Source organism: Mytilus californianus, unplaced genomic scaffold (assembly GCF_021869535.1).
Source record: "Mytilus californianus isolate M0D057914Y unplaced genomic scaffold, xbMytCali1.0.p SCAF_8, whole genome shotgun sequence".
In the NCBI taxonomy this organism is placed as follows: domain Eukaryota; kingdom Metazoa; phylum Mollusca; class Bivalvia; order Mytilida; family Mytilidae; genus Mytilus; species Mytilus californianus.
This window is the reverse complement of record NW_026262734.1, coordinates 19,973,681-20,117,859: the sequence shown is the minus strand read 5'-3', so window position 1 is coordinate 20,117,859 and position 144,179 is coordinate 19,973,681. Positions and strand designations below refer to the sequence as shown.

At 32.0% G+C, this 144,179-nt stretch overlaps 1 protein-coding gene and 2 long non-coding RNA genes across 3 annotated transcripts; 1 reads left to right on the top strand and 2 right to left on the bottom strand.

The window, feature by feature from the left end:
* Positions 1–46,465: 46,465 nt before the first annotated feature.
* On the top strand, positions 46,466–60,272 carry LOC127710879 (perlucin-like). Its single transcript, XM_052216837.1, has 4 exons — positions 46,466–46,829; positions 54,934–55,016; positions 55,896–55,986; positions 59,861–60,272. Exons 1-4 carry the CDS (start codon positions 46,520–46,522, stop codon positions 60,064–60,066), a joined length of 690 nt encoding a protein of 229 aa, XP_052072797.1. The 5' UTR covers positions 46,466–46,519; the 3' UTR covers positions 60,067–60,272.
* Positions 60,273–61,007: 735 nt separating this feature from the next.
* On the bottom strand, positions 61,008–110,320 carry LOC127710963 (uncharacterized). Its single transcript, XR_007986427.1, has 2 exons — positions 110,148–110,320; positions 61,008–61,058 (listed from the first exon to the last, which is right to left on the bottom strand). It is a non-coding gene; the product is annotated as an uncharacterized LOC127710963 (long non-coding RNA).
* LOC127710951 (uncharacterized) lies at positions 77,379–79,754 on the bottom strand. Its single transcript, XR_007986414.1, has 3 exons — positions 79,539–79,754; positions 78,271–78,416; positions 77,379–77,840 (listed from the first exon to the last, which is right to left on the bottom strand). It is a non-coding gene; the product is annotated as an uncharacterized LOC127710951 (long non-coding RNA).
* Positions 110,321–144,179: the final 33,859 nt, after the last annotated feature.

The window sequence follows — 144,179 nt, the reverse complement described above, 5'->3', positions numbered from 1 at the left end:
CCAGCTACCTATGCCTTGGGGTAGACAAAAAAGCGTAACGTTTTGAATATTTTAACACTTATCAATACCAAATTAAAAGTTGATTTGCAAGGACGTCTCTTGCCTTAATGAAATTATTTTTATTTAAAAGACTACATATAATTTATTTCCAACATAACTTTGGTTTTAGTGGAGAAGGTAATTCTTTTCCACACCTTACGCTTATGGCGAAGTAAAATATTAATCTGGTATCTTTTATGAATTTGCATAACCCCATAGGTTAATGCCATTTATGGCTGACCTCTCGTCATAGACAGTATCATTAGTAGTCGACACTCGTTTTTGTCATGGGATATCAATGATACATTCATTTTCTGTAAATGTACTGTTTATAAAATGTTGAAATCTTTTGGAGTTCATGTGATTTTCGAAGTTTTTATTTTTACCTTGATGTGTAGCTTTTTTATGGAATATGAGATATGAACATCGGTAAACTGCAATTTAGCAAGCGCTTCGGACGCATGAAATTATTAAACGTGTGGTTTTCAATTTTTTACATCACTGAGTCGATACCTCTGCTGGTGGACTATCAGTCACCGAGAATATCATCAGCTCAGTAGTCAGTACTTCGGTATTGACATGATTTATAACAAACCTTTCTAAAATTGTCTGTTTATAAATTTTGAAATAATAAAGAAACTAAGGTTTCAACTCCCTCAGGCAAAATTGACCTTAGAGGAATTTGGCTATTTGTTTTAGGTATTTTAGTCATATAGCTCTTCAACTGTTTCGGTACTTATACATCCCTCGGATTTCAAATGTTTGGCTTTGAGCGTTCCTGATGAAGGTAAATCCAGAAAAGCACTTCGGACGCATGCAATTATTAAACGTGTTGTTTTCAATTTTTTAGCAAGAAATGCACAACTGTTTGGAATTTTCGGTTTTTATGCTCTTCAACTTCATTTTTTATTTGGCCTGCCTACTATTTCATTTCAGTGCCACTGATGAGTCTGATGCAGACGAAATTCGGGTTTGGGCTACTAAATTATAAGCCTGGTATCTTGAATGATTTTGTTTATACTCAAATTTTGGCATAAAGATTGACCTATATGCGGTTTTAAGTTATCTTTTTTTTTATGTTTATAGCGTGGTCATCGCTTCCGAAGTTATCTTTAAATTGATTTACATTTGTCAGTTCGGCCTTTTTATAGCTTGCTTTGGGATATAAGTTTTGCACATTATTGACGGCCGTACGGTTACCTATAGTTTCTACGTCGTTTGGTATCTGGTGGAGAATTGTCTCAGAGCTGGGATAGCGTGAATTGAAATAAAGATTGAAAGATTTCTTAAAGATCGCTCTGTTGTTAAATTGATTCAAAGGAAGTTAACCCTTACTATTTGATCCATATCCATATATGATTTAACATTCTTAACACTGACGAAGAATTATACAACATTAGATTTTTTGTGAAATTAATTATTTAGTATAGATGTAGATAATGTTACTTTTCTGCGTAGTAGCAAATAGATGAGACTATGTAATATCAACGTTGACAGTTTTCTTCTGTTCCTAATGCGGTATTATACCGATGATTGTGTTGTAATTTTGGTGATCCCAGTTATCCCTTGCTATGCATTAATGCTTATTTTCTTTATTCGTTTGCTATAACACTATCAAATTTGTTATTTAAGTTAACAATGACGTTCCTGCAAGTACACGAACATAGAAAATTATCGAAAAAAATACATTAAAATGTTAACTTTGGTATTGACAATCCATTTCAATATGAGAGTGTTAGATCTTTAATCCCCTCAACTCATATATCGCAAGAACGTAACCATAAACACACCTAAACTTGTCATAATAAAGACGAAAAATGATTTCTACAATGGCGATATATTCTTTTAAATATTTTAAAAATCCTGCTGCGTCATCATCGAACTTGACAACAGTTTTTAATCTCGTGTTACTAAGGAAAGAAACAGTTGCTAGGAATGTATATTCATGACAAATAGTTCTACTGGTTAAATTAATATCTTTGATTTAAGTTCAAGCCAACACAAGACTAAAAAACCAAATACGAAAAGATAAACAAAAAATCATTCAACACTCCAAAGAATACTTAAGACTTAGAAATAAGTGACTAACCCTACTAAAAAACGAAGAGCATGCTAGTAATAATAAAAAATAGAAATAAAAGTAGTGCCATTTGATATGCACATTACTCGAAGATTTAGTTTAGATCAAATTATTAATGAATATTCATCACACTGTTAGTTTATTTTAAAAATATTTTGTATTAAATTTTGAAGCCCAGGTTAATAGCAGTCACTCTGCACATTTTATGAATCGTGTATTAGATGCATGATGTTGAGAAGTTAGCCCTCTTAAATACGTTTGCAATGAAAGAAAGAAGGTAATGTATACACTGTTTGGAAGCTAATTTCTTCGTGTTTGTCATAAAAGTTTGTTTTCAATCGTTAACTCGAAGATTTAGTCAAGTTCAAATTATGAATGAATATTCACCACGTTGTTAGTTTATTTTCAAAATATGTGGTTACATTTTGAATCCTAGTTTAATAGCAGTCATTCAGCACATTTAATATTGTTTGAATAAGTCATATATTAAACCGATAGCAACTCATCTGGAAAGTTCTCAATTACTTGCATTTGATTTCTCAAACAAAAGGCCATACGATTTTATAGGGAAAAGAGTAGTATTACATTTTCCCAGCTTTAGGTAAGCATTTTGTGTACCAAAAGCAGGCGAAAGAAGTAAATTTTGGAGCGCTATGATTGGATGTAATGGTATTTTACATTTTTTATTTGTTTTTATGAATAACTGCAGTGTGTAAATCTAAAATATAAATGTTGATACACATTGGAATATTTTCTTGAGAATTCTTCAAAAAGGACTCCAAATTTTTATGAATTTGATGTAAAATGACGTTGGTCATGCTCCATTTGAAGATAGTCATGCCGCCATTTGACTTCAATTTCTAAAACAGAACACTAAAGTACTAATATCGCACATAACTGTTTTGTCCAGGATTTTATTATAAAAAGTGGTAAATATAGAAAATGTTCCAACTCAGGTATACATTTGTTTAGTGCGGACTTAAATGTATTCTCTAATTTGCATGTATGTGATCAAATCTTAACTAACATAATAATAGAAATAGAAATATTTTTGATATTGTGGCTTAAATGTACAATGTACACATTCTAATAAGCACATTGGTAACGTATAACAAAGTGATTATCTTTGAAAGTTGAATAACTATGATAGAACGGACCGAATAAATTAACCCAATAGGAAGTTTGAAAACATATCATTTCATATAATGATTTCAGTTGCCAAACAGTTAGTTTTTCTTTCCTTAGTGTTAATTATATACATCATCATTTATACATATGGTTTATATTTGTATATGTTGGCTTTTAAACCATTTATATTTTCTTCAGATTGTCACTTAAACTGATCGTTCAAGATTGTATCCAGTCTACGCTGATATCCATATTAGCACTAAAAATTGCTTACCGTCGCTTTCACGAATAAGTTGGGTATACTATAAGTTATCTACGTTCATATCCGTAGATATGGATATTTTAACACCCTAAAGTATCTACGGATATGAACGTAGATAACGAATTTATCCCCGTCTTAGTCCAAATCTGGCGATTTTAGAGAAATTCGACCACAAAATGAAACGTGAAAGCAACGTTTTTTTTCATTTTTTTAAAATCTTTTGTTGAATTTTGGGAATTTGACATATTTTTAACGAGGTGTAGGGTACTACCTTTGGTAGTACCCTACAGGTAGTCAAATATAAGACGTTTGTAATCCAGATACAGGGAAACGGGAATGGGTCGAATTTGGCGCTCAATGTTGTGAGAGTTACATCATAGACGGTGTGACGTCAACATGGGTCATTTGCATAGCTAGGTCAGTAGTCCCATTCATTGACAATGTGTCAGCCAAGTGATTCATTTACTAAAATGAGTGCAAATGAACGACATGAAATATACAATCGTTAGTTGATTACATATTTTAAAATTACAGACATTATGGATAATCTACAGAATTCGATATTTCACAAGGAACAACCATGGAACTAAGGAAAACGCGCGTGAAGTTCCCCGGCGTAATGGGTAGCAACGTCCGGGTATATGGGTTAGCAACACCCAGGGGCTATGGGTTTTGTAACGACGTGCGTTAACCAATCAGAATCCTAGAAATATACTAAGCCGGGGATAACTTTTATTAACGTCAACATATTTTCCGTAAAGTCTTTACATATAAATAACAAGATGTGTTGGATATACGCCAATGAGACAGTAATCAAACGTCACAAGTAACAAAGCGACTAGAGTTTAATCTCCCAAGTATAAACAAAATTTTGAATTCATTAAACATAGATTTTGAAAGATTTGCCATAAATATCAAAGCACTTTATATCGTTTTTATTACTCAACAGATTTAAATCTTAAAGACATTTCCTCTTATCAATAAAATCTCCAAACCTTATAGAACATATTTTATAGACCAAATCTATGAGATTATCTGAGAAATGTGAGACATAATAGTTTGAACCGAAGGATTCGATAAATTTTATTTCGTATTTACACTATAATTATTATCTTCTGATTGTGTATTTGCCGGCAAAGATTATTAGTAGTAGAACCATCTATTTTTTCGTTAATTTCATTAATATTAATAAATCATAACTTTTTATTTTAAAAATAGATAGGTAAATAAATAGATAGCTGAGTCGGCAAAAGAATCTTATTTGATTACCCAAGTACATGTAGCAACGGTAATTATTATGCAAAACAGTAAACATTGGATCAATAAAAATGAAACAATAAAACATTTAACTCGTACACATATATATAGCTGTAGAAATAAAACTGTATTTTATAGAGAGAGAAAACATCTGAAGAAAACAAACTGAAAAGAAGGGAACAAACAAGCTATTTCTCTAAACCGAAAATAGATTAACAATTACGTTCAACTACATGTTATGTATATCTTAAAGAAAGTGACTTTTTTATTTTCTGTAATTGCGGAATGAGAGAATAAAGTAACAGAGCAAACTTTAAGCTTACCATATTAATAAATGTTATATATTTTACACCGCTTCAAAGCATAGGAATATACATGTTCACTTATTTAAACAAAAACCACAATCACTATGTACATTACACAGAACATTGATATGCATCTGTCATTCAAATCAATTATTATGATAAGAAATAATCAATATAAGTAGATTGTTTTCCACCTTATCTGGTTTTTCTCATATGTCTAATTTACTACTTTTTATGAATTATAAGTAGCATGTGAAGTAGAGACTTTTTATATTTTATCTGACCTTCAAACAAGAATACTTATTTAACAAACTAAATAAAAAAGATTTTTTGGAAAATACCCATCGTACAAGCCCTTTTCAGTTTTGATTTGCGTTGATGATTTTTGTCGAGCCTGCGACTTTTGTCGCAGAAAGCTCGACATAGGGATAGCGATCCGGCGGCGGCGGCGGCGGCGGCGGCGGCGGCGTTAGCTAACTTCTTAAAAGCTTTATATTTTAGAAGATGGAAGACCTGGATGCTTCATACTTTGTATATGGATGCCTCATGTTACGAAGTTTCCGTCAGTCACATGTCCAATGTCCTTGACCTCATTTTCATGGTTCAGTGACTACTTGAAAAAAAAGTTCAGATTTTTTGTAATGTTAAATTCTCTCTTATTATAAGTAATAGGATAACTATATTTGGTATGTGCGTACCTTGCAAGGTCCTCATGCCCGTCAGACAGTTTTCACTTGACCTCGACCTCATTTCATGGATCAGTGAACAAGGTTAAGTTTTCGTGGTCAAGTCCATATCTCAGATACTATAAGCAATAGGTCTAGTATATTCGGTGTATGGAAGGACTGTAAGGTGTACATGTCCAACTGGCAGGTGTCATCTGACTTTGACCTCATTTTCATGGTTCAGTGGTTATAGTTAAGTTTTTGTGTTTTGGTCTGTTTTTCTTATACTGTATGCAATAGGTCTACTATATTTGGTGTATGGAATGATTGTAAGGTGTACATGTCTAGCTGGCAGGTGTCATCTGACCTTGACCTCATTTTCATGGTTCAGTGGTCAAAGTTAAGTTTTTGAGTTTTGGTCTTTCTTTCTAATACTGCATGCAATAGGTCAGCTATATTTGGTGTATGGAATGATTGTAAGGTGTACATGTCTAGCTGGCAGGTGTCATCTTACCTTGACCTCATTTTCATGGTTCAGTGGTCAAAGTTAAGTTTTTGAGTTTTGGTCTTTTTTTCTAATACTATATGCAATAGTTCAACTATATTTGGTGTATGGAAATATTTTATGATCTATATGTCAGTTACGCAGGTTTTATTTGACCTTGACCTCATTTTCAAGGTTCATTGCTCAGTGTTAAGTTTTTGTGTTTTCGTCTGTTTTTCTTAAACTATAAGCAATAGGTCAACTATATTTGTTGTATGGAAGAATTGTTAGCTGTACATGCCTGCCTAGCATGGTTCATCTGACCTTGACCTCATTTTCATGGTTCATTGGTCAATGTTTAGTTTACTTGGTTAATGTTAAGTTTATGTGACAGTTGTAATAAAGCTTTATATTTAGGACTATCAACATAATATCAATGATTAGTAAAGAAGGCGAGACATTTCAGCGTGTGCACTCTTGTCTGGATATACCGACTGTAAATTGGCTTTATAATTTTATTGTTAGACTGCAGGCTAATATTGCTATAGCTGTTCGGTTTTTGAATAAAGTAGGATGTAGGTTATATGCCGATTAGACACCAACCAAACTGTTGCAAGAAAATGAATTAACAAAGTAGTTTTCTGGATTAGCTCATATCCCCTTCCTTAATTTGCCATGATTTTCTATTGTGTCGATGTAGTTAGATCACTACAAAATGACGCGTGTAGACATGTGGTTAATGCATTTAACATGGTGAAATGATACAATGAAGGAATGTTCGTATTAACAAAAAAATATTCAATGATTAGTTGTACTATAGTACAAGCCCTAGAAATAAATATAGTTGTTATGTACTTGTTTTTTGTCCTGAGTTGTATGTTTGTGAAACTTTTTAATTTATTTCACGTATGGGACATAAGTATACATGCTGTTATATAAGGTTATCTAATGCAAACTAAAACTTGTAATTATAGGTACTGCAAAAAAGTGAGATATTGGTAAATTATTCAACAAAAAGTCTTTTATGTGATTATCAAATTTGATTTAACATTTAAGACCTATAGTTCAAAAGTAAAAATCCGATATTATTTTCAGAGTTTAAAATATTGCATGATTAAACCTTCAATACATATATATATATATTTATATATATATATATATATGAATTCATGAAAACATTGCTCTAAATCAAGGTAGCGTAACACCGATTTCAAAAGAAGTATGGACGGAACATATGATACCCAAAATTTAAAGGACTTCAAGTTCAACAGGGATAACACCTCACATGAGAATAAGAAATATTAATATGTTTAATCCACACAAACTAATTTCTAATAGAGTAATGTTTACATGCATACATGTAGCTAGTAATTCCAATTTATTTACAGATCTTTCGCATAAATTTTTGAAATATATCTGAATTTATTTCTTCAGTTCACAAAAATCAGTTACCGATGAATATAAATACGGAATACTAATGTTTACAATTTAAACGTTTGCAGGGACATAGTAAAGGACAGAACTAAAAGCGTCCTTCGTTTTGAATCTCTTTTTCATTGACATTTAGTTTCATGTATAGTAACTACAGAAATTATTTCCAATTAGTTATCTTAGTATGAATCTTTTTAGTTGTGATATCAGAAAGTAATAAAGTCTTACAATCTTTTTTTAAAAATATTTTTTCGTAACTTTAACTTAGAGCTTTTATATAGTGATATTAAAAATATAAAGAAGCATCCTTTGAATATATGTGATCATATATCAAAGTAAGGTTGCAATCCGATAAAAAAATTATATGATTTAACCACAGGAATTTCCCATTCTACACACTTTTCGGTCTACTTTGAATAACTTTGCCTTAGACGCAGTGACCTCAAATCAATACGGATCTTCCTCTCATTGTTAGTGACCATATACTGCAATTGTTGAATAATGAGTATAGTATCACAGACAGTTTGATAAACAAATAAGTGCGAGGCTATGAGTCATTTTGATGCATTTCAGATAAAAATGACTTGTTTCTTGTTTTTATCTTTTTATTATCATCTCTTTATAAAAGCAGATGTGGGATTAACACGAATATGAGATAGCATCATAGCAACAAAGTTAACTACAAAATACATCTGAAGATTACGATACGTGACCATATACTGCAATTGTTGAATAATGAGTATAGTATCACAGACGGTTTGATAAACAAATAAGTGCGAGGCTATGAGTCATTTTGATGCATTTCAGATAAAAATGACTTGTTTCTTGTTTTTATCTTTTTATTATCATCTCTTTATAAAAGCAGATGTGGGATTAACACGAATATGAGATAGCATCATAGCAACAAAGTTAACTACAAAATACATCTGAAGATTACGATACGGCTTTCCAAAGTAGACAAGGGCATTATTCAAAAGCAAGATTAATACAATCTGTAAACAAATTCAACAATACAACCTAACATCTCGCATCAACATCAATTGATAATAAATAGCTATAGAAATCCTGAAAATTAAACAAACTAAACATCATTTGATGGAAGATATAGTTACTTAAGCGTTCTGAAATCTTACAAACCGTACAAATTTAGTTTCAATAAATGATGGAAGAAAACCCCCATTAAAGGAAAAAAAATATTATAAACGATCAGTGGAGTATACGTACAAGAACAGGGGACAAGAATAAAAGACGTCATCAGATACATGTCTTAGATACAGTAGTCTTAGAAACAGGATTTGTTTTAAGTTGTTATTGGTTTTGAACTACCTTTTAGTAAATGCGAGTACTCTCATATCTGTACTTTTTGTCTTTTGTGCTTTTGTTAGTTCATTTGCTTTGTATCGATCTGATGAGTTAATCCCTTTCAGCTGATTTGTATAATTCGATTATTACACGTGTCTAAACCAATCCAAGAAATAATCAAGCATTTTCATGTCGTTTATATGCAATTATAGGTGGTTTTGGGATTAGTTGTTATGCAGTTTTATTACTCGCAATGATGTGCCAGTGTTTTTCTTATCATTCTGCTGAGTTGTTTAAACAAAGGATTGTATCTTGTTGCTAAAACTAAGGGTGGCGCTATACGTTTTCATTTCTTTTGTGTTTTTTTTAGTAGATTTGCTTTGTATCGATCTAATGAGTTAAACCCTTTCAACTGATTTTTATAATTTGTTACTTATGTTGTGCTGCTGCACCACTTCCCATGATATGGGGAGGGTTGGGCGCCCGCATATATGTTTAACTCCCGCTATATTCTGTATGTGCCTGTCCCAAGTTAGGGGTCTGTTATTCAATGATTGTCGTTTGTTGCTGTATATCATATTAGTTTTTCGTTTATTGTCTTGAACATAAATTAGACCGTTAGCTTTTCTCGTTTGAATTGTTTTACGTTTGTCATATCGGGGCCATTTATAGCTTGATGTGCGGTATGGGTTTTGCTCATTGTTGACGGCCGTACGGTGACCTATAGTTGCTAACTTTAACGTCCTTTGGTCTCTAATTGAGAGTTGTCTCATTGGCAACCACACTACATCTTCTAAATTTTATATTCACAGTTTATTTTAAAAAGTCAGTATCTATACAATACATGTCGTCCAAACCGTCCCACCATTGGAGCATTTGGAACAAGTCCTAACAAAAATTCTAACTAGTATAACAATATGTGTTCCAATGAAAATATATATAAGTCAATGTAAACAAGTCTAAATTGAAAACAATGTATATGCATATAAGCAAATTTTCATTTACGAAAATATATCTGCAATGTGCATTTGTGAAATGTTTCCCATTATTATATGTATATATCAAATTCAGGTCCTTAAAGTCTATTATACATAAATAACAGGTGGCAGTTTTATGACGGTAATATATGCATCATTTACTTTCAACGGATTAATCGACATACGGAGTTTTAAAAAAAAAAGTTACTCAAAAACGGACCATTTTGAATGAATATACAAATTATTAAAACCTACCCAGTCATGTTAAGTATTAAATAATTTCAAGGTACTAAATGTTACTTTGGGCAATGGTTTAAATTAACTTTAAAAATACAATCAATATAGTATTTCAAGCGAAAATAGATAGGACAATGCATGCCATTGTTTTCATATTTTTCTTACAAAATCCACGATTGAGTAACACTAATTTCTGTTTGAATTATGCCGGATTTTCAAGAGGTTTGAAACTTATAAAATGAAATCGACGTTCGGTAATTTATTTTTTTCCCTTCATATTGTTGATTAAGGAGTGTTAATTTAATTGATAAATGAACATGGTCATATGATCTATTTTAAGGATTCCACTATGGTGACTTTTTAGTGAAGCCTTTGCTCATGTCTAAATATCAATAACAAGATCTCAAAATGAGGCTTTTTCGGCAGTTTTTGCAACATGTAAGACAAATTCAAAACTAAGAATACTGATAACTGCCATTCTATGGCATAATAAACATCCGAATGATTTTATTTGGTAGAATTATAATACATTTTGATTTTTATGTCAAGGCCTCGAGGGACTAAAAAGAAAGTTACCTTTTTATACCTTCTTTTTTAATTTGTAAATATTTCAAAAAACACCTATACGAATCAAATTTCTTCAACCATGAAGAAGGCAAAAAAAAAAAAAAAAAACCCAAAAAAAAATTTTAATAACAGGAGTCACTCAAAATATTGTAAAACAGATCACATTTTCACAAATATAGAACAACACATGGTCCGGATAGTCAACCTCAGTACTGATCCACACTATGTCACTGTGGCATTTAACCAGTTGAATGTGCGGGCACACACTTCTCCAATTGGCTATCTAGATCATATAATACATAGTTTAAGGATAAAAATATATTTAAAGAAAAAAAAAAGAAAGAAAATAAAACACAGAAAGAAAGACCGAATAAGAAGAGGAAAGAAAGACCAATTATAAGTTATCTATGGGTATTTTAACACCCTGGGCCAGTAGTCCCGTTCATTGACGATGTGACAGCCAAGTGATGCATTTACTAAAATGAATGCAAAATGAATAATAGAATAATTCGTTAGTGGATTACATATTTAATTACAGACACAATGGATAACCTACATAATTCAATTTTCACTGGGAACAACCATGAACTACGGAAAATTGCGTGAATTTCCCCGGGGTAATAGGTATCAACGCCCTGGTATATGGATAAGCAACACCCGGGGCTATGAGTTTTTTTAACGAAGTGCGTTAGCCAATCAAAATATGAGAAATATACTAAGCCGGGGATAATACAAAATATCCAATTTATCATTGTTTCATTACTTTGTTTTAATGTTGATACATTAAAGTTCAATTTGACTTTCTGCAAAATTGTTCGACGAGGAATAGGGCGAAAATTTAAGTTGCCACTGAAAACAAAGGGTAAGTTGGAAAGTGACAGAAAATGTGCCTTGCAACATGACACCTGTGAAATACTGAAAGATTTATTACAAGGGTGATCTACTGAACAGAGAGCGGAAACACTGTGTACACTAGCCTAGGCATCGCTTTTAACGTCTCTATGTCGACCTGGAGGTAGAAGCAATATAATATTATAGTTTTTTATTTAAAAGCAATACAGCTTATATACATATACAAATATAGTAGCATCAGTGATTAATTACATATGTGTTTTACAATTACAAAAAAGCATATATGTATTTATACACATAGTCAGCAAAACGGATGACCATTTTCAATGATTTAATTAAGCATAGACTGGATCAGAGAGATATTCAATTAAAATTAATGAAAAATAAGAATTAGATTCTTTCGTTTTTTTAATCGATGACAGTTTCGTTTCAGATCATTTGTTTGTGAATTGAAACCCATTCTACAAATAGATATCTACTTATAAGATTCATTGACAGTAGAGATTTTAGATATAATTAATCATTCATTCGTGAAAAGCTTAACCTTTATGTTTTGAGGTTAATCTACAAAAGTCTTTTGAAATAAAAATCCTTCGCAAATCTATAGATACTGGAAAATGTATGGCTTTTGCTGAAAATACATTAAACAATTTGAATAACAGATATGTTATTTAAATCTAAAAGTAGTCCCCAAGTTCAGATAATATACTATACAAATAGTACAATATAGCTTGAAACAAACATATAAAAATTACTTAAGAAATGAATTAGGAAACCAATGTCATTTTTTTGGCATTTATAGCAGGTAGTGGAAATTAAAGTGTCATTGTAATGCTGCCAAAAGATGAGTGTTAAACTACATTTTTGAACCTACAATTTTCTGACCAAGATTTAAAAAGAGAAATTGTAAGAAAAACAAAGCATTATATATCAGAAATATATGCCGGACGCACAAAACCGGTTGTCATAATATTAATGAGAGCAATGTTACTGAACTACATTTTCTCATACAAACTATAATTAGCATTTAGATATTTATGAAGTTGAAACATCATACTAAACATATGTATTACATATTATATTTTAGAGTTGTCTCATTTAAAATTTTCAGCTAGAGTTTGGCCCTCTCAGCTTTTTTCATTGTTCCTGTCAATGAATTATTTAGAGGGCACACAGGGCGCGGCTGAGGGCACCCAGGGCGCGGCTGAGAGCACCCAGGGCGCGGCTACCCTTCTATTTTGGGCTAACGAGACCACTGTGTAAGCATTCTCCAAACAACAACAACTTTACTGAAAACTAGACTATTTTGTTGTATACTCAGGTAGGGTAATTTTATTTAGAATTGCTGTACTTGTCGTGAGTTTTGTTATCATTTGAATCTTATTCACCTGCACTTGCGCCTTATCCTGTTGACGGTGGCTGCCATGTATTAAAGCATACTTTTTCCCGCATATTTGTATATCTGATTACCAAAACGCAGAACGAAAAAACTACGGACTTCGGTATGGATTTTGGACTCGAATTTGGACTCTCTGGCTGTTAGTTGTCGCAACTATTATCTTATCTTATATTCGCCCCCTTCTCATTTTATATACAATTATGGCCTTCATCATTAGTTATTATTGACTAGATGTATAAGTACCGAAACACATGAAGAGCTATATAACGAAAGGCATCTTAAAATAATAGCCAAATTAATCTTTAGGTTGGTTTGCTTGAGGGAGTTGGAATCTTACTTTCTCAATAATTTCTTCGTTTATTTATAAACGGACAATTAAAGAAACGTGTTACTTTATATAAATCATGTCAGTACCTAAGCACTGACTCGGGGCTACATTGTAATAATCCACGAGCTGTAAAAAAAAAAATAAGAAAACACTTTATGAATTTTATGTGTCCGAAGCTCTTTTCTGGTTTTCTTTCGTAAAAAGATAGATAAATTTGATATTTGAAAAGATGGAAATGTGCATACTGTCAAACGCCCCTTATTTGTAATGCAAACTACTTCATACATTAATGTCCAAAATAAAGTGAACATTGAAGATGTTTATTGAACATTATAGTGTTTGAGAAATCCATCAGCACATAAACTAATACAGGAGTCACAAAATTGTAATGAAAAAGTTAATTTTGAATATCTAAAAAAAAAATAAAAAAATCAGGGTACAAACTTTTATGGTGATTGTCGTTAGTTGCCGTCTTCCATCTATTGTTTTGTCATAAATCAGGGCGTTTGTGTTTTCTCTTGAATTGCTTGACATGGTGCTTGCTATCCCGGGATCTTTGAAGCTTCGGTTAGTATATGATATGGGTTTTGCTTATTGTTAAAGATCGGAAGGTGACCTAGTAATTTACATTGTCGTCCTTTGTGGAAAGTTGTCCCGTTGGCAATCATACCACATCTCAATATTTTATTATATTATGATGCCCAAAAGTAATAAATAAAATGAATAAAACAGATTGAAGTATGAAAAACTTAAATTATGATTGATTCTATATAAATCTTCTCTATGCACTTGTCTTTTTCAACTTTTTTTAGCTGTTTTAGTCGTACTCATATTATTTTGTATCAGCTTTGGAAGCTATTGGAATTTGAATGTGAGGTTAGTCATATCACCAATAAATAGATATTATAGATGTTCTGAAGTCATATAAGGTGCATTAAATTGGATTTAATATCTTCTAGGTCATATTACTACCACTTGATCGATGTTACTGATGCTGATGCACATACATTTTACTTATGGTTTTTGGTCTCTGTTTTATTCTATCAAAAATTTTGAAACTTTAAATTATCAAACAGATATTTTTACGTTTTGAACAACATTGACCAGGAATATTTGTTCGAAATGCGCGTACGGTGCATCAGATTGAAATCAGAATATTTCGGTTTTTAGTACTGACAGAATGCATGTTTTTGCAATGTTTTAGAAATGTTATTTTCAAATCAATAAAATAATTTACGCTTTAATCATTCTGAAATTGAAATATGTTTTCTATTGAAGTCCGACTGGAAAGCATATTAGGTGATTTTAAAGTGTTGATATCTTTTCTTATCTTACTTGTACATGTATCAATATCCTAAAGATTGATTAACAGGTTTAATACAAATAAATTGTCTCCATTGATCAAAGTCAAAGGTGTCAGACACTAGTAAGTGGAGGGTAGTCATAGATAACATAGGTTAGGGTATTCATAGTTAACATAGGTTTCAATATCCAACGTTTCGAACCTATCTAACTAATTTACTTTATAATTATTACCATAATTTAATGTTTTTATTTTCTTTTGCCACAGGCTATACATGTCAATTAAAACATTTTTAGGACATTAAAAAAAAATTCGTAAATCATGGTTCTTGATTTCATTTCTGACAGTACAAAACTAGATATTACCATTTTATTTCATTTAAGTATTTCGTTCAAAAATTGCCGTTTTGTTTGTATAGTAATGTATCTCATGCACTATGTACTTATCTACTATTATATCAGTATCTTCATTAAATTAAGCTCATACAATCCTTTCTGATATAGGCTAGTCACAAAGAGGAAATTTTATTTTGACATTTTTAAAAGCATATATCTTGGGTTTGCTCATAGTAATGCTTTTAAAAATGTAAATATGAATTAAAAATGAAAAAATAAATAAATAAAAAAGAAGTGGTTACTCCTACCTTAGGTTTTAAATTGTCTTCTTTACGTGATTTACTGAACAATGCACTGCAATAAAGAATAAAATCGATGGATACAATGCTTTATCTCGTTTTATCATAACGACATTACACTAAATACTTCTGTAGTTTAGACAACGACAAAATATTAATAATGACCACACTAGATATAGAATGATTCCGTAACGCGTATTTCTTTTTATCTTTACTCATAATACATTCTTCTTTTTAATCTAAATTATTATACTTTGAACTGAAATTCATGGTTTGTGTAAATTTTGAAACTACAGAATAATGTAGGCGTTATTATGTAATATTATAGACTTTTAGGTAAATGTGCATAAAGTAGAAACAGAATATGTATCGACATTTATTTGGATAAATTATATGACGTGAGAATATGCCAAGTCATGGTTTTTGTATATGATGTAACGGGGGCCTTTTAAATGAGTTTTAATTTATCTATCATGACGCTGACCGGAAAAAGCTACACGTGTACACCGAAGAACATTTACAGTTTACTTATAACCAGCCGGCTGGTACTTATAAGGAGAAACATCGCCAAATTTTGTTTTGGAACTCCAAAGTTTCTGAACGGACGGGAAAGTCTGGGTTAGGGGAAATCCTGCCAAACCGGGCTTCGAATGGCGCCTCAATGTTTGTTTTCTGCTTTGGGTGTTGTGAGGGTTGCAGATAATAAAAAAATTGTCCCTTTTGTCCTTATTATAACTTTTATTATTTTATAAACAGATATTTCTTAGAGAAGGAGTTTTGTTCTTATTAATGATATATATAAGCAAACAACAATCAATCAATATACTTCGTCTCAAATTCAGCCCAACAATGTTAGATTCACAATTTTTTTTATATATATTATTTATTTTTGTGGTGGTGCAGGACACTGTTTGTTGTTTTTGCAATTTTTCGTGTGAAATTGTTTTTCTACCTGTACTGTTTCAATTTATTTTCATTATCGTTTTCGGTTAAATGAAATCTCTTTCGGAAAAATAGAGAATGAAACGAAAGAAAAGGTGGCCAAAGTTTGTAAATTATTCGTGAGTGCATAATTTTTCATATGCTTTCTCATGTTTCAAAATTACTGAAACTTCTTTATGCATTAAAAACAAGAAGAACAAACGAAATTAAAGATGTTAAGTAAGCAATTGAAAGCTTAAAGGACTAGAGAAGAATATAAAATGGCGTACAAACCACAACTTCCGTGTTTACAGTTCGAGGAACGTATGTTTTCTTCAGACTAATTCTTTATCTATGGAGGACGTGACTGTATTAAATACTCTGAATTCTTTTCTTCTGATGGTCTTAATTGTAATGTGTACATGTCATTTAGGTATTAAGTGTTTTACAAATAAATTTAAAAGCATATTTCCTGAACATTTTTACGTGGACGTGTCAAAAGATCTAATCACAGTGTTAAGTTGGTAACCTTTTAGAATACGTGCATTTAAAGGAGAGATAAGATATGGTAGTTTGACTGTTGTATACACTTTGTCAGGACTTTCAACGTTCTAAGATAACTGATAGGCCACTTGCATTGGTGCTCTTTCAAGTACTACTTGAAAGGACAAGGTATTTGTCTTCGGTCCTTTAATTACGAATACTTTTGAAAATTGTTAGACATCTTTATATGTAAAAAAAAAATAACAATTTATAATTATACATTTGCATTTCATGGACATTGCAAAACTAGTAAAACTTTCCTGTTTATTTTTTTTCTGAAAACATATAAATTTTATTGGTACTCGGCTCAAAGCAGGATAAAAATCAAAGCATCTCATTCTACCAATGACGATGCAATATAAAAAATCATTTAATATTTTGAAACAAAGTATTATATTTATTGTATATATCCAACACCCAACTTTAGTTATTTATCAAACTATACAGTAACAAATTTATATATTTATCCTCCAAATAACGAGAGGCAGTGATTAAGCAACTGTCATTATCACAACTATTATTAATAAGTCTACTAAGTTATTAAAAAACTCGGTGACTTCTTTTTTGTCATAAAAACATTGTCGGAATCAAACAGGAAGAAACCTGGCCACTGCTTACAAGGCGACCGGTAGTAGAAAAAAAAAGAGCTGCGGGAGTAAATTTCACTCTTTTACTGTATAGCGGCCTTATGTAGGTGGGCTAAGAAAAAATCTGACCACGATTGACCAGGCGACCGCCTACAAGGACAAATGGAAAGCCGCGGATGAAAGGCAGAGTACGTATTTGCCCAACATAATATAAAGATGTCAACTGTTTATCTACGTTTATCTAGTGCAGCTGTAATAAATATGGAGGACTCGGAGGTGCGATGGGGACACTGAAGTGCGATGGTTGCGCTGAAGTGCGATGGTCCGCGCTGAAGTACGATGGTCCTTTCGCTGAAGTGCGATGGTTTGGCATGACACTTGAATATTGTGACGTTTTCAAATACAACGTTACTTAAAATACAACAGGAATTCAGAGGCAGGAGGATAAGATTTTGTAAATGAATGTTTCATGCTAATAAAGAAAAGGAAAGGAAAGATAGAAAGAATTAAAAAAAAAAAAAAAGATTCAAGTACCGAACAGGTTTTGATAAATAATGCAGGTGGATTTTACAAAATATTTAAAACCAAGTCAGGCCCCAAATCGTGGGGAGCAAAGCGGCTTAAAGATGTGCTAACCAGTGTTCTGAAGTATGCCGCAAACTTTTTGTACGACAAATAAAATATATTACTCTAAATATTAATTTTGACTGCTCTTCAAGTATGCTTCACAAGTTTTTATGTGGACCATTAAATAATAAAATATATTATTACTAATGTTTTTTTTTTATATCAAGTTGATATAATTTTGTTTTATTCCTGAGATAAATCCTGCTTTGTAAGAAAACCGGCACTTTAGCCTATTTTTTTGGTGGTAACAGTGCTAATTTTCTATCAGAAGTTTGGTCGAAATAAAGCCGACTGGTCGCTACGTGTAATTGATTTAGCTAGTATACATCATCGCACTTCATCGTAACAATCAACGTCACAGTTAGACCATCGCACTTCAGCATTACCACCAACGCACTTCAGCGTAGCTATCAACAAGTTGGCGTCACAATGTCACCACCGCACTTCAGCGTGACCATCGCAGTTCGAAGTACCATCGCGGTTAAGAGTCCTACAAATATATAATAGCTTTATTTAGTGTTCTCTTTAAACCAAGAAAACAAAGACATCATTTGTTTATTTCATTGCATGTGTTACTTCGAGACTAAAGATCAAAATGGTCAATGTCACATATATCTAAACGCACAAATTGTAATGCTTTTTTTCAATTCTCGCATTGGCTCCTCTATTAAAATATAATATTCTATGTAATGTATGGAATGTTTGTATTATTCGTTTCTTTAATTAGTTGTTATTGGCTTTGAACTAGCTGTCAGTAACTGCGGTTACTCTCAGATCTGTACTTTGGTTCTTTTTTCTTTGTTTTAGGGATATATAGATACCCTGCCACGTCCGGTCTGTTTGTTAGATGTTTTTTCTGCTTTGTATCGAATCTGATGATCGAGTTAAGCCCTTTTCAACTGATTTTTATAGCTTGTTCTTATGTTGTACTGTTACACCACTGTCCAAGGTTAGTTAGGATGACAATCGGGCGCCTTTATACAAGTACAAGTTTAATTCCGCGAAATTCTATATGTACCTGTCCCAAGTCAGGAGCCTGAAGTGCAGTGGTTGTCGTTGGTTCATGTCTGTCATATTTGATTTTCGTAAATTGTTTTGTAATAAATTAGGTCGTTAGTTTTCTCACTTTAATTGATTCATATTTTTTATGTCGGGGCCTTTTATAGCCGACTATACGTTATGGTTCTTTTTCTCATTGTTGAAGGTCGAACGGTTGCCTATAATTCCTTACATCCACTTCTTTTGAACTGTGGTGGACAGTTGTCTCATTGGCAATCATACCACATCTCCTTATTTTTATATTTAAGTGCTCGTAAAATAGGTATGCAATATTTCTGTTTACAAATACGTCATAAAAAGAAACAAATATTAATACGATCAACCTTTCAAGTTTCCTACAATGAATATAGATGTGGGCTACACGTCAAATGCGACAGGAGTCCAACTTCAAAAATCACCAAATAACGACTAAAGGACAACATACAGTCTAACACAAGGAACATGTGACTATTCGTTACGTTTTCATACAGAAACAAGTAAAAGACAGCTTATTTTAGATATAATCTCTGGAACTGCTTATACGGCAATTAGGTAAATGTTTACATAGAGAAATTAGATATTTATTCTGCCAATAAGAAAATATTGACATGTATTCATTATATCCTGAATAGAGTATGGGTTTGCATATATTTCTCGATTGGATGTATTGCTATTCTTTATTTGAAAAATAATCAATGTTTTACAAAGACGCAAGTATTCTTTAAGGAAGGTGATTTTCGACAAGAGACAAATCGTTAGCCTATGCCAGACGTTTGTCTTACATATCGGAGAACTTAGGTCTCGAAAATTTTATATAATTGAAATTATACAGGCGTTTAATTGAATAATCCTGTTCGGAAATAATACTTACTAGGATGAATTTGTTTTTTTTTTTCAGACAAAGCATGCATAAGGCGTGATAAAACAAATACCTGTCGATTAATCATTAAAAAGCTTTCTTGAACACACTGTCTTGCTTTTATTCAAAGACAATTGAAATATTTTCAGTTGCAGATGGAGTTGAAACTGTATACCCTGATTCTGTTTCTAAATGTGAAACTTAGATATACCTATCACAACCCAGAATGGGTGACAGCACCACAAACTGGTAAGTCACAATTAAAAATGTATTTGATAACTCACCAAACGTGTCATATTGTTGGTTGCTTTCATTGTTCATTGTTCATTGCTGCCGCATTTTTGCGACTGTCCCAAGTCAGGAACGTCTAGCCTTTGTTAGTCTTGTGTTTTTTTTTTTAAACTTTGATTCATTTGTATGTTTCGGAGTTAAGTAAGGCGTCCATTTTGCTGAACTAGTATACATTTTTGTTAATGGGCCAGCTGAAGCCAGCCTTCGGGTGCGGAATTTTCTCGCTGCGTTGAAGACCCATTGGTGCCCTTTTCAACTGATTTTTATAGTTTGCTCTTATGTTGTACTGTTACTCCACTCCACTTTCCCAGGTTAGAGAAGGGTTGACGCCTTCATACATGTTTAACCCTGCCACATTATGTATGTGCCTGTTCCAAGTCAGAAGTCTTTAGTTCAGTGGTTATCGTTGGTTTATGTCTGTCATATTTGTTTTTTGTAAATTGTTTTTTTTTTTATTAATTAACCCGTTAGTTTTCCCGCATATTTTTTTTTTTTTATATTTTTCATGTCGGGGCCTTTTATAGATATATATTTATTTTCATTTACTAAATTACATAGGTACAGATATGATAATATACACAATATAACATATTTTGCATGTGTGAAAATTAAATAAATATCTGTACTTAATATTATATATTTAATAAATCTACACAAATTTTCTAGTAAAACAATATTGACTGTAGTAAAACATTATTAAATTTAAGAATATTAACATTTGCACAACAATACTTTGGTAAATATCTATATCGTTCTTTTTTTGAAAAAAAAGGACACGACATTACAAAATGGAATTTATCGCCGAGGTCAGCAGAGGCACAAAGGTGGCATTATGCCACCTTCCTGTCTCCACTTGCAAACGGTGATTGACAGTAGTTCAGTTTTGAATAATTTATAACATAAACCTTTTGACGATTGATTTACATCTGCAAACCATTCTTGTCTAAACTGATCTTTTCACTTTTGTTCAATGCTTAATACAATACAGTTTTGAGATTTTGCCATATATTTGACATTCCACAGTTATCAAAAATACTCTTGATAAATGAAAACCATTTGTTTTCAATTCCATAATTGTTATACTTAATATATATCCGGCAATGTACAAAATGTATATAACATTGACGAAATCTTGTTTTCAAGTGTGTTATCAAGAAAGTTGCACCAAAATTTTATCATCCGTAATTTAACGTATACAGAAATTGGATATCTTCCCAATTCCCAATAAATCAAAAAACTAGGCGTCGATCATTTTAACCGTAATACATGCTTACAAAAACTCAAATGTACACTTTCCAAAAAGGTTTTCGTATCCCCAAATTTCGGCCTCATATAAAAGAATAGGTAAAACTGCACTATAAAACATATCGAGCTGGCACTCTATAGATAGATGGTTAGATCTACTCTTCTTATTTACACAATAGCTTTAATTGCTTGATCTCAAAGAAATGTTCTAGTTGCAAAAAAAAGATGCATTACTAGGGAATATAACACCAAGGTATTTATAGTTTTCAACAATTTCTATCTCTTCGTTATTAATGTATAACTTCAAATTATTTTATGGTCTACCTTTTATAGCCGACTATATGGTTTGGGTTTTTCTCATTGTTGAAGGCCGTACAGTTGCCTATATATAATAATTGCTTACATCCACTTCATTTGAACTAAGATGGATAGTTGTCTTATTGGCAATCATACCATCTTATTTTGATAGTGATACAGTAGTTCCACTACTTACATGTTTTTTGTAGACCACCCAGCCACAAAGGCCCCTATTTGGGTAAATTTCGGCTGTATATTAAGAGAATTCTTGATTGTTCAACGAAAATTATCATCAAAATAATGGTATTAAGTGTTGTTCAATTTATCAATTAAATGGAATTTAGACGGGTCTTTACTGAGTTTGGCCATAAACTGTGATTCATAACAGTACAGCAACAAGTCTGCTATTAAAGTATGATTTATTCTTTCCCTAATATTTGCATCCAGGTGGTCTTTCTTTTGTTGTGAAACAGTGTTGGACAATTTACCTTAATCGTTAAGTTGAGAAAGAAGAAAACTAGCGTAAAGGGTAGAGAAGTCAAAATGTTTATTTATTTTACTATAGTTTTATAACTTAATTCTCCGTTATATCTCTTTTCCAACAGAACAAAATTTCATCGTTAATTCATCGCCACTTCATAAAAGCTTTTAATTGATAATCTTTACAAGGACACGTTTCTTTTCAAACTAGTTTAAAATGTAAGATCCTCTTAGAACCAATTGACCACGCCCAGAATTTATAATTTTGGAATTTTCAGTCAATAAGTACAAGAGTATATATTAATGTTCCTTCTATTGTTTTATTGTGAGACAAACAATGAACGGTTTGTAAATATTTACAATACCAATGCCGCGAATATAGGTATAATGAACGTACATTTAAAAATATTTATAAAAATGTTTATGTTCTAAACATTGATTGAGTATTTCTGAAGACAGATCAATTATTAAAACTTATAATATGATCCGACTTATCGGGGAATGATAACCTGCCATGATCAACACGATGGGTGTCACTAGTGAGGCAGGAATTGTTTACCCAACCGGTCCATCCCAAGCTTTAAATAGCATTCGGGTTGTTCAGTATATTGTATATTAGTATCTGTTTTGGACTGTTGTTTGTTTTTCTTTTGGATATTGTTTTTTCGAAGTCAGGGATGCGAATCGGTACTTTCGGTATCCTTGAATTTGTTTCCGATATGAGAAGAGAGCTAGCCTACTATACTTTGACTGAAAATACGATTGATAGAAGTTTAAGGAAATATTGGAGATAAATGAAGCGCTTGTGGTTTACGAAAACTCTACGTCTGGTGTTATACTTACTTACCACTGACTAAGAAAAACACGTGTTTTTTATGTCATTGACGTTGTCATGTGACATTTCATTTCATCTTGAGTCAAACATATCTGATATTTCTACTGAGTTAGAGACATATCTAGTTAATTCCTGTCTTTATTACGTTTCTTCATATGTTATTAAATACTTTAGCTTATTTAATACCATAGCTTATTTAATACTATAGCTTATTAAATATCATAGCTTTACAATGTACAAGTTTGAAGTGAAAACGAGACATGTGTTACGTGTAAAAGTTGACGAAATCCGAATTTTTTAAAAGTACCTATTTTGAATAGTAAAAGTTCTTTTTTTCAAATTTCTATTAAAAAATAGTTTTAAACTTTTGACTAAGGCAATACATTGGTTGAACTGAAGTGATGACATTCCAAAACATACAAAGATTTAATTTAAAAGGAATAAGTTTAACTTGAAATACCCTACGTCATTGGCTGTTGTTTAAAAACTGAACCATGAATTATCCGGTTACAAACGATATGAATTTCCCACACAATTTGGGTCATCTACAAATTCACCAATGATTCCAGGCTTATATAATTTAGTACGCATGATGCGCAATTCGTCTGTACAAGACTTGTCAGTGGCGCTCGAATCAAAACAGATGAAAGGACAAACAGACGGAACTATTCCACATGTGAGTCATTATATTTTAATGATGTGTAACGTCATTTTATCATATGTAAATATAAGAACGCGTTTTCCCGCATTAAAATATATTGTATTGTTGATAACATTAAAATATATTGTATAGTTGATAAAATTAAAATATATTGTATATTGTATAGTTGATAACAATAAAATAAATTGGATTAGTCAATAACATTAAAATAAATTGGATTAGTTAATAAACAAATAATAATTTATTATACCTGGAAAAAAGATGATGACACGAGTGATGGTTATTGATCTATGTTTTCAAAGATCGGCATTTCATTTCACGTGATTATTAAATAATAAACCTCAATTCGGCCCCTACCTTGAAATCTACATACATAAAAGAGAGGTGAACGATACCAAAGGAATATTCAAACTCATTAGTCGAAAATAAACTGACAACGTCATGGCTAAAAAAGGAAAAAAAAACTAACAGACAAACAACTGTTACAGTACACAAAACACAACATAGAAAACTAAATACTAAGCAACACGAACCCCACCAAAAACTGGGGGTGATCTCAGACGCCCCGGAAGGGTAAGCAGATCCTGCTCCACATGTGACACCCGTCGTGTTGCTCATGTTAGTACAAACACGGTGATAAGTCTAATTCGATAGGACACATTCGGGGAAAAGGGGTCCGAATTGTAGTTACGACAATTGGAACATATCCGTTGTCATCTGTGAAAAAGATATTCCATAACGGTCAACCAATTCGTTATGGCGTTCGTAAAATTTACGAAGGAATAATTTCAACTTCACGACTTGGAACTCTTGGTTTAATAGCTTCCTTTTGAGCAGCAACCCTCTATCAAAGAAATCATGATAGGAAATACAAGCCCTGGAATATCGTATCAACTGGGTGATATATACTCCGTATGGAGGCGCTGCTGGGATGTTGCTACATAGAAATGGAAAATTTACAATTAGGAAGCTGAAATCATCTCTTTTGTCGTAAAGTTTTGTTTTCAACCGACCCTCATTGTCAATTTCTAGATGTAAGTCAAGATATGAGGCAGACTTCTGTTGTATCCTTTATCTCAAGTTCGATGGGATAGATGCGTTCAAAATAGTCACCAAATTTTGAATTATTCAGTGAGAGAGTATCATCTATATAGCGAAAAGTGAAGTTAAAGGATACTGCTAACTTATTTTCTTTCTTCCTAAGAAATTCCTGTATGAAATCAGCCTCATATGAATAATTTTTTTTTGCTCTTCAACTTCGAATTTGATTACACATTCTAACTCATTTTGTTATGTAGTACTAGACATGATGGACCATTTGTTTCAAATTAATGATATTGTAATGAATATACATAAACTTTTTGTTACTTGACATTAAGCAATCATAGGCAATATTATAAAAACAATCTAAATAACAAATATAGTATATATATATGAATAAGGTAAAGTGAAGAATTTAACAATTATACTGGTTAATTTTAAGAAACTTTTCAGACATAAATAATCAATTTTAACAATTTTCTCAGACTTAAATAAATACTAGAAGTTCAATGCATATAAAGCTCTTTGGATGAGATAAACATTTGTCTAAATTTTTGTTTTTATTTGGGATATGCTGCTGTTTTTTAGTTTATTTGTCGATATCTTAAATGCATTTTATTGACCAAGTGCGTTTTGTTTACTTTCGAATACATTCTACATTCTACACGCATGGACTCACGTCACAGATAAGATTGTGGGCGATTTGATCTATGGTGAATAAAGCGTACTTGGGCGAAAAATTGTGTTGAGTTGTATAGTTTTTTTTTTCAAGAGGAAGTACCCCCCCCCCCCCCTCCCCCCCCCCCCCCCCAAAAAAAAAAGAAAAGAAGAAGTTTAACACTACCACATATATATATATATATATATATATATGTCTTCCTATGTGTAGTGACAACTGCAAATTATACCTTGTCCATCGGATTTCATATGATTTAGAAATACCAGGCGTTAGAATAATTATGTATAAAGTGCCTATTTATTTGGCCTTTTTAACTTTTTTTTATTCGAGCGTCACTGATGAGTCTTTTGTAGACGAAACGCGCGTCTGGCGCAAATACAAAATTGAAATCCTGGTATCTATGGTGAGTTAATATATAGAAAATCAACCTAATGATGTTAGAGTAGATCTGTTTCTTTACTTCCTCCCCGAGCGGGGCTGGAACCTGTACTTTTTATTTTTAACTTCTACGACAACACCGCCTAGCATCATAGCACAGACACCTTATCCCCTCCTCTAACTATAGCTGATAAAAATCAGCTTTCGTTTCGGGAGGTGTTACCTTCTCGTAGGAATTAAACAAGGATATCTGATACAAAACATGCCTTTGAAGTATTCTTTGAGTGTACAGAAATGATCATCTACTCATCTCTTCAGTATACTTACAGGATGCTAATCTATTTTTAGAAGCATACAATCACTGTAAATTAATATACATGTATATATCTGCATATGTGTCGTGACAATTGCAAATTATACATTGTCCATCGGATTTCTTATGATTAAGAAATACCAGGCGTTAGAATATGTATAAAGTGCCTAGAAAATCAACCTAACCTTTACAGTGATTGTATGCTTCTAAAAATAGATTAGCATCCTGTAATTATACCGAAGAGATGATTAGATGATCATTTCTGTATGTACACTAAAAGAATACTTCGTGTATTGTATCAGATATCCTTGTTTAATTCCTACGAGAAGGTAACACCACCCGAAACGAAAGCTGATTTGTATCAGCTATAGTTAGAGGAGGGGATAAGGTGTCTGTGCAATGCTAGGCGGTGTTGTCGTAGAAGTTAGAAGTAAAAAGTACAGGTTCCAGCCCTGCTCGGGGAGGAAGTAAAGAAACATATCTACTCTAACATCGTTAGGTTGATTTTCTAGGCACTTTATATATATATATGTATATACATATATGTATATATGCATGTGCCTACCCCAAGTTACGTATCTCGTAAGTAGTAGTCGTTTGTCATGTCATGTGCATGTCCCAAGACAGGAACCTCGCAAGTTATTGTCTTAATGGTTGTTATTGGTTTTGAACTAGCTGTCAGTAACTGCGAGTACTCTCAGATATGTACTTTTGTCTTTTGTTGTTGTGAGAGATGTATGTACATTCCCTGTCATACAAATGAGATGTTTAGCTAGCTATAAAACCAGGTTTAATCCACCATTTTCTACATAAGAAAATGCCTGTATCAAGTCGGGAATATGACAGTTGTTTTCCATTCGTTTGCTGTGTTTGAGCTTTTGATTTTGCCATTTTATTAGGGACTTTCCAATTTGAATTTTCCTTGGAGTTTCGTATTTTTGTTATTTTACTTTTCCCTGCCACGTCCGTTTTGTGTTTTTGTTACATGTGTAGTTGTTTTTCTGTTTTATATCGAACTGATGAGTGAAGCCCTTTTCAACTGATTTGTATAGTTAATTCTTATATTGTACTGTCACACCACTGTAGGAGGTTAGGAGGAGGTTTTGGCGCCAGCAAACATGGTTAACCCCGCCACATTCTGTATGTTTATGTCTAAAGTCAGGAGCATGTAATTCAGTGGTTGTCGTTTGTTGCTGTATATCATATTTCCTTTTCGGTTATTGTTTTGAACATAAAGCTGGCCGTTAAATATACTTAGTTTTCTCGTTTGAATTGTGTTACATTTGTCATTTCGTGGCCGTTTATAGCTTACTATACGGTATGGGTTTTGCTCATTGTTGAGGGTCGTGTGGTGATCTATAATAGTTGTTAACTTCTACGTCATTCGGTCTGTGATGGAGAGTTGTCTCATTGGCAGTCATAAAACATCTTCTTATTTTTGTATTATGTCATAATTGAATGTTGTTTTTTTCTCGAGAATTGGGGTTCAGTTCTATGCTAACCTTGTTTCTGCTAAATTTATTTACAATTTGTATAGACTCAGGTCGATTTAGAACTAGACATTGTACAGACTCTTCTTGTTTATTGTTGAAGACTGGTATGTCTTTTGCTTATTTTTGTCGATGGATTACTGTCCCAATAACGTAAACGACAGATCTCTTTTCATTTATTTATAGATTTTGACTTTGAAACAATTTGAAAGATGTCTGAACTGCATGTTTGCACGAAACAAGTTGTTTAGTGATGGGTTTCACCAAATAACAATCAAACCACAAATAATTCAATACATTTACTATTTCTTATAAGCATGTGTAGAGGTGAATAATCTATATTGAACTTTTATGTCATTGTTAGCTTTAATGTTAATAAAAAATAACATGGTGTCTCAAGCCCGTAATATTCTAACATCATATGCTCTTGAGGTTTTAGCTTTAATATATGCGTTGTTTTTGATCTTAATAAAATTCCTCGTCTGTTTGTTTGAAGTTGTGATTTCTTCATCAATTTTCATCATGTTCATTGTATTGTACTTTTTCCCTTTCAACGCATATGAAAAAATAAAGCACACGCGTTATTTACACAGCCATCAAACAAAACAAATTAACCGAAATAAATATGTCCCAATTATATCATTTCATATACTAGAATCGATTTTGTTTAATTTAAAAATGCCTCCACTGCCAATCAAATATATCCCAGTGAATACATTTCCACCAGAAAATATCTACGTGATCAGGCGATTAAAGCAATGTATGCTGTAATAAAAAAATCCAGATTAAATAACTTGTCGATCGAGTGCCAACTATAGATATGTTTGATAAGGCTATTGTTCCTATACTAACATACAATGTATGGGTGTGAGATATGGGGATTCGAAAATTTAGATATTCTTGAGAGAGTTCATTTGCGTTTTTGCAAGCATATATTATGGTTAAAAAATTCAACCCCCAATTTTATGATCTATGGGGAATTTGGAAGATACCCTATTTCAGTTACCGTCAAGTCACGTATGATTAGTTTCTGGTGTCGCTTACAAGAAGGAAAAGAGAGCAAAATATCATGTTTATTATATAAGCTGTTATATGTAAATCTCAATAACTATGTATATGTAAGAGAATGATAGTCCCTTTCTTCATGATTAAGTACGAGCGTAAGCGAGTACTTATCATGATGAAAGGGATTATCATTCTCTTACAAACTTAGAATATTGTAAAGTGCTCAAGGCTCAAATGATCTCTTGATTGGTTTTATTCAAGAATTTGTTTCATTGCCCGTGAAATGTTTATAATTAATGGATGACTTCCCTTTTAGGCATTTCATTTATGTATTGGTCTTAGTGATGTAAGGACTTACTTTTAATTTTGGAAATTTTAATATATTGTGTTTTAGACATTAGATGACACAACGTTACAATGAAATTAGAAGTTTCCTAATTGTGAGTATGAGTGTAAATTATGTAATATTTTAGTGAGGAATTATCTTTTTGTTTATCTACAGTTCAATTAGATAAATTCAAAATCAGAGTTACAAACTAAATTGTATTCCAAAGCCAATTTTATTCCAGCTCTTGACATTAAATACTACTTAATAAACTAAATTTTAAATTTTGAAAGGAATTGCTTTTTATCGGAAATTCAAAAGTAAATTCAATTTCCTGTATGTACTGGTATTTTGGAAATGACTATTCTTACTAACTGCGAATACAGTTATCTGACTTTTGATAAGCGTAATACATGTAGCTAAAGATTTAGGTTATATTTGATTTTAAAAGTTTTTTTTCTTCTTGATATTGCTTATTTTTTTGTAATTTGAAAGTTCTAAGTATTCACATGATAACACAAACGGTATCAATTGTACTACACAAGTAAACTTCAAACTTATTTTGATCATTTTTGTTTGTTTCAAAATTCAACTTTAAATCAATAATCCTAATAAATGTGCTTCAGGCAGTTGTAACTCATTTTTACAATTCTTTGTTTTGAACTGTAAATAGGCCTAAACAAATTAAAGAATAATCCCTTACTAAGAACATGATTTACATTCATTCTTCACAATTAAGGAACACCAAATTCTACACTTTCATTGGTCGAGAGCACTTTGCTATATTCTAAGGTTTTGATAGAAAATGGGTATCATATATAAAGAAAATTTTTGATGACTGTGGAATGTCAAATATATGGCAAAGTCACAACTTATTTCAGAAACGTTGGATCGTATTAAGTGTTCAGCAAAGATTTAGAGATCAGTTCATTCAAGAATGGTCAACAGAAATGAACAATTCGCCCAAGGGGCTGTGTTATAGATTGTACAAAAATGTTTTTAAATTTGAGCACTATTTATCAGTATTACCATTTAATCTATTAAAATGTAAATTTAGATGTGGGAATAACCGTTTGCCCATTGAGACGGGAAGGTGGCGCAACATTCCAAGATCTGAAAAATTGTGTCACCTTTGCGACTCAGCTGACATTGGTGATGAATACCATTATATCATGTCATGTAATTTTTTGAAAGATGAAAGAAGCAAATACTTACCACAATATTGTAATAAAAATATAAATGTTATTAAATTCAAACAAGTATGTTCAACCCAAAATATTGTTGAGCTTGAGAAACTTTGTAGATTTATTAAATCTATTTCTGTGAAAGTCTATCCTCCTGGTTGAAAACAACTATATGTTTATTTATCTTTTGTGTAAATATTTATCATATTAATTTGTATTTCACACATGCTATATTTAATATTTGTTATTATTGTAATATCTTCTCTGTAACTATGTATTTGGTTTATGAGAATAAAAGATCATTCATTCATTCATGATTTTCTAGACTGTACATCGAAGGTAACACGCATTTCTTTCATTCAAGGCCTTTACAGTGATTTGATCACGTACACATTGCATTTAAAAAAAGAATCATGGAATGACGCTGCTCTAATATGTGCCATGGACGACGCGCACCTACTGTCAATTAATTCGCAAGACGAATTTGAACTTCTAGAAGAATTAAAGCAAGATCAATGGGGATTGCTGCTGTAAGTATTGATTTTATGTGCACCGTGTATCACTCGTTTTCGGTTGACTTTGTTATATTTAATTTGCAAAGTTTAAGGTTTACGTTAACTTGAATTTTATTTCACCAAGAATATAAAGTGTTTAAGACAAGGACAGTGTTATAAGTTTTATTTTATGTTATGGACCTTCTAACATTTTACACAGTGTTTAGGAAGTTATATATCTCCACAGCCCTGAATTAGAAGTAACGTATTTTCTGAAAGAAACACGACAATCCACGCCTTTACTTCCCTGTTGAAATATAAGATTGTATTCTGGGCATCAAAAACCTTGTTCATATAAGACATAAAAACATCATGTTTTGAAAGTCAAATTGTAAAAACTTCCTGACAGTTCATTTTGAGCAGCCCAACTTTTAATGATTTCATACTCTACTCGGTTCAGGGGAGTTGATGGACCAGATTAAGATTATTTTATCGTCGCATAGAAACGCACTAAACTATCTTCGACAGCGGACCGTTTGCGCAGCTTAAATTTTTCTTCACATTTCTTTTGTACAGAGAAATTTCTAAAAATTCTCATCTTTTACAATTTGGGAAAGAATTAGAGACAATAATGTACACTTTTATAATGGGTGCGGTGTGTTCACTTCTTTCGCAAGCATTCCTTCTTTGAAGTTACAGGTGAAACACCAGAAACTTTACCTCAAAATGTAGCCAATGTTAATGGACACTTCAGGTAGAGAACCGGTCAGAACCATTCGCTGTCCCCGAGAAACAGAGGACTTCTTTTCATTAAATAGTTACGGTCTTTTTTGTTTCTGCAATATTTGACGTCAGCGTTTCAAAATACATACATGTATACCTATTTTGAAAGAAACATATAGCCGTCTTATTCATTGGCCTTTTTTGAATGAATGGCAGAATTTACTAGGTGAGCGACAAAAACTTCCGTTTGTAGTATGGGCAATCGACGGGCCTTCAACTAAAAATCAGATTGTTTGAAAATCACAAAATAGGCAGAGGAAGTTTGAAATATAAAATAAACTTATTACACACTATAGAGTAGAAGTTGAACCCGTCATCGGAGAACATAAATTAACAAAGTTGTGAGGGTTTTTGTGGTGACATCCAAGGAAGAAATAACAATCTGTTGTGACCATATGCGTTGCATGTGTGTGTCGTTGAGATGATGCCTTGTTTTTTTATCAACTGCAATCGTAAGTCTAAATGTAATCCTAGGTATATACCTTGTTTTCGCAAATGTTTATTATTCTTATATTGTTTGCATATATTCAATTACTTGAATGTAATTGATCCGTTCGATTTATATCCTTAATTTACACTTCGATTTACCATGTTCCCGAAACCACATTCAAAACAATATATCATGACATGATAATATTGCAGGGAACATGACAAGAAATAAAAATAATATCGTTATCTCGATTTATCATATCGTTATCTCGATTTAGTATATCGTTATCTCGATCAATTACATCGTTATCATGATTTATTAGATCGTAAATGGAAACATGGGGTTCCAAGACAGATGAAATTGAAAAAAAATATGTTTGGATTAAGAATAACAAAGGATAAAATAAGTTTTCAGAAGTTATTGATGATTTAACTGGCCGAATAAGTCATAAACTGAATAAAAGTTTTACATTTTTTTAGAGGTTATTATATTGATATATAAGGAGGGGCGATTAACTCACAAATGATAAATACAAGTCCTCTGAAATTTATTCAGTTTATTACTTAATCTGCTATGGTTTACACATCCACAACCTCTAAAAAAATGATTTTCCACAAGTCAAACTGCATTTCACAGGAGATTGCAATTGTGCGGTCATCAGATCAAACATATTTATACAACTTTCAAAAAGTTGAAAAACCAACAAAGGCAAAGGTATCATTCATTATAGCCATTCTTGTCTTTTCATTTTATAGATCATCCATCCCTCCTCGTTGTTATAACATAGTTTTGATACTCGGAATTTGATTTTTTTTTTATTTAGTGTATTTTGGTTATAACATTCGCTTTTCATTGGGGGACAATTCACTTCATTTTGATTGGAGATGGAAGGGGATGGAGGAAATAGTGGATGAAATAATACTATTTGTAAACTTTTTTGTAGAGATGAAGATTACTGGTCAGGATTATCAGAACCAACACCAGGGTTCTATATATGGAACGACTGTACAGAATTATCGACTGATTTTAATATGTTAAAAGGAGAAGGTTATAATCAAAATGAACTTTGTTATCTTGTAAAGAAAGATTCACTTATTTGGGAGAGTAAAAAATGTGAAAATCCAAATTATTTTGCATGTGAAAAGAAAATACAAGGTAGGCATTATTATATTGTAATTGTCATGTAATCGGTGCAGTCCGGTGTACTGCGTACCTAAGACATTTGGCTTCACATTGGTAATCTCATAAAACCAATAATCGGATAATATTGTGTGAACAATTTATGACATACTTTAGTTTCATAAAATCTTCTTCATGTATGGTTTCACCCGTTACATTTTATGTAATGTGTGTCCAAAATTAGGGAAACCCCTGTTGTGACAGTTCTACAAATGTCCGGTGATTCCGCGCATGCCTTCTAAAAATAGCTAATTTTGAATACAGGAAAGATTTTATACTACGAAATATAGTTCAGTTTGAACCAAACAGACTGCCAAGGATGCGAAGCAAAATTTATTTCAATTTGATAAAAATTTGACTTAAAATGAAACCAATTTTATGTGATGATGATTTTTTTTTATGGAAAATGGCTAAATAGGGTTAATCATGGAAATGCAATTATAAATGTATGCTTGAACTTATACATTTTTAACTTTTTTGTCCCTTCGGAAGACTAAAACAATTACAAGAACGAGCATATTTGTGTTACATTGCTGATATGACGAAATCAGGTAATGCGCGGTATCACCGTCCGCGCAGACACATGGGATTCCACTGTATTTATATATATGCAAATGGAAAAAAGTATCGCAGCACCTTGTTCAAATGACACGTAAAAGTTACCCAGGAAGTAATTTGTCATCTCTAAAATGAAAACAGATTGCAAATGCTTGGGATGAGAAATGCTGGTATGTCACTGACACAGATTGCCAGGCAGGGGGACATAATTACACAATCATCAGTCGTGTTGTACGAATGCATCTACCCACGAATGCTGTTAAAGACAAGCAAAAGGCTGGGATACCCCGAAAAACATCTGATCGAGAAGATGCTGCTTTTGGAAGACTGGTAAGACGAAACCCGTTCTTAAACAGAATTTTGTGCACAGTAAGATGAGAGAATTCCATTAAAGTACCGTGGTATACGTCCGCTTTCTGTAGTGGCCAAGTGTTTTAGTTCGGTTTTAAACAACAGATTGCAAAACGTCTTGGAAGAAAATAATGTAACTGTTGACGAACAGAATGGATTTCGAAATGATAGATCATGTTTGGACCACGTGTTCACATTAAATAGTGCGATTCAAAATCCACATTTGTTACTTTCGTTGATTTGCAGAAAGGTTTTGACTTTTTCGATCGCAACTTACTACTGTATATAATACTTATTTTAAATGGAATAGATGGTTACATGTACACAGTTATATCCAGTGTATATGTTAATTATAGATTATCGATGGTTTTTCAAACGAGAGGGTGTTTCTCAGCTACAATCTCATCGAAGGGCGACAGCCCTGAGATGAGATGTGGCCGAGAAACATCCTCGAGTTTGAAAGACCATTAATAATTTGTTTATCGCTATTTTGCCTATGACGTCGTTAATTTTTACATTGACAACAGCCCGTGCGCTCTTAGTTTCTGACGATAATTTTCGATCTTAAGCGAGAAGCATGATATGAAAAATTATCACAAAAAAAGATCAAAGGAAAAATACACAAAATAGCGATAACACGCAGTCTTGTGTGCGTATTAACGGATTCAAACAAACTGGTTCCCTTGTGTAAATGGTATCCGACAGGGAGACATCCCTTCACCTACGCTATTTTCGATCTGCATTAATGACTTTGCTTTTGAAATTAAAAATTTGAACAGAGGTATCCCAGTGGAAAACGAAAAAATCAGTTCATAGTTATAAGCCGATGATATTGCTTTATTGACTGAAAACGAACGTGATATATGCAAGTTGTTCTTGACGTACTTAACAAATGGTGCGAGAAATGGAGATTGAACGTAGATAGTGCAAAATTCAGTGTTATGCACTTCCAGAAAGGTCGAATTCCACGAACCAGTTCAACATTCGAAATTCGAAGTACATGTGAAACTGTGTTTAACTCCTGTATCACTCCTGTTTAAGATTATTGTTCTGGTGTTTGGGGCTATAATACTTTTCATAGCATTGATATAGTACAAAACCGTGCAGTGCGTTATTTTTGTGGTTTACATCGGTTTGCACCTACTATAGCCTTGAACATGTTGAACAGCGAACTTGGCTTGTTACCACCAACGCAGAGACATTGGTTGAATATGGTACGCCTATGGAACCGTCTGACGAATTTTTTTTGAGTGGGAGTATAGGTCTAATGGATTATGGTGCAAACACGTTACGGATATTTTTTATAAACTTGGAATAAGTAACCTCTATGAAACCCAACAAACAGTGAACATAGAAGAAGCCAAAGCAAAACTTTTACGTTACACTGATAGTGAATGGAAATAAAACGCCGCTTTGTCATCGAAACAAAGAACGTTTGCAAAGGAATATATGAACTTCAACAGTATATTACGTCAAATTTGTCTAAACTAGAACGATCGGCTCTTGCCCAATTGAGATGTGGGATTCTTCCAACAGGCATTGAAACTGGAAGGTACCGTAACCAGGCGTTACCGGACCGAACATGTGCAATGTATGAAAAACATGAGGTCGAAGACGAAAAACAATTTCTATTAAACTGTCCATGCTATGATAAACAGACACAAATATCTACATATGGCCACATTAGACAATTTAGTGACGATAGCGAAAGACTTCCTATTCATTTACTTAAACACCATCAAATCCCAACTGCAAAATTTTTAAAATCAGCATTCATTCATAGAAAAAAAATAACTTTACGTCTATTTCTTTTTTTCTATTTTGAAAAATTTTACGTTTTTCGAATATGATACAATATTGCTAAAGTGACATACAGGTCCTATGAGCCGGGTGTAAATATCAAATTGCTATGTATATAGTTGTATAAATGTATGAAATGATACACATGTAACAATAATAAATAATTACTTACTTACTTTGTTGAAAAGTCAGTGATTGCCCCGCTGTGCACTGTCTAGTAGAACGCCTCGAAATCGTCTGAAAGAAGTTGGATATCGATCAGAAGACCAAAATTGCTTACTAACTGACAAAGGGTCACCCGTTTTGCATGGTGCCAAGCCCATCGTTGCTGTAACTTGGCATCATTGAGAAAATTAACTCGTCTGACGAGAGCCGCTTTCTGTTGCAGTTTTCAGATGGACGACTTTAGGTATGGCGACAACCTAGTACTGTAACTGAAAAGAACATAATTGAGACAGTTCCTTTCGGTGGAGGATCGGTAATAGTATGGGAGAAAGTGTCATTTGACTGCGATCTTAATCTCATACCGGCAGTAGGCATTCTTAATGGTCAAAGGTACCAGAGAGAAATTCCGCACACAGCCGTAGTGCCTCAATTCGACAACCATCCTCTGCAGACAAGACCAATATTTATGGATGACAACGCTAGACCTAATTGTGCCCGTGTATTGATCGACTACTTACACCAGAAAGCTATTACAACTATTTCATGGCCTGCCAGGAGCCCAGATATGACCTCCATTGATCATTTCTGTGACATAATTGGTCGTCGTGTACGCGAGAAAGTAGCGCCAGTTCAGAATCTCGGAGTTAATACAAGCTTTGCATCAGGAATGGAACGGACTTCCACAACGACAAATTAAACGTTTGATCCAAGGAATGAGAAGATGGGTAGCATCGGTGATTCGTACGAACAATGGTTACACTCGGTATTGAATATTATCATGTGTATTGTAACCACTGACACATATTTTCACGTTCCGAACAAAATTAATTGTTCTTTTCAACTTTTCTTCTTAGATGTCTCCAAAGTTAAACATTGTCAAATTTTAATACCATTGACAGCCTTTTGTGTGACAAAAAATTTAGTTAAGTAAATTCTTTTTTTTCAATCTTTTTATTTTGTGAATGACAGTGGTCTTGTCAGCAACAAAATGGAACCTGTTATTCAGTGGTTGTCGTTTGTTGCTGTATATCATATTTGTTTTTCGTTCATTGTTTTTTACATGAATCAGGCCGTTAGTTTTCTCGTTTGAATTGTTTTACATTTGTCATTTCGGGGCCTTTTATAGCTGACTATGTGGTATGGGTTTTACTCATTGTTGAAGGCCGTACGGCGACCTATAGTTGTTAATTTCTGTGTCATTTGGTCTCTGGTGGAGAGTTGTCTCATTGGCAATCATACTACATCTTCGTATTTTTATAAGATATATACTTTGTGGGCCATAAATAATCATATAAGTTTAATATTTTTGTTTGGTAGAAAATCAAGGTGGTGGGATACTTGTTTCCAGATGTATGTAGAATTGTATATATGAAACATACAAATTCTTTTTAATATTTGATTAACAGATTAAAGAAACTTTTGATTAATAATAATAATAATAATAATAATAATAATAATAATAATAATAATAATAATAATCAAAATGCTATTTGTATAGTATTTGTTAAACATCACTGAAACTATTTTGAAGAATAACTGCCTGAAAAATGATTAAATGAAAATTGCCGCAATTAAAAGCAGAGCATATACAGTAATTTGAATTTTTTTAAACTGAAACTTTTTTTTGAAACAAAATCAAAATGTTCACATCAATTAAATATTTTTTCAGATTTTTTTAACCAATGTTTTGAAGTTATATTTTGTTCAATTTAATTATCGATGATACCAAAGTTGGTTAACCCTTCTTTGGTAATAAGAGTTAAAACACGAGAAACCAAGAAACGTGTGGAATATTTAATTAAGGATGCAACGTAAACCCCAAAGGCAAATTGACTCCAGCTACCACAACGGATAATACCTTTAATATCATGCTTTGCAATAGTGGTAACCAAATAACAAATTACAATCATTGTGTTTTATGATGGAAGTCGCTGCTTTGAAATTTTACCAAAAACGATATGACCTTTTGGCAAACAGTTTTTGCAAAGACTGAGTTAAAAAATTGGATTTTGGAGAAATATTTCTTAGGAGAATGAGATTACGTTACACCATTTTTGTACTTTTGCATTAAAAGAAAGGCGGAAGATACCAAAGGGATAGTAAGAATCCTAAATTGAAACGAACTGACAATGCCGTGTTAAAACGACCAAAAGACAAGAAACAATAAAAAAACACAACATAGAAAACTGAAAACTGAGCAACACGAACATCGTCAATAACCGGGGTTGATCTCAGGTTCTCTGGAAGGGGTAAGCAGATCCTGTTCCACATGTGGCACCCGTCGTGTTGAGCATGCAAGTAAAATCCAGGTGATAACTCTAATTCGATAACTCACATTCAAGGAAAAAAATGACGGGGTTGTGGTTACGACAATTCCAACTTACCCGTCGTCATTTGTGAAACAGATATTTTCATAACAGTCAACCCACTCGTGTTTACGTCCGTAAAATTTTCGCCGGGATGACTTTATCTTCATCACTTGGATCTTATGGTTTAAAAGCTTCCTTGTAAGCAGTAATCCTTTATCAAGGAAATCCTAATCGAAAATGCAAGATCTGGAATATCGCATCAACTGTGAGATATTTATTCCAAATGCAGGCGCTGCTGGGATGTTGATACATAGTTTTACTAGATAGATAATTCACATACAGATCGTCTGCAATACAATGGAAAAAAAAAAGATTTTATGAAAATGTATATAAACCTACCTATATAGTAGAAAGCATCTCTTTACCAACATATCCCTAGCATATCAAAATAAATGTTTATAACTTCGACTGTTTGGAGGGTTGCGATTGATGAATACTCAGGAAAAAATTAAAAAGGTGTAAATAAAAAGGGTGTGTGTAATACGCCAATGAGACAGAAACTCAACGACACAAATACCAAAAGATTTATAGCTTTCATACGAATCTATATGATGAATACTTTTGAATAAAAATTAGCCAAACATAATTAAACTGAGAGTTTAAACAATATTTGTATAAAACAAGTGAGAAATTATCAGAATATAACATGAACCAAACATAAACCTCTACCTGAACCTTACTATAATAATAATCTTGACCTAATGAAACTGTGTCCTCATACGAACACGAATGCATTTCAATCATATATTTCATTGCAAGCATTATCTTTCATTGAATTTGAAGGACATACACAGAAGGGCTGTTGGTATCACTCGTGCTTTTATCAGGACTTGTGACTACAAAGTTAAACATTAAGAATTTTAAAATGTCCACACATGTGCTGTAGAATATACCAAACGATACTGCAGTGCGGATCACAAAGGAAAAAATCTACAAAAAACATGTACAGCATATCATCAGACACATAACTGTATACGCAAATCAGGTCTTTAAACAGTCACATGGAAGTCATATTACATGCTGTTAAATCAGTCAACCTACAATATATAGGTATTTCTACATCCACAATATCATAACACTATTTATTGCTTTGTTCTCTAGGGGAATGTGGTCGATCAACTATTTTAAGTTCCAACAAGGAAGCAACGTATTCCAACATGTCCACTAGTCAGTGTGAGAGCAGGTGTGCTGCAAGTTCATCGTGTTGGTCTGGGATATCTACAGATGGAGGACTTTGCATTTTGCTGGAAACACGCCCAGGTTCAGATCCACTATCAGATGTTACCATATTCAAAAAAAGTTGTGTACAAGGTAATTTATGATTGGGAAACATTTGTGTGAAATTTCATTGAAATATAGATACAAGTGTCGTTATACTATTAACAGCGAGCAAAACTGTTAACCAGTCTAACACTTATTCAAGATCTAATTCTGTATCTTGAGTGAAATTTCACTAACGACATGAACGAGGCGTGATTGTGTATCACCACAGTCAAACGAAAAATACTCTGTATCTATGCATCCAACACAGCATGCAAAATAATGCAAGCAGTTAAAGATGTGATTAGGCATTTACAATTTTATATCATGTATGGTTCTGATATAAGCTATTTCTTTAGATGTTAAATCTAGTATCCCTTGGACATTTGCTCACAGTATAATACAATTTATTGATGTACTACGATTTAATCAATACAAAGATTACTTTGACCCTCCACCGGCATTGAAAAGTGTATTCTATAAATGTAACCAATCCGTCCAAATGCATTAACTATTGTATCAAAACGTCGTAATCACCAGCCATCCAGTGTTGATTGATATATCAATAATTATCACATCTTGCAAATACGATCTGTTTTGAAGTAAAAGTAAAAGTGTGAATATTGGCATTTAGCATTTTAAAGAAAATCATCAATTGGAATTGAAAATTTCAGCAGTTTATACATTAATTAGTTGACATGAAAAAAGTTCTAAATAGTTCTTGGATAGCTATCAATTAAAATCAGAAAATGAAGAATAAGGAATTATATATATTTATGTTTCAGTTGATGTTGTACAGACCAACAACGTCCCTGTTATATCCATTGCAAACAAAAATCTTCAGCCATCGCTCAATTGTTCATCTGTGCCTCTAACAGGTAACTGTATATGGACAATGCAAATATTGTGTTATATTTAGGCGAGTGACTTATTTCAAAAAGACGCTTAGTTAACGACTTTAATGCACCCACCTAACACACGGCTGTATTATACATCATTCGAAAGCTAATAATCTGTACTTTCTGTTTTGTCCGGTCGTAAAAAAATCGTACGGTGCATTTTCTGTTAAATCAAGGTCAAAGGTCATGAAAAAAATTCCAATTTTTGCGATTACTAAACATTAAGCCATTTTCTAATTCTTGTACCATAACAGTTTTCAAAAGATCATATGAACTTTATATAACATAATACATTATTTCAAAATCAAACAAAAAATAAGAGGTTATATGCGCAATATTTCCCGAAAATTGAAATTCATCCCAAATCCTAAAAAAATGAAAAATTGTTCCAAAAGCAAAATATATCTTGGGGGATCGATATTTGTATGCTAAAAAAATGATAAATAATATGTTTTAGGTCAGGGAATATTTGTTTTGTAATTTCAAGATGCAATTATTAATTATTGTTCATAGAACAGCCTTCTATTGAAGTGTTTGCAGTTGCCCAAAAATTTGCCATCTGCAAATAGCGATCATTTTGTTATTGTATGTTAAGATAGCACATCGCTAATTGTCACTATCAGGGAGGAGAATGATTTTCCATAATAAAAGAAGGGGTATTTAAAGTTCGAAAATAATATATACGAGCTAATTGAGGTAAAAATATGTTTTTTACGAAGTCAAACTTATTTACTTTTTTTTAATCATGTTTAAATGCACACATGATTTTGCGACTAAATCGTAGACAACATTGAAATAAGTAACCTTGTTTAGAAACACTTGGTTGTCTAAAGCGGGATGTAAACGAACTACATATAATGCTGCTGCTTCTTATTTAGTTTAAAATCGTGTTAGACATATTAAATGTGTTTAGAAGTTTAATATCTTTATTCATTTGAATAAAAGTTGCTTCTATATATCTTTATTCTCACAAACCAAATTTGAAAGGTATAGAGATAGGATTGAGTATTTTCAACATAAGCTATTAAAATACAAATGCAGGTCATTGTGTATGTAAAACACTATAAGCAGTTGTGAAATAAAAAAATGAAAAAGTTGAGGACCTTCCTGACCTCATAAAATCATTCGCTGTTTTAGGCAGTGATCGTTTTCATGCTGTGCTGTGTTTTGTGGACTGTTGTTCGTCTCTTGGACTTTAATTTTATTTTGTTCATGGTTTTAATTAAGTTTATTTGATTCATGGTTTGGGATGGTGATCGTCCCTTTGGTATTATTTCACTTTAAGGATATTAACTTGCAGTAATGAAAATCGGCAAAAAAATCGCATCAAAGTAAAGTGAAGAAGATTAACGCTATAAGACAAATATCCGCGAAAATAACTTAATTTGCTCACGGTGATATATATATAGAACCAAATCGTTAACTACAATGATCTATGCTCATCTCTTTTGTCGTAAAACTTGTTCTCAACCAACCCTCATCGTCGATGTCAAGATAAGTGGTAGAGTAAACTATATCTGTTGAGTCTTTTTTTTTTAATTTCAATGGAAAATACGAGTCCAACATTGTGACAAATTTGGCACTATACAGCGAGATGACATCATCTATATAGTGGAAAGTGAAGTTTCAAGATAATGGTAGCTTCTTTTCAGTCGTCATCAGAAGCTCTTGCATGAAGTCATCCTCGTATGAAAAATGAACTAGTCATTCAAGCTATTCAGAAAGTCTAGTTGTAACTAGAATCGTTGCGTATTAATGGATTTTTTCTTCAAAATTATTCTTATTTGATGAATTAATGCATTTAAACAATGAACAACTCAATTTAAGCAATCAAGAAGTCAAGTTTTATAATGTGTTTACTGGTTTTTAAATTCTTTTATATTTCAATTTTCATCAATTTATTTTTTATTTATTTTTGTCTAAATTTTTTATTTATTTTTTATGGTTCACATTAAATAAATAATAGGTCTTTTCACTACATCAATATTTATAATGAAGCTACAAATCAAACAATTAGAAAAGTCAAAAGATGTTTATTTCAGTCTGGTAGTTACAATGCAGATTGCAATCTCTTAGTTTCGCCCCCTTTATTTCAAGCAATAGTATGATTCGCACACATATTCTTTTACTTTAATTTTTTTAGATTCTTAAGAATTTGTTTATTAAATCTTATATTGACCACATACAATGTTTAAATAGGAAGAAATGCTTAAAAGCTGTTTTTTTCGCAGATGGCGGTATTTTGGGCAACTGCATGAGTTGTTATGATTTGCTGTTTGATTAGAAGTAAGCATAATTTTAGGAATTTTATGATGTCAAAAACTTCTTTGATAGTTATTACAAGGTTTTACTTAGTTTTAAGTGATTAGCAGTTGCATCAGAAAGAAAAATTTGGGTTTTCACACATTTTGTTAACTTTTACTCGAATTTCAGGAAACATGTGCTGTCTATCAAAAACACGTTTTAAATATTTTAAAATGCATTTGATTAATGACCGTTAATCTCTCTGTTAAAAGTTTAAATGGTTTGGATATGTGAATTTAGTATATAAAAGTCATATTATGCAATCAAGCTGAAATCTTAGAAAATATGCACTTATTCGTCCTTGGCCTTTGATCTTGATTTGACGGAAATTGCACCGTACGATTTTTTACGACCGGGCAAAACAGATAGTACAGATGTGTAGCTTTCAAATGATATATAATTTAGCCGTGTGTTAGGTGGGTGCATTAAAAATTTAATTTTATGGTTAAAGTCACTCGCCTAATTTGATGATATCAATTTATTTCTGCTCGCTTTAAATAACGGCCTGAACGTCATGACTTTGCAAAGTTGTGGATGATATATGTGTGTTTGTAAAAACATAAGATGTTTATCATCACATAAGACATGCGGAAGTTACCAAATGGATTTTTAAATTCAAAAGTCGAAGAAAAACAAAAACAAAAACAAGATTCTTCCAAATAAGTTCAAGCACATAGTAATACGTCGAAAATATTTGACACCACATACGTGTTAGTCGAAACAAACTTATAACGCCATGAGAAAAAACGAAAAACGACGAAAAGGCAAACAGCAATCTACCAAACACAACATAGAAAAACCAAAGACTGAACAACACGGACACCACAAAAAAAAACCAAACAAAAACAAAAAGATTCTTCCAGATAGATTCCAACAAATAGTATAATTTAGAAACTATTTGAAGTTCTGTCTTTGTATTTATCGGTTGGATTGAGATGATAATGTTTTTATGTTTCGTATTTGATCAATAACTTATCATTGTTCATTTTCCGTTTTTTTATTTTGAAGTTCAAAAACTACAAATCTTAGAAATATTTGACAACACAATACTACAAAAATAGTAATCTATCAAAAGTTTGTTCATTGTCGTCGAATTAACATAGACAAAGAAAGTTGGACAGGCGAACACAAACATTGATTAGTTGATAATGTTTACAAAAAAGGCGCAAAAACACTTAAAAGAATAAAAATAATTTGTATTGTATATGATAAATCTACTTGTCTGGACAAACTAAGTAAACTGTTATTTCAACGCCCAGTATTAAAAGAATTGTAGATTTTGTTTTGAAAAGATACCAAAAGGACATGCAAGTTTAGTTTAAACAATATTTTTATTTTTACTATAGGTGTGACTATATCATTTCTACCAGAATTTTCGGAGTCCACCTCCATAGTGACGGACATTTCTGCAACACCATGTTATATATATGAAACATTGAATGTAACTAACATATACAATAGTACAGAAATGATAATTCTTAATGTAACCGATGTGTTCAATGTAACTGAAATTATAAATGTAACCGAAACTGTTAATGTAACGGAAATTATGATAATAACAAGTGTTTCAGTAGAGCATTTAGCAACAACATTGACTGATAATTTCAGTACACTGTTTATAGTTACTTCCACCATAAATGTTACTGAAATATACAACGAGACTGAAGTTTACAATATAACTGAAACTCATAATTTTACATCCACTGTTTATACAACACGATGCTCAGGGAACAATTCTCTATCTTATCTGTCCACAGATGATCCGTTACTGCTAGAAGCCATCGCAAGTATGTCCAGGGAACTGACAGTTGATAAAAAGAAAACAAGTTCAAACATTAGAAAACTGACCAGTGCGTCAGACAATCGTCCGTCTGCTCGTACCATTGGGTTATCAGGATTGGCATTATTAATAATACCATTATCACTAATACTGCTGTGTGACATACTGAAGGTTTTGCGTGGTACCGCATTAATGTTTGATCGGTGTCGTAGAAATCCCGATAATAAGTTTTAATATAGAAAAACACACAAGCGACATAAAATATACATTATACTTCAGAAGTGAATTATGATAAATTGTATGCGTAAGGGAATGCAAGTGGTCTTTCTTCTTACGGATCATCGGACTATAAAGTCTATGGTCCGGACTACTAACGTAAAGACCAAGTATACCATTACATATGTAAGAACAAAGTTCTTTGAAAGATACAAGTATTCAGTTTAGCACAACAACAAGATCATTCATTTGCAGGTAAAATTCTGAAGTGTCGTTACATCATTTATGACGTCTTTATCTCGATGTCGAGGAAAAATCAAATTATCCAAAATCAATCGTAATATTTATTCAGTTAACAAATATATATATCTGCTGCGTAGATTTCACCATTATATTCAATAATGAAACATTTATTATGTTGTACTGTAACATGCTGTTTTTATATTTTTTGTAAGTGTGGTTCATAATGAAAAAGGATAGGGACATTTTAACTATTTCAACTAGAATTTCACTTTTCTGTCGGGTATCATTAGTCATTGTCATAGAGATCTGGAATCAATGAATTAGAGCTGTACTATTTGTTTTCAAACTGCGCCAGTTCTCATTTTAATTGTTCTCTCTCTCTTATGATTCAAGCATATTTGAATATGACTCTTGAAATCTTTCATGTACTAAACTGGCAGTAAAAGTCAATATTATATTTCAAATTTCAACTTTAAAGGATAAATGAATTTCAGCACAACCTACAAATCATGCAAATGGTGATTTATGGGTTGAGAGCCTACACATATCTATGTTTAATTTATAGTTCAGAATGATGTTTACTTTAACCCGTGGTTATAAGGTTATAAAAATATGAAAAAGTATGAAAAGGGCGATAACTCAATAATCGGCAGTACATTCCATTGTAAATTATTAATTCAATTGACTTTCGCGATCAAACAGTATTGGAAACATAATTAATCGTTTCAAGATGTACACAATTAAGTTAGTAAAATATCAAAATTCTAATACGTGTAACATTTTGTCGCGTAAATCACATTTTTCCTAAAATAAATGATGAATATATGAAGGCTACTTAAAAAAATGAACCTAGCAGAACCCACGGTACGTAAGTATGTGTTTTATGCCTATTTTGAAACCCTACTGTCCTTTATCACAAAACAACAGTTTCGACCGATAAGAAACAGCAGTTATGATTTTTGAAATTAACTGAAATCACCAAAAAGTATTGCCCGGACAATGTTAAAACACACGTTGGCCTTGACGTTGCTGAGTACCAAATTCAGTTTTTAATCTTATTTAAGGAATGACTGTAATATTTTTTCTGTCTATGAAGAAATAACATCAAAAATGTGGTGCACACTGAATAACCCGCGTGGCGGATTATTTTAAAGTGTGCACCACATTTTTTTTGTTATTTCGAATAGACAGAAAAAATATTACAGTCATTACTTATAATTTAATTCTTAATTCCATTTTAACCCGGAGTAAATCATGAAAAAACGTTGATGACATCAAGATCACATGACAAAATTATGTCTATGAGCTGATAAACAAAACAACGTCAGCCAATCGGAAGACGCGTTACATCCAAAATTAAATTATAATGGCATATATTTGGACAATATGAAACACTTTATAATGTACCTTATATTTGATTTTGGGTATGTAATGCATAAAAATGACGTTCGCAATATATATAAAAATTTAATGCCATAACTATTGATTGTCTTTAGGTTTATTGTTTAAAAAAATCGTGATCGATTGTAAATGTCTGTATGAATAATACAGATACACCTGGACAGACAGTAACGAACAATTGAAATACTTTTTGCTGCAATATTCCCGGTGTAACATATCCATGTGTATAGGTTGAAAAATGTTTCCTAGAATTTCTATCATTTGTATATTGTACATTTTGAAAAGGATTTCAGCGTCTGGTATTGGATTTGACAAACAAACTTTTACATTAGAGAAGGAGAAAATCGTGATACATAACCCGTATACAACTCAATTACAAGAAGAGCGGTCACTGTTTACATGTGCTAGAATGTGTATGGCAATGACAAAGTGTTGTGTTTCTAATTACAATGTTTCATCAAATATTTGTGCTTTCGACACGTCAGGTTGTTGTTATAGTAAAACTATGACTTCTGTCGGATCTGTGCTTATTAGAAAGGTATCTGTAGGTAAGAATAATTGATTAATGCCAGCAAGTCAATTTGGTAACGTTGACAAGTTCTAATCTTTACACACCACACAATCTTATCAAATTGAAAGAACAAAAATAAATTGAATAGTTATTTATAAGTCTAAGTAAATGCTGTCGAGTTTTTGTCGTTACGAATCCTATATAAAAGTAAGAAATAACACTTGCAAAAAATCCCCCCTAAATTAGACATACAAGGGCACCAATTCAAATGATTAAAGGCTTTAATAGTATGCACCATGATATAAATGTATAAGATTAATCAATTCTGCTGTGTCTTCTCATATACCAGTTTAGTCTTCAGATCTGTAATTTTAATGATTGCGTCCTATTCCCGATTGCGACATTTCAACTGAGTATCAATTCGCATGGCGGATAAAGCAAAAATAGCAGGAGACTCTTACGCTGTAGACGCAACCGGTCATCCGGTTCTCTCAGATTTTGTTTGTTGCCTTGATTTGTCTCTTACCGATCGATTTGCGAGATTTGAACATCGGCAAACTTCTGTCGCCTTTATAATTTAAAGCAGTTTTTTCCTTGGTTATTCATAATTTAAATTTTAAAAATCTGAATATGTACATCAGTGTCGTGGATCCTATTGAAGTATACTCTAATTAAATCCAATGTTCGTCATTTCAATACCAAGTAATATTTTAAATTTATCATTTCTCGATGGTTCTGTTCCAGCGACTTTAAGTTATAGACCAAAAGGACTCTATTGATTCGCTATGCAAATGTTTTAAGCACTCTTAGAACAAAGATTTACAGGAAATCACCACTAAACTAGCCATTGATACATGTATTCTTCTCTGTATTACAGACCAGGAAATCACCACTAAACTAGCCATTCATATTCTTCTCTGTATTACAGACCAGGAAATCACCACTAAACTAGCCATTGATATTCTTCTCTGTATTACAGACCAGGAAAACAGAAATTCAAAAATAAGTCAAAACTGTAACTAAAATGTCAGAATGTTTTATGTTCAATAAAATAGTATTTACGAATTAACCGAATTAAAAAAGAGGAACGCCATAAAAACTGAAATAATCAAACATTAGACTATATCAACCAACCGAACGAATGGAAACTGTACGAACGTTTTGTTTTATTGTATAAGCGAATCAAAACATGTAGAAATGATGTTTTAAGTCGTACAAACGAACTATTAAAAAAATCACTATTTCAAAATAACACGAATACTGTGTATAAATAAAAAAAAAAGATGTGGTATAATTCCAAATGCAAACTCTCCACCAGAGACAAAATGACATAGAAGTTAATAACTATAGGTCACCGTACGGCCTTCAACAATGAGGAAAAACCATACCGCATAGTCAGCCATAAAAAGGCCTCGAAATGACAAAATTTATGTAAAACAATTCCAACGAGAAAACTAACGGCCTGATTTATGTACAAAATAATGAACGAAAAACAAATTTGATATACAGCAACAAACGACAACCACTGAACTACAGGCACTTGACTTGAAACAAGCACATACAGAATGTGACGGGGTTAAACTAGTTTGAAGGTGCCAACCCTCCCCCTAATCTTGGACAGCGGTGTAACGGCATAGCACAAGAACAAATTAAAATAACACTAAACGAAAAACAACTGCAATAAACGACAACCACTCAATTACAGGCTCCTGATTTGGATAGGCACATATAGAATGTGGCGGGGTTACACTAGTTTGAAGGCGCAAACCCTCCCCTAACTTAGGACAGTGGTGTAACAGTACAACATAAGAACAAACTATAAAAATCAGTTGAAAAGGGCTTAACTCATCAGATCGATACAAAGCAGAAATACATCTAACAAAAACACAGACCGGACGTGGCAGGGTACTTATATCTACATCCTCACAACAAAAAAGACACTAAGTACAGATCTGAGAGTATTCGCAGTTACTGCAGTACTCGCTGTTGTGTGGTCATATTGTGATTACTTTTGATAAAAAAGAAAAACAAATCATTACCAGAACTTTATATCGTCTTCATTTTGTTAATAACATTATCCAATACATTTCTTTTGGATAGAAGTGTGACAACAATTAGTCTCTTGCTCAATTATTAGCTCACCGGGCCCGAAGAGCCCCATGTGAGCTTATGCCATCACTTGGCGTCCGTCATCGTCCGTCGTCTGTCGTCTGTCGTCGTTGTCGTCGTCGACGTCGTAAACTATTTCAAGAATCTTCTCCTCTGAAACTACTGGGCCAAATACCTTCAAACTTTAACTGAATGTTCCAGGGAACCTAGGGTATTTTGTTTATAATTTGTATCCGAACTTTTGATCCATCAACAAACATGGCCGCCATGGCTAAAAATAGAACATAGGTATCAAATGCAGTTTTTGGCTTTTATCTCACAAACTATAGCAGTTAGAGCAAAAGTGACAGAGTTAAAGTGATGAATAGGTCAAGATCTATCTGCTATGGCCTTTTCAGACCAATTGGACCACCCGAAATAGTTTATTTTTTATGACTTTTACTGCTTTTGGTTATTATCTTTAATATTGTAATAGATAGAGAGAAAAACAAAATGGCAAAAGTGTTCAGCTAAGTAGGATCTACAAATAAGTCAAATGATCAAAATAGTCAATTGACTCCTTAACAAGTTATTGCCCTTGAAACGTTTATTTTATTTTACATTTTTTCGTGCAATTCTATTACTTTTTCAAAAATCTTCTTCTCTGAAACTACTGGGCCAAATACTGCCAAACTTTAACTGAATGTTCTTTAGGTATCTAGTTTATAAATTGTATCTGAAATTTTGATCCATCAACAAACATGGCCGCCATGGCTAAAAAAAAGCAGGTTTTAGTTGATATCTCAAAAACTACAGCAGTTAGAGCAAAAGTGGAAGGGAGTTAAAGTAATAAATGGGTCGGGATCTATCTATTATGAAATTTTCAGACAAGTTCGACAACCAATTGTTGGGTTACTGTTGGAAATAGTTTTTTTTTATTAAATTTTACTGTTTTTGGTTATTTCTTTTATATTATAATAGATAGAGAGAAAGTATAAATGGCAATAAATGTTCAGCTAAGGAAGATCTACAAAAAGTCAAACTTAATCAAAATAGTCAATTCACCCCTTAAGGAGTTATTGCCCTTAAAACGTTTTTTTTTTTACAATTTTTGTGAAAGTCAAATTACTTTTTCAAAAATCTTCTCTGAAACTACTTGTCCAAATACTTAAAAACTTTAATTGAATGTTCCTTAGGGTATTTAGTTTATTGATTGTATTCGCGGACTTGATCCATTCAAAAACATTGCGGCAGTTTCTAAAAATAGAACATAGGGGTCAAATGAAGTTTTTGGCTTTCATCTCAAAAACTAAAGCAGTAAGAGCAAAACTGACAAAGGTGAAAGTGTTAGACAGGTTTAGATCTACCTGTCAAGTAATCTTCAGACCAATAAGACAACTTATTGTTGGGTTACTGTCCAGATATAGTTAATTTTTAGGAAATTTTACAGTTTTGGGTTATGTATTATCTTTAATATTATTATAGAAAGAGAGAAAATGTAAATGACAAAATTGTTCAGCAAAGTAAGATCTACAAATAAGTCAAATGCTTGAAACTGAAATTACAGGCTAGCGATATCAGGCTCTCATGAGCCTCTTGTTTGATAAAGGCCTTTTTATTTCCAATTTCGTAAGTTTGTTGTCTAATTTCAAATACAGGAGCCTCTAGCCTTTGTTAGTCTTGTATTATTTTTAATTTTAGTTTCTTGTGTACAATTTGGAGTTTAGTATGGCGTTCATTATCACTGAACTAGTATATATATTTGTTTAGGGGCCAGCTGAAGGACGCCTCCGGGTGCGGGAATTTCTCGCTGCATTGAAGACCTGTTGGTGACCTTCTGCTGTTGTCTGTTCTATGGTCGGGTTGTTGTCTCTTTGACACATTCCCCATTTCCATTCTCAATTTTATTATAAATTTATATTTATTGTATGGTAGTATCATCATTTGGCGGGAATGCTAAACATTGAAGCATTACACCTAGAAACAAGCATCCTTTTTACACTTGCACTCTGACTAAGCTATACTTACACATGATTTGATGACAAATTATGTTTATATTGTCAATTGACAACAAACAAACGTTTTTGGTAGGGATTACGCTTATGCGGAAAATTTACAAACCATTATAAGAAAACATTGGCATGTTAGTCAGGACAACCTACAGTTCCAAAATCTATTTGATAAAAAACCTACAATAGTATTCAAAAGAAACAGGAACATTTGAGAGATCGTTAAGAAACACTTAATTATATCAATGTCGCCTAATATAAATCAATTGGGCAGTAAACATAAAACTAAAGGATGTTACGCTGACAATACGAAATGCGTACTGAATCCTATATCAAACATACTTAAATTATAAAAATTAGTAATCCATACCAAAACTAACATTAAGAATGGTAAAACACTTAGATGAAACATACAGTAATAGATAACAAAATAAATGGGGAATGTGTCCATGGGACAAAGAACATGCCCCCGCTTGAATATCATATTAAGTTATAAAGGGACATAACTGAAGAACGGTTAATGTGACGCTACCCAAAATTGTACTTGATCTGAGTTTTGTGGTAATAAGTATTGTGTATAAGTTACATAACATTTGGTTGAGGCAAACTTAAGTTAAAGAACGGAAACGAAAAATTCAGCAATTTTTCCATTTGTAAAGGGGCATAACTCTAGAACAGTAAAAGTGACGCCACCAAAATTCAAATTTGATCTGTATTTTGTGGTAATAAGCATCGTGTATAAGTTTCATAACATTTGGTTCATGTAAACTCAAGTTGGAGAACGGAAACGAAAAATTCAGCATTTTTTCCATTTGTAAACGGCTATAACTCTGAGACTGTTAAAGTGACACCACGAAAATTCAAACTTGATCTGTATTATGTGATAATAAGCATTGTGTATAAGTTTCATATTATTTGGTTGAGACAAACTAAAGTTATAGAACGGAAACTAAAAATTCAGCATTTTTTCCATTTATAAAGGGGCATAAGTCTAGAACGGTTAAAGTGACGCCACCATAATTCAAACTTGATCTGTGTTTTGTGGTAATAAACATTGTGTAAAAGTTTCATAACATTTGGTAGAGGCAAACTAAAGTTAGAGAACGGAAACCACTTTGGGACGTACGGAGGGACGTACAGACGGACAAGGGTAAAACTTAATGCCCCCTCTGCTACCGCGCGGCATAAAAAAACCCAAATTACAATGTAATAAATAAAGAAAGACCTACGAAAAGAGTTACCTGGAATATTATTCCGAAAGAACTCGAAACATTGTACAAGTATCACGTAATCAATGTAAGGTCTGAAATGTGTACCATACTACGAACGGGTGGATATTAGATTAATATACTTTAAACAAAACAATATATGCCTAGGGAATTCTGTATTGAAATATTAGTACATGTTTCTTTTAGGATTAATTGTTATCAAAACGCAATGAATTATTCTTTAAATGATTTTCGTAAATTAGTTTTGAATATTATATTAGCAAACGCATATTTGTAATTAAAAATAACATATAACATCCAAATCAATAAGCACATACACATAATGATAACAAGGCTGAGTTAAGTGTTTTTTACGATTCGTTCCTAATAGTAACATGACATCTGATATCTTGTAAATAAAAGAAATATGAAAATTTATATCAAAGCATGTTTATACCGTGGCTTAAAATATTCCAACTACTATCGGTAGAATATCTGAATATGATTCCTAATTCCGTTAGATTTTTTATCCACACATAGATAAAGGACTGGATGGGGTTTACAGATTAGAGAAAAATGATCGAAAAAAAAGTGGAGACAATACATAAAGAATCAAAATTTAGTGGGGCTAAAATACCAAGAATCGAAAATAATAGGTAAACAAATGCAGATTAAAGAAAAATGATTAAAAAATTAAAGAAGAAAAAAATGAAAATACCCTTATCCATACTCTCATAGTTAAACAATTAAAAGCTCGCATCTACAGCCGAGTCTGTCAAATTAGCTTCAATTTGCTATTAGACATTTTCGGAAAGTCGTCTTCACAGACACTCACACCGACACTGATACCTACACTGACTAAAAATATAGAGGGACCGTATCAAAATGTTGGAACATACTGAATGAATGACCTCGTAAAACTTGGTTGCAGAGTTAAAAAATGTATTTTGTAATTTTTCTTATATAATTTTTTATTTGGAATGGGAGCTAGATACACAGAATGCTCTCATTAGTTTAGGATTATTTTAAATAATGAATTTGTGATATTCCATCTTGTTTTTTTTAATTGCCTCCGTTTGTACATGTAACCATTCAAACGAAATACAGTGTTGCAGTAGAATATACAATTGGCGAATTGAATTGATAGAAAGCATTCGGAACACTGAGGAGAATCCAATGAACAAAATATCTGCCATTAGTTAGATATGTGCAGGCTTGGTTTATCGTCGAAGTCAGCTGTTCTCCTAAATAAAGTATCATATTTCTTATGAAGCAAGCGTAAATGTGTACGATATGGATGGTTCGGTGAATCAAGTAGAAAATATTCATTTCAAAATAAAAAAATTTGTAGTGTACAATTCCACAAAGAAAAAATGCCAAAGGTAAAATAAGAAAAATGCCCAAAAAATAAAATTTGCAAAAAAAAACTAAAATTAGAAATAAAATTTTGACAAAATTAAAAGGTAAAAAAAAAAAATATATTATATTTATAATAAAGTTATATTTGACAACGCGCAGCAACATCGGTCTTGAAATGTAAAGTGGAAGTTCTTCATAATTTTTTTTCAATTTTAAACCCAAGAATAAAAATTAGAGAAGGATTGTTTCATAAGAAATTAATTCGTTTTCTTGGTGTAATATCAGGGGTGTACGTGTTTTACAATGCATTTTCAACACCGATGTAAAATTCAATTCACCCATAATTACACGAAGATAACGAATAATATCATCTATATATGTATACGTTATGTTACACGCTTTCAAATGCTTAACACGTTCCTGTTTCTGACTAAAATTCTACTAATCTATACAAAGACCCCCCCCCCCCCCCTTTTTTTTTAAAAGTATGTTTATGCAGACAAACAACAGTACACGAAACAACATAGAAAACCATCACCACTGATGAGTCTTATGAAAACGAAACATACGTCTAGCGAATCAGATTAAAAGCATTTTTGTTTTTTATATATACAATCATGTATGAAATGCATTATATCCTTGAGCGAAAGAGAGTTTGACGTTTTGGTGTTTGGTATTATCACTCAACTATGGTTGGAAGTCGTATATTCATTATTAAGGCTTTTTGAGTTATCGGTGCGCTTTAATTGGTTTATTTTAATCTTTGTTTGAATGCTTACTAATTGACGTATACTGCATATGATAATAGATGTGGTATGATTGAAAATGAGACAACTACCCAACAGAGTTTAAATGAAGTGGATATAAGTAATTATAGGCCACCTATGGCCGTCAACAATGAGAAAAAAAATACCGCATTGTCGGCTATAAAAGGCCCTGACAAAAAAATGGGAAACAATTCAAACGAGAAAACTAGCGGTCTAATTTATAACAAAACAATTGTTAGATATATATTAATGAAAGATTCTCCTTTTTCCATGGGACGATTGCATAATATTTTGTCTATTCATTTCTAGAATAATTTAAAAGCGTCTTATGAAAAACAAAATAAACAAAACAACAGGATTTACTATAAAAAAAATCTCCAAAAATCGATACATGTATAACTTATGCCAAATCAAGATATTTAAAAACAACAGACAATAATTGTTTAAATCAATTTTTCAATTTCGGGAAAAATTTCAGTACCTTAGGACTTTATAAAAAGAAGACTAAAGAAACCAAATTAAGAACCATTAAAAAATCAAAAGGCCAATATCAACAGACAATAATACAATGTACAGTGGCAAAAAATACAACAACAACAACAACAACAACAACAAAACAACGAATCATTATTGACAAACAACAAATATAAAAAATCACATAGAAAACTAAAGTGTATGTTTTTAATAAAAAATAGTTTTTATATTGACAGAGGGTTGTCGATCTGGATGGAAAATCAACAACGGTGTTTATTATTACATCTCAACAGAATATAAAACTTGGGCAGAAGCGCAGGTAATGCATTATTTTAAAAGTTGCCAGGCTTTAAATTATTAGTGCTTGATCCTTTTACATTTTTAGAGCAGTTCGCCACTAAATAGTTTACATGCTAACGTGAATTTTACATATTACTTATTGACATCCACCAAGATGTCGGGCATTAAAATTACATTTTGTCTCAAATTTTTGAAAAAATAAATAATGCTCTTATTTTTTAAGAATTAAAAACAAAATTATTTACAGCCAAATTCATTTACGATCCGGTCCTCACATATTACAAAATAATGATGACGCAAGATAAAAGTTACACCTACTATGACCAGGACAGTAATGATCAATTAGAGCACTTGTCGTGACAAGTTTTTACTACAACATTTCCGAACAGGTTTAAATCAATCCAAGTCGGTTATTGACGAATGTTTTTGTTGGAACTAAAACAGAGAGTGGAAAATCGTCGACATATAAGAGGATGTTCCCTTTACAAAACATGTCTGCTCTTGGAAACATACAACTGTGACAAGTAAATAAAGGACTAAAACATTCTACTAGATGTTATCATTCTATATTTTGTAAGTATAGACTCTTGGTACAATCTATAAACATCAATGGACGTGATCTTTGTTTAAATTTTCTGTATTTTAATTTATCGCTCTATAAACGATTACAAGGCGCTACCTGCTTGCATGTAGTCAGTTAAAATTGCAACCGATAGAAGTCGATTCCGTGTGGTGGATACGAAAATCTGACAGAATCTGCAAATAAGGTAAAAAAGAGGGGACTGGAATATAACCGACTGCTAAAGAGGTATACTTGACATCCTAAACATATTTGTTACTGTAACGTATAATAATTTTATTGATGTATTAATTCAGCTTTTTTTACTTGATGTTATAGGTGTATTGTCGACAGAGAGCTGGTCACCTTGCAGAGATCAACGACAATGAGGAAAATAACTTTATAAAGTCAGTCATTTCAGCAGGAGGAGGTATGTAAAGGGTTGGTAGAACTCCCCCCTCCCCCACCCCCAAAAAAAATAAAATAAAAAAACATAAAATGCAAATAGACAGATAAATGTTGTTCAAAATATGATATCATATACATTAAAACTTCCTACTGAAATAATTCTATATGTTGTAAAGAGAATTGGTTGATTTTACCTATTTAGAATATTTTGCCTGTTTTGTTTTCAGCTACCCAGACAGAGACAATTCATAGTCCGGAATATAGCGTTTAGTTTAGTGTTTTTCGCTTTCAGTATTGCAGAACCAATTTAGATTTTGTTAAACCTCATTCCTTAATATGAGATAGTACCAAGGGCGAAATTAAAAAAGAAAAAAAGAAAATAGACAGACACCACTGTGACCAGATGAAAAATACAAACAGAGAGCAAAATATTGCACACAAAACTGAAGGTTGAGCCAGACAAAACCTTTTATAAATCAGGTGGTCTGGAAGGATCAACAGTTCCTACTCTTCTTCTGCAACCAGTCATGTGATGGGCGTACTTTGATCTATAATGGTTTACTTTTACAAATTGTGTCGTCTGTCGTCCGTAAAATTTCATCATCTTGGTACTTAGTTTCCATATCACCCTATGGAAATTAAAATTATATCCAATTTGCCGTTTCAGAATTTAATTCATTTTGGGAAATACTTCGAAGACAACACGTCGTGATTGGGAAACAAAGGCCTAAAGAATGAAAATCAACCAATGACGAGACGTTATTTTCATGATGGGGTACGGACAATGCAATTACTGATAGTCGTTTAGATTCTGAAACGGCGAATGATCTGGCTCTCTACTTGGCAAATTTTAAATCAAGTAGTTTATAAGGAATTATGGAAGGATTTCTTTTAAATAATCTTCTTTTTGTTGATAACAGATAAAAGCGATGCTGCCAGCGATAATCTTTGATTCTGACTGACCAATTATAAAAAGAAACCTGTCTTCTGAAGATTTAAGTTATAATTTATGGATACATTTTTAGGATTAACGAAATGAATACCTACAAACGATTGAAGTGGCAGTGGTGGAACAACACAAACATAGAAATCCTAAATGAAATCGCATTTTCATATTTTTAAAACTAAAATGAAAGGCATAACGACAATAAATTTAGTAACCTCGGGATTTTTTTTATTACGATTTAAATGTTTAAACAACATGTATTCAAATTATTTTAAAACATTACTGTGTTGAAAATTGTAAGAAACTCTACAAACAATCGTCAAACAAGTACATTGAATTCGTTTAGCGCACCAAAGTTTTATGCTTGTAGTAAATTAGAGTCAATTGTAGTTAACCGATGTCAAAATATCATAAATCCTTTTATGATACAAAAAATTAAGGTAAAAACAAAATCGGAGGGAAATGTATGATCCCCAAAACATCGAGACTAGTTGCGTCGACAACATGAATAAGAGTCTCCTGATAGGCACGAATATCCTTACATGCGTATGCACCACATTTAGTAAAAATGTCACAATAAGGTTTATAGATTAGACGACTAGTCTAGTATCTAACGATAAAGACGGCTAAATATGTTGATATGCAGATACAGACACGTCGTATTGGTCAACCAATTCATCATGGTGACGTACAAGTTGTGTAGTGTCGATTACATTTATTCTTCCTCAGATCTCTGTTGAAGCAGTTTTTGTGTATTTATGAACACACACCGTTTATAAAGTACGTAGTTTAAAACAAATAAAAGCGTTACGTATAAGCTTAGATTTGTAAACGCCATACGATGAGACAGTGTGTATCTACAATGTAGCTATAAAACCAGGTTTAATGCACCATTTTATACATATGGAAATGCCTGTACCAAGTCAGGAATATGACAGCTGTCTTCCATTCGTTCGATGTGTTTGAGCTTTTGGTTCTGCCATTTAATTAAAAACTTTCCGTTTGAATTTTCCTTGGAATTCGGGATTTTAGTTATTTTACTTTTTGCTACTGCTAAATAAATGGAAATAGAAAATTGGAAAGTTGAGAGCGTCACGCGTTAGTGTGTCATAGATTCAAGCATATGTAGACATTGTTTTCTTCGTTGTTGGTAGTGTTTGCTGTGGCCTGTTATATTTTCTGATATATATATATATATATTTTGTTCCTGTTATTTCTTTGATCTATCTTATTCTCACATCAATTAATTGAAAGTATAGTGAATATGTCATAGTGACCATGTCGATCACCTCTCCCTTATTGAACTTGCAACAGATGATACCAAAGATATGAGTCTGCTTTAGTTTTGAAATTTATTTTACGACAAGTCAGATGACACAGTAGTATACCGTGGCTCAATACTTATAAATCCATAAGACAAAAAGATTAGTTCATCTTACCCATTGTAAGCTTGTCATTTTTTATGTAGCGACATACCAATAAAGCCGAAATATGTAGTATATATCTCCCAAATTGATACGTAACTTTGTTTTGTCCATCATAATTTCTTTGATAGAGGGTTGCTGCCTACACGGTTCTTCTTCTAAAGTAAAAATAATCAGTGTAACAGGCGCCAACATGATTTGTTTGGCCGTTGTAGAATATTTGTGTCACATATTACCACGGAAATATTCCACGTGTATGTCGCAATCCTGTTCTTTTTTCCGTGATAGTTTCATCAGCGAATACGACTTTTCAACTTGAATTGCTATTTGCCTAGGAGTTAGATATTTTTGTTAATACTTTTTTGTCGTGTTTTTTACGTGTTGTTGTTCATCAAGGGAGATTCCTGGTATACGTTATGGAAATAGTAAATCAACGACAAGAATAATCTAGAAGCCAACATAAGTCATCACAAAGGGCAGGTGTATATATGATATCTCAATCTCCCCAAACTTTACAAGGTGTTGATGAATTAAAAGGAAACATGCAAAATTCTGTCATTAAAACCAAATTCAACAAATAACAAAACAAATGGCGATTTTCCTACCATATGACAAGCACGTGAATATGTGGCGGGGTTAAACAAGTTTTATTAGATCTCATTTCTCCCTGTTTTCAAAGTATGCTCGCAGTTACACAAGCTGTCTTTGTTTCGTCGACTTATAGTTTTTGTTTGCATTTTTGGTATCTTCTCTCATATAATATGTGTATCCTGCAATCAGCCAACTATTTTACAAATAACAGGTACACAGTCAAATAAAGTTTTGCTTTGTATGTACTTGTACAAATAAAGTCTCATGTTACCCGGCTTCTATGATGAGGAAGTGGTAATGTGAATTTTTCTTTTTTCGTAATATTTTATTTTGGAGTCTTTTTCGCGGTCTGCGTTTACAATCAGTCAATGTCGATTACTTTGAAAAATCAGAGACACCTATTTGGATATAAACAACTAAAACTTCAAGTGCCGGGTTTAAATTGCAGGATAAAACAATAAATGTATATTGTCGGAAATATAGAATTTATCTCGTCGAGCCTCGCTTAACGATCTGTTTCTAAACCTCGTACAAATAAATTTTATATTTTCAGCCATAGATATAAGAAGATGTGGTATGAGTGCCAATGAGACAACTCTCCATCCAAGTCACAAATTGTAAATAAAAGTAAACCATTATAAATCAAAGTACGGCCTTCAGCACGGAGCCTTGGCTCACACCGAACAGCAAGCTATAAAGGGCCCTACAAATGACTAGTGTAAATAAAGGCAACAGTAGTATACCGGTGTTCAAAAGTCATAAATCGATTGAGGGAAAACAAATCCGGGTTACAAACTAAAACCGAGGGAAACACATAGTGTAAAACCATTCAAACAGGAAAACCAACGGTCATGTATATATATTGTATCAATGTAATTCAGTTTAATAATTTGTGATTGAAATAACAGACATAACATGCATGTATATGTTTTCAGCAACAGGTCATGCTGTTTTTATTGGAGCTACCAATTCCTCGGCAGGTTGGATATGGGATGGCAATAGGTCTCCAGTAATTTATTTCGACTGGGAAAGTAGCCAACCAGGTGGAGGTGAACACTGTATTGCATTGCTTCAAAACGCATGGCACGACTATGGCTGCTATGAAGAACACGGTTTTATTTGTGAATCCCAAGTGTATTGATATGACAAAAAATACATTAGGAATTGATACATTAACGTAACTATTTATAGAATACTGTTGTGGGAGCATTGACTATGTATTGAATCGAGACTACTCTTTTGCATATAGTCAATGCTAAACGCATTATTCACATTATCATACTGACGTTCAATTTCTAACCAAACCCGTATAAATTTTTTTTCAAAATATCAATATATCAAGAAACCTAAAAAGTTTTTAATTTCTTCAATGGCTTAAAACGATATTTTTTTCTAAGCAGACGAAAATAATTTTGGTAATTTCATTTTTCATTTTACTTCGGATTTCTCTTTGTTCTGGATTTAATCCTTTCATAACTCGTTAAGAAGCTTAGATGCTTACAGCAGTTACACGATGAGCTCTGACTTAAATGATTATACTGTTGATTGACAGGTTGGACGTATACTATTAAGTATAGTTGAACTTGCTATCAGGCAACAATGCAATATGGAACTTTTTCTAATTCTTTTTTTTTTTACTCTTCCAAAAAAAATATGCCGTCCGTAGCAACAATGTATCTAAAAAAGATTCTAAAGGGATATAGGCACGAAAGAACATAGATTAAACTCTCTAAAACAAAACGAAGAACAAAAATTGTATCCCTTTCAGCAGCGCCTGTATACGGAGTATATATCTCCCAATTGATACGATATTCACGGGCTTGTGTTTCCTATCATGATTTCCTTGATAGATGATTGCTGCTCACAAGGAAGCTATTAAATTAAGAGTTCCAAATGGTGAAGTTGAAATCATCCCTTCGTAAATTTTACGGACGCCATCACGAGTTGGTTGACCGTTATGGAATAACCGTTTCATAGATGATATCGGATATGTTTCTTAGGTTCTAACTACAATACCCTTCCCTTTTCACGAATATGACTTACCGAATTAGACTATTTACCGGATTTGTAATAACATAAGCAACACGACGGGTGCCACATGTGGAGCAGGATCTGCTTACCCTTCCGGAGCACCTGAGATCACCCCAGTTTTTGGTGGGTTTCGTGTTGCTTAGTCTTTAGTTTTCTATGTTGTGTCATCTGAACTATTATTTGTCTGTTTGTCTTTTTTATTTTTGGCCATGGCGTTGTCAGTTTGTTTTCGATCTATGAGTTTAACTGTCCCTCTGGTATCTTTCGTCCTTCTTTTTCACCGAGAGAGATGGATCTGTTGCAAATAATCGTTGGATTATTGTAAAAAGCAAGGACATGTGATATGATTGCAAATGAGACAACTATCCACCAAAGTTCATATGAAGTGGGTGTAAGCAAATAGGGGCAAACGTATGGCCTTCAATAATGAGAAAAACCCATATCGTATAGTCAGGACCTAAGTGATCATTTTTCTAATCCCATGCCACCTTTGGAGGTAAATAATTTTAGAAAAGTTTGTTAAAAATCATTTCAGTACCGAATTACTGACTTCTGAGCTGATGAGAAACTCGGGGACTTATCCAATGTATTTGATAAATAATGAAATAAATAATCTGTTAGCTTTGATAATATCCTTTTGAAATAATAAAAAAAAAACGAAATGTGTATAATGATATTCGTATACCTCACAAATATACATTGTTAATTTTTATTCCTTTAATTTGTGATGGAATTGAAGCTATGATTGTGCTTTATTCCTGTGTGACTAAGCATAACATATGCTTAATCAGAACCTCTACACAATAGGAGCATTTGATCATTGTTCTTGATTTCCATTTCTAGAAAGATAAAACATTTTACTATCAAGGTACATAGAAAATAAAACATTTATGCTATATTTTCTGTTAAAAAAAACACATTTACCCTCTTTACAAACTATGTGTACGTACGTCTCAATCCAACATGTCTGAGCTAACACATATAGTGTTTACATCACGAAACATTTACTGTATGAAATTCATTTTGGTACACTAACATGAAGGTTTCTGAATACAAATGAATGATGCCTTTTATGAAATGTACGTGTTAATACAGCATTATCAAACAGGTTTAATGCATTGTTTCGTGCTTTGAAAAGGACTCTTTTGGACCTTTTCATTGTTTTTTAGACGTAAATGCACCTACATATTACATTTTAAGCCGTAGGAATTTTGTTTTTTTCACTCGATAAAACAAGGACGCACTCGAAAAAACACGGACTGCTCTCGAAAACCCGGACATATAAAAATGAATTTACTCTCCAAAATGTCCTTTTCAATGGAAAACAAGAATTTCTGTAAAGTGTCTGTATATCTAAGTATATATAGATCCCATGTATCCGTTTCCGTTGACATTTCCATTGGTATGTGTAAAAAAAATGACTTTAATCCATATTTTGGAATAAAGCATTGTAGAGCTTAGTTAAACGTTTTTAAAACAAAACTAATGAAGGGTCGATAATATCTTTTTATCACAAATACTAATTTACCTTCTATTATCTTGTATATAAGGTTCTAGCATCTTTTTACGTCTTGACAGAAATGAAATCTGTTTGTTTACATTTTTGATAATATTCACTCGAAATAACGTGATCACACTCGAAAAACCCGATCAAATCACTCGAAAAAACACGATTCCAGCCGGGCACTATACCTACTCTGAAATCATTCGTATACAGATACAACGATAGTTTATATTTTAAATCTATTACATGAAATCAAACAGACCTAGAAAAATCTTCATTACACAATTGCACGTGCTTGTGTGTCTATCTATATTTATGTTTGTGTTTTACGTTTTTTTTTAATATCAGGTCGTAAGACCGTCGACAGTCTTCGGAGTCATCTCGATGGTTAATTTGATGGCGTCCAATCTAAATTACTCACAACTTGCAGATACATGATTACGACTTCATGTATTGTTATTTGTTTCTTTTAGACTTTTCTTTAATTTGGAGTAACGTTTCACGCTGTTATAAACCAAAAAGGATTTCAAGTCAAAACGGTGATCATGAATTCGCGAGTAAATGCCCTTTAATCGATGTTTAACACTACTGTTGCCTGAATTTACTTGTTAGGTAGATGTAAATATTACTGAATAAATGACAGACACTTGTAGTTTTTCCATTTTCAAAACTATTTCATTTTGAATATCAAAACCAAGAAGGAATCACATGAACTCTAAACGGAGAGAGGCAGAGTTCGTTGACAGTGTAGGCGTCTCCTGCTTTGCATGTATCAGCTGTCTTACAAATAAATTCGCAGTATCCCAAAAAAGGATTCTTGCAATATTCTGGAATATTAATCGTTGAGCGTTGACCTATAATTAACGACAATCGCACCCTACGACCTTCTGAAGATCGAAACAAAAAACAAAAAAAAATTTTTAACAAGATATGCTAATTGAATGTAAAAAAAGTTCTCAACTAATATAACATGTATAAGTTCCGATTGAAAAAATTATTCCTATATCCTATAAAATTAGTAAGCTTGTTATTTAACCATTCATATGATTCAAGAATTTTCTTTACTTTACTATTTTCTGTTACACAATTTGTTTAATATTATTATCATAACTACCATTATCATCATCATTACTATTTGTGATAAAGAATCTGCAAAAATTAGTTAAGAACTTTTTTCTTTTACGTTCATCTCCATTTAGGAGGATTCGATCGCAAATCTTGACATTCTTACACATTCTATATTATGGAACTGCTGTATACATCTCGATCTTGTCCATTACAAAGGCAACATATTTTAATAAATAGTTCTTAAATAAAAAGTAAACCATGAGTTGTAATTTGCCTTGACATGAAATATTTTTTGTAAACAGAAATAAATTATATTGTATATATATAGTTGCCATACTCATATACACTTGTATAGACTCCATTCGTATAGTTGTAGCAAATGTCACGATGCGCATGATACGCCCTTATTGTGCATATTGAAATTGTTGCAAGAATAAAATGGGATATTTTGAAGGCTTATATTCATATGTTTGCGAATTACTTTTCCAACATCAATGTACAGTTTCTACTGAATCAATCAAAGCAAACTCAAGTTATTGTACCATATTTGAAAAAATGTACTAAAATCTGACTATCAAAGTCCCATAACTCTGGAATGACAAACCGGAAATAAAAAATAAAAACACAAGGGAGCTTCCTTTCATTAATCCCTACAATAATGTACAATTTGGAGGAAATCAGTTTAGGAATACTAGAGTTAGCGCACGATTTATTGAATTGCCTTAAATCTAAGGGTCAAAGTTCCGTGACTCTGGAATGACACATCCAAAAATAAAAAAAATAAATAAAAAGGGAGCTTTCTATCGTTAATTCTAATGTTAAAGTTATATGAGAATTTGATAAGCGAATTTGAGTTATCGTAATAAATGTGTACGGACGGACGGACGAACTGACTGACATTGGTATACCATAATCCGCCTTGTCTTCGACGACCGTATCAAAAAGACAGACAACGAAAAGACTAATAAAGTCACAAAATACTTCATAGAAAACTGAAGAGTGAGCATCACCTCTCTAACCTATTTCAGGGAAAACTTTTTTCCATGTACAATCGAAACCCAAAAACTGCTAGTTCATTAAATCAAACGGTCTCTCTTACTTAATATAGATTCTTTTAAGAGTTATAATATTTGAATTTACATCTATGTTATAACGTCATCGAACTTGATTTCTATATAAAACGAAATATTAACAATTGAAGCCAAATCAAGCTCTTATTGTCAACGGGACAAGCTATAAGAAACCTCTTTTGTATATAGTCCTGAGGATTGATTGGGTTATTTATTGAAACAAATAGACGGAGATGCAGTTACACGATTACTAACCTTTCTTGCAGAATTTCAATTGTCTTTAACACTATGTTAAACAGAAACTCCAACAAACAACGGATGTGTACTCGTGGGCTCAAAAATGGTGAGCATTTTGCCATCTTTTTACCAATGAAAAAATCCCAATCCATCCTCGATGTATCTTGTCTAGCTAAAAGACAATACCAAATTTCTAATCTATTAGTCATGTTAGTTATCTACCCCAAATAAGTAGTCGAATGTAAAAGGTCAAAACAATGATAATGCATAAATCAAATTACGAAACACAGTTCATATATATATTGATAGATTATCGGTGGAATTTCAAACGAGGTGGTATTTCTCAGCTACATTCTCCTCAAAGGGCGACAGCTCTAAACTGAGATGTAGCCGGGAAACATCCTCGAGTTTGAAAGATCATTGATATTCTGTTTATCGCTGCTTTCCTATGCAACGTCAACCACGTAGGATTATGACGTCATAAATTCTCGTCTGAGAAAACCCAATATCAATTGAGTAGTGTGATATGAAAAATTATCACAAAAAAGATAAAAGCAAAAGTTTTAAGACTGTTTCTGAACAAGATTTAGGGAAATGCATTCATATTGGAGCACTATATTCATTTCCAAATTCCATTTTTTAAATTACCTGTAACTTAAACCATTGTGGTGACGTCAGCCTATTCATTTACCGTGGATTCTTTTTCTAGAATCAACGCTTCCTAAATCTGCCGCTGAAATTGACTCACCAAATTATATTCAATTGTTTCCTTTGTGTGCCTAATTTCATTAAGTTTGAATAGGCTAATTTACTGATTTCTGTTCACTAATGGAATTAATTTAAAAACTTACCTTTAATTTTTGTAATTTTTAGATGTCTTCACTGGGAATCGAACCCTTCCTTGAAATCTGTTATGTGTGACTGACATCATCACACCGACGAAACCTCTCGGCTACCAATGGGTTACACTATAGATGTTTATTATATATATTTAAATGAACATCTGATATACATCGGTTCATCGGACACACAGGGCTTAATTGTACCTTTATATAGACACAATAGGCAGTCGTATAGTATGAGTTGGTAGCCGCGAGGTTAGCATGGTTAAAATCAATGAGTTAAAGATCGGGATTTGTCGGTTTAGGTTCGAATCCCTGTATTCTCTTTGTTGTACCAATTCTTAAGTTATCCTAGTTTTTTTTCTAATTTTGCAAGTTATAGTGGATATTTTTGTAATAATAGCGAGTTTTACCGGTTTTTTTTTATTATCATTGGCTATTTCACATGTTTGAAACAAAAATGATTACATTCTATTTGTCAATTTTTGTTTTATAAATATAGTATGATTTCATTTGTTTTACTACATAATTTTACAAAGGTTTGTTCGCAAATTCCTATGCGAGAAAATCGTGATGTGCCTAGAGTGCTAGAAAAATTTCGATAACATACTTATTATATATACTTTATATATCTTTTTGGTCGGGTTGTTGTCTCTTTGGCACGTTCCCCATTTCCATTTTCAATTTTATTAGAAATAATTTCGAATATGTCTTATTTTGTATAAACAGATAATATTCATATGCCTGGTAACAGAGACATATAATACAATTATATGTCTCTGCTGGTAATATTAAATTCTTTAAAGGTAGAAGTGTTATATTTGTATTTTGTTAACCAATTAATTGTGATCTTAGATTTATCAATGCATCGTTGGACACGATAACATGGTTATTTAAACTCACTTACAATACCTTCTAATTAAGAAAAGGCTTTAATTTTGAAAAGAAATTAACACAATAGTTTAAGTTATAGATACAATGGATAAGCGTAGATTCATGAAAAACAAACCATTCGCCCTCCGGGCTCATGGTTTCTTTTTCAAGAATCCACGCTTATCCATTGTATCTATATAACTTATTTAATCTTGTAGTGGTACACAACAAATTGTTTGATAAAATATGTTTACCCTTACAAGAACAATGTCTTATGATGAATTTTTGGCTGAAATTTGACTTAATCCAACGTTCATGTTTAGTCAAGTTTAAATTGGAATTTTGCCTACCATGATAGAAACTGGGCGGTTCATGTGAATCGGCGAACGACCAAAAACGACTATGCATAGTGTGTGGCAATGAAGTGACCAAAACTAAAACCAATATATATAGAGTTGTTAATTTTAAACTTTCATCCGAGAACAGTCGTTTGGAAACCCTTTAGTAACTATACCTTCTCATTTATAACATTTTAAGGTGTAATCACACTACAGAAATGATCAAGTACATTGTCTATAATTCTTTAAAAGACATAGTTTTTATTATTATTATTATTATCATTATTATTATTTAACAGTAACCGTGAAATATAATTTAAGGTGCCTCATATAGCAATTGAACAGCTTGTACTTACATTCATCTGTTTTTTATTCGAACGTCACTGATTGCTCTTTTGACGACGAAACGTTCGTCTGCCGTACAAACAATTAATCCTAGTTTCTATGAAGGAATTATTATATATATTATTACACGAGTTACTATATTGAATGGTTTTAATAACTCACTATAACTATTTGAAAACAGAAAAAGAAAATACCGACACGTTAATGTTACAATGTTCAATGGTTTGAGAAATACAGATTCTACCATACTTCCCCGTTGATTCCGATACTGAACATTCGATATAGTTGTAATTTCACATCTTAAATGCAAGGTTAACCGAACATTTTAAAAGTTGATAATGTATCTATCGAGGGTGGAGAAGAATATGTATCTATTGATTCAACAGAAATTGCAGGTATAATGTTCCAAACTGATTTTAGTTATGGTGCGAATAAACACATGGCGATTTTAATAAACTTTTGGTTAATCGAAATTTATGAAACATGAGAGTGAATCACGAATTGATAATATCAATTCCTAATCAATATTTACTCTATTTGTACTTTTTTTCGCGTGTACTTATTTTTGAGAAATCGGTATTGTCGATGAATTCGCGTGTATGTAATTCGCGGTATAGCCAAAAATTTCAAAACAAGAGTTTTAATTTACAAAGGTAAAATGCCTTAAATCACTAATGTTAAAAGTAAGTAGAACTTATTTTATACCTTCGGTAGTATTTCATTCACAATTTGGCAATCACAATGTTTTAATTTTGGCCTACTCAAGCAAAGTGATCAGCCTCATGTGTATTCAATTTTACCGGGTCCGCGGAATGCTGCTACACAAAGGTGGAAAATTAATGTTTCAGCAACTACTTCTTCTACTCGAAAAGTTTAAACGATGGGAATATAATTATCATGACACTGATTAGAAAGTAAAAATGACAAAATACGCTTGTCGACATGGTGTAACAAAAGCTAAACATTTAAGTGCAATTCAAGGAAAGCATATCAATGAATCTACCAAAAGAACCACGAAAACAAGACATTTGCTGCAACTGAAGTGTCAGTCGTTTGATTCTGATTCCGAACCGTTGCCTTAAAGTGGAGAAAGATTACATCCTATCCATCTTGGAGAATATGATGCCAAAATCCAAGACTAGTAAGGAACTTACGACTTGTTGGTGGAATAGTAAACCGTTAGTTTGTTTGCTGCTGCAAGAGAAATAATAATGGCTAAGTATCGACAGTTGTCAAATGCATTTGGTGGTTCCATTGAACTTTCTTATTCAGTCAAATGTGTATATGTAAGGCAAAATATTGTCCTACGAAAAATTGTCCACAAGACAATATTTCATGATTATGTATCATGATATTTTGTCCCCATCTATGAAGAAATGTCCAGAGAAGTAGGAAATGTCTTATTTGACGATATTCCATAGATTGATAGTGATGGAATTTTATCTCGTAAAAGGGAGGTTATCCAAAGTTACATTGTTTTGTTAATTGAGACAATATTTCCAAAAAATGGATTATGGGACTGATGGTGACAGACGTGTTTTTCTACAGTGCTTCAATTTGAAAAAAAAAATCTGTGGTGTTGGCGATTATTTGTTACAGGAACATTGCAATAACATTACATATTTGCATATTAACACTGGCGTGTCGACTTTTACCTCTTTAAAACGTATTAGTGCGATTTAAAAAAAAAGATAAACTTTTTACATGTGACCCGCCAAACGAAAAGAAACATGGCGGCACTTTGCTGAAATAGCTTTTATTTGAACATCCATCTTTAGAAAAATATTGTATTAGAAATATTAATACAAAAGTTTAAATTCATAACATTCTGCCAAGAAATCAGAAAGCTTCCGACTTGTTCTGTCAATAGAATAGATAGTTTTAGACTTTTAGCCAAATACTTTTACTGCCACATCAATTTATATCTGTATTTGCATCTGTATTCAGATGTGTTATTATTGACACTATATATACTTGTAGCTGGGTGTTTGTGCTTTCACTTGTTTATATCTGTTCTCACCTGAGCATTATATATTCATAACATTCTAATTGGACACAATCCTCTATTTGAAAGCTGTATAACTGTGTTATCAATTAAAGACAATACTATTGACTGATAAAAATTACTCAAATATTTGAGAAATTTTGTTGGAGCCACTTAACAGTAAACAAAAACTCACTCCTGTGGTTTTTACAGATAGTAAGGGAAAGTATTTACAAGCACAGTGTAGCTTACCTATATAAGATAGTGGGACAAATCTAACTGCAATTCTAAACAAGTTTTAATGTGGCTATGTGATAATTTTGACACTGAAATAGCACTTATAGACAACATTTCACTTTACATCTGTTGTTTGCCTGTTTGTATTTTTCTTTTTTGTGGATGGCGTTGTCAGTTTATTTTCGACTTGTGAGTTTGAATGTCCATTTGGTATCCTTCGCCTGTCTTTTATACAATATATGAATAGAAATTGTCCTCACTCACAACCTGACGTAAATAAGGTTATTGCAGAGGACATTAATCTTGTCAAACCTATTCGTCAGATAAAAAGATCCTATCAGATATATAAATAATATCTAAGATACAACAACACCAGGATTCTCATCTAATCTACTTCACCAAATAAATACATCAAAAAAAGAATCAAGCAGAACTGCAGGTGACCAATATAACTTTTGTCTATATCGTGACAGAATCCACCTTGATATTAATCTAGCCAGAGTTTGGATCCGTAAAATTGCAAAGAAAGTCGTCAAGGCCGACTGTTGGTAGGTTGTTGTTGGCGGTCAGAGTGAGAACTTCCACAGGTACCGTTAACACAGTATAACGAGACTAGGGTGGAACCTTCAACAAAACCCTAGTTGTCCGCGTCACAGCGGTCCTACCATACAGTACGTAATTGTAAGTAATGCATTGAAAAACAAAATACAAAAATAGATCTTGTTAGAAAATATTTGAGTCATTATAATAGCGATAAATTGAATCTCAAGCAGAATATAAGAACAACCAAACAAAAGAAAAAATTTGAATCTACCAAAAGATCAGAAATTGAATATTTAGGAACAAAGGGTGGTAAACAGAGAAACCATATCCAATGTACCTTCCATATGAAGAAAATAGAGGTACAGAACCAGTCACTTACACTATTAATGTATATCTAACAAAGTTTCCCTTATTGATAAATGAGAGAAAGGAACAGTTCTTTATTGACAATGATGTTGTTACATAAAATAATGTCAAACACAAAAATTCAAGGAGCAAATATTTATGTTGTTCTCCTAAATCAAAATTTGGCCTCCAAACTGGAAATAGCATTAAAATCTAATGATAATTATATAGGAACTGTGGAATCAAAAGTAACTTAAACTAATATTAAAAAAGCTATTAAAAAAAGCTTATAATTACAGAAGAACATGCAAATCGAGAGCTGTATTGTGTCAAACTGGATACTGGGTGCATTATTTATGTGATAAACTTTCAGAAAAAGAAATACAAAACATCTAAAAAGATGAGTAGGACTATCCTTGTAAAACTTGCTCTAACTTAGAGGCTAAATCACCATTCAAATGTATGACGTTACCATCTATCAATGAAAAAGGTATAAATACAGCATTGCTTCAAGTAGGAATAAATACATTATCAAAAACATTATTATTTGAAAAATTACAATGTAATGCATGTAATGGTTGTACTGACAATTTAGAAAATGTAGAAAACAGATGTGTAAAACGCCATGTATTGATTTAGAGGAAAACGATACAGCAAATGACTCCTTGAGCTTACATCAATCTGAGGTGAAAAAAATTTAATAGTGCACACAATTTAGACCAAACTACAGATTAACAGCAGCTAAAACAACAAAATAATTGGCACAAAATCATGCCAGACATTTGCGTACCAGTACAAAATGCTCAACCAGTAGTACAAACAAACTTATATTAGCACTAAATTCATCTAAAGTGACAACAAGTCTAGATAGTCATTCAAAATCTGACACCCAACATGAACAAGCTATGTCAAATAATACGACAGAACTGCAAACCGTAGAGCAAAAATTATATAAAAAAAGGATGAAAAATTGAAAATCAAAATATCAATGATACACGAAGCCATGAAAGAAAAAAACAAAAATGATTGAAAGAGTGCATAAAGCTGAAACAAGAAACGTTGAACTAGAAAATACAATTAAAACTATACAAGTCAGGATAAAGCAATTACCAATGCAAACGTAAAACATCAAACGACAAACAAATACATGTTTGTTCTTACAAAAATGAAGGAGATGATGAGCTAATAATTGGTTTGAGAAAGGGTGCAACAAAATTTGTTTTAGGTAGAATTGACGATGAGCTCAATAAATTAGAATTCAACTTTAATTACACATGGCCTGAAAACGACCAAGCTGGGCATACAAACAAAACATTAAAAAAAGTCCAATTTATTCACATAATCATTGGAACTTCAACCATGCTCATTCTAAACATCATAGAGAAATACAGCCTCAAGATATTTCACATAAAAACTGATATCACAACTATGAACAAGATTATATTCCTTACCGTAACAGAGAGTCTGCACAAAATATCTGCATGGATAATCTTATTTATATTCAAACTGTAATCGGTCACACAACTGAACCTAATGCTAAATCAGAAATTGCAATGCAGCATATATATAATGACAAAAAGCTGCCACCGAAAACAACTAGAGATCCAAGCATAGTTCCCAGAAATTGCCAATCATCACAAGCGGATATAGCTTTCTCACAGCTAATGGTAGGACAACCTTTATACTATAAACCATCTATACAACGGACTCATTTTCAACTCCAGACCAGCCCAAATAAGTAGATACAAGTAGCCGAACCTGTAAATAGCGAGTGATACAAATACACGTATGGAAGAGACACTTAAAATTTTACACTTTAATTGTAAAAACATTTTAACATCTGGGTAAATTTTTATGGAACTAGAAGACAGTATTGATACATTTCTTCTACAAGAATATTATTTTCTTATTTATCAATTATAACTACTGAATGAAATAAGTGACAATCTTACTGAAGTTGGCATGGCAGTTGACTCATTAGATCCCATCCCTGCAAAACAGATGCCAAGAGGTTATGGTGGTACAGCAATAGTATGGAAAAAGATTTGGACTCTATATAATTTTACCATTAACTATTGGTAACGACAAAATGCAAGGAATAGAAGTTTTCAGGTGAACTTAATTTAACTATTTTTTCTGTATGCATGCCATATAAAGGATCCTCTCAACATTTTAATGACTTTCAAAAATGTGTTGCTCAGCTACATGAAATAGTCAATACATATAAACATACCAACCAAACAATTATCGAGGATATCGTAAATGGTCCAACATCAGAAAGAAAGACCTGTTTCAAAGACTTGATGAGAGTACATGATTTTGATACAAAATATATTGGCTGTACGTACCTTTATTCATTCAAACGGTCATGATACTACTGCTGTCGACTATCTTATATATCAAGATTTATAAAAACATACAGTCCTTGAGATCTCGAAACTGGATATAGTATCAAACTTATCAGATCATTACCCGACTAAATTAGTCCTCCAACATCATCATGCGAAACAATTAAAAGCAAGTAAAGGCACAAAGAAACCTAAGATTAAGTGGGACAAAATTGGTAAAAAGCTATACGAAAACATCATTGCTTCCGAAATCTTAAACAGAAAACTGGCAATAGAGACAGTAGAAGATGTAACTAAGGCATTTATAGATCTCAATGAAATCGTTGTAAATTTCTACTAAAGATGCAGTTCCTGCAATTTAAATAGGAACAAAAAGACCTGAGTTACAAGTAATGGATAATGAAATTAAAGATGCTATCAAAATAAAGAAACTCGCTTTTCGTGATTGGAAGATAAATGGACAACCAAAAGATCCAGACTCTATATACCGGCCGAAAAAAAAAAAAAAAACAAAAAAAAACTGACAACGCATATACTACTTAGTGAATGCAGATTACTAAAATAAATTAACGTCAAAAACAGATTAATGCCAGAAAATCAGACAAATATATGTTTTGTAAAATTATCAAAATTCATAGAGGAAAATTAAAGAGATTCATTGATCAATTAAATGTAGGAGTAATACCACAATTGATGTTCCCCTATTAGTCTTTGTTAAATTGGCATTTTTCAAAAAATTGTGCAGAATTTATCTTTGTTTCAAATAAAGAAATCCTTGGCATGAGTAAAGTTTTGTCATGTCCAGTATTACAGACAAAATTTCACATTACATTTCATTGCATATAAGATAATAACTATCACTGGAAGTTAACCAATCAATTTTTCACCCTTTTTTTCCTGTTTACAAGCTGTAGTGACCATGTAACCTCAAATTTCCAAAATATTTTATAGATACACCAAATAAAAAAGGAATGGTGCGTTGAAACACCCAAGATATATGTTTATGATTCAGACATTTTTTTCTGCAATGAAATGCAGGGTTAACTTCCTACTACTGTAAAATTCAAGGGAATAATTTTGTTCGACCCTTTTTCGTATGAAACCTGATGTGACGTACTATGCTTTGGCGGTATTACACCTGTAGATGACAATGTATATCACAATGAAGACATCATAGATGGTTGGCGCTATTATTTTCACCAACTTGCAAAAAAGGAACCCAATCTAAATTACGGCACTGAATATCTATTCCCGAATATGACCTACCGAATTTGACTTATTACGGGTTTGTACTAACAAGAGCAACACGACGGGTGCCACATGTGGAGCAGGATCTGCTTACCCTTCCGGTGCATCTGAGATCACCCCCAGTTTTTGGTGGGGTTCGTGTTGCTCAGTCTTTAGTTTTCTATCTTGTGTTCTGTGTACTACTGTTTTCCTGTCGGTCCTTTTTCTTTTTTAGCCATGGTGTTGTCAGTTTATTTTCGACTTATGAGTTTGAATGTTCCTCTGGTATCTTTCGCCTCTCTTTTCTAGATCTTATAGAAAATAGGCTAAAATGATTATTGACATATGAAAAGACCGTTTTAAACATAATTCCATAACAGAAGATGAGATTTTAAAAGCAATATCAGGTTTAAATAGGAATTAAGCTGATGACTACTTTAGTATAAATGCTGAAAACATCATATATGGTGGTAAACAATTACAACGATATCTACAACTACTTCTTGACAAATCTTTTGAACTAGTCTGTATATCTGACATTCTCACAATTGGTATGCTATTCCCAGTATATACGAATAAGGGTGATGCTAGATGTGCTAAAAACTACCGAGGAATAATAGTCACACCTATATATTCGAAAATAATAGAAACGATACTAAAATAATGGAAAACCCTATCATCCTGTAGAGACAAAATTCATTACATAGAGGATTTACTGAGAACCCCACCCCTTTATTATATAACTAATCATTGCAAAGTTTTAGCGTGAAAGTAAAGATCTAAAACTGCCAACATATATAGCTTTACTAGATGGAAAATCTGCATTTAATGTTGTTGTACATTCAAATCTAATAAGGAAGTTATATTAAACAGAAATATCTGATCAATCAGTAATCGTGATTGATATATGAAATTGCAACATCATGTGTAAAATGGAGAAATAAAACATTAAAGGTAGTCGAAATAGAACAGGGTGTACGCCAAGGTGGTGCCATAAGTACCGACTTATACAAGTTGTATGTGAATCGTCTATTAATCTGATGACGTAGCTATCATCGCAATAAATCCACTAGACCTTCAGATGAACATTACCGTCAACTTTAGAGCAAGAGAGAGGGGTAAACTTTAAAACCAACAAAAAGCGTGATTTTACCCATTAACACTTCAATCAGGTCTATCGAAATAGAACACAATTTTTGGCATATCAACAATAATACTATGCCAGTCTTAGAACAATCCGCACACATTGGTATACAAAAATGTCAGAAAAACTCCGCAAAATTAACTGTAGACGGAAACATCAAGAAAGCAAGACGATCATTATACAGCCTAATGGGATCAGATCTGCATGGGAAGAATGGACAAGATCCCGAAACAGCAATAATGTTTTTAAACACTTATGTTATGCCTATTCTGACATATGGTTTTGAAATACTACTCCCGACAGGCAGCATTTTGGACACTATTCACCAATTCCATAAAAAAATTATAAATAAATACTCTCTTTGTCACAACAAACAGGTGACCTTGCCATATACATACTAAGTGGAATGCTACCAATTGAAGCTGAAATACACCTTAAAGCTCTAACATTTTTTGGAAACATCACTACAGCCAACAAAACATCAATTGAATGGACAAAAAGACAGCTACAATCAAAATCACATCTAAGTAAAAGCTGGTTCATGGAAGTAAAGAAAATATGCCTAAAATATGATTTGTCTGACTGCCATAAGTTCCTAATATATCTTCTTGGAAAATTCCAATGGAACAATCTGATTACAAGGACAATTTATGCATACTGGGGTAAAAAGATAAATTAAAATTTTGAGGTTTTATCAAGTTAACAGCACATATCAGGTGACTATAATATCAGGGCAATTCATCGAATCCTTACAACAAACACCTCAAACTGTAGAGACATCAACAGAATACCTATCAGAACAAAAAGTGCAATAGAAAATTAAATACTACAGTAAAATAGAGTCACAATCAACAAATGTGCGGTACAAGCTACCTGTAAATGTGTAGTACAGAGGACGAAACTATAGAACACTTCCTGATCTCATGTACTGCACTAGAATCGGAAAGAGAAAATCTTCTAAACTTAATATGTGAGCAGTGTTTTAGAATGTTAGAACTTTTTAACATTAATTTAGATGTATATTTAATCCATGTGATAATTAACTCTTACTGCCTTGTGAAATTATGTGTCTGCAATCAAACAAGTGATTTGTGTAGCTTTAGTAGCTCTTATGTTGAACCTGCTTGTAGAACACTTACATATACGCTGCATATAAAAGATACACGCTCTAAAACACTGGACAGAAAAACTTGAGATGAGAAAGACAAATTAAATTAAGCTAGGTAGTAGTTGTGTGTTGACTGTGGGTCAATTATTATTTAAAAATTGTTTTGAATTTTATAAGTAAGAATTTATTTGTGTGATACTGGTGAAAGAATATATTGACATAATTTTATAGTGTACATACTTTTATTATTCTATTGGTGATTGGTTATTATAAATATGTACTGAAGGTGTGCTTATATTGGCAGAAAATATACAGATACAAATATTAAAAACCAATTGTTCAGAGAACAATTTAAGGTCTTTTCAAATCAATTTTATAAATAATTGATAAGAAGCTACTTCCGGTTTACTCGAAGCTACTATTTACATCCAATCATAGATTTCTTCATACTGATTCAATCAATATATGGTTTCTTTTAATACTTTTGTCTGAAATAATGGAGATACTTTGCTACATCCGGTTCAGAAAATGTTACTTCGGTCTCATATGATAGCGTTATTCACACTGATTCCAAAAATATATGGTTTCTATATACTTTTGCCTAAAATAAGGGAGATAATTGGCAACTTCCGGTTTAGAAAATATCACTTCCGGCCTCATATGATCCCAGTTAACACAAAAACATTGTGTTTATGTTTTAAAAACATTTTGAAAAATGTTGTGAAAATATCGTAGAAAATATCAAAATCACGTTAAAATGTATGGCGCTAAAAATATTTTCAAAACATTTTCCATAACATGTCCAGGATATTTTTAAAACATCATTAAAACGTTTCTGAATTTTGTTGACAATGTTTGTAAAATGTTTTGTAAATGTTTTAAATATGCATGTTAATAAAATATCCTTGAAACATTTTTAAAACATAACAAAAAATGTTTTTGCAGGATAAAATGTTGTGAAAATGTTCAAAAAACATTTTACAAAATGTTTTAATAATGTTCATATTCTCAAAACATCATTTAAATGTTAAATGAATATCATTAGAAAAATGTTTTCTTACATCATCATTCAAATGTTTTATAAAATATTCAAAAAACATTTTAATCATGTTTGATCTGGGGGTGGGGAGGGGGGTCCTGGGTCCCCTTATGGAGCCAGAATTATGGTTAATCTAATTCCTACTTTTTCACTCAAACTTTGTTTAGTTTAGAGCCTGTGGCCCCTCTTTTCATAATCCTGGATCTGCATCTGAAAAACAACTGCTGTCATACTGATCTTTACCCCACATCTCCTTTTAATACAATTGTTTGTTGATTGCAGTTGAATCTACATATATTTTGTTTACTTTTGTCGGATTTATGTATCATTGACATAACCCTATTTTTTGTAATACCTTGAACACGTAATAATTTGTCATGGTTTTTTTCTGATTTTAATCTTTGTGCATTTTTTTGAGAAGTATTTCTTGATCTCATGTTTGATCACATGTAGCATCGGACATTTTTTTTCTGAAGTTTTTTTACTTTTTTCTTTGCTGCCTTAGTCAACACTATACAAGATAGAATTACAATTATAAATGCAAAACATTTATTCAATATTTTCGCATCACTGTTCTTTTTCAAAGTTTCTTTTGTGCCATTCTTTTTATTTCTTTTGACATCTGCTGGCTTCTGTAAAATAAAGTGTAAACAAATTAGTCCTTCTGTTTAGTGATTAAACGAGTGGAAATTCAGCTAATTTCATTGAATTACACAATAAACTATTTTTCTTCAATTTAATCCAGTGTTTTCACAAACATATATTGAAAAGTGTCATCTAATCAGTGTTAATGGATTCAGAAGCAACAATTGTAGCTACTTTATACATCTGTAGAGTTTGGGGTGTATTATTATTACAAAAGTGTAACGGTAGATTTCACCAGTTTATAAAATAAGACATGTATACTGTACACTACAATTTTCTCAACTTAGAGTAGCCAGCCGTGTAGGGCTTGTAACATTTTCTTGGTCTTACAAAAAAAAAAACAAGTTTCGTAATGGTTATTGTATATTTTAGCGCAAATACATGTACTATAGATTGAGGATTTTAAAGAATAAATACCTTCATAAAATTTGCTCCTCCAGGATGGTTTGAATCATTTCTAAGCTTATATTCTTCTATATAATCCCCATTTCCATTCTCAATTTTAATCTGCATTTCTGAAAATCTATCCTAAATTTTGGTACGTCTAATCAGGCTAATTGATCCTACAAAAGTTAAAATAAACAAAATAAATAAAATACAGGTAAGAAAAAGTCACATTGTATTAGTCAGCTACAAAGGCCACACAACATTAAAAAATAAACAGCTGCGCCATGAGCGCATGATACGCTCGTCCCATTTTCGAAGAAAAAAGTTCAATCATTTCTCAATGTCAAATCAGAAATTCATGAAAATTGAAAGGGAGCTTAAGTCAATAGATATAAACTATTCACCAAAGTTTAAAGAGAACCGCTGAAAGCGTTTTTGAGTTATTGTCCGAAAACTAGAAAATCCACGCTATTTTTAATGAATAAAACTCCAGAACTTGGAAACGTAAAATCTAAAATTTAAAAAGTTTTATTCAAATTGGTTAAAGCATTTATGAGTTAATGTCCGACATGTTGACGACAGACATACGGACAACGGTATACCATAATACGTCCCATAAACGGGCGTATAATTAAAGACAATTCAAACAATGAAACTAATGGCATAATTTATAAAACAAATATGTCAGAAATGAACCGACAACTACTTAATCAAACTTCTGTCTTGGGACCGGCACATAAATAATTATCTGGCCTTGGGCTGGGCTGTAGGGCTAAACACAAATGTACAAGTTACATAAACAATATATTATAGCACAGGGGCGCGTATCATAGATATTTTGGGGCGGAAATATATGCCAGTCGACTGGTATGCGTTATATATTGTGTGTTTATAGCTAAACATTGCGTGTTTGAGATTCCCTTGACTAGTACATACGTAGCCAGCGATTGAGCTAAGGAAGTACTGCTTAAATAGCTCAGTCTGTTAAAGCCAACAAAGCGTCAAAGGGCTGACATGTAACACAGAACTTTTCAGACATGCTCACTGGTTACAAGTGATTACATTTATGAATTTTAAAATCATATAAATAACCCTTAAGTTTAACCCCTTTTCTATAATTCGTAATGTTCACTGGACATAAACATCATAACATCTAGGTAGACTAAATCATCACCCCCTTTTTGCATTGTGCTTGCTTACACTCGTATTAATTTTTCGGAATATATTAATCAAATTAACCAAGATATTTCCAGAAGCATAACAATGTTTTATAAATGTGAACTAGTGTCATATCTTACCAGTTTTAACGCATGATAAGGTTATTTTTTATTTTGTACGTTTCCTTTGTCTTTGTTTACAGCATGGTAAATAAAACTTCCGGTTACTGGTTTCCAAAATTGCTTCGGATCATGTTCGTTGGTCATCGGGAACAGTTAGATTTTAAATGTGTAAACTTTTGTTGTCGGTACTGGAACAGAAAATCCGGAAAATAGCAATACGTGCACTGTAAAAGGCTATATAAGAGAAGTTCCGCTTCAATCACTGTCATTTGATGAAATAAAGTTTTTCTTCCATAACCTAAATTGATGTTTGCAAAATATTGTTTAAACATTTTCTATTAAATGTTTTTAGGTAAATGTATTCATAATATTTTTTTAAAATGTTGTTAAAATATTAGCAACAAAATGTTTTATAAATTCATTTCCTCAATATTAAATGCGTAACGTTTTTTAAATGTTTTTGGGTAAATGTATTCATAATATTATTTTAAAATGTTGTTAAAATATTAGTAACAAAATGTTTTATAAATTCATTTTCTCAATATTAAATGCGTAACGTTTTTAAAATGTTTTCATCAAATATTATGAAGAAATGTTGTAAAAATATCTTAAAGGCATGTTATTAAAACATTTCATGAAACATTTTTAGAAAATGTTTTAAAAACATCGCAGCAATATTGTTAAGAATGTTTTACTCATATGCTTTTAAAATGTTTTTCAGAGGTAGAACGTACATATCATCTGAACATTTATAAAACATTCAAACAAAATATCTTAAAAAATGTCATTGAAAACATTTTCATGAATATTCTTACATCATTGTAAAAACATTTTCAAAAAATGTTTTAAATAAATGTTTTTAAAATACAAGAAAAAATATCTACATAACATCACGAAAATATTTTTTCGACAACGTTTTGAGACGACATTTATACAACCTTATAAAAATGTTTTGAAAATGTTTTGTGCTACCTGGGGTAGCTCTATTTTCACATATTCCAAAAATATATAGTTTATATATACTTTTGTCTATTATAAGGGATATAATAACCCACTTCCGGTTTATTGAAGCTCACTTCCGGTCGCAAATGATAGGTTTATATATGCCTGTTCAAAAAATATATAGTTTCTAGGTACTTTTCAATGAAATAAGTGCAAAAATGGCCACTTGCGGTTTACTCCGGGTCACTTCCGGTTGACATTTTTCAAGGTCATATGTCATCCAACATTTTGCAAAAGACCCTATGACTTTATCATGTACTAAAATGAAGTTATAATCAATTAACCTTAAATTAAAACATTTCAGGGGCAATAAGATGTCATTGGATGGTTTCAGACTTAATGTATCATATCTTCATCTTAATAAACCAAACATTTTGCACTAAATCTTTTATATATATCTTCATCTTAGTGTCAGAGAAGATCATAAAAGAAGAAAAAATCAAAATTGAGAACATGACCTTGACCTCAAATTCATTTTTGTGAAACAAGGACCTCAAATCAAAATACCTTGGGTCGCTATTACTTTTCATTCATGTGATACATTATTGTATCATTTGTGTTAAATACAGAAGGGGAAATAACTCTCATATGGAGTCTTCGTATCGCTTCGGTCAAAATTGGACAAAACATCCTGAGGATAGAAAGAGCAATTTGGTAAAATAAATTTGTCGATTTCTTTTACGGTTACGGAGGAGAGGCAACCACAAGTAAAATAGTGTTTGGGGAGACAACTCTTACAAAGAAAAGTATTCGGTTAAGAGGGGTCATTTTCAAAGGCGCATAAACTGTGCGATATCATATACCAAACATCTAAGCGACATCTTGCGAAACAAAATTTGCACCCAAGAAATAAAAGTGGCGGAGGAAGAAAAAAAAATGATAATTAAAAACCAATTGTTCAAAGAACAATTGAAGGTCTTTCCACATCAATTTTCTAAATAATTGATAGGAAGCTACTTCTGGTTTACTCAAAGTTATTAATAGCGTCAAAGTATAGATTTCTTCATACTAATACAATAAATAAATGGTTTCTATATACTTTTGCCTGAAATAAGGGAGATAATTGTCAACTTCCGGTTAAGAAAATGTCACTTCCGGTCTCATATGATAGCTTTATTCACACTGATTCCAAAAATATATAGTTTGTATATACTTATGCCTGTAATAAGGAAGATAATATGCTACTTCCGGTTTATAAAAGGTCACTTCCGGTCTCAAATGATAGGTTAACCTATGATCATTCAAAAAATATATGGTTTCTAGGTACTTTTCCATGAAATAAGTGCAAAAATTCTACTTTCGGTTCACTCAAGGTCACTTCCGGTTTACATTTTTCAAGGTCATATGTCAACCAACAGTTTGCAAAAGACCCTATGGCTTTATCATGTACCAATGTGGAGTAATAATCAATTAACCTTAAATTGAATCATTTCAGGGACAATAACTCCTATAAGATATCATTGGATTATTTCAGACCAAATGTATCATATCTTAATCACAATTAAGCAAACATTTTGCACTAGTTCTTTAATTTGTAATTTTAAAAGTGACAGAGGAGATCAAACTACAAGGAAAAGTCAAAATTTAGAATATGACCTTGACCTTTGACCTTGGCCTCAATTTCATTTAAATGAACCAAGGAACTCAAATCAATATACCTTAGGTCTCTATCACTTACCAGTCATGCTATACATTTATATATCCCTTATGTCAAATACAGAAGGGGAAATAACTCTCATATGGAGTTTACGTTTCGCTTCGGTCGAAATTGGACAAAACATCTTGAGGATATAACGAGCAATTTGGTAAAATAAATTTGTCGCTTTCTTTTACGGTTACGGAGGAGATGCGTGCACAAGGAAAACAGTGTTCGGGGAGATAACTCCTACAAAGAAAATTATTTGGTTACGCAGGGTAAATTTCAAAGGCGCATGAACTGTTTGATATCATATACCAAATATCTAAGCGACATATTGCGAAACAAATATTTATCGCAAGAACAAAATTAGGCGGAAGAAAAAAAAAAAAAAAAAAAAAACAATTGTTCAAAGAACAATTGAAGGTCTTTCCACATCAATTTTCTAAATAATTGATAGGAAGCTACTTCTGGTTTACTCAAAGTTATAAATAGCGTCAAAGTATAGATTTCTTCATACTGATTCAATAAATAAATGGTTTCTATATACTTTTGCCTGAAATAAGGGAGATAATTGCCTACTTCCGGTTTAGAAAATGTCACTTCCGGTCTCATATGATAGCTTTATTCACACTAATTCCAAAAATATATAGTTTGTATATACTTATGTCTGTAATAAGGAAGATAATATGCTACTTCCGGTTTATAAAATGTCACTTCCGGTCTCAAATGATAGGTTAACCTATGATCAATCAAAAAATATATGGTTTCTAGGTACTTTTCCATGAAATAAGTGCAAAAAATACTACTTCCTGTTCACTCAAGGTCACTTCCGGTTTACTTTTTTCAAGGTCATATGTCAACCAACAGTTTGCAAAAGACCCTATGACTTTATCATGTACCAACTTGGATTAATAATCAATTAACCTTAAATTGAATCATTTCAGGGACAATAACTCCTATAAAATATCATTGGGTTGTTTCAGACCAAATGTATCATATCTTAATCACAATTAGGCAAACATTTTGCACTAGTTCTTTAATTTGTAATTTTAAAAGTGACAGAGGAGATCAAATAACAAAGAAAAGTCAAAATTTACAATATGACCTTGACATATGACCTTGGCCTCAATTTCATTTAAATGAACCAAGGAACTAAAATCAATATACCTTAGGTCTCTATCACTTACCATACATGCTATACATTTATATATCCCTTATGTCAAGTACAGAAGGGGAAATAACTCTCATATGGAGTTTACATATTGCTTCGGTCAAAATTGGACAAAACATCCTAAGGATATAACAAGCAATTTGGTAAAATAAATTTGTCGCTTTCTTTTATGGTTACGGAGGAGATGCACACACAAGGAAAACAGTGTTCGGGGAGATAACTCCTACAAAGAAAAGTATTCTGTTAAGCAGGGTCAATTTCAAAGGCGCATAAACTGTTAGATATCATATACGAAACATCTAAGCGACATCTTGCGAAACAAAAATTTATCGCAAGAACAAAATTTGGCGGAAGAAAAAAAAAATTAAAAACCAATTGTTCAAAGAACAATTGAAGGTATTATCACCTTAATTTTCTAAATAATTGATGAGAAACTAATTCTGGTTTACTCAAAGCTACTATTGGCATCCAATCATAGGTTTCTTCATACTGATTCAATAAACATGGTTTCTATAGACTTTTGCCTGAAATAAGGGAAATAATTGTCAACATCCGGTTTAGAAAATGTCACTTCCGGGCTCATATGATAGCTTTATTTACACTGATTCCAAAAATATATGGTTTATATATACTTTTGCCTGTAAAAAGGGAGATAATTGGCTACTTCCGGTTTAGAAAATGTCACTTCCGGTCTCATATGATAGATTTATATACACTGATTCCAAAAATATATGGTTTATATATACTTTTGCCTGTAAAAAGGAAGATAATTGGCTACTTCCGGTTTAGAAAATGTCACTTTTGGTCTCATATGATAGCTTTATTTACACTGATTCCAAAAATATATGGTTTATATATACTTTTGCCTGTAAAAAGGGAGATAATATGCTACTTCCGGTTTATAAAATATCACTGCCGGTCTCAAATGATAGATTAATGTATGACCATTCAAAAAATATATGGTTTCTATGTACTTCTACATGAAATAAGTGCAAAAATGACTACTTCCGGTTCACTCAAGGTCACTTCCGGTTGACATTTTTCAAGGTAATATGTCACCCAACATTTTGCAAAAGATCTTATGGCTTTATTATGTACCAATATGAAGTAATAATCAATTTACCTTAAAATAAAACATTTCAGGCGCAATAACTCTAATAAGATGTCGCTGGATTGTCTCAGACCAAATGTATCATATCTTCATCACAATATAACAAACATTTTGCACTTGTTCTTTAATATATAACATTAAAAATATCGGAGAAAATGCAAAAACAACCAAAGACAAAAAACAGAACATGACCTTGACCTTTGACCTTGACCTCATTTTCGAAGTTAGGATCCAAGGACCTCAAATAAAAAAACTATAGGTTTAGTCGGCTTACAGTTTATGAGTAACAAAAACATAATGACAAACTTATTTGATAAAGGTAGATAACTCCTATTAAATTTCATCGAATCGCTTCGATCTAAATTAGCCAAAAATTCCTGAGGATGTAATGAACAATTTAGAAAAAGAATTTTGTCGATATCTTTTTTTGTTACGAAGAAGATGCACACACTTGATAAACAGTGAATAGGGAGATAACTCTTACAAAGATAATTGTTCGGCTAAGCAGGGTGAAATTTAAAAGCGCATAAACTATACGATACAATATGAGAAATATCTAAGCGACATATTGCGAAACAAAAATTTCAAAAGTTGGCGAAAAAAAAAAAAAAATAATAATAATAATTAAAAACCAATTGTTCAAAGAACAATTGAAGGTCTTTCCACATCAATTTTCAAAATAATTGATGAGAAGCTAATTCTGGTTTACTCAAAGCTACTATTGGCGTCAAATCATAGGTTTCTTCATACTGATTCAATAAACATATGGTTTCTAAAGACTTTTGCCTGAAATAAGGGAGATAATTGTCAACTTCCGGTTTAGAAAATGTCACTTCTGGTCTCATATGATAGCTTTATTTACACTGATTCCAAAAATATATGGTTTATATATACTTTTGCCTGTAAAAAGGGAGATAATTGGCAACTTCCGGTTTTAAAAAATGTCACTTCCGGTCTCAAATGATAGATTTATTAACTCTGATTCCAAAAATATATGGTTTATATATACTTTTGCCTGTAAAAAGGGAGATAATTGGCTACTTCCGGTTTAGAAAATGTTACTTTCGGTCTCATATGATAGCTTTATTTACACTGATTCCAAAAATATATGGTTTATATATACTTATGCCTGTAATAAGGGAGATAATATGCTATTTCCGGTTTATAAAATATCACTTCCGGTCTCAAATGATAGATTAATGTATGACCATTCAAAAAATATATGGTTTCTATGTACTTCTACATGAAATAAGTGCAAAAATGACTACTTCCGGTTTACTCAAGGTCACTTCCGGTTGACATTTTTCAAGGTCATATGTCACCCAACATTTTGCAAAAGATCTTATGGCTTTATCATGTACCAATATGAAGTAATAATCAATTTACCTTAAAATAAAACATTTCAGGGGCAATAACTCCAATAAGATGTCGCTGGATTGTCTCAGACCAAATGTATCATATCTTCATCACAATATAACAAACATTTTGCACTTGTTCTTTAATATACAACATTAAAAATATCGGAGAAAATGCAAAAACAAGCAAAAGACAAAATTCAGAATATGACCTTGACCTTTGACCGTGACCTCATTTTCGAAGTAAGGATCCAAGGACCTCAAATAAAAAGACTATAGGTTTATACGGCTTACAGTTTATAAGTAACAAAAACATAACGAAAAATTTATTTCATAAAGGTAGATAACTCCTATGAAATTTCATCGAATCGCTTCGATCCAAATTAGCCAAAAATTCTCGAGGATGTAACGAACAATTTAGAAAAAGAATTTTGTCGATATCTTTTTTTGTTACGAAGGAGATGCACACACTTGATAAACAGTGAATAGGGAGATAACTCTTACAAAGATAATTGTCCGGCTTAGCAGGGTGAAATTTAAAAGCGCATAAACTATACGATACAATATGAGAAATATCTAAGCGACATATTGCGAAACAAATATTTATCGCAAGAACAAAATTTGGCGGAAGAAAAAAAAAAAAAAATAATAATAATAATAATTAAAAACCAATTGTTCAAACAATTGAAGGTCTTTCCACATCAATTTTTTAAATAATTGATGAGAAGCTAATTGTGGTTTACTCAAAGCTACTATTGGCGTCCAATCATAAAACATGTTCTTGGATTAATTTGCACTTCTCATGAGTGCAAATTGGAGCCACACTTTTTTAAACGGTAGAACCATCAAATTTGGCAATAATGTACCCCTGGGGATAGGTAACACAATACAAAAATTTTTTTGGTGTGGCTCGCCTGGTTCGGCAACTGGAGTGAAAACAGTGACAAAATCCTATAGGATATAATTTTCTCCCATAGGATTTTTAAAAATCCTACAGGATTTTGAGAAATCCTATAGGATAAAGTCATAATCCCGTAGGATATTTTTAATATCCTACAGGATATTTAAATCCTATCGGATTTATAATCCCTTAGGAGAATAAAAATATCCTACAGGATATATTTTCTCCCTTAGGACTAAAACAATCCCTTAGGAGAAATAAAAGCATTTCCTACAGGATATTTTTTATCCTATAGGATATTTGTCTAATAAAATAATCCTGTGGGATAAAAAATATCCGATAGGATTAATAAAAATCCTAAGGGATTTCATTACAGAAAAAATATCCTGTGGGATAAAAAAAAATCCTAAGGGTTAAAAATAAATCCTACGGGAAAATAAAAATCCTATGGGAAATTAAAGCAAATCATAAGAGAGAAAAATCTCCTATAGGAGAAAAAATCTCCCATGGGAGAAATAAATATCCTATGGGAGAAATAAATATCCTATGGGAGAAAGACATATCCTATGGGAGAAAAAAATCTATTTGCGAAAAATCCAAAGAAAAGAGAATAATTTTTATATGTTCTGGTACTAAGTACATTGAAGTAAAGGTATTATTTTATTTGACCAAATATCCCCAGATTTCATTGTTCAAGAAATGTTAATTTTACTACCAATGACACAAATTCCCGATTATTGTACATTGTACTTCAAACCTGGATCTTGCATGTCTGTTACTGCTACTGGTCACTTGTTATTTTATGTTTATTATTGCCATTTGCGTAGTTTCTTCTGTTATCTATTCTAAATTCAGACTCTGACTTCTTTTAAATTGAGTTTTTCCCTGTTTTATGCAGTGTGGTTGTTTAATCCTCATTTGCTAAAGGTATAAGGGCAGGTTGAGATATCAAAAGTCATAAATTACATTTTTTCGCCTGTCCCAAAACAGAGACCTTTATACTTTGTTAATCTCGAGTGCTTTTGCTTTTCTTTAATTTACGTTCAAAAGCATGTTTTGGTGTTTAGTGTAGCAACCATTTCGCTGAACTAGTATACATTAATGTTTAAGTGACCAATAGAGACCCGCCTCCATGTGTGGGATTTTCTCTCTGCATAGAGGACCCATTAGGGCACATGTACTCAACCCTATTGTTATACTGAGACAAGACTGTGACACCATCTAAACCAAAACTTAATATGTGAAAAAAATCAGAAGCAAATTCTAACAACACATGGTGTTGAGGCTAAGAATACCACCAGCTCTTTATTGAAAGTAAGAGCAAGTCGGAAATATGCGTCCAACAGATCTATCCAAATAGGAGTTCATTGACAGACAGACAGACAGACAGACAGAGGCTCATTCTACAATTACATAAACAAAAACCTTCGAAAATCGTATATAAGTGGGTTTTTTTATTAAGTATAGGTAGCATTCCATGAAGATTTATTTTACGTGGTGATGCCTGAATAGTTTTTGCCAGTTACTATATTTCTTCGATTTTGTCCTCAATATGCATGTAGTATTTGCAACTGAACATTTACATTAACTAACAAGCAACTGAACATTTACATTAACTAACAACAATAAATCCTTCAACAGAATTTGATAACCCAAATTTTATGAAACTAAAAACAAGACGTTCTAAAGAGAGTGTGTTGTTCACCTAGGTCTAGGTGCATCGTCGACAACGGATACACCAACACGTTAGACTAGAATATTATTCGTGACTAAAATCTTTTTTTTTAAATTACCGGTATATTGTTGATAATTTCATAAAAATGTATGTACTTGTTGATCATTGGTTTATACAGATAGAAAGTTACGGAACTATTATAGATAGTCACAATTTAAAATATAATATGTTGAAAATAAGAGAGAAAATAATCATATAACTTGCACACATTTAGCAAATTTCTGTACATAAAAGGAACGGGTATACGAAATTTTCTAATATGTTGAAAGGGTAAATACACAAATGATTTGGTTTATAAATATAAAGATAATAAATACACACATCTTATAGGAAATTAAGTCTCACCAACTATAGCATTTCATATATGATTGTCATTCTTGGTTGAAATAGTGGAAGGAGTCATTTAAAAAAATGTATATGTACGCTGTGGTTAGTAGTAGTTATTCAACTTCCTAGAAAATGTGCATTGCCTCATTTGCATTATACACACCATAAATATATTTCCATAGATGTGGTATGAGTGCCAATGAGACAACTCTCTCATCCAAGTCACAATTTGTAAAAGTAAACCATTATAGGTCAAAGTACGGTCTTCAACACGGAGCCTTAACTCACACCGAACAGCAAGCTATAAAGGGCCCCAAAAATGACATGTGTAAAACCATTCAAACGGGACTATTTCTGACATTATTTTTCTACGCCTACGATAGTAGAGGGGCATTATGTTTCCGTTCTGTGTGTCCGTTCGTTTGTTCATTTGACCGTTCGTTCGTTCGTCCGTCTGTCCCGCTTCAGGTTAAAGTGTTTGGTCAAGGTAGTTTTTGATGAAGTTGAAGTTCAATCAACTTGAAATTTAGTACACATGTTCCCTATGATATGATCTTTCTACTTTTATGCCAAATTAAAGTTTTGACCCCAATTTCACGGTCCACTGAACATAGAAAATGATATTCCGTGTACTATGGACACATTCTTGTTATATGGAGGGGGGGGGGGGGGGGGGTATGTATTGTTTAATCGTAAAGTCAATTTATGTTTCAACTATTCTAAAAAAAAAAAGCATTGTTCAAAAGGGGTCGCCCCGATATTCCGACACCCCATTAGTCCGACACCTCATTGGTCCGACAGCCCATTAGTCCGACACTCCATTGGTCCGACACCCCATTAGTCCGACAACCCATTAGTCCGACACCCTACTAGTCCGACACCCCAACAGTCCGACAAAGATTAATAACTGCCAAAATAGAAAATCTACTACATGAGGGTGTAGATTGGGGTTTACAGAACAAAGAATAATGGGCAAAAATATAAAGAATAGAGAAAAATGAACCAAAAAAAATAAAGAATAGAGAATAATGAGGTGCTGAATTATAAAGATTAGAGAATAATGGACAAAAAGTATAAAGAATAGAGAAAATGCCCTAACGGACCCCCAAAATCCAGACTTTCCTTCGTAGAATCGTTGTTGACGTGGTATTTGAATTACTCTTTCTTATGAGTATATCACAGAAACAGATAATACTATGCCACCTATCTAGTATTACTATTAAAGAAGTATTATGACCATATGCATATAAAGAAATCGAGAACCTTGCAAGTTTTGGTAAACTAATACAAGATGTGTTCTATATGGGAACACATTCTACTAAAAAAGAAATGTCATCAGCAGTACAGTCTCTCATCATAAAGAATAATGTTCACGTGATTAGGTCTCGGATACAGTCAAAACTGTAAAAAGTGTCATTTTACCACAAAGAGAGACTATTGTTTCCAAACATTACCATCTCCATTCATCTATACTGTACACGAACTTAAAGATCGAAAACTTAAAAGAAAACTGAGAGCTACCGAATTAATTAGTTAATTGATAATACGCTCGAAAATTGACGAGTTAAGTTTATAAAATCGATAGTAAAATTGTCCAATCGGTGATAATTTTTCTATACAAAAAAGACTTTATTAAGGTTGAAACTTCGATAAAAATGGATAAAATGTGCTGTCAGAATGAATTTGAACTGAATATAGTTATGAAAAATTTGCCACTGGAAATTAGACAAGCAAATAACTACCAATCTATCTACCATTTTTACATTGATTATTTCTGATTTCTATAGACTATGATACTACTAAAGGAAGAGACTGATTCCAATGAGCCGCAACTCCTCTGAAACCAAACAAAGTCGGAAATATTTTTGATATGACATATAAATGTTTTGTACATCCTAAATTTGTCTTTGAAACAATCTTTTTTTCACAGAAAACGCCAATTTTTTGAGAAAATATCCAAATTCGGAGACCGTTATCGATCCGTGTTTTATACGATTTCGCTCATGCTCAGTCGAAATCCAAACATTGATCCCTTTACGTAGCTCATACGGTTATTGAGTTAAAAGGGTAAAAAAGTTCTGAAAATCACACTTTGCCACACTTTTCTTAGGGTATTTAATACTTTTATTTTCCAACCGAGAGGAATGGGGTCTTTTGTATTATGTTCCTCATTTTCATCTCTTTAAAGAAATAGATTTAAATGCATTAACCGTGTCAAAATCCTTACTGTGTCCACCATATTACTGTGTCCACACTCTTTGTTTCAACGCTTACCCAATGGTACCGCGATTTCTCAGGCATCTTCTAGTAAGCGATAATATACAATTATGGCCTTCATCAAAAGTTAATATCCAAAATTGTTACCTGTAGATGATAAAATGCCGTCCCATGAGGTCTTACGTATTTAAGATATGTTTCTCTCGTGTAAACAGCCAAACTCTTATTATGACACTTGATTATTGGTGATCTTAAGATTATATCTTCGTTTTTAAACTAATTAAATAGAGAAATCGTTTTGGTTTTAATTACTTCTTCTTTAAATTTATAAATTTATACATTATTTATCATTTTATAACATCGGATTTATCCATCCTACATGTATATGAAATACATGTTCAAAATCATCATTTGGTAAACAACGGAATTAACCCTAAATATGATTTAATATTCCACGGCGATCTATTTGTATTTGCCACCTCCTTTTAATATGTATTTTAACTTTGTGTATTAAACTCGACCTTCTATTTTATGGTCCATTCGAATTGACAGTCACACCTGACACGTGTGCCCCAGAGGCACGGCTAATTTCCAATCTGTTAATTACCTTATACCTTGTTACAAGCCTTCCACGAGTACATTGTATTGTCATAGAACACATCGCATATACATGTACCTAGTCCAAGCATAAATTGTAAAAGGCCAATAAGCGTATATATTGTCTTTACAGTTTAAGTTATTTACTTTAATTTGTTCACCATACCGTCGGAAAAAGCAAATATTAAAAAATATAAAAGATTTAATTTTTGTGCTGTAAACAAAAATGAATTGAAACGGAAACGATAAATATAGACAATTATATCTCATGAATGTAAAAAGTAGCATGTCTGACTGTTCATTTTATTTTCTAATAGCCTGGGCTGATATGCATAAAACCACTTAGGTTAAGATATCCAATCGTAGTATTAATCTATCGTACGACATGTAGAAAAATCCGTCAGTTCGGAACAAATCTTAACTTAGGTAGTTTTAATATGCATATCAGCCCTGGCTCACTGCTCGACAGTAGACGAAGTATTATATTCGGTCAGGATGCCAAGCTAATTTTCTTACTATCGGATGGTAATTAGTTATCAAAATTAATCATCGGCGCGCTTATAATTATGTTAAAATACGATTTATATATCTTTATTCTCAATAAATCATATACATAGGTATAGAGAAGACATTTATGTACAATATTTACAATAAGACAGAATAAACAAAACAATTGCTAAGACAATATATGAAGTACATTTTAGCCAGGAGCACATATACCTGTGTTGATAATCCTTATAAATTTACAAAGCTTAATCAGTTCTGATTTGTGTTTTGAAGACATAATCTGCTTGTATTTAACAGTATTTGCATTTTCAAAATGATAATGTGATATACAATGTTTCCTGTTTTCTTCAAAGTATTTGCATTCTAATATGTAATGAAATTCATCACCAATGTCATTTTTATTACATAGAAGACACAGTCTATTATTTCTAACTATATTATTCCATCTACCCTGTTCAATAGGGAGCTTGTGATTTGTGGTCCTAAATCTACAAAAATCAATAGACAGTTTGTTTCCAAGAATTTCAAAATAATCTTCTTTTCCAAAAAAATCTTTAAAAAGTTTATAATAAAGTGCTTTTGGTGAGTTTTCAAGCAAAGAATGCCAGACTTGTACAAACTGATCTTTAAGTCTGAGCTTGATGAATGAAACTAACCATTTATAATTCATAAAAGATTGCGTTTCCCACACATTGGGGATACCACATTCATTTAAAATAGTCTTTACTCTGTTTAACCATGAAAAATGTACATTGTCATAGACATGTGATAACACAATTTATATAAAGTATATGATAGTTTTGTCTCTTTACCAGAATTTAATTTCCCCCAAAATGAGATCAATCTAGTGTTTATGTCCAAGTCTATAGGATATCTTCCAAGCTCCCCATAAATCATGTAAGAGGGTGTTGATGTTTTCAGACCTAATAATAATTTACAAAATTTTAGTTGTACCCTTTCAATTATCTCATTATTTCCAATATACCCCATACTTCACAACCGTACAGTAATATTGGTTTCACCATTTTATCAAATAAGTCCAACTGACTACATATAAAAAGATTATGTAGACGACCTAGTCTTAACACTTCGTAAAGAGCCTTAGTAGCCTTTTCTACATTAAATTGCTTCGTTTTATTAAAATTACCTATTCAAGGGCCTGTTTATCGATCGGTCCTACGAATTTCTTAGGACAGATATTAGGATAAATAAATGTTAGGACCGACTTAAGAGATGTCTCAGCATGCACATCGAAGCTATCTTAGGATTATCTTAGCTAGGGTGTCCTAACCTAAGACTTTAAATGATTGTACTTTAAATACAGACATGCAATACCAGGCCCCAGTTTCACAAAGCTGTTTTAGGTCATATCTTAGTCACAGATATATATATAGAGACCACTGTAGATAGTAAACTTGGAATTGATGGTAAATAGCAAATACAAGTTATTTGTAGTATATTTATGTTCTTATAATACAGAAAATCGGAAAATTAATTGAAATTAATAGAACACAAAAAAAAATGCGGATTTTGGAAAAAGGGGGAGCCTCAGGGCCAAAAATAAAACTGTCCTGTCCCCAAGTACATATGGTTTCAGTTAGGAGTTTGAGGGCTTAAGTCACTTTACCCGAGATGGAAATCAACATTATTTGGGGTAACAGTAAAGGACCAAGAACGTATATTACTAGCTATACATATGCCCAAGTACTTCAAGGATCTTTGATGACCTTATGGATGCTACAAATGTAGGCAGTTGTTGCATGATGTGATGCTTAAATATGAAGATAAGATCAAGGATCCGGAAATCTAGTTCACAATTTCACATCACCTTAGTTATTTTCAGGGGACATTCCTGATCAACAAAAGTGAAACCAGGAATCACAGCATAAAGGAACGACTATTTAACTTCAAAGGGAACGAGATGGGGTTTTGTTTTCTTCCTAAAAAATATATTCTGATCCCCAATTTAATGCAAAATATATTGTGGCCAGGAGGTGAAAAAATATATATATTCTGAATTCAGATTTTCCCCATAACTTATAGTGATAAATTTTGAAAAATAGTCTGATCGATAGCATTAAAAAACTAAAATAATCTCAATCAGACAAAGCAATCATGATCCCCTCCCTATCTTTATTGAAGTTAAAAAGTTGCCCTCTTAATGAAACTGTAACAACTATATCTCTGTATAATCTGTATCCAGATTAAATCGATATTTGGAATTCATTTTTATAAACTTGAAACGATTCAGTATATTTAAATTTATCAAGAATAGATTACGTTTACTTTCGATTTTTAAACGAAATGAAATCAGGAAGTGACAAGAGGATAACATATTTAGAATGAATCCAAATTCATATACAGATTGGTGATTAACAAAAAGGCAGGAAATTATCAATTTTTAAATTAAGTTGCTCAGTAAGAAATAAAGTCTCTCGTTTAATTTTATACTAAATGATTTCGTATTTTACTTTTTAGTGTCTATTAAATTTTTAAGAATACTTTCCTGCATGCGTCGAACATGATAAAGAAAGCACCTGTTTGACTCGTGAAAATATTTTTAAACGTTTTAAAGTTTCATCTTTGTGATCGAAATTGTTGAAAGATTCTGATGAAAAAATATATAAAATTGGACGGAAATACAAGGGACCAGATGATATTATATAATTGGCACAAAGGACATGAAATATAGAAGTAGACTATTTTAAAATAAATAATTCAACATTTTATAATTACATCTTTAAAAATTACGAATTTATTTAATGGTTTATCGACACGTGCCAGATTCAATATTGATTGCCGCCTGTGTAATCGATTGAAATTCTTTATCATTCAACCAGGAACAGTTTATTACGCACGTATGTTATTTCAGCGTGTTCTAGTTGGGTTTTTTTTTCACGTGTTTTGTATTTGGTTTATAAAATAAAATTATGGATACGGTCAAACGAAAATTAAAAAAATACTCAATTTGTCATAAAAAGCTTCACAAATTCCACAAAAGGTTTGACAAACTTTTGACTTTATACTTTTCTTAATAATATTAATTTAAACCGCATCCATTTATCGGTAAAATACGGACAAACGAAGTTGTAAAAATATCCATATCTTTAAAATTTATTAATACATATACTGATTCTAGTTTATAAATCAAAATCGATCGCCTATAACAGCAGTATTTGTAATTCAAACTAGTTTGATGTCCTAACCTTGGATAGTGGTGTAACAGTATAACCTAAGAACAAACTATAAAAATCTGTTGAAAAGGGCTCCACTCATCATGCATGCCTATTTGCAAAGATACAAAAAGTTTTAACACTATGAACATATAATATAAAGCTGTCTTAGAAAATGATAATTACGTTGAGTAAACTTGAGCGGTCATACTTATAGCCCTATTTAGACTAGAGGGTATTCAAACGTAACTCTACATAAAAGATTATGATATTTTGTAACAGTAGAAAAAAAAATTGAATTGAGCTCCATTTCATCTTTGACTGCTCTCTATATATATATATTGACTGTCGAATTAACAAATTAGCAAAATATATAGTTCGTGCATGTCACATAAGACGTCAGTTGCTGTATGACCCATAACTTTTAAATTATGATCTAAATATTTGAGAATTTATTTCAATTTTGAATCGAATGAGATATATTATATATGTGAAGCGGGATCTGCTTACCCTTCCGGAGCACTTGATAGCACCCCTAGTTTTTGGTGGGGTTCGTGTTGCTTAGTCTTTATTTTTCTATGTTGTGCTTTGTGAACTATTGTTTGTCTGTTTGTCTTTTTCTTTTTAGCCATGACGTTGTCTGAGTAAAATAGTCCCAGATAAGATTCATTGAACACGAAGATTTAGAATTTGTACTTTATCGTGTGTCACGTGCCGGTTGGCACGCGCTGATTATAAAGTCATTTAACTTCAAAATCAAAATATCTATTGATACTAAATTTCATATTTATTGTTTATATGCTTATATCTTCTTTTATCCACCTTATTTGTGCTCCTAAAACACCATTCAAGTGACCTTAGTGCAAAAACTTTGTTCTTAATGCTACACACTGCTTTACGGAGTCGTTCTTTTTTTTAAGATATTAAGTCAAACAAAATAATTTTTGGTAAAAATAAGTTCCTGTAAAAAATGACGGTCTTGTAATTATTTCACTTGTCACATCTTAGCTGACACTTTGTTATTTACAACAACAGATTATAAAGAACACCTGTGGTTGGTGTAGGTAAATTCAAGCTAATGCCACCTTCAAGATGTTTTGTTCTAACGGTTCATTAAAAAGAGGGTCTGGATGGGGTTTACAGAATAGAGAATAATGGGTAAAAAGTGCCGATTAAAGGCAAATAAATAATGAATACAGAAAAATCGAAAAAAATAATGATTAGAGAATTATGAAGTGCTAATATATAAAGAATAAAGAAAAATACTGACAAAATAATAGAATACAGTGTTGAAGGACCTCCATACAGACCCTCATAAAATTGACACAAATTTCTTACATCTATTTCATTTTCACACCTTACAGTTTCTGGGTATATACACATGGTGGGGTTTGAAAATTTTAATCTGGTAATTGAGATTAAATATAAATAAAAATATGAAGACGTTAAAAAATATTTAAACCTTTTTCACGGACTTTTTCCCAACGTGTACAATATGATGATATTTTCTAACATATATGTGACTTTTATCCTACTAATATCAAATATGTGTGGCTTTTCCCGCATCATAAATGTAAATCATGTATAGACAAATTACTGGATAAGAACGATTTAATTTTAAATGGGGGAATAAATCTTACTAAATGAAATTTGAAATTAGATCGTACGATTTTTTTTCACAAATAGGCTATCGCTATAAAGATAAAAGCTTTAAAAAATAATTATTTCAGAATTCCACTCGTTCAAGAAATGTTTTACTGGACAAGAATGAGTTTTAATGGCAAAATATTTTTTTTTAAATAAAATTTGCATATGTAAGCTGTCTATTAATAATTTTCAATTCAATCAGGACTTTCAAGAAATTTAGGCGGAAAAAAAACGATTAAAGTCTATGCAAAAAACTAAGTTGCGAAGCCTACTTTGATATTCTATACAACAAAAATAGTGATTCTTTTTGTAGATTTAGAACTTTGAACACAAACATTTCCATTGAAACTTGTAGATGGCGAAATAATCAGAGAACATTTTATTTGTACTTTATGTAATTCCGGTGATATTGGCTACGAGTTTCATTATGTTTTTGAATGTTCGGCAATAGGCAAAAGTAGACAAACGCTGTTAAAACGGGGCTTTAATCTTTAAGGACGCCACATTTTATATTTATAATGATTTCGATCTATATTTTTTAACCTTTTCAAATTAAATAAATTGAATGGAAAATTTTCCGACTTTGTGAAGATTTCTCAATTGGCTTCAATTATTACAAACAAGACGATAAGTTAATTTAACATTTTTGCAAACACAATATATGTTTATTACTTTTCAAAGGAACCCTTTTTAATGGTTTACCGAGTTTACTTGTATGTGTTTATTATCATCACTAATCACAGTGACACGTAGACAACTTATTTAGCAAAAGTTAATCGAGCATGACTAATAACACATGTACCGCTTAGAAGCAGGGGGTCCAAAATAGGATCGGGAAAAGAACAGGCAAGTGAAATATCATAATTTCAAACATTTAAAGTGCCTTTGTTTGATTATCTACGGTTATATCGATAATTTGAGTACAAATTAGAATAGAAATCCAGACTTTGCTTACATCAGCTTCATCTGAACTTTGGTGGATAGTAAAAGTGTAATAGTTGACTCATTGTCAATCGAACCACATCTCCTTATTTTTATTCTGTCCAAAACCAGGAAATTTTAGCTGCAATAGGCATTTATTAAAAAAAACCCACCATAAATCATTTACTTAAAGAGGCCGTTATAGCCTGTTAACTCATTTTCGTTTTTGGGGGGATTAGCAGGGGGGTAAGGGCAATCATCTATCTACCGTTGAAAAAAGGGGTAGGTTGGGGCGGTAATAGCTTACCGTAAGGTTTTAATCATGGTTCAACTTTATTCTAGTGACTTTTATCCTTGCCAAAGATCAATCTTATTCCAAACGGACGTAATTTTTCAGCAAGGTTTACTGTCGAGCGGGAAAATTCAAGAGAGGACAATATTTCTATACTCAAGTCAACCCTTTGGGTTTAAATAAAAGGGGATAAGGATAAATAATGATGAGACAACAACCCAACGACACAGACAATCAAGAAATCTAGAGTCAACATGCAGTATTTTATAATAGAGAAATCCCTATACAAAATATCAAGCTAAAAACCGCCCCATGTATAAATAAAATAAGGAGGTATTTAAATATTACCTTTCATTAAAGATATCCCAACAGGCACAGAAATTTTTTGTGTGGATGAAAAGTTAAACCATCCCATTTTTTAATCTTAATCAGTGGAAATCAAAACAGGTACATGGAATAAAAAATCAGTACAAGAAAAATACTTCCACTATATATATGTTAACGGTAGAGTAGATGATGAACGTGGATGATGATGGCTTTATGTCCAGCGGAAAGTTAAATGCATGCATGTTCTGAACGAGATTGACCCGGCCGGGGTTCGAACCCACGACCTCCCGCACTAGAGGCAAAAACACCACCACGAGAAATCCGAAGCTGTCATAAAAATAGAATATCATACCAAAAATTTAAACTAAAGTGCAATAAATAATCCAATCTCAAAGAACTCTCCCTTTTTCTTAAGCCAGCAAAAAGTATTTAACCAATTGATATCATTGAAAACGTCAATTGAATATCGATGGTTGACTTCAGAGTAGATTTCATGCACATTAGGTACTCTTGCAACAATTATTTCAGGGATCCGTGTGTGGCCAGCTGTTGCAAGGCTAAATTTCTTTTTTTTTATCCAATTTACCCTCATTTTTCAGTGGCATTCCAAGTTTCATGTCCATCCTCACATTCGACCTTTTATTTTTGCTATGAAGGGCCTACCTATTGTATTTATAATTAATCTGTTCTCGTTATGAACATATATGAAATATTTGCCACAAGACGTAAAACAAACAACTTCATAAATAATTCCTTGTAAACAGTATACAAAGGCAAGACATTGCACAATGCTATAAAGTAATAGTTCCATGTATATGTTTCGATAATTATGGAAACTTTAACGGCCTTTTTTCAGTTATCACTTTGAAAACCACTACACGGATGAACAGTAATATCTATTTCTTTTTTAATTTTTTTTCTTTCGTTCTTAGATCTATTGTTCACGGTCTATCATATAAGATTATGCCATTTTATTATAGAACTAAGACATGTAAGAATAGATTTTCAAGGGGTGATTTCTTAGTTAAGACGTGTGAAGGAAATGACGGATGACTAAAATAAAAGTGTTTATCTTCATTGTATTTCAATTTAAGAACGATTGTCAATCTTGCCAAAATATCTATTATTTTTATTCATTGAAGTTAACAGGCACAGTTTTGAATTAAGACAAACAAACAAAACAATATTTATTAATCAATTGGACTGGACAGAGAATCGCTGTGATATATATGAGACTGCAATCCAACAATACAAGTTAAACAGTTTTTATTGTCTTAATATCTTTCCTATTGATGCTCGTTAGTCTGGACCACACAAATTATTTGCATTGACAATCATAACAGTATTGTAAACGTTTGTAAAATACCAACAAAACTGACAAAACCATCTTAGATGACAAAACGTATCCAAATTTTATCCTATGGGAGAAAAAAATAATCCTATAGGACAAAGTTTATCCTAAGGGAGAACAAAGTATCCTACAGGACAAAATTTATCCTAAGGGAGAAAATAAAATCTGGTAGGAGAAAAATTATCCTATGGGAGAAAAAACATCCCACAGGACAAAATAAATCCCTTAGGAGGAAAAATAATCCTAAGGGACATTTGTTTCTGAGAAAAAGTCGTTCATGATAATCCTATAGGATAAAAAAAATCCCATCGGATTTAACACTTTTTTTGAAAATCCTACAGGATTTTAAATCCCGTAGGATATTAATTTTATCCCATAGGAGATACAGTTTCCTATAGGATAAATAAATCCGATAGGATTTAAATATCCCATAGGATATTAGAAATATCCTACGGGATTATGACTTTATCCTATAGGATTTCTCAAAATCCTGTAGGATTTTTAAAAATCCTATGGGAGAAAATAATATCCTACAGGATTTTGTCACTGTTTTCACTCCAGTTGCCGAACCAGGCGAGCCACACCAAATTTTTTTTTGTATTGTGTTACCTATCCCCAGGGGTACATTATTGCCAAATTTGATGATTCTACCGTTAAAAAAAGTGTGGTTCCAATATGCACTCATGAGAAGTGCAAATTAATCCAAGAACATGTTATAGGTTTCTTCATACTGATTCAATAAACATATGGTTTCTATAGACTTTTGCCTGAAATAAGGGAGATAATTGTCAACTTCCGGTTTAGAAAATGTCACTTCCGGTCTCAAATGATAGCTTTATTTACACTGATTCCAAAAATATATGGTTTATATATACTTTTGCCTGTAAAAAGGGAGATAATTGGCTACTTCCGGTTTAGAAAATGTCACTTCCGGTCTCATATGATAGATTTATTTACACTGATTCCAAAAATATATGGTTTATATATACTTTTGCCTGTAAAAAGGGAGATAATTGACTACTTCCGGTTTAGAAAATGTCACTTTCGGTCTCATATGATAGCTTTATTTACACTTATTCCAAAAATATATGGTTTCTAGGTACTTTTCCATGAAATAAGTGCAAAAAATACTACTTCCGGTTCACTCAAGGTCACTCTCGGTTTACTTTCTTCAAGTTCATATGTCAACCAACAGTTGGCAAAAGATCCTATGGCTTTATCATGTACCAAGTTGGAGTAATAATCAATTAACCTTAAATTGAATTATTTCAGGGACAATAACTCCTATAAGTTATCATTTGATTGTCTCAGACCAAATGTATCACATCTTAATCACAATTAAGCAAACATTTTGCACTAGTTCTTTAATTTGTAATTTTAAAAGTGACAAAGGAGATCAAATAACAAGGAAAAGTCAAAATTTAGAATATGACCTTGACCTTTGACCTTGGCCTCAATTTCATTTAAATGAACCAAGGAACTCAAATCAATATACCTTAGGTCTCTATCACTTACCATTCATGCTATACATTTATGTATCCCTTATGTCAAATACAGAAGGGGAAATAACTCTCATATGGAGTTTACGTATCGCTTCGGTCAACATTGGACAAAACATCCTGAGGATATAACGAGCAATTTGGTAAAATAAATTTGTCGGTTTCTTTTACAGTTACGGAGGAGATGCACGCACAAGGAAAACAGTGTTCGGGGAGATAACTCCTACAAAGAAAAGTATTCGGTTAAGCAGGGTCAATTTCAAAGGCGCATAAACTGTTCGATATCATATACGAAACATCTAAGCGACATCTTGCGAAACAAAAATTTATTGCAAGAACAAAATTTGGCGGAAGAAAAAAATTAAAAAAAAAATTAAAAACCAATTGTTCAAAGAACAATTGAAGGTCTTTCCACATCAATTTTCTAAATAATTAATGAGAAGATAATTCTGGTTTGTTCAAAGCTACTATTGGCGTCCAATCATAGGTTTCTTCATACCGATTCAATAAACATGGTTTCTATAGACTTTTGCCTGAAGTAAGGGAGATAATTGTCAACTTCCGGTTTAGAAAATGTCACTTCCGGTCTCAAATGATAGCTTTATTTACACTGATTCCAAAAATATATGGTTTATATATACTTTTGCCTGTAAAAAGGGAGATAATTGGCTACTTCCGGTTTAGAAAATGTCACTTCCGGTCTCATATGATAGATTTATTTACACTGATTCCAAAAATATATGGTTTATATATACTTTTGCCTGTAAAAAGGGAGATAATTGACTACTTCCGGTTTAGAAAATGTCACTTTTGGTCTCATATGATAGCTTTATTTACACTGATTCCAAAAATATATGGTTTCTAGGTACTTTTCCATGAAATAAGTGCAAAAAATACTACTTCCGGTTCACTCAAGGTCACTCTCGGTTTACTTTCTTCAAGTTCATATGTCAACCAACAGTTGGCAAAAGATCCTATGGCTTTATCATGTACCAAGTTGGAGTAATAATCAATTAACCTTAAATTGAATTATTTCAGGGACAATAACTCCTATAAGTTATCATTTGATTGTCTCAGACCAAATGTATCACATCTTAATCACAATTAAGCAAACATTTTGCACTAGTTCTTTAATTTGTAATTTTAAAAGTGACAAAGGAGATCAAATAACAAGGAAAAGTCAAAATTTAGAATATGACCTTGACCTTTGACCTTGGCCTCAATTTCATTTAAATGAACCAAGGAACTCAAATCAATATACCTTAGGTCTCTATCACTTACCATTCATGCTATACATTTATGTATCCCTTATGTCAAATACAGAAGGGGAAATAACTCTCATATGGAGTTTACGTATCGCTTCGGTCAACATTGGACAAAACATCCTGAGGATATAACGAGCAATTTGGTAAAATAAATTTGTCGGTTTCTTTTACAGTTACGGAGGAGATGCACGCACAAGGAAAACAGTGTTCGGGGAGATAACTCCTACAAAGAAAAGTATTCAGTTAAGCAGGGTCAATTTCAAAGGCGCATAAACTGTTCGATATCATATACGAAACATCTAAGCGACATCTTGCGAAACAAAAATTTATTGCAAGAACAAAATTTGGCGGAAGAAAAAAATTTAAAAAAAAATTAAAAACCAATTGTTCAAAGAACAATTGAAGGTCTTTCCACATCAATTTTCTAAATAATTAATGAGAAGATAATTCTGGTTTGTTCAAAGCTACTATTGGCGTCCAATCATAGGTTTCTTCATACTGATTCAATAAACATGGTTTCTATAGACTTTTGCCTGAAGTAAGGGAGATAATTGTCAACATCCGGTTTAGAAAATGTCACTTCCGGTCTCATATGATATATTTGTTTACACTGATTCCAAAAATATATGGTTTATATATACTTTTGCCTGTAAAAAGGGAGATAATTGGCTACTTCCGGTTTGGAAATTGTCACTTCCGGTCTCATATGATAGATTTATTTACACTGATTCCAAAAATATATGGTTTATATATACTTTTGCCTGTAAAAAGGGAGATAATTGGCTACTTCCGGTTTAGAAAATGTCACTTTCGGTCTAATATGATAGCTTTATTTACACTGATTCCAAAAATATATGGTTTATATATACGTTTGCCTGTAAAAAATTAGATAATATGCTACTTCCGGTTTATAAAATATCACTCCCTGTCTCAAATGATAGATTAATGTATGACATTCAAACAATATATGGTTTCTATGTACTTCTACATGAAATAAGTGCAAAAATGACTACTTCCGGTTCACTCAAGGTCACTTCCGGTTGACATTTTTCAAGGTCATATGTCACCCAACATTTTGCAAAAGATCTTATGGCTTTATCATGTACCAATATGAAGTAATAATCCATTTACCTTAGAATAAAACATTTCAGGGGCAATAACTCCAATAAGATATCGCTGGATTGTCTCAGACAAAATGTATTATATCTTCATCACAATATAACAAACATTTTGCACTTGTTCTTTCATATATAACATTAACAATATCGGAGAAAATGCAAAAACAAGCAAAAGACAAAATTCAGAACATGACCTTGACCTTTGACCTTGACCTCATTTTCGAAGTTAGGATCCAAGGACCTTAAATAAAAAGACTATAGGTTGATACGGCTTACAGTTTATGAGTAACAAAAACATAACGACAAATTTATTTGATGAAGGTAGATAACTCCTATAAAATTTCATCGAATCGCTTCGATCCAAATTAGCCAAAAATTCCTGAGGATGTAACGAACAATTTAGAAAAAGAATTTTGTCGATATCTTTTTTTGTTACGAAGGAGATGCACACACTTGATAAACAGTGAATAGGGAGATAACTCATACAAGATAATTGTTCGGCTTAGCAATGTGAAATTTAAAAGCGCATAAACTATACGATACAATATGAGAAATATCTTAGCAACATATTGCGAAACAAAAATTTCAAGTTGGCGGAAAAAAAAAAAAAATAATAATTAAAAACCAATTGTTCAAAGAACAATTGAAGGTCTTTCCACATCAATTTTCTAAATAATTGATGAGAAGCTCATTCTGGTTTACTCAAAGCAAATATTGGCGTCCAATCATAGGTTTCTTCATACTGATTCAATAAACATATGGTTTCTTTAGACTTTTGCAAGAAATAAGGGAGATAATTGTCAACTTCCGGTTTAGAAAATGTCACTTCTGGTCTCATATGATAGCTTTATTTACACTGATTCCAAAAATATATGGTTTATATATACTTTTGCCTGTAAAAAAGGAGATAATTGGCTACTTCCGGTTTAAAAAATGTCACTTCCGGACTCAAATGGTAGATTTATTTACTCTGATTCCAAAAATATATGGTATATATATACTTTTGCCTGTAAAAAGGGAGATAATTGGCTACTTCCGGTTTAGAAAATGTCACTTTTGGTCTCATATGATAGCTCTTTTTACACTGATTCCAAAAATATATGGTTTATATATACTTATGCCTGTAATAAGGGAGATAATATGCTATTTCCGGTTTATAAAATATCACTTCCGGACTCAAATGATAGATTAATGTATGACCATTCAAAAAATATTTGGTTTCTATGTACTTCTACATGAAATAAGTGCAAAAATGACTACTTTCGGTTCACTCAAGGTCACTTCCGGTTGACATTTTACAAGGTCATATGTCACCCAATATTTTGCAAAAGATCTTATGGCTTTATCATGTACCAATATGAAGTAATAATCAATTTACCTTAAAATAAAACATTTCAGGGGCAATAACTCCAATAAGATGTCGCTGGATTGTCTCAGACCAAATGTATCATATCTTCATCACAATATAACAAACATTTTGCACTTGTTCTTTAATATATAACATTAAAAATATCGGAGAAAATGCAAAAACAAGCAAAAGACAAAATTCAGAACATGACCTTGACCTTTGACCTTGACCTCATTTTCAAAGTAAGGATCCAAGGACCTTAAATAAAAAGACTATAGGTTTATACGGCTTACAGGTTATGAGTAACAAAAACATAACGACAAATTCATTTCATAAAGGTAGATAACTCCTATAAAATTTCATCGAATCGCTTCGATCCAAATTAGCCAAATATTCCTGAGGATGTAACGAACAATTTAGAAAAAGAATTTTGTCGATATCTTTTTTTGTTACGAAGGAGATGCACACACTTGATAAACAGTGAATAGGGAGATAACTCTTACAAAGATAATTGTCCGGCTTAGCAGGGTGAAACTTAAAAGCGCATAAACTATACGATACAATATGAGAAATATCTAAGCTACATATTGCGAAACAAATATTGATCGCAAGAACAAAATTTGGCGGAAGAAAAAAAAAAAAAATAATAATAATAATAATCAGAACAAATACAATAGGTCTTTCCACAGAAAAGTGGAAAGACCTAATAATCAGAACAAATACAATAGGTCTTTCCACAGAAAAGTGGAAAGACCTAATAATTAAAAACCAATTGTTCAAAGAACAATTGAAGGTCTTTCCACATCAATTTTCTAAATAATTGATAGGAAGCTACTTCTGGTTTACTCAAAGTTATAAATAACGTCAAAGTATAGATTTCTTCATACTGATTCAATAAATAAATGGTTTCTATATACTTTTGCCTGAAATAAGTGAGATGATTGCCAACTTCCGGTTTGGAAAATGTCACTTCCGGTCTCATATGATAGCTTTATTCACACTAATTCCAAAAATATATAGTTTGTATATACTTATGCCTATAATAAGGAAGATAATATGCTACTTCCGGTTTATAAAATGTCACTTCCGGTCTCAAATGATAGGTTAACCTATGATCATTCAAAAAATATATGCTTTCTAGGTACTTTTCCATGAATTAAGTGCAAAAAATACTACTTCCGGTTCACTCAAGGTCACTTTTTCAAGGTCATATGTCAACCAACAGTTTGCAAAAGACCCTATGGCTTTATCATGTAACAAGTTGGAGTAATAATCAATTAACCTTGAATTGAATCATTTCAGGGACAATAACTCCTATAAGATGTCATTGGATTGTTTCAGACCAAATGTATCATATCTTAATCACAATTAGGCAAACATTTTGCACTTGTTCTTTAATTTGTATCTTTAAAAGTGACAGAGGAGATCAAATAACAAGGAAAAGTCAAAATTTAGAATATGACCTTGACCTTTGACCTTGGCCTCAATTTCATTTAAATGAACCAAGGAACTCAAATCAATATACCTTAGGTCTCTATTACTTACCATTCATGCTATACATTTATATATCCCTTATGTCAAATACAGAAGGGGAAATAACTCTCATATGGAGTTTACGTATCGCATCGGTCAAAATTGGACAAAACATCCTGAGGATATAACGAGCAATTTGGTAAAATAAATTTGTTGCTTTCTTTTATGGTTACGGAGGAGATGCAGTAACAAGGAAAACAGTGTTCAGGGAGATAACTCCTACAAAGAAAATTGTTCGGCTTAAAATGGGTGAAAATAAAAAGCGCATAAACTGTATGATATTATATAAGAAATATCTAAGCGACATCTTGCGAAACAAAAATTTTACGTGAGAACAAAATTAGGCGGAAGAAAAAAATAAAAATAATAATAATAATAATAATAATCAGAACAAATACAATAGGTCTTTCCACAGAAAAGTGGAAAGACCTAATAATCAGAAGAAAACCAATAGGTCTTTCCACAGAAAAGTGGAAAGACCTAATTAAAAACCAATTATTCAGAGAACAATATAAGGTCTTTCCACATCAATTTTCTAAATTATTGATGAGAAGCTACTTCCGGTTTACTCAATGTAACTATTGGCGTTCAAGCATATGTTTTTTTCATTCTGATTCAATAAATATATGGTTTCTATATATTTTTGCCTGAAGTAAGGGAGATAATTGTCAACTTCCGGTTAAAAAATTTCACGTCCGGTCTCATATGATAGCTTTATTCACACTGATTCCAAAAATATATGGTTTCTATATACTTTTGTTTGTAATAAGGGAGATATTTGGTACTTCCAGTTTATTTAAGGTCACTTCCGTTCTCAAATGATAGGTTTCTGTATGTGTATTTAAAAAAAATATAGTTTCAAGGTATTATTCCATGAAATAAGTGCAAAATGGCTACTTCCGGTTTACTCAAGATCATTTCCGGTTGAAAGTTTTCAAGGTCATATGTCAACCAAAAGTTTGCAAAAGACTCTATGGCTTTATTATGCACCAAGTTGGAGTAATAATAAATTGACCTTAAAATTAATCATTTCAGGGACAATTACTCCTATAATATGTCATTGGATTGTTCCAGACCAAATGTATCATATCTTCATCACAATGAGGCAAACATTTTGCACTAGTTCTTTTAAATATATCTCTAAGATTGTTAAACGAGATCTCGGAACAATGAAAAGTCAAAATTTAGAACATGACCTTGACCTTTGACCTTGACCTTAAAATTATTTTTATGAACCCAGAACCTCAAATACACATACCTTAGGTCTGTATTACTTACCATTCATGTGATACATTGACATATCATTTATGTCAAATTCAAAAGGGGAAATAACTGTCATATGGAGTCTACGAATTGATTCGGTTAAAATTTGAGAAAACATCCTTATGATTTAACGAGCAATTTAGTAAAATAAATTTGTCGCTTTCTTTCGCGGTTATGGAAGAGATCTCACCACAAAGAAAACAGTGTTTGGGGAGATAACTCTTACAATAAAAAGTTTTCGACTAAACAGGGTCAGTCTCAAAAGCGCAATAACTGTTCGATATCATATGCAAAAAATCTAAGCGTTATCTTGCGAAACCACAAAACAGGGCAAGAAACAAATTTGGAGGAAGAATAAAAAAAATAATCAGAACAAATACAATAAGTCTTTCCACAAAATAGTTGAAAGACCTATAATAATCAGAACAAAATCAATAGGTCTTTCCACAGAAAAGTGGAAAGACCTAATTACATGGATGAAGTGTCATGAAGTTGTGTCTTACGAAAGGAAAAAAAATAATATTTGAAACAATGTTATCATAAACAATGATGAAAGTAAGAATGTGTTTTATTTTATTGATAATAACAAACATACGTATTTATTTTATATCTGATTGTCAGTCTTTACTATTAAATTTAAACATATTACATTGGTACAATTAACATATTTGACATTGATCATTTGTAAATGCAAATTTGAAATTAGCTAATGATAAAATATATGCTTGTTTGTTATATAAAATACTTGCCATACAAATATTTTTAATTATAAATAACAAAATGTGCATGCTTCGTGCAGTGTAGATGAGAATTATTGATTGAGCATTTCACTGTTATACACTTACTTTTCAAGAACAATATTCCAAAGATTTCAGAAGTAATCACAATTTCATGGCCTCTGATTCCTCAGGGAGGACATACTTTGATTAGGAAATATTGTCATGGACAATACTTCACTCACTGTGAAATATTGTCATGGACAGAAATTCACAGTAAAATATTGTCATGGACAGAAATTCACAGTAAAATATTGTCATGGACAGAAATTCACAGTAAAATATTGTGACAGTCATGGACAGAAATTCACAGTGAAATCCTGACAAAATTTCATAGAGAAGGACACTATTTCATAATGAAATATTGTCCTGAACAGTATGCGGACAATATTTTCCATAAAATATTGTCCAGCGGACAGTATTTCATTTGGGACATTATTTTATGTTACAGTTATAATTCCGTTAGGTGATTAAGGAAGAAGGCAGCACACAAGTTCCTATTACAGGTATTGAGGACAAGCGTCTGACCACTGTACTTTGAGAAACTCTCGGTGGTAAATTTCTTCCACTATAGGTGATTTACCAAGATTGCACAAACCAATGTCTCCCAACGTTTAGATTTCCGAAAAAAATTAACATTACTTATTCTGAAAACCATTGGTCAAATGAAACAACAACGACTGAATATGCGGAGAAAGTGTGTATACTGTATATAGAATCTATACGCAACAAACTGCCACTGGCTAAAGCTAAGCAACCTGCTTTTTGCATTTTTGATTTTTTTTCGTGTACATCGGGTAGACCCATTTATGGATAATCTAAATGAAAACAATATACGCACACGTTTTTCCCAGTGTCTACAGTGAATTACAGCCACTCGAACTTTCAGGCAACGATGAGTTTAAGCAGTTAGTAAGATTTAAGTTCACAGGATGGTATTCAGACTAAACTATGCTCGGACTGAAAGAAGGCAAAAAGGTCGATGCAATTTAAGTTGATCTAAAACTTTCCGCTTTGAAAACACTGCATGATGGGTGTCTGGTCCATGCATTCCAGAACGTGAAAGAAGAAACTTTCAAAGGGGGGTCGGTTAAAGCTGGGATTTCCGATGTATGTGTGCAAAAGTGAACAATGACATTTCAGCTTCCCAATTGTGAACTTTCCATTTCTATGTAGCAACATTCCAGCAGCGCCTGCATATGGAGTACATTTCTCCCAATTGATACGATATTCCCGGGCTTGTATTTCCTATCATGATTTCCTTGATAGAGGATTGCTGCTCACAAGGAAGCTATTAAACCAAGAGTTCCAAATGGTGAAATTGAAGTCATCGCTTCGTAAATTTTACGGACGCCATCACGAGTTGGTTGACCGTTATAGAATAACCGTCTCACATTTGATATCGGATATGTTCCTTATGTCGTAACTACAATACCCTTCCCTTTTCACGAATGTGACCTACCGAATTACACTACTTACCGGATTTGTAATAACATGAGCAACACGACGGGTGCCACATGTGGAGCAGGATCTGCTTACCCTTCCGGAGCACCTGAGATCACCCCCAGTTTTTGGTGGGGTTCGTGTTGCTTAGTCTTTAGTTTTCTATGTTGTGTCATCTGTACTATTATTTGTCTGTTTGGTTTTTTTTATTTTTGGCCATGGCGTTGTCAGTTTGTTTTCGATCTATGAGTTTGACTGTCCCTCTGGTATCTTTCGTCCCTCTTTTGAAATCTAATTATCAGTCGATGCATACTTGTGTTTAAAAAGTTTTGTATTTGCAAATATGTTCATTTACTATTTAAATTTTCATTAAATAAGTCTTTATTTGCTAAACAAAATATAAACTAATAAAGAACAGGTCAGTGATATTGTTAACAAAAAAGACAAAGATTATTCAATCAACAAAACAGTCGTGCGTTATAAAGAGGAGACATATGGTATAGTGTTGAAATGAAATGACTGTCACTTTATTTTTATAAAATAGCACCATTACAAACTTAATCCCAATTTTATATTCTATTTTTAGAAATAAAGCTGCCCCATAAAGAAGAAAGAGTTTTTCTTTCTTTTCAGATAGTTTTTCCGAAATGTAACACTTCCTGATGTCCCTGTTAAAAAAAATGAAACAATAATTTCAACCTTCTTAAACAGTCTCATTGAAATGTAGTAAAAACTCAGGACTGAATGCTTGAATGTGCTCTCTTTTTGCTATGATCGGATTCTGTTTGTTTAGGGTGTTTCTTCATTGGCCTTTTCTTTTACACAGTGGTAATTACTGGCAATAACTTGGAAATAGGATTTAAAAATATAATTTATCCTTGGTTTAAAGTATAAAACTTAACACAGTGGTGCACTGAACATCTGTTCAATATATATAGGTATACAGTTGTAGTGTATATAAGGTATGGAAATGTGTAATCTTCTTTTGGAGAAAGACATAACAGAAATGAATTGGGAATGTGTCCATGGGACACAGATGATGCCACCGCTTGCATATAAAGTTATAAAGGGACATAACTCTAGAACAGTAAAAGTGACTCTACCAAAATTTATAGGTGATCTGAGTATTGTGGTAATAAGCATTGTGTATAAGTTTCATAACATTTAATTGAGGCAAACTAAAGTAAGAGAACGGAAACGAAAAATTCAGCAATTTTTAAATCTGTAAAGGGACATAACTCTAGAAAGGTCAAAATGTGACACCACCAAAATTCAAACTTGATCTGTGTTTTGTGGTAATAATCATTGTGTATAAGTTTCATTAAATTAGGTTGAATCAAACTAAAGTAAGAGAACGGAAACGAAAAATTCTGCAATTTTTCTATTTGTAAAGGGGTATAACTCTAGAACAGTAAAAGTAACGCCACCAAAATTCAAACTTGATCTTTGTTTTGTGGTAATAATCATTGTGTATAAGTTTCATTAAATTATGTTGAAGCAAACTTAAGTTAGAGAACGGAAACGAAAAATTCTGCAATTTTTCCATTTATTAAGGGTCATAACTCTTGAACGGTAAAAGTAACGCCACCAAATTTCAAACTTAATCTGTGTTTTGTGGTAATAAGTATTGTGTATAAGTCATAACATTTGGTTGAGGCAAACTAAAGTTAGAGAACGGAAACCAATTTTGGGACGTACGGATGTACGTACGTACGTACAGACGGACAAGTGTAAAACTTAATGCCCCCTCCGCTACGGCGGGGGTATTAAAAATATTCAAAACATGTTATGACTGTCACAACATTTTTAAGTTCACTCATATAGTTTCACCAATCTTTAGGAATCATATTTTGTGCAGAAAATAAAGAGAATATAATGCACCTTGGATCCAAAGTTTGTCATTCTTTTACACAAAAACCTTTTGAACTTTTGTGAAGGTCCCTTTTCCTAGTTTACAATTTCTACTTGTAATCTATATATTCCTGTCACAAAAATAGAATGTCCAACTTGATGGACAAATATTGACCAAAAACTCTCTACGGAACCCTCCTAGGTCAACACCACCTTCATTTATAAAAGAAATATGCAAAGGACGATTAAGTTTGTCCTGAGCAATCCTTATGTAACTTAAGGCATCAAGCATTACAAAGTCCCTACGAACTTCCATCAGCAGGGGATTCTCAACACCTGCTGAAATAAAATCGGCACGATGGCTTCCTATAACATCTTTCATTTCACTCAATGGAGTTTGGATCCTATAATGGAAAAGAAATTATCTCAGAACATAAAATTTGTTGTAGACCTTCAGCAAAAACTATGATGATATCAGTCTGGTCTAAAATAAATATTGATTTATAAAATGTACAGTACAGGCTTTGAAAAATAAAGATTGGTTTATGATGCCCAAATATTTCTCACTTTGATTACACTGGAAGAACAAATTGTCTCGATGTCTTCCCAATATATAGCTATATTTTATGTGGTTTCTATGTTTGATCAAGTTTAATTGAAAAATAATAGTTCTATTGTATTTATTGTTATACTAGAACACACCCGCAACATCGCGGGTCCATGACTGAAATAAAGTACCTATGCCTTATTTTCAGCATGGAGTTTTAGTATTGGTATTTGATAAAGTCATGCTAATTATAAGGTGTACAGTTTTCTCTGCTTTCAAAATCTTCTGTTTAAATCCGTCCCTGTTTTCTTAATCACTCAGCCTGTACGAAATTATAAGGCGTATTATGCCTTGAAATCTGGCGGAAACCAGGCGTAAGTGGTACATGTAGTTACGTGTCCAGATCCATGCGTCATGAAGCAGGAAACGTAAATTTGCAGCACTTACAGGTGTAGAAAAAAGTGATTAACCTGACGTAAATTGAGTTAAGCAACGCGTAAATTTTCCTACGGGCGTAAAACTGTTGGAAGGGCTAAATTATAATACCCATACTGCTTTGTTTAAAGGATCATGGGAATTTGTTTTCAAAAATTGGCTCTCTGGTATTAGCTTGGAAGAGTTGGACACCTGGTTGACGCCTCCTGGACATGCATTCCTTAAACACTGCAATGACGCCAGGATAAAGTATGATTTCTTCGTCTGGTTTCTGTGTCATTTACAGGCGTCACATTTCGTACAGGTACAACCGGACACTACTTGTAGATATATATTTTTGGTGAGTGATTAAGTAGTGCCAATCCTGTATAATGATGAAGTTCGGTGTGTTTATGATCTGTGTATATAGCAAATCCCAAATACACTGTTTGATGTTGCGCCTGACAGAGACAGGTAACAGGTAATAGGTACTATTGGTATCAGATTCAGCCTGGAACTTGTTAATTATTGGTAATAGTAATTATGTGAAAAACAAAAGGGCCTGGAATGGTGTAATTTTTAATCAACACCATTGTCTAATTAGTTATATACAAAGTTTAATTCTTTGATTTGTCGTTTTTACGTCATGCCTGCTAACAAATTTGACCTCGTTATTTTAGTAGTATTGATAATGAACAGTACCTTGTATCAGCAACTGGCAGAACGTCTGGAATAAAATCTGCTATTTCAGCAATATTGTTCTCTCTTGTATCATCTAACCATATGACATCACTGCAAATTTAAAGGGTGCATGCATGAACATTACATTGAATTTGTATCATTATCTGACCTCAACATATTGACAGTTATTTGTGTAAGGGAACATATTAAAGCCATATTAATGGCACCATCCTCAACTATGATTAGCACCTGTTTGCTTATTTCAAGGATGAAAATAATTAGTAGCCCTATCATTTGTCCTTAGCTACTAATCATTTGAATATTCTTTTGAAATATATAACAGTAGCTAAACCAAGTCAGTTAGCCATGAAATAGGGGTCACAGTGACCTATTTTTGCCTGGATGCTGACAGGGTAACATATATGCATCCGTTTACAAGTTTAAATAGTACACATAGTTGCTGATATTTTGAAAAGTCAGACCTAAAATTTTCCATTTTGTGGACCACCGCTGAGGGTTCTCCAATAAATTACTAAAAATCATTTATTTTACCTTTAGGTCAAAGGTCAAGGCTTTCATGTCTAATAACACATTGTTGCCAAAATTGACCTTTTTGACTAGGCCTTAAAATTATTGCTGCTTATCAGTAGTTTACATCCCCCCTCTTTTTCAAGAGAAGAGTTAATTCTTTTTTTGTTTGCACTTGAGAAATTTATAACATAAAGCATACCTCATCTTGTCTTGGTACTGGTGACAAATCCCTTGGTTAAGGCAAAGTAACATTGGTATTATCCTACAAGTACAAAATTGAAAAACACATAACTTTATAACAAATCAAGAGCATATATTATTTCAACAATGCTAGACACAGGAAGAAATGCAATGTCCAAAACCAGTTTTATTTGTGCAAAAATGATCTGTAGGTACTAAATAAATATGACTCATACCAAATTGTAAGTAGAAAAATTACAACGTCATGAAGAGCCATTAATAAACGACAACCCTTTAAACTTAAATGGGAGCTTCCTCTAGTGATGCTTATTGTTGTGTATAAATTTTAATTCAATCGGTGGACGCAAACATGAGTTTTCGTATGTCACAGGAAAGTGTAACGGACTGGCAGACAGACGGACAGACTGACAGACTGACAGAGTGATTACCATAGGGCCCTAATAAACCACTTTTTTATTATCAAATCTAATGTTTAAAATACAACAGAATATGTCTGAGGACATGGATACCACTGCTATTAGCTAAGTAGTCATAACTCCCAAACTATACTTTGGACCTGGCTGAAAATCAAACTTGTATTATATGGTTATAAATATTGTCTTAAAATTTAAAAACATTTATTACCCTTAATTTATTATAGCAATTTTTATTTAAAAAAGTATGGATGGGGGACATCAAAAAACAAAAGTTCATCAAGGAACAAGGGTTAATAAAATGCTTCTTTCACGTTCTTAAATTAGAAATAACAACAATTCTCAAAAACTTTATTTATGAGACTTTAAAATTAGAAGAAAGGTCTTACATTATTTCTTGCAGCTCTTGGTGTTGCTCTTCCTGCTCCCCTTCTACCTCTGGCTCTTCTTGGTCTTTCATTCTGAAAAAGAAACCTACTGCTTTCATTTACTATATATAAATTTAAACTAGTTTAGGCTCACAAATGATACTTAATGCACTCCAGACATCACTGATGATGGCAATATCTTCCTAGTTTGCATATATATATATATTTGTAATTTTCTTATTGTGAGGCTGATTTATCTACTCCTTGCACTTATAGGCATTTCTAGTCATATCCGAATTCTGATGTCTTGTTTTCAATAGCATGAATAGTCAGTAGCATCAATGATGTATTTTTTCTTCAATCCCATAGCCGATTGTCAAGTCTCTGACTCAATCAAGAATAATATTGAATACAATGTTGTTCTAAATAGTTTAAAGGACAAAGCAACATTGGACGTCACTGAGCAATATCTTTGAAGATAAAATGGTGTCAAATCAACTTCATCATAAGGTTTAACCACTCATGAGAATTGCTTATCACATATCAACTCTCATTATTTCATTCAACAAGGTCAACCTGCATTACTTCCAAATATCACTAAGTTCAACATACCAAGAAATATATTTTTAAGAGGAGGTGCACATCTTCAATGTGATCAGAACTAATTCCAAAATTTCAAAAATTTCAAGCTTAAATTGTCCAAGTTTCATATTAAACAAACAAAAGTCAAAGTGTCCTCTTTTTGTGATGGACACACCAACTGCAGACAGACATACTGACCAGACTTCTAGACCTTCTTTCGCTGTTTCCAGGTAAAAATAAACAATGCTCACTAGTGATACCCCCACTGTCTATTATATAGTCATTTGATGTTCTACTTAGATCTAAACGAAAAAACAAATTCAATGTTTTATATAAAAAAGGGAAAGTATGTGTAAAAATATCTACGATGATCAGTTACAGAGAAAACTACAATGATTTGGAATATTGAAAAAAAAAGTAGAAAAATAAACAAAGTTGTTGTTAAATAGAAAGTTGATGTCGCATATGGCATACGTACAGAGAAAGAATGTGTCAAAATATCAAGAATCTACAATAATCAGTTACAGAAAAAACTGCGACAAAAAATTGGAATATTAAAAAAAAAATGAAGTTGAAATAAATAGACAAAGTCGTAGGTTAACACGAACTTGATGTTACATTGGTCTGAAAATGAATCCCACCATATGGCTAACATACAGCAAGTATGTGTCAAAATATCAAGCATGTACAATGATTAGTTACAGATAAAACTGTGGCAAACTATATTGTTTTGGATGCACAGCCACATCGAACCACGGTGGTAAAACAGTATACCACCCTCTCATTTGGAGTATGGGTATAATAATAAACTTACCAGAGGCCCCGTTTATTATAATTTTGAATTCAAATACCTTGAATTGATAATTTAAATTATGTCTCTTTATGTCTCTCTGACATTATTTCTTGAAGATCTTGGTGTTGTTCTTCCTGCTCTCATTCTACCTCTAGCTCTTCTTGGTCTTTCAACCTGAAAAAGAAACCCAAACTTCATTCATATATTGAATTATTTTAAATCAATATTTTATTAAAGTCATCTTGATTAGCACAGATAGAATATTTGAAACCAAATATTTTAGTGATAACCTGTTTGAATGTACTATTTGCAACAAATATTACTTCTAAGACATTTTTTTTTTGGCCCAAGTGTTTGGTATTTTATGTATATTTTTTTTAAGTATAGTTTCACATAAAAATCTTATAATAGGGATTTTGATTTTCCTTATTTGTTCTTATTTTAATATCGGCTGAAAAGAGGGTTCATAACAAGAAAGAAGTATTCAAAAAGTCTCATTAAAGAAATATTATCGTTTTGATTTTTAAAAATTCTATGTGAATGTTGGAAAGTTATCTCCCCTGTCATAAAGCAATCTATACAAAATATATCTCAAAAAGTAGACTCAGTCTTACCTGATCATGAATTAATACACAAAGTATTATTTATTTGAAGTTCAATTGAAAAAAAAGGTAGAAAATTGTCTATAAGACATAATATATCCTTCCTCTTATCAATAAATTATTAACCTATTCGGAATGGATGAACAAGGGTAAATATATATGTCCCATCCACTATCATAGTTGGGAAATATAAAACCTGGAAAAAATGTAAACCTTTTAGGTATAGAGGTTTTGTTTAGAAAGTGTTGATTTTTTTCAAAAATTTACAGGCCATTAATGCATTCTAAGTAATTTATTTCTTGAATAATATAAAAAGTTTGGTATCTATGAAACTAAATTTAAAAACAAACAATAGGAAATCGGAGTCCATTCTTATGATGTGCCAACAGAATTTTTTTTACATAGAACTCATCATATGCATTTGATTCAAACAAGAACAAAATTACACCTACCTCCTCATTTCTTCCTTGTGCTTCAGCATTTGGTTCAGTCATGTCATGCTACCGGGAAAACAAATGTATAACTTATTATTAGAATATCAAAAGAGCCTAAAATTTGCTCCATTTGAAACCATTTGAAAAACAAGAATTAACTGCAAAAAAAAACCCAACTCAAATGTTTCAGGATGTTGTAAGGTTTGTTCTTGAAAATACTATGGCCACTGTATCAGAAAGCCACTTTTATTGTATAATATGTTAGTGATGGGGTAAAATGAGAAAATTTAGTATTCAACATATGTAGGAAAACATCTCCAATTTGAAGAAAACTTAAGTACATTTATGGTTGTATATCATCCCCACCTAACCTATTTTATTAGATTGATAAAGTTTTGGAAGGTTTGGTTTGGACAAGGAGAGATTAAAATAAAAATTATTAGGTTTGTTGGAATTTTCGTCTGCTTTCGTCTAAGTTTGGACACTTTGAAATTATATACTTATCAACAACATACCTGCCTAGGGACAGATGAATCAATGCCAGGATCAGGCAATATATACATTAATGTTTTATACACAAAAGTGTTCAGAATAAGTCATGTGATAACCATACTGTAAGGCATTAGCAAACATGAACTTAAAACAAGATTTTTAACAGATAGGCAGGGTGCAATTTTGTGTGATATAGAATATAAAGTGCTTATATAATATAACGGAAAATGCATCCATATACATAATCTACATCTAAAAGGTGCATTCTTTCTACAACACACAGTGATTATTGTTTTTTTTTAAAAGCAATCTGACAAAATGTAAGAAAACTGGTATTGTATTATAGAAGAATCCTTTGAAAAGGAAAGATGAAGCTAGGAAAAAATAATAAATCAGTAAGAATTAAATTTCTAGCATCATTTGGGTAAAACAGAGTTAAGCAAGCTTCAAAATGTCTATTCCACAGCAAGTTGGTAAGTTGTGGTGCCAAAATAGGAATAATGTTTAAGCATGGCAAAAAACTGTAAATACTCTGCAACATAATTAGCTTTATTTTTACATTTTTCAAATGATTTAAGTATTGCTTTTGATAATATTCTCAGAACTTCCAAGAATATTCGCATAAAATTTTCATGAAATATAATCTTTAATGTAAATTGACTAGATTTCAGTTAAATTGCTCTACCAAATTTTTAAAATAGTGTAAAAACAGCTAGACTTTTTGAAAGAAAAGAATTTTCTGACACTGTAAGCTAATAATAGTGTAAAATGGTGACTATAATGTATACACCCAACACCAATCCAATAATCTCAAAACAAGTACTTACAATGGATCCTAGAAAGCATTGAAAGAGAGAAAAATATATTTTTTATTATACATATACATACTGTATCTACTTGTCTTTTTTAAGGATCCTATAACCTGAGCCATACAATAAATCATGTATATATCAACAAATATATTTGTTCTCAAAATAGTCAAAGGCACAACAGGATTTCAAGTTATGTGGACTAATTAATTTTGTTATCAATGACTATAAATTGATGCTGTTACATAAGTTCCCTAAATCAACATACCCAAACATTTTACTTAAGATCTCTTTTTGAATCCCTTAAAAAAAAGAACCACACAATACTAATTCGTCAAATCTGCTTTTCAGAAATGTTCTCATAAGAATATAGAAGAAGGCACAGAACCAGAAGCCACCCTTTTTTTCTAAATCATGAACAGTTAATGACAATAACTTAATGAATAACCCTTTTCAGATAAAGCTGTATTTTATGGACACAGCAAGGGGTATAAAGTTTTAAAAGATTAGGTAGATTGGTACTTAATTATCATCAACAAACCAAAATACCCATATTTTCAACAAGAGAAATGAGCACAATTCATAGAAACAGTTTACGTCAAATACAGTAGTCTTAATTTCCTGAAAAATTCTAGGAGGTGAATCAAACACAATCCCAACATCAGAGGGGTTGAAAACCATAAAAAAAGGAGGGTAGCAAAAGTGTTATGCATGTAATACAATGTTATATATACCTTGAACATATTCACATCTGAAATCAAAAGGTGCATTTCAACTTTTTTAAGGTAACGCTTCCTTTTAGTTTTGACAGTTCATTATATAATTATAATGCTGACATACAAATATATTTACAAACCATTAAATCAGCTGCAGCACTTGCAATAACAGCCAAAGTTCTTATGCTTGAAGACCTCTGTGCTCGTGGTCTTGGCCGTGATAGCTGTATATTCTGTTCAAATACAATTTGGAAAGGAATTTTAAACATTATTCTATTCTAGGTTAGCATAAATTGACACTAAAGAAATTGAACTGTAGTATTCAAGTCTGAATGATACCTTTTCTTGCACTTTCTATGTTTAGAATATGAATATAAAGCATGAAATATAAGCAGTGTATTTACATTATACTGAACTCAAATATAAGCCTCCAGTTTTCAAAAAAAAAAAAAAATGGAATATAACATTTTATTTATTTTTCTTAGCAAATTTTTTTTTATTGGGATGAAAACTAGAATTGTGTCTATGAGACACAGGAAACCCCCATCATAATGGATCTATTTAAATGTAAAAGCTCTTACAAATTCACTCAAATAAAAAATATAGGACAAAGCGATCTGACTATTAGTAATAGTTAACCTGTTATTGTACCATAGACCTTTACTATCAAAGTGTCACAGCTATATGGCATGTCTAGAATCCGAGATATCTGATTTAGTGGAAAATATGAGTCATTAGTCTTTAAAATATAGGTCACAATGATCTAATGATCTAATGAATACTCAACCCTGATGTATTACCAAATACCTATTCATTGGTAAAGTAGCATTGCTATACCATGTCTAGTACCTGAGAAATGGAATTAAATGCAAAATTTAACAAAACCAAGAGACAGACATATAGACAAGGGTAATCATGAAAATTTCAAACACTTGAAATTCTATTTTATATCAACCTGCTTAACCTGTTACATCTGTTTTATAAATGTCAGGAGCAATGAAATATAAATTTTGACATCAGTTTTATCATTGTAACACTAACTTTAACATAATTTCATTAATATATTACCAGATCCATGTCTTGAGAAGGTGCACTGCTTGTAGCAGCGTTTGATACATCTTCAGTCTCAATCTAAAAAGAATAAGTCATGAAAAATAAGTAAGAACTTGTATTTATAAAACGACCATATTGAAGATGGAGATGTATGTGATGATCAAAGTCTTTGGAATTGCTGCCATCATGATAAAATGAGTCATTATAATTCATACCAATACCATTCTTTTTTATAAACTTAATCATGCCAAAGGAATAAAGTTATAATAATTACCTCAATCAACCAAAATTTTCTAACAAAATTGATAGTCAAGTCTGTCAAACATGTCAAAAGAACCATGAAAATTTCAATCAACCAGTATTTGCAAGTATTACTACTTGAGGAGTATTGACCAGGGCGGTAAATACCAGTAAATACCACTGGTAAATACGAGGGCAGTATTTATCGCTCATCTTTGTTTAATAAATACTCTAACTGTGATTTAAATTTACATCTTTATATAGGTATGTCACAACAGTATATCACATTTAAATGCTAGTTTTATTGAATAATGAGCTAAAAATTGTACATTTCAAAAGCAGGTTGCAATTGACACCTCAAAAGAGAGAATTCCGTCCAAAAAAATAAAAGTTGTAAGATGATGTTGTTGATATATCATTATCTTCAACTGGCAGTTTAAAAAGTTTGAGATCAGAGATTTAGAACAGTTCAAGTGAAATTATCTTTCAATGCTTTAAGAGTGATTGTTTGGTTTAAATACCTCATCATCCGGCAATATATAGATCTTTGACCTTTTCCATTCTATCTTTATCTCCCTAATTGTCGCTCCAATGATGTCCTTAAGAAGAAATTTCCCAGACGTTTCATCTAACTGGGCTTTTTTAAAAACAAAAGTCCCAGTCAGATGAAAAATATCTTTAAACCTTTGCTTTAGGTCAGTCACATTAAGCTGCCTCCAAATTTTCAGTGTTCTGGATACTCTACATGAAAAAAATGCTTATTTAAATATCATGCTTCTATCTGTTTTTAAACATGTTAAGGGAGAACTTGTGAATATCTTTTATGAAGAGTAAACTGTCATGTTAAAAGTGGACCAGTCAAACTACATTTTTATTATAAAGAAACAGACCGTGTAATTTATGTTTATGTTTGTTAAATCTATTATAGAATTTATAATTATATAAATAACATATGGGTTAGTTGGTGTTCGATCATTTTATACCCTGAGAAAACACTGTCTACCAACGCGAAGCCGGGGTAGACAATCTGATTTCGTGGGTGTATTGATCTGAAGTTATAACCAATAAGACGCATGGGAATAATTTTATTATACTGAAAAATTCAGTAACACCTTCTTCCTAGTCCTGTGACAGTGGTTGGCCAATTAAAAATATTTGGACTGTTACCTTCAAGGTTATTTGATAATGTGACAGTTTTCCCTTTCCGCATGAACATTTCCTGGTAAATGGGGGCATAGTTAAATAAGCCCTTCTTTCAAGAAGAAGGTCTCTTATCCTGAATCCGCGGTCAGCCATGATTTCATCTCCTGCAGATACTAAATCAAGAAACCCAGAATGTTCGGTAATGTATCAATCAGATGTGTTGTCTCCATAAAGATCTGAAATGTAATTACAATTACCATTTGGAGTTATGCTGACTAAGCATTTATAAGTGTTATGGGACTTGTATGTACTGAATGTTTAAGCTTGAGTAGTTGGATTCATTGGCCCTTGTATAAACAATTCTGTAAAATCAATAACAGCAGTGGTATTTGGATAAGATTTCTTAAATGATGCAGGAATGTGCTTTTTAATTAAAGCTTTGGATGGCCATTCTACTAGACCTTTCAATACAGACTTCATATAGTATATCCATGTTGTAAATATTTGAGATATTCTACTGACTGAAACACCAAATATATCTGACAAATTTTTTTCTGGTAGAGCTTGCCGAAGCCTTATCATAGTAACTGTGTATTTATGATATCTAGACAGCTTTCTTTTTGGGCCTGGTTTTAAATGTTCTCTCTTCCTAATTTTTTTTATATATACTGTCTGGTCCATTCCAGTATTTAATATTTCTTTCATAACTGTCTAGTATGTGAAAAAATCAATTAAACATATGAAGACTAGGGAAACCAGTATAAAAAGAAATACTTTTGTCATCTCGAACAACTTTTATCATAAACCTGTCTCGTAGTAAAAAAAAGCACTGTCTTTTAAATTCTCATTAGCCTTTTTTATTTTGTTTCAAGTTGATCAATTAATTCACTATCAATGTCTGTTTGAATCCCAATGTCACGATAGGTTGGAAAACTTTTGTGTCTTATAGTTGTTGTACTAAAACTGTAACTGTGATCCTCTGGAACATCTATTATATCTATAAAAAAAAATTAAACTTTTTTTGTAGAAAGAGCAATTGAAGAAATGAAATAGGATACATATATAGATGTCAAATGTCAAATCTAGTTAATGCGTTTGTTAATTAAGTACCCAAATGTAGATTTACAAATATATTCTTGCAGATTGTTTATAGAATGCACAAGTTTATCCGTCTGTTACCGTTTTTGCACTGTTCATTGGCTGTACATGTACATGTGGTAATTTTTATATTCAAACTGACACATACACTTCAATGATACACATTTTAACAATTGTATTTCTGTATTTTATATTTTTAATGTCATCATCCTGTTTTTAATCTTTTTTGGTTTGAATTTTTTTTTTTTTGTAATCTGAAATCAGTTAAACGCATTTCATACCTATGATTTATACAGGTTATGGAATTTACACTTGTTAATTCCAGAATTGTTATTACAGTTTTCAGTTTCAACTTGAACTTCTTTGACAGATACAGGAACATTTTTTATAATATCCTCCTGTGTAAATACTGATGGCTGGTTCTCTCTCTCATCTATCCATATAAAATCAGTTGTCTGATTAGGAGTTTCTGTTAAAAATAATAGAAAATTCTTATAAATATGATATTTAAAAAAAAAAACATTTTGTACCAATTCTGAAATTACACACTGTCAAATAATTGGATAAGACAAGAAAGAAAGTTGTTTCATACCTAGTACAGTAGGGACCAGTTTTATCTTTTCAATGGTTTACGATTCAGTGACATTTATTTGATGCTTTTTTAGTATTTTACCATCAACTTTGGCACAAATAAGCAGTGGCGTACATGTATATACCCTTTGTTTTTAACTTACAAAAGCATAAGAGTGGGAGATGCAAAACTGTTATTCTTTGCACCTTGGCTTTCTCGCTTATTTTGTGAAAACAATGTATTGAGAGTAAAATCGGGGACTATTACACAGTGTTAGGCTACACTACAATTTTTAAAAGTATAATAGTCCCCATGGTCCCAGGTTAAACCTAATTTTTGCATGGTTTTTTGTCTTATTTTGTTTTTTATTCGCTTCTTCTCCTTTTTGATGAATTTTGTTCATATAAAGAGAACTAAACTTGCAAGACATCATACCTTTGTTTTGAAATTTCAGTTCTCTTTTTCTTTGTCTTGATTTAATAGCTGCAAGGATTTGTCTCTTTTTAAAAGAGCTGTCTGGTCTTTCCGATAATGGTTGTTTGAAATTATTTTTATGGAACAATTACGGAATATTGTTTTGTGCAGTCATTTTATCACCAACAAAATGTCTGCTACAAACACGGTGCCAAGCCGGAGGGTCATATTCAGCTGACCTATCAATCATTTTCAACCATTTTCTTCTCAATTGAGCATTTTTTATCTTTGTTTGGAATGGATAAAACTCTACATTCTTCATAAACTCATGTTTGTGAATGTTTTTTCTAGTGTCTGATTTGCAACCTGGCATAACACAACATAAAAATATTTTTCCGTCGGCTTTCTTGGCTCTACCCATTGTTTTGAAAAATAACCGCCGCTGAACTAAAACTGCCCTAAATTTTGACGTTGTCATGTGATCGACAGAGGAGTTTCAACATCTCGGAAACGACTTATTGAAAGACATTTCGAATTTAGTAGCAAATTCTTGTGTTTTCTCCCCTGTCTCTTCGGATTCAGTCCAGAGGTACAGCACTTTTGATTGGATAACGACATGAAAAAAAATAACAAAATGTATCGTGTATTTCCAATAAAATATCACGTTAGATTACATTTGTAAAATTAACGCGATAGTTTTGGACATTAACGCGATAAATGAAGAAATAAACCGTTAGTTTAACAAAGTAACGCGATAGTTTTACAAAATAACGCGTTATTTTTTACTATCGCGATAATAATAAATATCGTGTTATTTATGAAAATTAACGCGCTAGTTTGATAATATTTCAAATAAATAGCAAAAATCAAATATCGTGATAGTTTTGTGTAATAACGCGTTAGTTTTGGACACTAACGCGATAAAATGAAGATATAACGCGTTAGTTTAACAAAGTAACGCGATAGTTTTACAAAATAACGCGTTATTTTCACTAACGCGATGGAATATCCCGCAAATGACACGAACAGCCACACATACACAATATACAACTGTCAGATTTTCGATTGGTCTATTTTGTTACCTTTTATCATTAATTGTTTTTCTGTATGGATCACTGTACTGTTGTTTTTACAGTTTGCACAGTTCACACGAGGTTATGTATAGGGAAACAAGGTGAACTTAAATGTGGAGCGTACATTTATAAATTCCGGAGAAAATTATTCAAAGGTTTTTACATCCATTTAAACTGCATTTCAATTTGCGTGTATTTATTTACGAAAATAAACCTACCGCGAAATTCGTGAATATAAATACACCACGAAAAATGTGCACGTACATTACACCCCGTATAACCACGATACAAATTAATCCGGACGTTGACGCGTTCGAATCGAACACACCTTGTACCATGAAATTCAGACTGACGAGAATTTACAATTGGAAGGAAAATTCCAATATTTATTCTTCGGATATTTTGCGTCAATATATTCTTTGCTGTATTACACATTTCTTACTGCAAGATTTTTCTTAATACTTGATATTTTATAGGCAAATATAAAAAAAAAAAAAAAAAAACGCACGACCTTGCCACTGATAAAAGCATGCTAACTATTCTTGATAATTATAAATTTCAAGTTTCCCGTTCCTCATATTTTTTAAAACATACATTTCGATAATATTATCATATCGACTTCTCAAACTTGTAAAGACTGTAGGTTTATGTGTTGTATCTAGAAACGAAAAAATGCATGTTTTTAAATGTCTTTATTTTTTAAAATTGTGTACGTTATCTGTATACTTGTTCATACTATACGATTCGTTGCGAAAACATTATATTTGTGAAATGAATTTTTCATGTATTAAAATATGTTTTCATAATTATGTGGATAACAATATACATTTTAAAAAAATGATTTACCACCATAAGCAAACATATAATATCCGTTGCATAGTTGAAATACACTTGGAAGTATTTGAGTTCTTTTGTACATGTACGAAGTGTCATATGAAAGAGTTAATTGGTTATAGCGTGTGATATCATTTTGTGAGGGAATTCGATGTTTGCTATATAACGGTTCATTTCAACGCACTTAAATTTATGACAATAATACTGTACCAAACAGAATGAAATTGTTTACAGTGTTTTAAGAAATGATTTTACTTTGTACCCATGTATTGTTTGTGAAAAATATATAGCAAAACTGTTGACACATTTTTTTCATGATTTTCGCTTCGAACGCGTCAACGTCCGGATTCATTTGTATTGGGGTTATACGGGGTGCATATGCCTTATCAAAATAAAATTCTTCCTGATAAGTTTTATTTATGTACTGAAAGGTATTTCCAATTGTGTCTATACATAGAATAAATGAAACTTAATATTCCTATTTGGAAATTAGGAATTTTAAAAAGTAATATTTTAACGCACAATGTAAGTATTTTTATAAAGATATCGAATACACAATTTATTGTCTGTTTTATTAAATCTTTATAGAAAGATGATAGTAAACATACATGTAGCAGATTAATAGGTTGGGCTGAAGCTGATTTACTTTTTTTTAACAAATCAATATACAAGTAAGAAAGAATACAAGGAACCAATGGGGATACATTGTAAAAGGGGAAACACTAGAGTGCCAAACTTGCTTTTATGTCAGGTTAACTAATCTAGTTTTGAAACAAGCAAGTGAACTTGAAATGTGAATAATAATAATAATAATAATAATAATAATAATATTTTTATTTAAAGAGAGTAACTCATTTGGGATTAAACCAATTTTCAATAAGGCTCTCTACATACAATATCAACTACATGAATAAAACATAAGTAATCTGCTATTACACACATATAAACAATAGATGTATATATACACAAATATAACAGCAACATAAAAAAACAAAAAATAAACCACCTATAGTATACACTGTGGCTTAACTTATAAATTTCACACTTTTAAAAGTATAATGACTAGTAAGAGTATTTGAATGCAGATATAGTTTTTGATTTTTTTAATTTCACTGGATAGTGAATTTCACACTTTTGGACCACTAAAAGAAAAACTTGATTTGTATAATTCTGTTTTTGATTTAGGGACAATAAAATTATCTGATGATGAAAGTCAAGTATTGTACGATTGTTTACTACTTGTAGGCACAATAAGATTTGATAAATATGTTGGTGCCAGTTCATGTTTTGATTTATATATTAATAATGACTTGTGGTAAAGTATTCTCTTGGTAACGGGAATAATTCAAGAGTCCTTAAATAGTTCAATAGATGGTTTACGAATACCGTGTTCGTTTAAAATAATTTTAGCTGCCCTTTTACGCAATTTTAGTAAACTGTCAACTAAAAACTTGTTGCAGTTTCCCCATACTGAACAACAGTAATCCAAATGTGGAAGAATATACGCATTGTAAAATAGAATTGTCGTGCATTATGATTCAAGTATTTCTTGATTCTTTTTAATAAAGCTAATGAAGAATTAACTTTTTTGATCATATGATTAATTTGATCATACCAAAAAAGAGTGGCGTCAACAAAAATACCAAGGACTTTTTCACAGTCAGTGACTTTCATTAATATGTTAGCCATTAATGGATATATTTAATGTGTCATTGAACATGACAGACAGTTTTTGTTTTGAACCTATACACATTGACTTAGTTTTTGACACATTAACTAACATTTTGTTTTCATCAACCCAATGACAAATATTTTCTAATACAACATTGAGTGCATGACTTATATACTTTTTGTCTTTTCCAATTACAGAAATAGTGCTATCATCAGCAAATAGATCAGTATTATGATTAGGATTACATAAGGCAAATCATTAATAAATATTAAGAATAATATAGGACCTAAACCTGACCCTTGAGGTACACCTGCTTTTAATATAGATGCATCTGAAAAAATATTTGAAATGGATACGACCTGATGTCTATCAGCCAAATACGAAGTAATCCAATGAATTGAATTATAAGAACATTTATATTTTTGTAATTTTTGAAGGAGCAGTTTATGATTTAGAAGATCAAAAGCTTTACACAGATCCAAAAATACTAACCCTACTAAATTTCCTTCATCAATGGCTTTTAATCATGTATCAAACAAAGACGTCAAAGCAGTTTGACAGGAATGGTTTGCACGAAAGCCTGAATGCATGACATACAATAGATTATATTTGTTTAGAAAATTCATCAAATGAGTTTTTTTCGTGTCGCTCAAGGATCTTAGATAGTAATGGTAAAATTGCAATAGGTCTGTAGTTAAATACATCATTTTTTGACCTTTATTTTTATAAACTGGTATAACTTTAGCAAGTTTAAATAAGGATGGGTAAACTGATTTTCTGATGCTTAAATTAAAAATGTGATATAATGGAACTGAAATAAGGTGTGATGACATTTTTAAAAACTTTGCACTGATATTATCAAGATCTGTTGCTTTTTTCTCATCAAGTGTGATTAACTGTTGGAGAACAAATTCATTGGTTATTTGTGGTATGGTGAAAAATACATTTTCTGGTATACGACATGAAATATAATTATCAAGTTTTCCAGAACAACTGGTGCTTGAGTTTGAATTATGATTAATATTTTCAGTAATATTTGTAAAATAATTAATAAAAGTACCAGCAATGTTCTTAGGGTCTGTAATTGGTTTATTGTTACAGTCATTTAAAATTGCATGGTCATGATAATTTTCATTACCATTTACATTATGGAAGTGTTTCCATAATTAACTACTGTTTCCTTTTTCATGTTCTATTACATCAGTATACAATTTTTGCTTTGAATTTTCTATGAGGTATTTAACCTTGTTTCTCTAGAATTTACAATTATACGTATCTTTTTTCTTATGATAATAATCACGTTGTTTCATACCCTCCTTAATTTCATCATTTATCCACTCATTTGATAAACATGTTTAACTCGCTTTTTAATGAGTGAAGCATGATGATTCAACACTTCAGTAAAAATTTTTATTTATAAAACTTAGTAGCGCTTCATCAGGCTCATCAATTTCTAGCAATTTGTCAAGGGGACACCAAGATAATTGGTGAATAAAATCAGTCTCGTTGAAATATTTTGTAGATCTATAAGTTATATAATCATGAATTTGCTTTTTCTTTTTTAACCCTCTTTTATGAGAAATACATACTGGATAGTGATCACTAATTGAATATTTTGGAACTGCAATATAATTAATATTTTCTGGCACATTACAATAAACATGGTCAATTAAAGTGGTTGAAGTTTTTGTTACTCTTGTAGGTTCTGAAACCATCTGACTCATGTTGAAAATATTTTTGAGGTGTATTTTACTTGACATTAAATCAATATTAAAATCTCCCATAATAATAGTTTCCTTATCTTCAGTGTCAACTTTTAACAACATGGTTTCAAACTTAGTAACCCAGTCAGCATGACTGTTAGGTGGTCATGTTATACATAACCTAGTAAAATAGGCTTTTGATGAACATCGATCAGTTCTATCCACATTGACTCAATTTCTTGCATTTCCAAATCATCCCGTCTAAGCGTATTTATTTGTTTTGAAGTATTAATTAAAAGCCCACCCTAGATTTATCAATTCTGTCTTTTCTATGTAAATTGTACCCTATAATATTGATTTCTTTGTTTTTTTACACTATTTGACAAAAATGTTTCACTCAAACATAAAATATTCGTGTTTGATTTGGCTTCCGAAATTAAGTATTGTATTTCAGCAAATTTTGGTAAAATATGATTTATATTTAAGTGACATATGTTAAGAGATTTATGTGGGAATATAAAAGGATTTATCTGGGTATACTTGGAGCATTCTGATTTGTTCTCAAAAGAAAAATGGCAATACACACATATAATATGAGAATTACCACAGAATGAAATACAATACAATTGTGTCTTTGACTTGAGCAGAATTCAAATGCTTCCTCTAATTCCAGACGTGTGGACACAATGAATGTTGATGTTGATTGGTTGTCTTTAATGGCACATATCTCCTCCCTTTTATCCTCTCCGAATGATTCAAATTGCGAGTTTGAGTCATACAATCTTAGCGTCATGTTAACACAAGAAATTATGTTATGGCTTAGTACTTTAGCACCTTCTACGTTGGTATGTACATGATCCTGAAATAGCAATTGATTAGGTCGATTGCCGTACAAAAAGTCTAACGTGTTATCCAGTATTTTTACTTGATTATCTTCAACTGTTAGTAATTGCTGGTTTGACTTGTAATCCGTAGGCCTAGGTAGTATGGATGAAATTATTAGTTGTGTTTCAGGTAAGCTCTGTCACCGTGTAAATAAGATTTCTGTAATTATTAATTATAGTATGAACTGAATCTCTATCAGACACATTGTTGGTTCCATCATGCACAGCTATAACATCAACGGAGTCGAGTTTGCCTTCCGATATATATTCTATAAGGCAATCCTCAATATCTCTTATTCTTCCTCCACGGATAGTCTTTACTTTTGTTGTGATCTTATCAGTTGTCATTTTCCTGGACGACATTCTGTTTAGCGTTGAACTTCCTATCAGAAATAAGTTTTTCTTGTCATTGTTTCTCTGAAATAATGGAAATTTGGGACGTTCCAATTCCCTCTCATGATACTCAACTTTTGGTATTTGTTCACACCTCTGTCTCAAAAACGGTCCTGGTGTGTCTGGTGTAGATGATTGGCGTCTTCTACACTGTAATCCACTTTTTACTGCATTACTGTATGTTCCGGGTGTCATTTTTGTTTAAGTTATATTCTTCTCTTCTCTTTTGCTATTTGGAGTACATATTTGGGCAACTTTATCTTGCATAGCAATATTTTCGTTAGATGTCTTTATCGATTTTACTTCTTGGAACACTGCATTAACTTTATCCCATAAACTCTTAGATTTGTCAACGAAAGTCTTATTATTAGAGTTAATGTCCGCTTTTATGATATGTGTTTGTGCTAACACTTCTTCAACAGAAGCTGATGCTGAACTAGTTTGCACTTTTACTGTGTTTGCCAAGGAAACAGATTTATCATTTATCTCTTGAAATTGGTTATTTGTAGTGTCAATGTGACAGTTTACAGTGTCGTTTAAATTGAAGACATCTTCAACAGTAGATAAATGTAAACCTTCAATTCTTCTTAATGCGGAAATTACACCAAATGAAGGCGAGCTGGTCTAATTGCCAATTTTCTTTGCTTTTTGATTTGTAGTACTTCGTACTGGAAAAACAACAACTGGAAGCTCAATTGCCGAAAAAGATGTAAAAAACAAAGAACTATGGTCAGATATTGACAATATGTCACCAATATATATTTTTGATTTGTAGTATTTTTGATTTGTAGTACTTCGGCGCGGTGTTACTAAATTCATCGGAATTGTTTCATCTTCATTATCACTACATTCACTTTCACCAATTGTGTGCATTGTGATTTGTTGGTGACTTTGCATATTATTAGAAGATGATGTTCTAATATCAGTCTTCACACTATAATGGTCAAGGCACAGGCCAGTTGCATAGACTTTTGGTTTTCAAATTTTAAAGGCCCACATTAAATTTTACAGGCCCCAAAATTTCACCATTACTATCAGCGGTGAGTGTCGCAAAGCGACACGAACCTTCTAGGGGGGTTTTGGGGGCATGCCCTCCTTGAAAAATTTGAAAGTTTTGATGCAATATCCTGCTATCTGAGAGCATTTCCAGCTGGATTTACAGGTTTATGAAGATGGAACTATACAATTTTTTTTTACTTACAAATTATATATATAAAAAAAAATATACAAATTTTTTTAACAAACTATGGAAAGGACTTGCAATTGTAACAGGAGGGGTTCTCGGAGACAGTGAATTGGGTATTTCCAAGGTCGGACATAGTCGGTGTCAAGTTATCAAATCGGTATATTTTCAAATTTTTTATTAAAAGTTCATAATCTGGGAAATATTTGTGATGCTTTCCACAAGCATGTGCATTTATAAACTTTGATTTAAAGCTGGTGTACTCATTTTTTCTAAGTTGGAGAATGCATTTTTCAGCTTCAGACTAGCTTTTATCTTTGATTTGTTGAGATTTTGAGGCCTCCTTTAATTTTTCATCTTCATGCTTGTTTACATTCCATTTATGGATTTGAGACTTTCATGTTGCTTTACTGCTTCTATTTTTAAGTTTGAACAACCTGTTACAAAAACTGAGTCAGCATTTACTTTTTGACATACTGTGCAAAACATTTTTTCCCGTGGATTGATCATATGTTAACCATGGCCGATTGTTTTCTTTCCATTCAACATAATACGTCCCAAGAGGTGGAGTAAAACGTATTTCTGGACTCATCTATGAGGAAACGTCCTTATTCTTTGTTGTTTGTTTTTTTCATACTCTCTTTTAGCGTTTCTTTTTTCTTCTTCTATTTTATTAATGGGTTGAACTTTTCGTTTTTTACCAGGCATACCACCCGGGGCGTACGATAATCCTGGGGTACTCATTGTAAACAAATTATTTAGGACATCAAGTCATTGTGTTTACATTCGAAATGTCATGAGTCATTGATGACCTGTCGCTCGATTTAAAGCTACGGAAATCAATACCGAATTGCTTTTCGCGCAACCGTTCTTGCGATCGCGATGTGTCGTCCGATTCCCTGTTTAATAGTATGTGACTTGTCCGTTATAAGGAAAATGTTAGATAGGACCAGATTAGACCGGCGTCAACAGAATCAATATTTGAAAACGCGTAACAATATTTTGCGTCTGTACCGACTGAAAATTTATCAAAACACATCGAAATAAAGCCTTACCCAATTGTTTAAGCTTCAAATTTTCACATGCCCGACGGGCTTTCACCTCAAGTGTTTTACAGGCCCCCAGAACTTTTTACACGCCACGGGCTTCGGGCTGCTGACCAATTTCGAAGACTGAAATATTCAGTGCATTTTTTGCAAGCTTGTCAGCCTCAATAGAGTCAAGTGACCGTGAAAATTCAGTATAACTACGGATGAGACAAACCTCATTTTTACTCACTAAAATACCACTGTCACGATAAAAACTTGTTGATCAAAATAATCTTGAATATACATAGTTTAAATTCGTCTAAACCTAAACTCAACTCAAAGTCCTTGTTTCTTTATTTTATGTTCAAACTTGACGTTTGTGTGAAAATTGTCAAGTCTCCTGATCAAAAAATCTAAATATTTTCGAGGAAACTAAAAATGATGGGCTGAATTTAAATTTAATAAAGCATCTCATTAAGATAAACGATCGATATGAATATCTAGGCATTAGAATTTTGGATACGCAAACGTCAAGTTATTTTCAACACGAAGCGGTGGTTTTTTTTGGCCGATTTGTGCAAGTGGTTAACTCCCCTTGATATCACCAGTCAAAATAAAAACACAGCAAAAAGAATGACAAGGAGCTTACTTTACAAAAATCAAAAAGAAAATAAATGAAATTCGATTTACAACTATGTTATTATGATATCAAGAAGAGATACTTCGAAACTTTTCGAGAAGTATTAGAGGTAATATTTAAAAGACAAAAAAATGGTAAAAATTAAGAAATGTCACATAGAAACCTACTGTAGCTGAATTGATATAAATTTGCTCTAGCTGATGAAATTTACTTTGTAATTTTTATAAAGAGATATGGGATCACTCCTAGTAGAAATTTTTTATATAATTCTAACAATGTTTAATGCAATAAAACATACTTTATACAATTTAAATAATCTTTCTGAAATAAAAATAATAAATAGTACTGATCATTAAATTTTATATTCTAAAAAGAAATTCTGTATAAAATAATACTTAGAAATATAAGTGACATAATTTTGAATTTTAAAATCATTATTATTGTAAAATTCAATTATTAGATAAGCTAGCACAGCTAGTAGCCCTTGCCAAATTTCTCAGGGTATTTTATAGATTATGAAAGTAAACCTTTTGATAAAAAACAAAAATGGTGCTTCTACTCTTCAAGTTGCTGTATCAGCTGGTTTACATATTTATAAACAAAGTATTGTATATTTTACCTCAATAATTGGATATTTATGTACAAATGAAAGTTGGTGGGACACATCTTGTGCCTTTTACTTAATGATCAGGGCCAATGGTTAGATCATTCTATACTATACGATGCGTTTTTCAGATTCATCGCTCCTCGTCTACTAAATCAAATGCTTACATATTCTAACATATATAGGAAGTTTTCGAGGCATTGTTTGGAGAACTACATATAAGAGATTCCTTAAACTCGTTATCATGCTATAGATGACCATTCTGCATATTCATACCCATTGCTGTTTAACTGCCTGTTAACCAAATACTTAAAGAGGGGTTGTAATTAGTGTACAATAACTAAGGTCGTGTTTACATTGCGATAAAATCAGTGTGGTGTAAGTGTACTCTACACTTAGACTAAACTCTATTACGTTCCCATTGATAAAAATCAATGTTTACATGTAGTTTAAAACAGGTTTTTATTACATGCAGTCGATAGTCAATGTAGTCCTTGTGTCGGCTAGGTGTTCATAAAACTAGATATTTAAAGGAACATTGATTTTATGGTGAATATTTAAGGAAGTTACATATATTGAATAATAATGATTATAATAATATTATGAATTAAGTTATTTACCCATTTCTATGACAAAAACTCAAAAATTGCTTCGTTAAAAACATGATTAAATGTAATAGCCTTTGTGGACTATTTGATTTTCAGTGGGAGAGGGATTTTTTGCTGATAGAATATTCATAGTATACCAGTTGATAGAACGGCTTTTTTTAATTTTCATTTTTTTGTACACAACTAGCAAAGTCCTACATTTTGTATGATACAATATTCATAGACTATTCATTTCCAAAATTACACCATTTGCAATTGGGAAATAGAAATATGGTCACTTAGATTTTACCATTTGATAAGGGACTTTCCTTTTTGAATTTTCCTCGGAGTTCAGTATTTTTTGTGATTTTACTTTTTAGATCTGCTTTCGATTATCCGTAAGATCCTTGTCAAAGTGGAGCGCCCGTTTAGGTGTGCGGGATGTACAAGAACTCAGTCACGTCCTGTCAGAATGGGGACATTCAATCCGATGTCTAGTGTAGAGAGTGCCACGCTCCCTGCACGTTAAGAACCTTTTCAACAACTCTTTGAGGGGTCAGTAGGAGGACTGTTGCAAGGCAACATTTCTGTCCCTATACAATATACACATTTTTGTCTATAACATACAGGAATGTTTTTAAAACTTTACGTTGATTCCCTCGCCCTTCATTTTCAAGGAATCAAACAATTTTTCTCACTTTCCTCCTGAAACAAATATACTTTTTTTTGAAGAAAAAAAGTCTTCTCAGCAGGCAGCGGAATGTAAAAAGAAGATGTTAACTGATCGTACCAATTGCTATCCAAAAGATATGGATAAATAGTATAAAGGGGCATTTAAACCTCTAATTAACTTCGAAATGAAAAGATTGTTTAAACATTTAGACATCACTAATTCCAACGGCCTGTATTTAATTCATGGTAGTTAAACTTGTTAAACTTTGTTGCAGTTGCAACATCCTCAAAATCTAATGGGGATAAAAGAGAGGAGAAGATACACAGAAAATGTTCAGACTCATAAGTCGAAAACAAACTGACGACACCATGGCAAAAACGAAGAACGACCAACAACAGTCTACAAATTAAATACAACATAGAAAACAAAAGACACATGTGAAACAAACATGGCACATGCGAAATCGATACGCGTAGTCACTGTACAAATTATTGCAGGCACACACGTGACATTCAAACTTATTTAAGATTTAACTTTCTTGCTCTGTTTTATTCCCTTACATGTACATTTTATTTCTAATTCATCCAAAAAAGTTTTTCACACGAAAAATTTTAAATACCATAATTTTCTAATGCTTTATACAAAATCAAATAATTAGTTCTTTATTGGTTGTCAGAGAAATTGTCAAAAAAGACTGAATAAAAGAACTAAGTTTGATCTTTCTTTGGGAACTCCTGACACCCTTAGTTGTGTTACACGACAAGATAAACCTTAAAATATGCATTATCAGACTTATATACCTATCATGAAGTACGTGGATGTTCCCTTATAGAAAAAAAAAGAATGACATGTCGTTCTGAAAGAAAATAACTCTATATATGTATATTATGACTTATTATTAACATAAACACTTTGTATTGTATTACATTTGTTTGATAGAGACATTGACACTAAAGAAGGCTATTTGTACAGTCGAAATGTTTGTCACCACGGTTTTATAACATTTTGTTCGTATAGTATTATCTTATATTAGTATCGTTGTGTAAATCGTAAGACTTAGATATATTCAAGTAGGCAAACGTTGTATGGTTAAAACAGAAAATATTTGCTACAAAATGGTATAACGCAATGGGCTTCATACACAAGTGTGATCCTCTAACATAATTAGTAAAACATGAGAGTAAATCATGAATTGATAAATATCAATTGATAATCAATAAATATTTATATATATACAGTATGAAAGAAAATTCCTTCCTTATCAATTGATTATATGTATTTGCAATATGTTTTTGATTTACATGTATAAATAGAATAAACGCAATACAGAAGTCCTCATTGGAGTTTACTTATATTGAAAAGTAATATTTTCACTTTCAATGTAAGTTTTGTTTTAATATTTTTATTGAATATGCATTTTATTGTCTGTTTTATTATTTTTTAATGTGATTTGTTTAGTACATATGATAGTCATAATGAAATAAATACGAGGCATGTAATTTTGACCTGTTATTTACAAATCGTTGGCAAATATTTTTATTTCGTACTGCATTCAAATATCACATTTTAAGTTTTATTCATCAAGCGGATAATTTAACAATATAAGTCTTTTTGTTAAGAAAACATATAGATAAAAAGCACTGAACCTTGCGACATTTTGTCGTTTCATATGATTTAAATACTACACAATAAAGTACTGGTTGATAAATTGTGAAATAAGTTATACAACGTCAAAATTCAATAAATACTCTTTTCAGTAACACAGTTTTTAATCATATAATGTTCCTTTAAGATATAAACTCGCAATCATACCACATCTCCTTTTTTTATATAATACTTTGGTGATTACTAAGAGACAAAATGATGAATTAGCAGACTGTTCAAAACAGGACAGTCAAGTCGCGAGTATTTTAACTCGATCTATGTGTACTTCTATCAATGAAGTGCTTGTATTTTTTGCAATTAAAAAAAAAGCTACAAGCAATACAAACATTTTCTTTAAAAATGAATCAGATGAAAGAGTTACTCGGCGTACAAACGCTGCAAACCATTACAGTGATCCAAAATTTCTACATATAATTAATATATATATATATATATATATATATATATATATATGAGTCTAAAAGATTGTGTAACAATACCGATAAATATATACCGATATATATATGCAGTATGAAAGGAAATTCCTTCCTGATCTCACGTTATCCTATAGCTTGCTGTTCGGTGTGAGCCAAGGCTCCGTGTTGAAGGCCGTACTTTGACCTATAATTGTTTACTTTTTACACATTGTGATTGGATGGAAAATTGTCTCATAAAACATCTTCTTATTTATATATACATGCAGAACTTCATGCATGCATGGATCGTTTCAATCATTTCACACACGAGGTTAAGTCTCATTTCGGATGAAGTATATTCAATAATGAATAAACAAAAAACAACACACACTTTTTTGGCTCGTCATATTTTACCAATATAGACAACATTAGTTTTCCAATGTTCAAATCACATCAATTGATTAACTGAGCCTCTTGGTTCAATTAGAAATGGTTTGATTGAGGATATGACTAATAATAAGAAATGGGACAAAAACTGATTAAATTGACTCTATGACTTGGTAGTGTATTTTTCATAATTCCATTTTACACTGTTATTACTATTGTTTTTAAATTTTTGATCGTCGTATCTAAAACGTGTAACACCTCAATAATGTTCTTCTGTGGACAAAGGATAATAAAACAAAATATATCTAACCAAATGAATCTAAAAGTGAAAAATAAGTTGAAATGTAGAACAAAGAAGGCAATAAATTATAACTAAATAACTAAGATAATCACGTAGACTTAATTTTATTGTTTTGTTATCAATAAATACTACGTTATAAATAAAATTTTCTAGATTCAATATAGCACACATGTTTTATGTTGCTAATTTAACAAAGTGTATATCCCACTTTTTATGTGCAAATATTCTTTTACAGATGAATATCGAATTGATTATTACATTTAGCATAATAGATTTCGTTACTTCGAAAACTAGTTATGTGGATTCAAATGAGATAATAGGAATTGATTTTGGAACTACTTTTGTAAGGTAAATATCATATATTTTACGTATATATCAATATTCTTTTTTATAATTGACTTTTCTCTTTTTTAGGGTTGGTACAATAAGCGTACTTTTTTGCATGGCTTTGCTTACTTAAGATTTATGATAATTTATTCCAAATTTTCAAAGATACATACTCAGTCTATTGTATGTTAATTGTATGAGATATAAGTCAATAGTCAGTGAAACATAATGATTGTTAATATTAGTGCTGTCGTGTTTTCAGTTGAATACTATACATAATGAAAATTGCACGTCAATTGCTTATTTTCATTCAACAATAGATGACAAGTTAACGATTTTTTCAAGTTATTATCATTATTTTTATCAACAAAAAACGTTAAAGCTCATGTTTTGTTTAATTTTTCATTCAAATGTAACATATCATTATCAAAAGAAGTAAATAAACTATATGAAGCTTATATTGAATTTATATGAAACGAATTTCTTGTGATTATAATGTTATCGAAATTATTGAACCAATGCGTGCATATATACTAAACTAAATCCTGTATGCACGTTTGTTACATTCATCTGTTTCGGTCCTTATACATCCTCGGCTTTCAAATATTTGGCTTCGAGCGTTCCTGATGATGGTAAATCCAGAAAAGCGCTTCGAACACATGAAATTAATAATGTTGTTTTCAATTATTTTACATTCATTAAGAATCTGTAACGTATCATAGACAAATTTCATTCAGTGATTGTTGGTCGCAAGCCAATTAATTTTCGAGTTTGTTGTCGAAGTTTAACGGATCGTGACTGATAAACAATCAACACAGAGCACGTGCAGCACATGAACAATAAGTCAATTGGTAGAGTAATGATGCTTTTATTCATATTTTCCATGCGTTCCCATTTGTTAATTTAACTTTATTTTCCATTAACAGTTGTTAAATGATTTGGTGTATTTAATTTGTTCTTTAAGAGTCAGTTATAACTATTTACATTCCAGTGCACGTTTGTTTACATTATATCATCGCGGTTTCCCCCTCGCACTTTTGCTGTGCGATGGCCGAAGTTCTAACGAGAAGTCTGGTAGTTAAGGTCATAGCATACTGGAAATTTCGGCGAATTAGAATATGGGAACTCATTAATTCAATAGCAGTATATTTATGAAGATTTTGATAAAATAAAGAGTTTCTTCTACAATAGAGTTCACGTACACTTGTTTTATAGTAAAACTTAGTCATTCAAGTACATAAAGCATATTCATCTTTTTTTTAATTTGAAATTTCATATGACTTTTATTTACAGCTATCTAAAATTATTGTTATTTCACACTAACTTTTTTGACATTTCTTATTGTTTGAGGTAATATACTCTAGACTTGTATATTTAGATGTGTCAACCTTTTGTATATTATCAGAAGGGTATTGCAGAAAAACAAGTTTTGTTGCTGTCAAAATTAGCAGTTGATGGCTTTCTTGTTGAAGCTTAACAGATAGGTTTTAGTGGAACTATCAAACTCATGGCAAATTAATGCAACATGATTGAGTGTGTTGTAATACAATTGCGCTACAGAATAGCGCTTATTTATTCACCTTAATGATATTTGACAATAATTGACATTGAGAAATATCTTATAACTCGTAGATGTTAATCAAGAACTGACAAATATGTTTTAATTTCAGTGTAGGAATTTTTCGACAGGGCACGGTTGAAATAATACCAAATGAATATGGGAATAGAATGACTCCAACGTATGTTTTATTCACTGAAACAGGTGACTGTATAATAGGAGAACATGCCAAGCTAAAAACCGGCCATGATCCAAAGAAAGTCATTCATAATATAAAAAGATTAATAGGTAGAACTTGGGATGACAAGTTTGTTCAAAGTCTATTAGCAACTGTTCCATATGATCTCGTCAATGTGAATAACAAACCATATGTTAAAGTAAGTCTTCAAAATAAAACAATACAATTTTCCCCAGAGGAAATTAGTGCAATATTTCTTGTTCAAATGAAACAATTAGCAGCAAAATACCTACAGGGAACCGTCAAAGACGCTGTAATAACTATACCAGCATATTTTAATGAGGCACAAAGACAAGCAGTTAAAGATGCCGGTGCTATTGCTGAATTAAATATTCGAAGACTTATCAGTGAACCGTAAGTTGATTGCTCTTTAATAGATTTCGATTAACTTTAAGTATCTAGTTTTAATTATGTTCAAGTATAATTAATTATCAAAGCATTATATTACATGAATAGTCTATGGACAAGGACATCATTCGTAAATATAAATCAACGTGCAGACATCTTATACGTTCAGGTATTTCACATTCCATCTTTTACTGTAATATTATATACAAAGCACAACAATGTCGTCATTTACAGATTTAACATTGTTGTGCTGATATTAAGAGTAATTATGAATATAATATGTGTTTTCAGCCATGTATCACCTTCACTGGTGATCCAATGCATGGATCTGTCGTAGAGTTGTCACTTGTTTAGACGTATTTATAAATCCAGATATATATGTAGATGATCATACCACTGCATCGAGAGCAATATAATATTTTTCCCGTTGTAAAATTAACATGCACAAATGATATTTCAATGCATCTGAAAAAGTCAAGAGTGGTGAAATATTATATTGCATGAGATACGGTTTTGCAATCGGTTTTCCTAATGATTTCTAGGCAATGTGTAGTCAAACTGTACCTTTATTTTGTCGCTTGAAATTATTTACAACATTCTGTACTTGAGGGATATTCGATTATTGGAATATTGGTATATTTCTTTTCTGAAAACCGAATATTAACCTCTAAATGATTCCTTAGGTAGGAAGAGATATAAAGTTTATGATAAGACATTATTAATTAGGTCGCATATCGAGTTCCGTCTAGTTTTGCAAGATTTGGACAAAGCTAATGTTTGGAAAAGTAAAGAATTATATTAAGGTCAGGGATCAGTATATGACCAGTTCATAGGTTTTTTGAAATTTAGAATTCAATTAGATATTGAAAATATACATCAGAAAATTAAAAAGAAAGTATATGTCACCGACTTCGTTTTCGAGAAAAAGCAATTTTTAAAATGGCCCGAGAGGGTACTAAATTACATTGAATATATAGGGAAAATCCTTATTTTTCTTTTACACTTTTCGGTTTCCTGTATAAATCACGAGATTCACTCCATAGAATTTTTTTTTTTAAATTATGATTTCTTCCTCTTTGTCTAACAAATAAGATGATGTGAAAAAAAGATATGGTCACCGACTCCGTTTTCCCTCTAGAAACGACGCAACCTCAACATTTTGGGAAAAAAAACATCAAAAATCGTAACGTCTTCATTTTTATTACATAACGACAAGTTATTGTTGATTACGCATGATGATTATGTGTTTTGTATTGATAGATTCTTTTTATCATAAGGTTCTGGATAGTGGGTCCTTCATTTATTAATTTTTATTTTGTATTACCAGCATTGTATTCTTTATTCTTTATATTTTAGCACCTCATCGTTCTGTATTCTTTTCTTTTTTTTGCCTTTTATTCTGTAGTGTTTGCCTTTTATTCTGTATTCCATAAACCCCAGTCAGACCCTCTTTTATGGACACGTATTTCAAATTAAATTATAACAGTTGTAAAAAATATGATATGTTCATTATCAATAAACATGTTTAAAACAACTACTAATTCAGACGAAAATACTTTGTAAGTACATGAACGCAAAAATAGTAATAACATAAAAATAGAAATCATCCCAATGTCTTGACTCAAAAAAAGATGTACTATAATTGTTTTATCTTTTGTGACTCTGGCTTTTCCTAAAAAAAAAAGTTCCGATAGGAGATTGGCAACACCATCAGACCCCTCACGTTCATAAGACTGTCAAACATATTCCACTGAGAATGGGTGTGTTTCAAATTTCTCAGTGGGAAGCAACACATGTTCTACTAGTTGTTGTAATGCTTGAGAACATCTCCAACGGCATTATGTGCGTCGTATTTGACACCAAGAATGTCAAATACTAGGCTCTCCTGGTTACAACCTTAACCCGTGTGTTTCCTCCCTGGTAGCACAGTTTTCAGTAAAGATAGCGAGTCAACAAAACCCTTACATTTTTGTTTAAAACTATCAAAGAAAGGATTATTCTCCATGGAAAAGACTAAAACTCTCGAATAAAAAAGCTTTGCATTGTGTCAGGTAACCAATTAACAAATCTCTGAAAGACTATCTTGCAGGTCATCTGTTTGCATTATTTCTCCGTTCCGATATAAGATTTGGCCACTTTTTGAAAAACCGGTAACTTTACCAGCGGAACATTTGATATAGCTTGTTTTGGTACTATATAACGACAGAAAGCGATCTGCTCATAAGCTGCTGCAACTTGTATTATGTCAGTGCAGTCGTCTGTTTTTACAAAGATTATACAATTGTTTAATAGAATTTTACATCGCATATATCAACAAACATTATATCAATGATTCTTCTACAAATTCTTGAAAGAGTGTCGTGTGGTTATTAATACATCTCATGAGTTAACATGTAAAACATGCATACAAACTGACGTCTTTGATAATTTATTTTCGTTCTGTATAAAATTTATTGTATAAATAAAAACGTTTAAGATTACTCAAAAAGTGAGCACGTATATGCTCGAAGTATATAGATCCAGTACACGATACACAAAATGGGGGAGGGGGGATAGTAATAACATGAAACTATATTAAAAGAGGGACGAAAGATACCAGAGGGACAGTCAAACTCATAGATCGAAAACAAACTGACAACGCCATGGCCGAAAATAAAAAGACAAACAGACAAATAATAGTACAGATGACACAACATAGAAAACTAAAGACTAAGCAACACGAACCCCACCAAAAACTGGGGGTGATCTCAGGTGCTCCGGAAGGGTAAGCAGATCCTGCTCCACATGTGGCACCCGTCGTGTTGCTTATGTTATTACAAATCCGGTAAATAGTCTAATTCGGTAAGTCACATTCGGGAAAAGGGAAGGGTATTGTAGTTACGACATAAGGAACATATCCGATATCATCTGTGAAACGGTTATTCCGTAACGGTCAACCAACTCGTGATGGCGTCCGTAAAATTTACGAAGGGATGATTTCAACTTCACCATTTGGAACTCTTGGCTTAATAGCTTTCCTTGTGAGCAGCAATCCTCTATCAAGGAAATCATGATAGGAAACACAAGCCCGGGAATATCGTATTGAACTAAGGCTTTGATCAATGTAAACATCAATAAAAATGGAAGATACATTAGGAACGGGAAGATAAGAATATATTGCATCAAATACAACACCCTCTGCATAATTTGACTAGTGATTTTTTTTGTTTATTACCAACAACACCGAGATAATACAACGATTAATTTAAGGGTTTATATGAAGTGTGTCCTTAACTTTTGTATTCTTTAACTAATTCTAATGGCAAATTTCTTTAATTTTGAATATAACGCTTATTCTGTAAAATCCTCAATAAATGATTTTATTGTAAAATTCTTCTAATATTACATGATTGCTTTATTCTGTACATGGTTCATGTCTTTAACCACTACACTAGTATATTAACTTATTATTTTATTTTCCATTGTTATTCTTTATACTTTTGCGAACCATTATTCTCTATCCTTTATTTTATTTAATTTTTTTGGCTCCTTTTTTCTCTATTCTGCAAACCCCTTTTAAATCTTATTATATGTGACAATAAATTAATGTGCATCAGAGAACAACTGTATTTGACACCAATAAATATAAAAACAAGGTGATGTGGTCTGATTGCCATTGAAACAACTATCCACCAAAGTTCACATGAGATGGATAT

Excerpts from the sequence above, each read along its gene's own strand:
- LOC127710879 (XM_052216837.1), top strand. The coding sequence starts at position 46,520 with ATGTTTCCTAGAATTTCTATCATTTGTATATTGTACATTTTGAAAAGG. Across the intron at positions 55,017-55,895 it reads AAACTTGGGCAGAAGCGCAG|GTGTATTGTCGACAGAGAGC; the intron begins GTAATGCATTAT and ends TTGATGTTATAG. Across the intron at positions 55,987-59,860 it reads AGTCATTTCAGCAGGAGGAG|CAACAGGTCATGCTGTTTTT; the intron begins GTATGTAAAGGG and ends ATATGTTTTCAG.